Source organism: Dermacentor andersoni, chromosome 4 (assembly GCF_023375885.2).
Source record: "Dermacentor andersoni chromosome 4, qqDerAnde1_hic_scaffold, whole genome shotgun sequence".
Lineage (NCBI taxonomy): Eukaryota > Metazoa > Arthropoda > Arachnida > Ixodida > Ixodidae > Dermacentor > Dermacentor andersoni.
This window is the reverse complement of record NC_092817.1, coordinates 189,313,911-189,442,816: the sequence shown is the minus strand read 5'-3', so window position 1 is coordinate 189,442,816 and position 128,906 is coordinate 189,313,911. Positions and strand designations below refer to the sequence as shown.

General features: G+C 45.5%; 2 protein-coding genes and 1 long non-coding RNA gene across 4 annotated transcripts; 2 read left to right on the top strand and 1 right to left on the bottom strand.

Annotated features, from left to right (window-relative positions):
- Window positions 1-11,946: 11,946 nt before the first annotated feature.
- Window positions 11,947-123,460, top strand: LOC129384949 (uncharacterized). Of its 2 annotated transcripts, none has more exons than XR_011893979.1 (5): window positions 11,947-12,451; window positions 83,397-83,751; window positions 84,382-84,545; window positions 85,185-85,314; window positions 123,270-123,460. It is a non-coding gene; the product is annotated as an uncharacterized lncRNA (long non-coding RNA). The 2 variants fall into 2 exon arrangements; XR_008612500.2 differs by having other exon boundaries at window positions 11,947-12,474.
- On the top strand, window positions 40,418-44,159 carry LOC129386291 (uncharacterized). The gene is made up of 2 exons (XM_072288000.1): window positions 40,418-40,667; window positions 41,704-44,159. The coding sequence occupies exons 1-2, from the start codon at window positions 40,629-40,631 to the stop codon at window positions 43,138-43,140; spliced, it is 1,476 nt and encodes a 491-aa protein (XP_072144101.1). The 5' UTR covers window positions 40,418-40,628; the 3' UTR covers window positions 43,141-44,159.
- On the bottom strand, window positions 109,126-114,255 carry LOC140217411 (uncharacterized). The gene is made up of 3 exons (XM_072287999.1): window positions 112,031-114,255; window positions 110,669-110,745; window positions 109,126-109,762 (listed from the first exon to the last, which is right to left on the bottom strand). The coding sequence occupies exons 1-3, from the start codon at window positions 113,424-113,426 to the stop codon at window positions 109,733-109,735; spliced, it is 1,503 nt and encodes a 500-aa protein (XP_072144100.1). The 5' UTR covers window positions 113,427-114,255; the 3' UTR covers window positions 109,126-109,732.
- Window positions 123,461-128,906: the final 5,446 nt, after the last annotated feature.

Below are 128,906 nucleotides of genomic sequence, written 5' to 3'. Positions count from 1 at the left end.
TAGTGTTTCGTATGTTATACGTTTGCCGATAGGAGACTTACTGCTGCCATGCGAGGGCCTTCAGGCACATTAAAGCTGTATGTTGCAGCTTTTCGCCTGGAGGACACCCAACAAAGTTTGTTGGAAATAAAACCATTTCTGGTATGGTAAGTCAAAAATTCTATTTCAAGTCGCTGCCTCTAGACCCTTCGTGCCAACCGCCATATTAGCAAGGCTGTGTGATGTCTGGGAATAAGGCTGCTTCGATGGATTTCAAGACCAGATAGCAGCCTTCCTTCACACACTCTGGCACCAAAAAGGGCAGCACAGGTGTCAGTGTTACTTGTGCTACAATTCTTTCACTTGTGCTATAAATAGCAGCAGCAAACTGCCAAGATGCAAAAGCAAAACAATGAATGAGGGCCATAACGTATTTCCCAGCTCCTGAAATCAGTTCCAGTTTTTGCAGTAGACAAAAGCATGACCTTCAAGATCAGCTTCGATTACCAGTGGGAACAGTTTCAGAGGGTGCCAATTCATTTCATCAAGACTCGGTGTTGCCACACTGCTTTTGATTGAAGTGTGAGAAAAAAATATTGAAGTGAACGTTTTCTAACACATTGAATGCAGTCAAATTTTCTTTCTGTTATGCTTTCGTTTTATTTCAAAGAAAAAAAAAAACCAAAAATCTAAGAAAGCAAGAAGCAAAACAGAAAGAAAAATACCTCAGTATAGGGCATCATTGCACAGTGTTGTGAAACCAGATGTGCACGCCTGTGAGGGTGATGATTGGCCAAGTGTGTGCACTATACATTCAGTGATGCTACAGGCATGCACTCTGCTGTTTGCGTTTCATTTGACGCTGATAGTACATCCACACAATGTAGCCACAGGGACAAGCAAGCAGTCAAGTGAAGCTTTTTGAAATCATCTTTAGTTGGATCATGCAAACAAAATGCATTAATTAATCATATGCCATGGAAGATACAAGCACAAGTACACAAATTACTGTGCATGACAGGAGTGGCTGCGAAGATGTATAAGGCTCACACAAAGGCCGGACAGCAGACAAAGGACGATGATATTTAACTAATTTCGCCAGGAAAAATGACTTCGAAGTTTGTGCATTAAGTACGAAGAAAATCCGAGGATACCCAAGCACTTCTTATAAGTTGTGAATACTTTAATGTCCAACTGAACGCCACTGAGCAGTCCGAGTTATGAACTCCTCGCGGGCAAGCGGGCACGTTAAGACGCTTGGCACATATTGATTTAGCCTCACCGAGGCGCAGTTAGAACACACACAAGAGCTTGAGTAGACAAGGAACAGGTGGTAACACAGGCTTGCGAGAGGGAAGGTGATGTTTTGTCGTAGCAATGCACTCTCCCCTCGCGAAGTAGCGCAGCAGCAGATGTTCCCCTTCACTCGCTTTCCTCTGCTGAGACACGAGCCAGCAAGTGCAAGCTAGTGTCCTGAGCGCGCCTCGTGTGCTCACATGGCGTCACAGTCAACGGGAAATTAGGCACCGTTTTGCTGCTACAGGTGCTGCCGGCTTTTTCACTGAAGGAACCATTTAACATTCTTGCATAAAAACCTGTCACTGACCACATAATAAACAGCAATAAAGAAATTCCGTTAAAAGTATTGCATCAAACCAGCTCAGAGCACGAAAGATTGACCAAAGCTGTCAGGCTTGGCTGCTGAAAATTAATGTCTTGTAGCAAGGTTTAACGAGCAAAAATGATATGCAAAAATACTCAGAATGATGCGAATGCTCAGATGCTAAGCTCTGCTCTTGTGCAGGAGCTTGGCAATGCAGCTGGCATAAATGCCAGTCTTCTGACTACTCTGGTTTCATGAAAAGTAGGTTATTCTGGCAAGAGTATCACTGCAACATCACTGCAGTGCATTTTTACTTCACAGTGAGTAAGTACACTTTTACTTCACTGTGTGAGATAAACAAGTCGACAGACGTTTGAAGTGGTTCAACCACGATTCGCAGCTGGAGAACAGGATAGCAACCATAGAATTTGGCGAGATGATTAGACAACAGGCAAAGGAGAGTGGACAAAAGTTGGAGGTGAAAGCTGTTCTGTTTGACTGTGACGAGGTGTAATGGAGTCGTCAAGCAACAGGCAATGGCGATGGTGCTTCCTAGCGTGCTGATATTGTTCTGGCAGCAAGGCACATAATGGTGATTACTGCATTTTATAGTGTCCCATTTTTCTTTAGATTACAAAGTATTTAAATTTGTGTATTGGTTACATTTGCAGTGACATCCAAAATCTAGATTTGTACTTGGCAAAGACAATACTTAAAAATTAAGTTCAGTGGTTTTACATGCCAAAATCACTAAATGATGATGAGGGATGCAATAATGAGAAACTCTGGATTAATTCTGACTACCTGGGTTTAACATGCACCCAATGCAAGGCGCACAGCATTTTTTGCATTTTGCCCCGATCGAAATGTGGCCGCAGGGGCTTGGATTTGATCGCACGGCCTTGGGCTTAGCAGCCAACACCAAAGCCACAGCACCAGTAACATTAAAACAAAGCAGTGATTTGATAAAGCGTGTAAGAGCACAACGGTTTTTAAGCATTGCTTCATGCTAAGGTCTAAGTTCGGTACTGTCACACAACAACCACAATAATGAGATGAACAACGGGGGTAAAATGCTAAATTAAGCTGCAAAATTATGAAGCAAAAGCCTTTGAAGCTGTGAAGTTCTTTAGGAACTTGCAAGGTGTGGACATTTGGACATGCAAAGGATGTAGCCTTTGGAAACAACTTGCCAAGTTAATTAGTTGTTTTTTACTAAAGCAATACTTCATCACAAAGCAAATAGCTATAATTTCAGTATGCTCCAAGACTGAATGCCCTATGATGAAAATTTCTGTTGCATTTCTAGCAAGTTATATGGAGCAACCAAAGGTAAGAGACATTTGATGCTAGTATTCAATAAATTTCAGTTATTAGACAGCACTCGTCCAGTGCCCTTCCGTGTGTCTTCCATTGTTTCCGCACTGATTAGTAAGTATGATGCTAGTGACTGCAATAGAATACGCGAAGGCCGAGAAAATAGCAATGGCAATGAAGAGCTATTGCTTGAACAAAAAAAAGAAAAAAAGCATAGGTGTAGTGCCAAAGCAGAAAGGAGAACATGAACGAAAAGTATGTGCAAAGTCATACATGACAAGAGAAAGCAGCAGGCAAGATGTGGTGAGCAGGGGGGTGGGGGGTGGGAAGGAGTATTCTGTAAGAGCCCACCTAGTGGACTGTCCATTTCGGCCGCTACTGATTGGCTAGGGCTGCTCGTCTCCTCCTCTCACAGCTGAATCCAATCGGCAGTGGCCGAAATGGACAGCCCACTAGGTGTACTCTTACAGAATACCCCCCCCCCCCCCCCCCCCCCAGGAGAAAATGATGAGATGGATTCTTGCCTTGTGAAGTGCAGCAACTGTTTTTTTTTTTTTTTCTGTTCAGAGCGAACGTGAGTGAGACTGGAGATGTAATGGTGATATGAGGATTTGATGTGGAGATAAGCTGTGGTCTGGGATGAAGCACAATTTTGGTTTCCAGCTGTGGATGAATTTCCAGGAGACCCTGCAGATAAAAGTTTTTTTAGCAATTAATAATTCACGTATCTGGCGAAGGAAATCATTACAGTGAACATGCAGCATAAGCAATAGACAGCCAAGCACATATAGCAAAAGACAGTGCCACTGTAGAGGAATGGCGACAGGGAAGAGCAACAAAAAGTGATCAAGCATGTGCAGGGAGAAGGGTACAGAAAAACTACAAGGGATCACACAAAGGAGATCAGTTTGACAGTGACGACAAGAGCAGCACTTATGAGCACAAATTTCAGAAGAAAGTAGCAAATTAATTGGGTCATCAGTTGCCAAAGAGCAAGCACTTTCTGTCACGAATGCTACTGATGCCAAGCATCAGTCCTGGCGCTGTTAAGGAAGTGACGGCGCAGTTGTGGCAAGGGATAGCAGCAGGTGTCTCATAAAAATGGCAGTACCGGGCAGTACTGGGCTACAGTGAGCCAAGTGTACCAGCCTGTGCTTCTTGAAATCTGTCACCTATGTCGAGTTGAAATGTACTGCTAAAGTGGGTGTACGTCGGAAAGACTTTCTCGCCCGTGCGGCGCTCGTGCCGAGTTGGTGATGGCGGATTATTGATTTAATGAGCCATCTTTCGTCTCATTAAAGATGTTTTGGGTCTCTTCCCGGGCGAGGAATAGGGGCCATAGTGTAGACCAGGCATGCTCTCCTGGAGCAGTACCTTCGCTCGTGCAACGCTTTTTGTACGCTGCTCTCTGACTTTTAAATGGAATATTTGAATGGTCCCCTTCGATATATATAAAGGTTCTTCAGCAAAACCATGTGCAATAAATCGGTAAGCGGGAGCCGCAGAGCTAGCGAAACGGAAGCAAAGCAGTCAAGTCGGACGTACATTTAAATTAAATTATGGGGTTTTACGTGCCAAAACCACTTTCTGATTATGAGGCACGCCGTAGTGGAGGACTCCGGAAATTTCGACCACCTGGGGTTCTTTAACATGCACCTAAACCTAAGCACACGGGTGTTTTCGCATTTCGCCCCCATCGAAATGCGGCCGCCGTGGCCGGAATCGGATGTACATTTAGACAGAGCGTTATTATAAGCTCAGGTGCTCTCGTGAGGGCTCCGTTTGCCGGTGACGTATGCCGTCCTATCGCAGTACTGGTAAAAATCCATTATATCGTCGGGACGAAAAAAGCACCCCGCCACTTCTATAACACCAGTCGGAACACTGCGGCCGCCATCACGTTTCAGAGTGGTCTACGGCCATAAATTGCATAACGACTTTCGCTTTTCCCAGCTACAGGGTGCTAAATGTGTTTCGACATGCAGACATGCATGTTCACGCGTATCTCTTGAAGGGTGCAGTATGCACCGATAACCAACACATGATGGACACGGCGTAATGCTTTGGCATTACGCCGTGGCATTAAGTTATCCGTTTGGTCCTCGATATCACAGGTTCACTGATCCCGTCGCACGTTCCGTATGTTACCAAAAAGCGCAACAAACCTACCGGCAACATCCAAGGAGACGCAGGAGGAACACTTATGCACGACGCACGGCTTCGTCAAGAAAGGAGACATTGATTTGAAGGATCGCCAGCCGACACACGGCAAAATGCGCGCCTAGGGACAAACGCATACGAAACAAGCAAATCGGCTTCTCCTCCGTAGTACCTAGGCAAAGGGAGAAATTTCAGGCGCAAACGCCCCCAGATTTTCTCTCTTGCACCCGCTGAAACGACTGGCCAATCCCGTGAACTGGCGTTTCCTCTAATGACCGTCTCGTGATCTCGCCGGGTCTGCAGCGCATGCGTATCTCATTGCTGCCAACAGAAGAGGGTTGTCCAGCTACGACGACTTCCACCGTACCGCCTTTGCTGGGTCAGCGCCGCCTGGCGCTTCTACTAGTGCCTGCAAATACCTATACGTCAAACCAGCTATTTGGTTTAACTGCAGGGAAGTGAATCCGGTCTCGAAAACCGGTTATTAAGAAACCGATATTGAGGATATCCGATTTAAATAACCGGTTAGCCAGACATTCGAATATTCGATTTTACTACACTTTCCCGCTCAAATGAATTCAAGCGCCAGCTATCTTAGTCCAAGCGCCAATGAATTTAACTTAACTGCCACACATTCATTCTCAGCGCCAAATAATTTATCTACGCACCACATATTTTAATCCTAAAGCCAATGCATTTGCGGAGGTGTTCTAACATGTCCAAATAATGACAAAATGTTATAATTTTGCGCCGACCAAACATAAATGAAGAGCTTTCCTGATGAGCGTTGTCATGTGACAGCAAAAATTCCTTTCCCACGTGATACGTGATCTAAATAATGCACTATTATCAAAAGCTATGCAGTGGTGTACACGTAGCTAACGTCAAATCACGTGGGAAAGGGTGTCACCTGACCTTGCGTATCTTTCGCTAGCCCATGCATGATTGCCAAACATACTGACATGGATATCAAACAATCAAGCTTCGAACAAGGTCTGCGATGGTATGCATGTCGCGTTGTTCAGACGTGAAAAAGAGCCACGTAATGCCACGTTACTTTCGCAAGCCCATGGGTAATTTCCAACCAATCCGACATGGATATCAAATGAACTGGAATCGAGAAAGCTATGTGGTGGTGCCCACGTAGCGAACCTCAGAGCAGGTGGCGAAGGGTGTCACGTGATCTCACATAACTTTCACGGGCCTGTAGATGCTTCTCAACCATATTGACATGGGTAACATACGAATTCAAAAGGAGTGTTATAAGACCTCACGGGGCTTTCTCCAGTAATTTTATGATTTACAGACATACTGGTATGTATACTAAACGATTAGGAGTCGAACAGCCAGTGTGACTTTTGGCACGCAACACCACGAAAACGAAGGTGGAGGCGCGTCACGTGACTTCACATAAATCTGCGTTGAACGTGATTAACTGCTGAACCGATTTCCATGGATATCACGGCGAGCGTAATTTACCTTGAAAGTGATGTGGTAATGATAGAAAACATGAATTGGTAATGCTTGCCATAATACTTTTTCTTTCCTCGCACACGCACAGGACGACTGAAATACTTGCAAATTCTAGTTTATGTAGTTGCTGTTCACAAATTAACGATGCCATGGCATTCTTGTAATGGTCTCGTTCATCGGAATGCTACATTGTGTGTAATTACTGCACACTGAGTCAGGAGCTTCAGGGGAAGTGTTGGCAACCATCGCGGAATAACTGCGTGCTAATAAAATTGATTAAAATCTTTTTTCTTTCACTTCCATTCCATAAGATGGAATGTATGGGTATACCATTTTTTATTATTCGATGGATTCAAGACTACCTTACAGACAGACGGCAATATGTGGAAATTAATAAGACCGCTTCTAGTGTTGTTAATGTTCATTCAGGAGTTCCTCAGGGAAGTGTGCTGGCACCTTTGTTGTTTTTAATATATGTAAATGATTTAGTTGCGGTTGTTCCTAAAGATGTCTCTGTTAAGTTGTTTGCAGACGACTGTGTTGTGTTTAAACAAATTTCATCTGAACATGACCACATCTCTGTTCAAAAAGCAGTTCTTGCTATTGAAGAATGGTGTCTGAAATGGGCTATGGAACTTAATAGTGAAAAAACTGTTCTCTTACGTATAACTAGAAAGAAGTCTCCCATTTTGCTTCCTTACTTTCTTCGCGGCAACATGATTTTGGAAGTTGACAAATATAAATATTTAGGCATAACACTCGACAATAAGTTAAAATGGTCGGCTCACATTACTAATATTTCTACATCTGCATTTCGAAAGCTATGGGTTTTACGAAGAAAGCTAAAAACTGCCCCTGCACACATAAAAAAATTGGCTTACGAAACTTGTGTGCGGTCTTTACTTGAATATGCTTCAGTAGTGTGGGACCCATACACAAAAAAAGATATAATGACTCTTGAAAAAGTCAATAGGAAAGCGGTTAGGTTTATATACGGAAAATACAAAAGGGAAGACTCTCCTTCGCAGTTAATGATCTCAAATAACATTCATACACTAGAAACCCGCAGAAAGATTAATAGATTGATATTCTTGAACAATAGTTTAACAGGAAAAAATAAGCTCCAGCTTCCAGAGTGCATAAAGCGTCCTCTAGTGAGAAGGACTCGGAGCGTTCATGAGCATTCACTTGCTCCCATCTTCGCCAAAACTAACAGCTTTAAGTACAGTTTTTTCCCTAAAACAGTACAAGATTGGAATTCGTTACCGGCATCTGTTTTTTCCTCACAAAATTTTTCTGATGCGTTACATCGTCTCCTTACCTGATATGTATGTTTTGTATCCTTGTGCTGCTAATATTGTATAATTTTATTCTTTTGGTATCCGTATGCTGCTAATATTGTACAATTTTATTCTTTTGGTTTATTCTTTTGATATATGTGTGCTGCTAACATTGTATAAATTTTATTCTCTTGGTTATGTAACAATGTAAATTCATTCCTGCTTGGGCCAAGCAATGGCCTGCAGTATTCTGAAATAAATGAAATAAATAAATAAAACGTCGCCCGCACCCCAGAAATAGGTTTTTGTTGTTGGGAAATGAAGCTATTAGGAAGCTCAGGCCGTCATGGTAAGCGACAATAACTTGATATAGACATGTCAGGTAAACATGTTTGCTAAAGTCCGGTGGTGCCTGCCAGTTTGCTCTCTGCATAAACGGTGCTACATTTTTCTTGTGCGCACATTGGTTAACTGAGCTAGCTGCCCCAAATGAGCCGCATGTGCTGTGGAGAAATCTCGGAAAATTGATTACGAGAAAGCGCAGCGATGCATATTAGAAGGTATTAGAAGACTTGTTTCCTTTCGATATGCATAGTGTACTTTGATATATTACACTCTCTTCGTATTTGCACACCTCAGTGCATTGCGAAGCACGCATATAGATTAAAATGGCGAACTGAAATATTAGAAAAATTAGGAAAGATATAGTACAACGCTACACGAGTTCAAGCATTGCGTTGTTTGAAGTAGAGAAATAATACCAGGATAATTCTCGTCGATTTTATTCTGTTCATATGTTTAGTTTCGTCGAGTGGCGAATTCTGGTGAAAGTTGACACTCAACTTGTTCCAGCCAAGGTCACATGGCGAATATAAAAAAAAAAAAAAACTAGAAATGACCGTTATTTTATATTACGCCTAGTCATACTTCTGCTCACCCGTGGTTCGGAAAGGCACGTATCTCTTTTTACATACCAAGGAATTTTGTGCAGTGATAACGCACAAAGTAGCCGAGCGTTCCCAGCAACGAGATCATAACATTAATTCGATAGCATCGTCAATGTGTGAATAGTAGCTACCAATTAAAGCAAGAATTTGAATGCATTTCAGGCTTCCTGTATGTGTGTACGAGGACAGAAAAAAAATATGGCAAGCTTCACCAATTCATTTCTTGTATCAGTACCACATATGGCTTTCTAGGTAAATTCCTCTCGCCGTGAAATCAGCGTCAATTGGTTCAGCAGTCAGTCACGTTCAATGCAGCATTACATGAAGTCACGTGAGGCGGTTTTCACCTCTGTTTCCATGGTGTTGTGCGGCAAAAGACGCACTGGCTGTTTGATTTCCATGCGTTTAGTGCGCATGTTGTTATGGTTCACTGTTTGCGGTGATGAATGGAACGGATGCCAAGCGCCTGAGACGTGCCTGATCGTCACGCTCCTCAACATGAAAAGACTTGTCCGTTGGGTGTGTGTGACGGGATTACGCACCAGTGCAAATCTCACTCTCGTTTGTCCTACGTTTTTTTCCCTCTACACCAGGGAGTGGTATCGCTCCGAATTCCTCTGTGCCGGTCGGCCAGTGAGTTAACCAGTGTGTTGACGCAACGTGACCTACGCTGCCCACTACTACTTCAGTGAGTGGTATTTCTCCGTATTCCTCTGTGTGGATTGCCAGTGAGTGGTTTTTCTCCGTATTCCTCTGTGTTTCATACACTTTTGCTATTCTGCTCAATCTGCTATTGAGGATCTTATTTATTTTCAGTAATCTGTATTTTGCTGTAACATAGTCACATAGTGAACTGTTGTTTCTGCTTTCTGTACTGCCGCATCTCTGTGTTTCATAGACTTGTTTTTTATGGCTTCCACTCCCTTCTGTAGCATCCTCGGGCCCTGAAGGTATTTAATAAATACACAAATAAGTAAATAATGATTACCTCATTAAATATTATACTAAAACACCCGGTATATTAGTACTTCATACTTATAAAGTTCGTTGTATAAGGATTCTATGGCTGGGAGATTGCAGCTGTCGAGAAGGGAAGGCGTGCCCATGTAAGGATAATTTCTGAAATACCTGTATTTAATTGAAGGTTTGGAGTGACACCCGACACTGACAAAGATGCTGAGAGCGAGTGGGGCTATACTAATCCAGGTACAGCCAAATTAGGAAGGCCCACTAAGCTTCAACAAACACAATCCCTCACCAGAACAGGAATTGGCCTCCCTGCATGATGCAGTATTCCGCCTCTACCTCCCGAATGATTCCTTCAATAAACCCATGGCCCTCAGTCCCAAGCAGCTGCGGACCACTTGGCCGAGGCGGCGCCCAGACCAGTAACGCAGCAGAGGGTTCTAATAATCTCTGGATCTGGACAGGCTGCCAATGGAAACTGATCCTTGCAACATTTAACACCCGAACCCTCTCGAGTGAGGCTAGCTTAGCAGGACTGTTTGAGGAATTATCAGACATCGTTTGGGATATCATCGGCCTTAGTGAGATTAGAACTGGCGAGGACACGTACTCTGCTATAGAGGTCTTCTAGATAAGAAGCAATACGGGGTAGAATTCCTAATCCATAAGGACATAGTGGGCAACATTGACGAATTCTACAGCATTAATGAGAAGTAGCTGTAGTTGTAATCAAGCTTAATAAGAGGTATAGATTAAAGGTAGCTTACAAGCCTACGCTCCAACATCCAGTCACGGTGATGAGGAAGTAGATCAATTTTATGAAGATGTTGAATTAGCGATGAGAATAGTGCAAACTCAGTGTACTACAGTAATGGGCGACTTCAATGCAACAGTGGGGAAAAGGCAGGCTGGCTTCAGGAAGGGATACTCTACAATGGATCACATCCATGTCATTAATCAGGTTATCGAAAAATCCGCAGAGTACAATAAGCCTCTCTATATGGCTTTCATAGATTACAAAAAGGCATTTGATTCAGTAGAGATACCAGCAGTCATAGAGGCATTGTGTAATCAAGGAGTACAGAGCGCTTACATAAATACTTTGGAAAACATCTACAGAAGCTCTACAGCTACCTTAATTCTACACAAGAAAAATAGAAAGATACCTATAAAGAAAGAGGTCAGCCAAGGAGACGCAATCTCTCCAATGCTATTCACTGCATGCTTGAAGAAGTATAGCCAAGCTATTAAACTGGGAAGGCTTAGGAGAAGGGATCAACGGCGAATATCTCAGCAACCTTCGGTTTGCAGATGACATTGTCCTGTTCAGCAACACTGGGGACGAGTTACAACAAGTGATTGATGACCTTAACAAAGAGAGTGTAAGAGTGGGGTTGAGGATTAATATGCAGAAAACAAAAATGATCAATAGCCTGTCAAGGGAACAAGAGTTCAGGATCGCCAGTAAGCCTCTAGAGTCTGTGAAGGGGTATGTTTACCTGGGTCAATTACTCACAGGGGACCCTGACCATGAGAAGGAAATTTACAGAAGAATAAAAATGGGTTGTAGTGCACATGTCATACATTGTTAGCTCCCAACTGGAAACTTGCATTTTACCGGTGCTGACATATGAGGCAGAGACTTGGAGATTGATAAAGAAACTAGAGAACAAGTTAAGGACCGCGCAAAGGGCGATGGAACGAAGATTGCTAGGCATAACGTTAAGAGACAGAAACAGAGCGGTTTGGATCATCAAAAAAAAAAAAAGGAGCTGGGCAGGTCATGTAATGCGCCGGTTAGATAACCGTTCGACAATTAGGGTTTCAGAATGGGTACCAAGAGAAGGTAAACGCAGTCGAGCACGGCACAAGACTAGGTGGAGCGATGAAATTAGGAAATTCGCGGGCGCTAGTTGGAATCGGTTGGCGCAGGACATGGGTAATTGGAGATCACAGTGAGAGGCCTTCGTCCTGCTGCAGTGAACATAAAACAGGCTGATGATGATGATGTTTAACATCTTTAGACCCGAATTCAGGGGTGTGACCCTTACACACGTGTATACCGTGCATGCATGAATGAATAAACCATAAGCTAATAAATTTACGAAACAAATACCGCGCCAAATTGACAAATGGCTTGATTCGTCTCGTGTTGTCTTCAAAAGCATGAGCTTTCTGTGCCAAAAAAAAAAAAAAATGTCGCAATATTTCTTTCTTTTTCTGACTTTGCAGTAACCTTTGCCGAAAAAGCCTTCGATATGGAGTTCAAATATATGCTGGCTTTGTCAGCGTTGTAGCGTTGATAGCTTATTTGCTATAGTAAGCTGTATTGGTCGTATTGTTGCTCTGTTTGCAGCAACCATGGTTCATGGTTTGCGGCATGGTTAGCGGCTTGCTGGCGGGGTTTGCAATCTCGTTCGAGTTATTACTAGCTTCAAGGAGCTGCAATGAAGTAGAAATGTGCTCCTAAAACACAACCTTTCGCAGGTTTACTATCTAATACTTCATCGTGTGTGGTGTGAGTTATTGCGAACGCTTGTCTGCGCGACCGAATTACATGCGACGGGTCGCCGGCCGTCATTCCCTGCCCGAAGCCTGCCTTTCCTAAAACTGGAATTCTTTCTCATTGGAATTTCACACCTGCTTGGAGCCGGGAGGTAGCACGACAATGCCATGAATGAAGGAAAACAGCAGGCGCATCCTACTTGTTTTATCGTCGACGGCTGGTAAGTGCGGGTCCAAAGGAAAGGTAAGAAAGAGAAACGTGGTCATTGAACCATATTTAGCAGATGTGACACTTACCGCTGCTTTGCTTTCACGGGGATTTTGCAGCAAGATTGCTTTCTTTTTTGGTTCCCATCTTTCAATGACGCACTTGGCATAATTTGGTTATTTTATAGAGCATGTATATGAACAAAGGACAAGCCATTGCCTCGGACAAGCGCTAGCTGGGTAGTACAAAGTCGGCGCTTGTACTGCGTTCTCGTCTGTTGCATGACATACGTAATTGTATGAAAGCAAGTGACCCTCGGTATAGTTTTATGAAGTAGTACAGTCGTTATGTTCATGAAAGGGAACGCGCGTGGCGAGTAGCCTCCTCATATTGGAAGCGCCATGACATGTGCAACCAAAAGGTTACAGTAATGCCTTTCCTTCTGCTGCCTGCACCCCTTCCTGCACGTTTTCTATTTTCTGTGTGGATACGAGAACGGAAATTAACGCTAGAATCGAAGGTTACCATGCTATCTGTTAAGCTCGCCGTTTACTCGGACTGCTGCTGAAGTCGCACTAGATCAGAACATTTACATAAACTTACAGGAGGGAACCTGTCATCATTATCATCAGTCTATTTTATGTCCACTGCAGGATGAAGGCATCTCCCTGCAATCTCCAATTACCCCTGCCCTGCGCCAACCAATTCCAACTAGCGCCTGCAAATTTCTTAATTTCATCACCCCACCTAGTCATCTGCCGTCCTCAACTGCTCTTCCCTTCTCTTGGTACCCACTCTGTAACCCTAACGGTCCACCACTTATCTAACCTACGCACTACATGACCTGCCCAGCTATATTTTTCTCTCTTAATGACGATTAGAATATCGGGTATCCCCATTTGCTCTCTGATCCACACCGCTGTCTTCTTGTGTCTTAACCTTCCGCCTAACATTCTTCCTTCCATTGTTCTTTGTGCAATCCTTAACTTGTTCTCGAGCTTCTTTGTCAGTCTCCAAGTTTCAGCCCCGTATGTTAGCACCGGCAGAATGCACTGATTGTACGTCTATCTTTCCAAGGATAATGGTAAGTTTCCAGTCAGGAGCTAACAATGTCTGCCATATGCACTACAACCAATTTTTATTCTTCTGCATAGGCCTTCGAGCCATCCCTTAATAAATACATCTTGTCATCATCATTCTTCTGTAAATTTCTTTCTCATGGTCAAGGTCCCCTGTGTGTAATTGACCCAGGTAAACATACCCCTTCACAGACTCTAGAGGCTTACTGGCGATCCTGAACTCTTGTTCCCTTGACAGGCTATTGATCATTTTTGTTTTCTGCATATAAATCCTCAACCCCACTCTTACACTCTCTCTGTTAAGGTCATCAATCATTTGTTGTAACTCGTCCCCAGTGTTGCTGAACAGAATGTCATCTGCAAACCGAAGGTTGCTGTGATATTCGCTGTTGATCCCTTCTCCTAAGCCTTCCCAGTTTAATAGCTTGACTACTTCTTCCAAGCATGCAGTGACTAGCATTGGAGAGATTGTGTCTCCGTGTCTGACCCCTTTCTTTATAGGTATCTTTCTATTTTTCTTGTGTAGAATTAAGGTAGCTGTAGAGCCCCTGTAGATATTTTCCAAGGTATTTATGTAGGCGTTCTATACTCCTTGATTACGTAAGGCCTCTGTGACTGCTGGTATCTCTACTGAATCAAATGTCTATATATTCTGTATATTCCACAGTGCAACGGAAATAAGAATAGCGGTGGCATCATGAACTAAAGTATGCAACGAAGAGATGGCAAGAGATGTGGGACAGTCAAGCTTCGAGTAGAGATGGGCAAAACGGCTCACTTCAGTGAGCAGTTCGGTACGGCTCAGCTTACTCAAATGAACTGGTTGATTTGAACGGCTCACTGGTTCACTTAAATCTGTAACCTGTGTTATGCAGTCTAGCTATTTGGTTTTAAAAAAGAAAAAGAAGATTTGTGCATTAGTAGAATAACCGTGCTATAGGTATCTTCACTATGTTTGGAGAACATTTATCAATTACTTAAATGGATGGATGGATGGATGGATGACAGCTATATCCTTTGTAACGGGCGGCGGCTGGCGCCACCTAGCCTTTTGCTCCCTCTCCTATTTTCCTTAACCTAGTTTTCACTCCCCTCCTCCCCCCAAAATAACTATCTAAAACAGTAGAGGAAACATTATCTCCCCGATTTATGGTATCATCTATCCCTTGACTTCCTCCACCAATCCTCTAGCCTCCCCTTCGTTACTGCCACTCTTTTCTCGTCTATTTGCCCTCGTTCCCCAGGAAAACCTAATGCCCCTTCCATATCTGCCACTGTTCCCTCTGCCAGGGTCGGGCGAAGGTCTGTGCATCTCAGCACTATATGCTCAGTGGTCTCCATTTCGGCTCCGCAAGCTGTGCACCGAAGGTCCACGTCTTCCAATTTAGCCCTGTATGTTTTCGTTCTCAAAACCCCCGTCCTAGCTTCGAATAATAGTGAGCTGCCCCGCGAGTTATCAAACAAGAGCTCTCTCTTAATCTCCTGTTTTTGTGACCTATACATTGATAGCGCTGGCTTTCCGAGCATTCTTTCTTCCCACATTTTTCTTTCAGTCTCCTTCACCTCCTTTCCCACTCTAGAACCACGTTGGACCCCCTCCCTCGGCTGTAGGTATCTATTCCTCAGCTTCCTCGTTCTGAGTGTCCACTTTGTGTTCAGACTTTTCATGTACAGATATTTGTACACTTTTCCTGCCCACCTTTTTTCCTCCAGTGCTGGGAGTCTCTGCTCAAATTTTAGTTTACTTATTGCCTCTCTACCTTCGAATGACATCCATCCCATGTCCCCCTGCACTCCCTCATTAGGGGTGTTTCCGTGTGCTCCTAAGGCCAACCTGCCTACACTTCTCTGTCTCGTTTCCATGCATGCCTGAACTTCCGATTTCATGCACAGTACTGAATTTCCGAATGTGAGGCCAGGTACCATAACCCCTTTCCATACGCCCCTAACCACCTCGTACCTATTATAGTTCCAAAGTGCCTTGTGTTTCATTACAGCTGAGTTCCTTTTCACTTTTTCAATCATAATTTTTTTCCTGTTCTTCCAGGTACTTTTTGCCCTCGTTTAGCCATATGCCCAAATACTTGTATTTTTCGACATGATCAATCTTAGTGCTTTGTATTTCCAATGGTTCCCCCTTTCTTCATTGTATACTATTATCCCAGACTTCTCTCTACTGAATTGCAGTCGCAATTTTTCTCCCTCCTCTCCCATATGCTCATTAGTTCCTGTAGCCCTACTCGGGTGTCAGCAAGCAGCACAATATCATCTGCATACATCAGTCCGGCTAGTACTTGAGCTGCTTTCTGCCCTTCCAGCATATAGCTTATGTCAGTTCCTATTGTGCTCTGTTCTAGTCTCTTTTCCATTTGGCTTATGTAAATCATAAAAAGCAGAGGCGACAATGGACAGCCCTGCCTGAGACCTCTTCTAATTTTAGCTGGCTTTGTAGTTTCCCCCTCCCATGTTATCTCTACCTCATTATCTGTATATACTTGTTGTAGGAACTCAATCATCTTTCTATCTAGACCATATTCCCTCAACTGGCTCCATAACTTTTCTCGGTTTACATTATCATAGGCTCCTCTAATGTCTAAGGATGCTATCCATAGCGGTTTCTGCCTGGCTGTCGCTATCTCTATGCACTGTGTTATAACAAATAAATTATCATCTAGCCTTCTGTTCCTTCTAAATCCATTCTGCAGTTCTCCCAAGATCTCTTCACGTTCTGCCCATTCCTCCATTCTCTTTTTCACCATCTGCATTGCTACTCTGTATATGACTGATGTGATAGTTATTGTCCTGTAGGATTTAATGTTGTCCTTGCTTCCCTTACCTTTGTAAACTAATATCATTCTGCTTGATTTCCAGTCCTGTGGAACATCTCCCCCTACTACTATTTGTTCAATAAGTTGTCGTAATTTTAACTTACTTTTCTGGCCTAATATGCTTATCAATTTCATAGGTATGCCATCAGGTCCTGTCGCTGTTCCCACGGGGACCTTGTGTTCAATTCTGTCCCATTCCTTACTTGTCATCCTTCTGTACTCCTCCTCTAATTCTGTCCTGCTGTTGTCATTGTTCTCCATTTCGCTACCCACTGGCTCTGCAAATACTGCCTCTATTGTTAACCTAATATATTCCTGAGCTTCCTCTCCCTCTACCTTTGTTCCTTCTGGTGTGGTCAGTGAGTGCTGAACCACCCCTGTCTTCTTACTCTGTTGCCTTATATGTTCCCAAAATTTCTTAGAGGCATTTCTGTCTTTTTTTCGTATCTCTAACATCCACTGTACCCCAACTTTTGCTATCTTGGCTTGAATTAATGCCAATGCTTCTCTTTTCATTGCAAGGTAATCCTCCCATTTTGTCTCCACCTCTTCTGGTGTGGCTCCCCTTTTCTTCGCTGCTCTGTGTTTTCTGCACGCATCATTGCGTTGCTCTATGGCCTCCTCAACTTCTCGGTCTCACCAGCTTTTCGGTATATATTTTCCCTGCTTACTTCCTAGTTTCCTAATCTGTCCCTTCTCTAGCTCTCGTTTAAAAATACCTATTAACTCGTCGTATGTCCATGCCCTTTGCGGTTGCTTGGATACCATGCTTTCAATGTTTTTCGCCACTTCTTGTAGCTGCCTGTCATTCAATTTGCTCATACCTTTCCTTTCTTTAGTTTCTACCAGTGGTACTGTCCTTCCAAAACTGATTTTGATTCGTTTGTGATCACTCCCCAGGCTTTTCGTACCTTCCTCATCAATTTCCATCCATCCCAACCGTTCATACAGCCTGCGGGACATTAGGCAGTAGTCGATTGTCGAGTGGGTGTTATTTCTTTCCCATGTTATTTTCCTGTCGCATTTAATTTCAGTATTAACTATCACAAAATCATGAGCCTCACAAAAATCTACTAACATCTGCCCTATTGCATCTGTCGCCCCGTCAAAATATTCCAAATGTGCATTCATGACCCCTAGGATAATTATCTCCCGTTTCATAGCTAACTCCCTGATGTCCTTGGCCATACATTTGAAATGTTTTGCATTCTCCTCTTTCGACTCATTCCCCGTTTTCAGATACACAACTCCCAGGATTGTCTCAACATTCCCTACGGTGCCCTTGAGCCACATGTGCTCACTGCAGCTCTCCCTTACCCTTTCCCAGTCCTGTCCCTTCACTAGCGCCCCAAGGCCTCCTCCTCTGCGTTCTTTCCTTTTTCTGTTGCACCCAACCCAGGTGTATCCCGCAATGAATGGTGGCTCTTCCTCATCTCTTAAATGGGTTTCGGCTACTCCATATACCTGGAAATTTTCCGTTTGTAGCTGTTCTTCTATTTCGTCCCACTTAATGTGATTTCTTCCCCCTTGCATGTTGATGAACCCCACATTTACTGCCTTCTTCTTCCTCTTCCTCCTCCGTGCTCCTGTCCTGCCCCCCCTCCCCTGTCCTTCATCTTTTACGTTTTGGCTTGCATGGTCGCCCTGCGTGCCTGCAAAAAAGCCTGAGCCCTATGACCCACCCTCGTTCCTACCTGCCATCCCGCTGGTGTAGTGTAGTGAATGCCATCCGGGCCAAAAGGGGGGAAGTTTTTCCTCCCAATCATTCTGTTCACCTCCACCACATCACACCTGAGGGCTCGCCCCAACTCCCTAATCACTACATTTGCCGCCACTACCTGTTCTTCAATGAAAGGGCCCTGTCCCCTGACCTCTGGGACAGTACACAGGGCAATGTGCACCGCCTCAAAGGTCGCCCTTAATTTCGCCACTCCCTCTTGAATCTGTCTGCCCAGCATTCGCCCCCTATTCTGCAGGATGTCATTCACCCCAGCGTGCAAAATTACCAGGTTTCTTCCCTCTCTGTTTTCATTCAGTTTGCTTTTGGCTCTCTCCGCCACAGCTTCGAATCGAGCCCCCGGCATGCATTCGACCTTCACTCGTCTGTCATACAGCACTGTTCTGAGGAGTGCTGTTTGCGTTCGCGATACGTTGGAGCTTCCAACGACCCAGACCTTTCTGTCTTCAAGCAAATCTTGCCTCCCTCCTGTCTCTGTCGGCTGGGTCTTCCCTGCCTCCTGTCGTCTCATCCCTCTGTACCTGTGTCTCCCGCGGTCCCCACGTTAACATGACCGCCCCCAATTCTGCTCCACTGGGTGACCCTCCTGCTTCCTTTTCCTTCAGTTCCTGCTGTGCCTCCCTCTCAGCTTCTCTCTCTCTCATCTCTTTGAATTGTTTTTCCAATTGCTGCCCTTTCTCTCGCTCCTCACTCCATTTCCGTTCTACAGCCTCCATTCTTGAGGCGCACTCCCTCGCGACCCTTTCCTCAAACTCTGCGCGTTTCGTTTTTTCTTTCTCAAGTTCCTCCTTTGTCCTCGCCATTTCACTCTTTAGCTGCTTCTCCAAATTCTCAATTACCTTACACAGCCTGCACACGAAGCCGTTCCCTTCCGCCTCCGCCACGGTTTTGAATGTCGTTTCATCCAAATAACACCATCGTTCACACCTCTCACACTGGACGAGGTCCCCACCTTCCTCCTTGGCTTTTCTAGCCGGTCGTCCCATGAACTCTCATGTCCTACTGTTATTTAATAGTGTAAAAGCGAGGAAAAAAATTAACTATAATAAAGACCACTGGGAATCTCTAGAAGAATAAAGAGAGCTAGTAAATAAGCAAACCAATAACCAAGGGAAAAAAGAAAAAAAGGACAAAAAAAAACACACATTTTTAGCCCTAACTATTAAACCTTTAGTCCTAACTGTTATGTGTTGGTCACGACCTACTTTATCGCCCTACTTTGGCTAAGTGTTCTCCTGGCTTCGCAGTGCTCCAATTCTCTGCAACCTACGTTTCTATGCTGGCCCTATCTCCATTCAGATTTCCCGCCGCTGCAATTAGAAATAAAAATAGAAATAGAACTTAGCCGTCGGCATCCGTCCGTCTCGGCTCCGTCTCTACACATAAAAGCCTGAATTGTTAATTGTAAGGAGCCTTTCTTTTCTGATATTAGGAATAACTCTTATATGTGGTAGAATGTGAAGTATTTTTTTTTTTTTTTCAGGAAATAACTTGATTGTCATTGCAGAAGCTTTTGTTTTTGTGGTATTTTAAAATCAACTTTGGTCAAAATAAGAACAAGAATATTGTAAATTTTCTTTCAACTTTATTCACTCATTCATATACACGGGCTCACTATAATATGAGTGAACTGCAATGCCACACAAAATGGTGAAATAACTTCTTGGAGTACCATGCAAAAATGCACTTCCATAAAGTATAGTAAGATCCACATAACTTATCTGCAGTAAAGAAATTCTGCATCAAATGTAGGTTATGGTTAATAAACAATGTCTTGCTGACTTTATCACAAGTGAGATAGCTCCTCTTTTCGACACAAATTTGGCCAGCCTTAGAAAATATTCTCATAGGGTGCACTTGTTGTGGGAATGCAAAGCCTCCTTAAAGCCGCTGCATACAAGTTTGGGTAGGTGAATTTCCTATTTTCCCACCACTTCAGTGGATCATTAATACAAATCAAGTATGGCTTCTTTAGGCACTTATCTATGTCAACCATGGCCTGAGCTGTAGGGTCTTGTTTTCCTTGCAGGGAACTTCAAACTGGCGTCAAACTGATCCCATACTGAGATCTGAGCCGACGTCTCGGGCTCATTGCTTGGTCCAGGTTCAGTACTTTGGATAGTCGCTTTCACCCTCAAATCAAGTGCATTCTTAGTTGACCTAAACTTTGTGTCATCCCCAAAGCCTTGTTACTTAAACCGTAGTTCCACAATTATTGACCGAGAAATTAACTCGTTTAATTCTCAGTGGTCAAATCGCCGTGTCAGTCTATTTAGTTCGTTTGCAAGATTTACAATAGCCTCAGGATCATCTATATTGATCATCATCTATATCTCTAGATATTGTTTGACTTTTCTCATCATTATCCTGGACAAAACAGTCATTTTAGACAATGACAGATTTGCTTCAGCAGAAGTTTTTGGCATTACGTTGTTAAATACTAACAAACTTTAACAGCATGGGCCACTTCTGTCCATTCTCATTCTTCTAATTGATCTTGTGTTAATGTGTTAACTTTTTGAGAAGTCTGACAAGGCAAGGCATGTGGAACAGACTCGTCAAAACATCCACACGTGCTTTTCAAGGTGTCTAGCCAGCTGTCTACCCTTGTCTGCCTGCGCGCAGAGAGGATGGCGCAATGAGCAATTAGAGGACGTAAAATCCGTGAAGTTTACCCATGATGACCATGAGCTTCACATGAAGCTTACCGTTTCTGAATGGCTGTGAAAGGCACCGACGTCTACAACTGCCATTTTTCAACCAATTCATTTGCTGGCGCTGCAAATACAGTGTGAGGATCACAAGAGAGAGAGAGAGAAAGTACAAAGCTACAATGTACGAAATCTGAAAACACCCATGTACTTAGGCGCACGTTAAAGAACCCCAGGTGGTCCATATTCCCGGAGTTGCCCACTACGGCAGGCCTCGTAATCAGATTGTGGTTTTGGCACGTAAAGCTCCATAATTTAATTTAATTTTCAGCTACAATGTTTGCACTAGTTCAGTGGCTATATGGTGGGCTGCTGAGCTCGAGGTTACACATTAGCTGATCCATTCTGAAAGTGGCGGAATTGCACAACGCCCATGCACTTTGATATACACGAAACATATATTACAAGACATACCTGTATGATCATATATGAAAACCTTTTCTGCCTCATTCGTTTTGTTTTTGGAAAACCTTCATTTTTAGGTCAATAAGGGCCTTTCTTGCTTTCAGGTTTTCCATTACTTGTGCATGCTCTGCCTGCCTTTTCTGTAGTCTATCCTTATTATCCACACGAGTGAGTTCCATGCGAAGTGCATGGTCCTCGGGAGTCGGCTTCATCTTAAGCAAGTGCTCTTTCCTTTTTCTTTGAGCATCTTTCGTAATAGAAGCAAGCCGAGCGCCAAGTTCACTTCTCACAGCATCATCCCTTGGGCAGGATAACCTGCTTGCCTTTCACAGCGGGCTGTTGGCACTGGTGGCACAGCAGCTGGCAGGACTGCAGCTGGTGGGGCTGGAGCTAGGGGTGATGCTGATGCTGGTACTAGCTGAGCAGGTTCAGCATTTGGTGACGCTGGATACTGCAAAGCCGATGCTTTGTCCTGGTTTTCATATCCCACTGCCAGGATTCATCATACTGCATGTCGACATCTGCAAAGTTGTTGCAATCAGAGTTGACATTAGTGTCGTTTCCACAGTGTTTGTACCTTTTACAATCCGCTTTTACGAATGCACTGTGAGCTTTACACACATTTTTGCCTTGCTACATAATACACCGAAGTTGCTGCACAATATACTGCACTGTGCTTACTATTAGGACATACTAAAGAACTTGAAACAATGTAAGCCCGTGAGCACACAATACGACATGTTCCTGCTGGTGCATCCAGCTGAAGCAGGTTGAATGAAACGGTGACAGTGATAACTAGGCGGTTGCATTCAAACTTTTTCATACAAGCCGCTCATCCTCATATTAGGACTCATTCTCTGTTTCATGGGCCGTGAAAATGACTAAACCAATGGTGTCTATGCTGACACTCAATGCTGGCACTTATTTGCATCACAGGTAGGCTTTTTGTGTATATTGTTTGTTGACGGTACATAATAAACAGGAAATTATGGGCACTTTTGCATGAGAAAAAGAGGCGCTTTGAAAACGCTGGAGAGGTTTGCCTGATAGCAAGTCTACCTGCTATTCCACACACATGTGGCAGCAAATAAAACACACATATATGCACCCATGAACATACACAGCTAATCATGTATCCAGTACACGACACAAAACAGATTAAGTTGCATGGTCAATTTGCAGTTATTTCCACAAGGCATGGTCCCTCTCGTACGTTCAGTGCAGATAACACTATGACATTTCTTCTGGATGCAGACAGTGCAAGAACATATCGACCCATATGTACTGTACATTGCACACATACAAGTTTGGCGATGTAACCACTCCACTGTAAAAAATAAGCGCTTTCCGTTTGCAACACTGACATGAAAACAATGAAATAATGCACAAACGCAACTGCAGAAACCAATCTTGGAAGCCTTCGAGACAGAACCAATGACTGCATCATTCCTCGTTATAGCGTCCATTATACCAAAACAAAAATAAAGCCCTTCCTGCGCTGCTCCAACCTCATCACCATGATGCGCAAAAGTAATGTCAGCACTCTGACGTTAAAAAGTAGCTTAGTTTCTTGCAATACTGCTGTGTCAAATGCGTAATACAGAATGAGTTGTTCATTAGCCACCTGCAATGCCTCTTTTGGTGCCTTTCTGTATTAGCAAATCTAGTTTCCTAAATAATTAGTCCAGATATAATATTGCACATTAACTCATACTCACCATCTGCACCAGTGCTTCGTCCTGGCTGTGACAAAGCCAGCAGGGCTGCTACAGCTGGCGTCGGCTCTGTGCCAGGCCCAGCGCAGTCGCTGTCAAACGGGTTGGCAAGGCGTGTGGACATGTGGGTTGCCACCGACCCTGAGCCATCACTCGTGTGGCTTTCCGCCGGGGTGCCACCACCCTTGAAAAGCAAATATCAGCATTGGCAAAATTTGACGATCACTAAAAATTCAATCATACCTCTTCAGTTCCACTGCTTCGAAAATACTGGCAGAAACATATGCACACATCATGATGTAGCTGCCTTAAGTCATTTTGGAGCCCTGCTAGCTGAGCACAAAGGAAATACAGACACAGGTCGCCGTGCTCACACGCACATAGCACCGGGCATATGCTAATGAACTGCAACTGTGCCCAAGTTTTTCTTGCCCGTGGTATTTCATTACAGCACACGACAAGCCTACACACAAAGCTAGTTGACGCCGTTCGACTAAGGACTGGATTTGCATGCTTTGCAAACAAATAAGGTAGTGTTGCTTTCATAGCAAGACGTCCTTTGAGGTAGCAAACGATGCCTTCAAGACAACAAAACATGAGCAAATTTGCTGGTCGTGCAAGTGTGCCGCGGAAAACAAACATGCGTAGGCACGTCCTTTGTTTGCCTGCATGTTACGATCAACCAAGTTCACTGCAACATTATTTTTGGCGATGAATTTATTATGTCCTTGCCACTGTTCCGTATGCATGCGCACAAGCTGTTGCAGAGTGCGTTCGAAATCAGCTGTAGCGATGGCTTCGCGTGCTTTCATCAAATATATATATTCTTAAGCGAGAAGCAAGCTGCAGCAATTTCGGCACATGAGGAATAATAGAATGCTCAGCTGTTTTGAAGATCTCACGCGTGTCTTCGGCTTTGGCACTGCGCAACTTTTCTTTTAGATTGTCCCAGCATTTTTTTAACTGCTTCAACATTCGTGGCCGCACGTTGTGGCGACTGTTGAATTTGTTGGCCAACTTCTCCCACGTCTTCTTCTTCGCGTGGATGGACACCGCATCAGTCCTTTTACATTCAAGCACATCGCGGTGCCTCTCCATCAGATCCATTAGCATAGTATGCTCCTCGTCCGTGAAGTTAATTGTGCGTCGCTCCAGTCTGAACGCGGCTTAGCAAAAAAAAAAAAAAAAAAAGAAACATAGCACTACAACTATTTAAACAACTAAACTGATGAAAAATAAGTAAAATAATACACAGCTAATTATAAATAAGCAAAAAAAAGAGTAGGAAGTAAAAACAAGGCAAAACAAGACAAACGAAGGAAATACGAAAACAATGCGGACAAAACCAATCTCGAGAAGACGGTACAAGAACGTGCGCTGCGTGGAGTGAGTTCGACCAACGTGGGCAGACGTAAATGGCGGACTCACCAAAAACGGTGAGCATTTCATCATGTTTCATGAAACATTTATACATTATTTATGTACACATGCTTGTGTGTATGCCATTATTGCTTTCTTGTTATAAAAACAGTTCAAACATCGTCAAAGTAAATATTTCGTAGCGAAAAATTCTCTAGCCTCGCTCCCAGGTAAAACATTTAACGAGTGAAGGGTGCCTTTCATAAGGCACACTTATGGCACGTTAAGGTGCGTTTTCGAATTGTACCTTGTTCTTTCCTTATACTTATACTTTCTCGTCCTATCATAAGTTGGCTTATCGCGATAAGTTAAGTTTGGTTTGTGAATACGGGGGTGAGAAAAACTGTGAACAGTGAGAACTATTGTGCTGTGTTGCCAACTAAACTGAAACCTGCGATCGGATCCAAACGTCATGGGAAATTGCAAAAAGGTGTTATCCTGCAGCAAGACAACGTTCAGCCACGTTTTGCTAAATAGACAGCCAAAACAATGAAGGTGTTCTGATTCGAATTGCTGGAACACCCGCCATACAGTGCAGACCTGGCTCCAAGCGATTTTCATGTTTGGACCATTGAAAAAAGCAATTCGGGGGAGATTTGCAACGGATGCAGTAGTGAATTGATGTGCAAAATTGGCTACTGGTGCAACCCAAAAAGTGTTTTTTTTTTTCAACGGAATAAAAAAACTTGAGAAACGGGAAAAGTGCGTTGAAGTGCAGGGAGGTTATGTAGAAAAATGTTTGTTTGCCATCATTAGAATTTTGCTTTTTCCACCAACTTCTGATCGGTTTTCGCTACTATAATGTCGTTTTGGAGAGCTAATCATACAGCAGTCATTCATGTTTGAAGAACTTGTTCGCAACCAGGCTCTCAAAATGGTTCCAAGGCAATTTATACTTAATATAGTCAACGTACAAGCATGGTACCAGAAGTACTCCTGCTATAGACATATGCATCTGTATTTGACTATTTAAAGGGAAGCTGAAGAGTCTGTCGAATTCAATAAGACGCTCATACGGATGCAGGAACCTTATAAACCATGCACGTAAAATTTTGGGCGGGATTTTTCACCTAGGAACGGCTTAATCGCCGGTTAAAATTGCGCTGTCGCTCCGCCCCCCGTCTAGCGCTGCGTGCTGCTGCTGATGCTGACGATGCAAGCGGAGACCGGAAACCGCGCCGTAGTGACGTCAGCACTAATGTTCCGCTCCTTCGCAGCCTCCGCGACCGTGCCTGACCGCGCTTGTTTCTGCGTGCGTGCCGTCATAATCTGCCTCGCTCAAGCCTGCATTCCTTTGTTTGTGTCTATGTAGAGTGGTAGTTGACGTGCGCAGCATCAATTGATGAAGTGGTGGGCCGATCATGCCGTCGTTCTGTGCAGCCTACAGTTGCATGAACACCAGCGGCCATTACTCCCCACAAGACAAGAAGCTTGCAGCTAAGTGGGAAGCTGCTGTGAATCGAAAGAACTTCTAGCGCTCAAGAACAACAGTGCTGTGCTCTAACCACTTCCGTGACGACGATTACTACCAGAGTTTATCAATAAGGCGTGAATGAGTAAGAGTACGACTTTCTGCTAGCAGGCTTTCTAAACGCAGCGCGAAAAGGTCGGGGCAACGAACACACAAAGGTGGGACCGGTGTGGGCGGACAGATGGTAACTGGTCTTGGAAGACCAGGTTTGGCTGCAAACTGCCGTTAATTTTCTATTCGCACGTGTGTTGTGAAACAGCCAACATGCAGCGACCATATTGCAAGTCAAGTGTAAAGTTTTCATGTGTTTGAAAGCCGGTGCACGCCAGACGCTGCACTCCCCCTCGTGCACAGAGAGAAAGCGGCTGTCTCACGTAGCCGACGGAATTCGCCGCCTTTACAGCTCCGGTTACGATTAGCGTGCGGATGGTGCGCTGATGAAGGCCACTACACGTGCTACAAGAGCCGGAGAACTTTTCCCGCATGTAAACAGTCTGTGTAGATTGCCGGCAGCTTTGGGGCAGCGCACAAATGCCGACGATCGCATCCCTCCTTGCGTTCCACGAGGAGGCATGCAGGAACATAAGAGTGCAGTTGTTTGCCTAGAAACAAAGTCACTGGATCGCTGAATACAGCTTTGCAAAAAACATACTCACCAAAGAACATTTCTAACACGAGGAGATGCTAACACTTCGTTTTCGTTCGCATCGAAAGTACTGCTTGCTACCAACATCTTCTGCTTCTTGGAGAGGCCGGCTACGTATACATGTAGGGAGCAATGCCGAACTCCTCAGAGAAACGCAAGCTCTCGAAATTTACCATTACCGTCTCACCAAACCACCTTGCACTGTGCTTCATGTGTGGCGGCAGTGGCCGGTCCGGATGAACACCAATCTTGACGTCATGAGGCGCCCGACCAATCACAGGCGGAAATGAGGCGCGCGAGCTGCCCGAGTCTGCTGCTGCACATTTCGTCGAAATAAAACCTGTTTGCACTTTCTTTCGCTCAATTTCGACGCGATATTCGGATTCGGAGTGTTGACAACCATTACGTACAGCTCTTGACTCATTTTTTCTGGAAATCTCTCCAGCTTACCTTTAATGCTCAATACTTCCTATTTGATTATTCAAAGAATTTGGTATTGGCCCACCACTAATGTTCCAACATGTTGAAGACTCCTTTGACTGTAATGTTGGTTAGATCTACATTGTATCTTGTATTTATCTGGTTTTCTATTCATGGGAGCCAGTTTCATGTTTTTAATAAAGTTCATTGCCTGTTACTCTGGTCATTTATGCAAACCTGCTTGCCTGCAGAGTGGTGCACTTTCCTGTGTAAGGTTCTGTCATTTAGTCTCTAAGGGCTACTGTTTGCCAGAGACATCTATGGTCAGCATTTGTAGAATATATTCAGGCTCCTGCGCCTGTATAAGGAACCTATTCCTGCATTGGTGCTTGACATTTATTGCTAGAGAGATGTTTATTGCCACTGAGAATTCTCATTCTGGAATACAGTGTAAGGCTCACTGAATATATTTGAGTCAGCTCCCGTCGTAAACTTAAGTATACATGTGCATTGATAGTCTCACGCAGTTAGATACAGTGCAACAATTTCAGGATAATGTACAATTACAAGCCACTGTGTTTAGACATTTGAAGCTTATTTCCAATGATGAGTAGCATATGGAACAACAGTCATGTACAACAGATTGAAGACAAAGCACAGAGGCTGCTTGCATGTTCACAATAACTGATGTCTGAAAGCCAGTGAAAACAACATTCTCAAGAGACTGCTTGCACAACCACTGTCACGATAAATCACTTGAGGACAAGAAAAAGCACCACATTCAATCGGGTATCGCTTCATCGGAGAACACACATGCGTCGACTTGGAGTATTTGCTATCAACCTGAAGCAGGGCCATGTATAAATTATCACCAGCATTAACGTTCTGTTTGCAGTTGAAAGCATTGCATTGTTGGATAACTTTATGAAAAGAATAAAATGGGCCCGCAATTTAACTTCTGCTTCCTGCAGTTGCTAGAATTTTTGTCAAATGCAGCACTTTTCATAGCAATTAGTTTAACAGTTTTTTCATGAAGGCATTTCTGTGTTTTGCATGAATTTCTAAAGGCAGCATCAGAGTTCATCTCGAGGTTAAAAAAAAGCTTAAAATTCTGGGGTTTTACGTGCGATTATGAGGCATGCTTGTGGTGGGGGACTTCAGAATAATTTTGACCACTTGAGGTTATTTAACATGGATCAAATGAATGGTACACAAGCATTTTTTGCATTTCACCCCTGTTGAAACGTGGCCACTGCAGCTGGGATTTGATCCCGTGACATTGTGCCTAGCAGTGCAATGCTATATAAACTAATCCACTACAGCTATGCTGAGCTACAGTTTCCTCTTAAATCTAGTCAAACAAATTGTTCAATTGATTTTGTTATCACCTTTAATTAGCATGTTTCAGAAGTTGCTCAGAAAACTGCACACTTTAAATACCTGCTCTGCTATATCAATCGTGCAGATGGGAAATGGTTTATCCAAAACGTGGAAAGCTTTGATGCGGGATATTGCTCTCCCGACATGCACTCTTGCAGTGGCAATACGACGTGCTTGCTCTCCATCCTGTGCAGGCATTTGCGTTTCATGGTGTTCTCTGAATGGGGGTCGGTACACTGTCACACCAGCAGATAAGTAGGGGAAAGTGAAGCCTTTATCAACCATAATGGCATCCCCTACTTCCAAAGAATCTAGAAGCCGACAATTTCCAAGAAATGTCTTGTCTGATACGGATCCACCCCAGAGACGAGACACAAATGCTATATAGCCACCAGGGGTACAGCCAACAAGCACTTTGTATGTGTTGTAGTGCTTATATGATGAAAAGGTCTGGTGCTGTGCACCTATTGACGATGGACACTGAATCCTGACTTCTGTTGCATCCAAAATAAGCCTGGTGTTCTCATAGAAGCTGTAGGATCTCGAAACATAAGTCCCAATGTCACCTCGCGATGGAATCGAGGTGATGGCCGCAATCTCACGCTCAAGGAAGTTAATCCAAGTAGCAAATCTCCGGCTCACTTGGCTTTCTGACATCATGAAGTTACATGCTATTTCTTTTCCGGGCATACCGGTACTGAGGCGGATTAGAACCATTAAGAATTCAATCACAAGGAGACTTTCTTTAGGCCGACCATGTGCTTCGCTGTAGTTTCTTTGTGCATCCCCAGTATGACATGCTGCTTGCACGTGGCTCCAGATACTTAGTGACTGAAAAACTTCCTAGCTGGGGAGACCTGTGTAGTGCATACATGCTTTCGGTGGCACTTTAATTACATACAGTGTAAGCATCTGTGAGCGAGCTTCATCAAGCTTTCTCTCGAGGGAAGCATTCTTCCTCTCTAATGTTGCAACTGTCTGGTGCAAAATTTCAAGCCATTTCTCCATGTCTTGAACAACTGATTTCCGATATTGGTTTTCAAGTTGTTCCAAATCTGTCATGGTGGTGAAAACAAATTAGATCATATTTAATGACTGGTCTGTACTAAAAATATTGACGAATCAAGCACATTTTCATTTTTTCTACACAAGCTTGGCAAGTGCAAGTTACACCCGGCACTGTTTACATGCAGCATTGACTAGCATTACTATCAAAAAATAATTTTTAGAATGTATGCTCCACCAGCAAGATTATGCTGTCTGTAAAATGACAGGAGGAAGTTTTAACTGTTGTGAATAAGCTAATTTTCCCAATTACTCTTAAAGGGGCACTAAAGGAAAATGTTAGGTTGAGCTACATCAACAGATTTCTCCATTGTGTATCATTCCTTTTTGTTTGACAGTATTGCACAGAAAGTTGTCACGGAAGGTCCCGCTGCTGCTCTTCAATTCGAACTGTCCCCACCACAAACGACAAAATAAATTCCACATGACCTCCCTCTGTGCCACTTTCTGTGAATTAGCCAATGCAGGCATCACACGAGAGGCAACATATGGCACAAAGAGTGGTGCCACTCCAATTTTCGTCATTTTCTTACTTATGAAACCTCTATTCTAGCTATGAATGATGAATTTGTTATTCAAAGGCTATTATTTCAATCTAGATTGCTGTAATCTTTTTCTGTAGTTTCCATCTAAGGAAAGCGCTGTGATGTTCAGCATTTCAGTCAAGCATGAGGAGAAATCTGAACACACACTGAAGTCCAAACTGTGCAGCAGTTTCTAAAAAGCATAAGTAAATTTTGCTGTTGCCTTCCCACTAAGTCCAAGTATATGCTGATATTCCCTCTCTAGGAGGGCAAGATCGTGAAGTGGCAGTTAATATAAATAATTGCCTTCAAACTGCAGATGCTAATATTTGTGATTACGTGAAGCATCCACAACTGGTGTTTCTTGAAATGAAGCAGCAGATGAGCCAGAAGGTGAAGCAAGTTCCTCTGCAAGTATGGCACATGAACAAAATTGCATCTCGGGAAGTGAACATGTTCTTATTGGCCACCCTTACAACTAAATTAAGCTTGTTTAACCTTCCTATATGATGCCAGGAGCACAGAGAAAAAGTCATGAATGGCTTGAAGTCCCTGCTCCCAGAGACGTACAGCAGAGTGCAACATTCATTTGCATACCAGTTGACATCCTATGCAAGGTGCTGATGTAGGCACAAGACCACAGCGGTGTAACTGTGTTTACAAATACTTTCTTGGTAATTTTATGTGAAAAGAACAGCGGTAAGAGTGGAAAATTTATAGACACAGAAAAGGAAGGGCAATGGCAGCGTATACAACCCATTGTGGAAGATCGATTCTGCACCAAGTAATCTGTATGATTATCCAAGGAAAATATTTTAGCAATAATATCCTAAACATCAGAAAGACTGCACGAATTATATACATTATTCGTTAATCATAACTACCACATATTCCACAACTTTTCTACAGCTACAAACAAAAATAGAGGCAATTCTGCTGTCATTACTTCATATACAATACCTTTAAGAATGGTAGTTCAATTGTTAAACCATCCATTGCAAACTTATGAAAGAGCAGTGGTTCAAGATTGCAACAGCCATCTGCTGCCTCCTACTAACTTATTGGTGGCCATGTACTTTTGTGAAACCAGCTGTTGCGCTTTTGTGAACCTATGAAATCTTGCTGCACAAGTTTCAGTGGACACCAAATTAGTTAAAACAAGGCAGCTAAAGGTAACCAGACAAAGACATTCTGGATGAAATTATGTTAACACACTATTTGTATTCCTTATGCAAAGACAGCTGGATAGGCTGTGCTCAAAGGATGCAAGTAACTGCAAAGAATACTAGAAATTCGTTGCAGCTTGCAGCTGACTGCTGACAAATGGGCTAGGAAAATTGCCACCTTGCTTGGAAGAGGAGCAAACAACTTTATTTCACCTTGCTTGGCAAAGAGCCCACATGACAGCACGACACGTGCCCAGAAACCAATAAGGGTGGTCTAATCCTTCTGTGCAGTTGTGCGTCTTAAAGCAGCCTCATGCTGAATCGACAGCATAAGTGCAAAAAACATTTGCCAGTAGTAGTGCTGTGGTACAAAATATAGAAACACTAGGTATTTTTTATTGCAGCAGACTTACATGTTTTGCCTGACTGAGTTCTGTTCTTAAATATCAAATACTGGAGAATTCTAATGTGGACAAACATTTGCACGAACAACTTGCGACACGCGGCACTGAAAAATGGGAAACCTGTTTCCCCCATCACAACGCACAGCAATTTCTGTGATACCTTTTTGCAGTGTGCAATAGCACCTATTTGAGCAGAAAACAATTTTTCTAATTTTTGTACAAAATTGAAAGCTGCTTCTGTGGACACTGTTAAATTTCCAAACGTCTTGTTCCACACCTCCACTACTCTGGGAATCATGTATATTTGGCTCGGTGAATATAGTTCTTGGCTTTTATTGAGATCCTTATACTGTGAACATGGAACCCTTTTCAGAAATGCTTGGACTAGGTAACCTGACGCATAAACTATATTTGATTCTGGCACATCTGCTGGTTCTTCGGAGCTCGTAAAAAAAAAGGAAATTTGAAACAATTCAACTAGAGCTCTCAGTTGCAGCAGGGCTCTCTTGGTCAAGTCTTAGTTTCTTTAGCTCAATTAAAAGAATGGCTTTATCTGCTTCACAGTTGCGGCTGCCTGAAAGCTTAAATAGTGTTCCAAAAATATGCTTCAGACTAGCAGTGAACTGAAATCCATTAAGAGTCTCATTACAGTCATGCTGCTGCCGAATAATTCCTAACAGGTTCTCTAAGGCATCCTGATTTATACAATGTGTGAGCAGAAATTTGAAGTTGGAGGATTCCTGCAAATCTGTCCACAACATACAAATTGCCTTTATTGTAACCTTCCAACTCTGTAGACATATGGACTGTCTGGGTGCTTTGAACTTCCATGATTTAATCCATGAGATGCATCAATTTAAGAAAGCTATGTGCTCTGTATAAGCACTAATTGGATACCTAATTTTTCACATTGTAATCTACACATGAGCGGTTTAATGAATCAAACAACTGATCCATTTTTCGACAAACTCTGCAGTGCTTGTGCCTTCTGGTGCAAGAACATCAAATGCTATAAATGTTTCTATTGCTAGATAGACACTTTTGCTGAGCACCTGAGCAGCCTAACTTTCATATTGCTGAGTGCACTTTCATAGATCTGCTTATGAGTCAGTTTGGGTAGGTATTTTATTTTCATGTGATGTTCTGACTTGTATAAAGTTTTAATGTGGCTCCAAAAAGCACCTTTATCACCAATGCAGTGATGATGCTTTCTCAGATTGTTCCTGGCATAGTTCAGCAAGTGAGGTATGTCAAAAAAATAGATCTACCCCCCGTCAGTGATAAAAAGGGCTTTTCAGGACTGATATCCAGTGTCCTAGCAAAAGCACAATTTCCTGCAGGGGCATCTGCGTCAGCAGGCGTTTGGTGCATTGAGCTACCACGTACCTGAGCACACAAGGGCTGGGCCCTCCCACGTGTAGCCGTGCACAGCTTAGCCATGTTCGGGGGAATGAGGATCCTGGGGGTAGAGCCAACGCTGGTTGTTTTGACCTTCATGGCCCCTCAGTGGAGGCAGCACACCTCTTTGGCTTCGGCTTCATGTAGACTGCAAACACCCTCGGACTGACCTACCCGGGGGAAACTTGGAGTTTCCTTTTCCTGTCCTCTCCCACCTGTCTTTCTCTCTTACCTTCCATACTTCCTTTCTTCTACTCCTGAATTCTAATCATCCAGGTGGCAAGGGTTAACGTTGTTTGTTACAACCACTCTTGGGTAAGTCAAAAATTATCTGCAATGTAGCTATAAATTTTTACAGTGAAGCTGTATATGTCTAGGCAAAACTGCTGTGTTTCGACCACAGAAACCCCCTTGAGCTCACACCCCTTAAGCAATGGCTCATAGCACCATAAATGCGGCCTCCCCATTATGACGACAAAAGGGAAGTGAAATTTTACGCTGGAATGAGGAGCAGCAACGGAGCCAACTGTGGAAGACGACGCTCGAGCCGTTGCTGATGATGATAGTTTTTTGCACAATGGAGCCAGCTGTCGAAGACGATGACAGACGTGCGAGCAGTGGCACTAGCGCATTTGCGTCATTGGTGAGAATTTATACAGCAAAGCTGTATATGCCTAGCTGAAACGCTCGTGGAGCGACCACAGAAACCATCTGGCAGGTGTTATGGTGGCTAGAAGGGTGTGGTGTGCCATAGATGTCTGCATGTCAAGTTTCATTCTAGATGCCAGCGCTCGTTTCTCCTCTGGCAGAACGATTTCATCTTCCACGGGTGTACGTTTCCGTTGCTTCCCTTCACGGTTGCACTTGCACTTAGCTTGCGCTGTGCACGAAACGTCTCTTGTTTGCGATGGCGTCTCTTCGGAAGAATGGAGATTACTATTGTGTTGTTAGCTGCCACAACGGCAATGTAAACACGAAAGGATTGAAGCCACCAGTGAAATTCTACCCAATTCCCAAGGAAATGGTATGAAAAAGGCAGACGACAGGCATGAATTACTGCGGTGTGCCGAACAAAGTAAACTGATCACTCGTGAGTGTATGATGAGTCTTTACATGGAATCCACATGAATTTTATGATTACTGGGGATATAATATTTTCCTTAAAAACTTTCAGTTAGACCAGCGCTTGTTCTGTCTTCTTTCTGGCGTTTTGTTTGTGGGTGCACTGCCCAAGAATGAAAACTTCTGTTGCATGGGCTAGCAATGGTGGGAGTTCACGCATACCGATAAATTGAATATGTGCATGATGCATTGAACATGACCAAAGTTCATCCCAGCGTCACCACTGTACTGATTGATCGAGTTGCTGGAAGATACACGCCAGCGTCTTGGTTGCGCCGACATTGTTGAAGCAGCCAGCCCCCTCTCTTGCTACACCTACGATTACCAGAAAAGTACTTGGTCAAGTTCCAGCAGCGTGCGCATGACGGTTTGTCATGGCAGTGTGCAGGTTGGCTGTGTGGGAGAATATTCACTCACCACAATTTTTTTGAGGCCCTGCAGTCACTCACATTCATGCTCACCTCCACTTACACTCACAGCGCTTACGTTCACACTCACTCACACTCACTTCCGCTCACACTCACCTCCACTCAATGGCACTTCACAATGGCACTCGCACTCATTTCAAAATGAGTGTGAGTGAGTGCACTCATGAGTGAGTGTGCGGACCTATGCCAAAATGTCTTGAAGTTATTAAATTTTTGGGTTTTTGGTCGGGATTTCTCTGTTTTACCTTCTCATTATTCTTCCGAACCATCGATTTCAACTAGATATTGGTTTGGGCAATGAGTGCCTGATTAGATAGGTCAGCCAGGGCTCCCCTCCTAAAGTTTTGTGGCAGCATGCGTATACTCATGCATATAATGATTTAAGTAATTCTTTCAAACCAGTGGTGAATAAACCGTATGAAGTGCAGGCAGCCGTACAAAAGGAAACATTTAATTTGGCGTTTTAGCCTTGGTCCAAACTTTATTAGGCGTGAGTTTACAAGCACACTGAATTCAATTTACACATTTTCATTTGTAAGCTGAGCATATGGGTACAATTTGTGACCTTGGCAAAAAAAAAAAAGAAATGCAATCGCATGCACATACAGTTTTTCACAAAAGAACCCACATTAATTCAGTCATATACACTCGTACTATGACTGCCATTTGCCTCCGAGTTGCACCAACTGCATTCCATTCACTGTACGAGTGCGATGGGCTCAGGAAAGTCATATCTGTGTGCATACTAAATATTACACATAGTTCACATGTGCATGAAAATGTATTGAAAAAATTATAAAAATAAAGAAGTTAAATAACAGAAGAAGAACCATCTGTTGTAAATTATGCAGAAAATAAATGTAATGCAGCTTAACACGGCATGGTGCCACAATTCGTTCCAGGACAAGTTGTCAACACGTCCGCCAGAGGATATGAGAACAGTAAGGTGACGGAATGGTAAATAACAGTGCAGTAAAGATGCAGCCAAGTCGATGCAATGTTTGTTACTGCATCATTCAGCTGTGTTGTTCTTCTTTGCAACTGATTTTATATGTCTTGTGGGTCTCTGGTTCAAGTACTATTGCAATAGCAGTGACATTTTCATGGTGTTTCTCTCGTTGCTGCAGAACAGAGCTGTTTCATGTTGTATGGTACTTCACAATGGGGCAGCCTGACATTTGCTTGGAGAATTTTTTCAGAATTTGCTAGAATTCCACATGTTGGACCGCAGTGAGCTGAGGTGATCTCAAATGTAATGCCTGTGTTGCTTACCCTGGCATCATACAATATGTGGACGTGCTCGACAAGGTGCGCTGCAGTGACCATAGGATGGTAAGATCTCGAATTAGCCTAGACTTGAGGAGGGAATGGAAGAAACTGGTACTTAAAAATCTGATCAATGAGTTAGCGGTAAGAGGGGAAATAGAGGAATTCCAGATCAAGCTACAGCTACAGAACTGGTATTCGACTTTAACTCGGAAAGACAACCTTAGTATTGAAGCAATGAACGCCAATCTTATGGGCATCATTGAGGAGTGTGCAATAGGAGTCGGTGGTAACTTCGTTGGACAGGATACCAGTAAGCTATCGCAGGAGATGAAGGATCTGATTAAGAAACGCTCATGTATGAAAGCCTCTAACCCTACAGCTAGAATAGAACTGGCAGAACTTTCCAAGTAAATCAAAAAGCGTAAGATAGCTGACATAAGGAAGTATAATATGGATAAAATTGAGCATGCTCTCGGGAACGTAGGTAGCGTAGCAGCAGTGAAGAAGAAACTAGGAATAGGCAAGAATCACACTAATCATTACTAATATGGATAAGATAGTTCGAGTGGCTGAGGAGTTCTACTGAGATTTGTACAGTACCAGTGGCACCCACGACGGTAATGCAAGAGGGAATAGTCTAGAGGAATTTGACATCCCAGAAGTAACTCCGGAAGAAGTAAATAAAGCCTTGGGAGCTATGCAAAGGGGAAGGCAGCTGGGGAGAATCAGGTAACAGCAGATTTGTTGCAGGACGGTGGGCAGGTTGTTCTAGAAAAACTGGCCACCCTGTATACGCAATGCCTCATGACCTCGAGCGTACCGGAATCTTGGAAGAACGCTAACATAATCGTAATTCATAGAAAGGGGACGCCAAAGACTTCAAAAATTATAGACCGATAAGCTTACTGCCCGTTGCCTACAAAGTAATTACTAAGGTAGTCGCAAATAAAATGAGTCAACACTTTAGACTTCTGTCAAGCAAAGGACCAGGCAGGGTTCCGTAAAAGCTACTCAACAATAGACCATATTCACACTATCAATCAGGTGATCGAGAAGTGTGCGGAATGTAACCAACCCTTATATATAGCTTTCATTGATTACGAGAAAGCGTTTGATTCAGTCGAAGCCTCAGCAGCCATGCAAGCATTACGGAATCGGGGTGTAGACGAGCTATATGTAAAAATACTGAAAGACATCTATAGCGGCTCCACAGCCACCGTAGTCCTCCATAAAGAAAGCAACAAAATTCCAATAAAGAAAGGCGTCGGGCAGGGAGATACGATCTCTCCAATATTATTCACAGGCTGTTTACAGGAAGTATTCAGAGACCATCCAGGTCTCTGAATACCTCCTGGGAAGAATACCTCCTGGGATTGGGAAGAATTGGGGATAAGAGTTAATGGAGAATACCTCAGTAACTTGAGATTCGTTGATGATGTTGTCTTGCTTAGTAACACAGGGGACCAATTGCAATGCATGCTCACTGACCCGGCCAGGCAGGCAAAGTAGAAGGGTGGGTCTAAAAATTTGTCTGCAGAAAACTAAAGTAATATTTAACAGTCCCGGAAGAGAACAACAGTTTACGATAGGTAGGGAGGCGCTGGAAGTGATAAGGGAATACATCTACTTAGGGCAGGTAGTGACCGCGGATCCGGACCATGAGACTGTAATAATCAGAATATAAATGGGCTGGGGTGCATTTGGCAGGCATTCTCAGATCATGAACAGCAGGTTGCCATTATTCCTCAAGAGAAAAGTGTATAACAGCTGTATCTTACCAGTACTCACGTATGGGGCAGAAACCTGGAGGCGTACGAAAAGGGTTCTACTTAAATTGAGGACGATGCAACGAGCTATGGAAAGAAGAATGATGGGTGTAACGTTAATGGATAAGAAAAGAGCACATTGGGTGAAGGTGAAGGGAACAAACGCGAGGACATGATATCTTATTTGAAATCAAGAAAAAGAAATGGGCATGGGCTGGGCATGTAATGAGGAGGGAAGATAACCGATGGTCATTAAGGGTTATGGACTGGATTCCAAGAGAAGGGAAGCGTAGCAGGGGGCAGCAGAGGTGGGCGGATGAGAGTAAGATGTTTGCAGGGACAACATGGCTACAATTCGCTCATGACTGGGGTAGTTTGAGAAGTATGGGAGAAGCCTTTGCCCTGCAGTGGGCGTAGCCAGGGTGATGATGATGCATTCCTCCAATAGCACTGCTAGACTCGTCTCACTAACTAACGTTGTAGTGTTAAACGTTGCCAGGTTCAGATTCCAATGGCAGCCTGTCCGGATCCAGAGATTCTTAGCACGCTTTCCTGCATCACAGGTCTGACTGCCGCCATGGTCAGTTGCTTTGTAGCTGCTGGGGTCTGAGGGACGGGGTTTGATTGTTGTATTCATATAGGAGGTTGTGACCAAGTACTGCACCATGATGGCCAATCCTGCTCTGGTGAGGTAGTGCATTACTAGTTCTGGTCACCTGGATCACGCCCCACTCCAGGCCTGTTTATGCAATTTTAACACGCAGATTTTTGTCTTTTTTTTCTGGTGGAAAATTGTGCGGCACGCACCGGGATTTGAACCACGGTCCTCTTGCACGTGAGGCAAATGCTCTATCTCTACACCAACGCTGCATCCAGTGATAATTAAGCGAAAATTACACCAGCTGTTCACTAGTGAGCATTGGTTTGGAGTGCGAGTCATTTTATTCTACCTAAATGTATTTCTGAAGGTTCGCTGCATGCCCAACATGTGGACCTGGCATTTTCAACCAGTTTTCAATAGTTTCGGTTTCACTTTTCCTGTAAAATCTCGGCAAGGGGCTCTGCCGGTGTCACTATGCTAAGGTTCCTAGATAAAACAAGTTTTCAAGGTAGCACCACTCCTCCTTTCCTGCTGCTTTTCTCCCCACCGAAATGCAATGGAGCGCCTCCAAGAAGGGCCAAGACTAAGGGCATGCATAAAAAAGGGAATGTTTGGTGTGCATTATCATGCCAATCATGCCAACGAAAGCGATGGATAATCCGGCTGGACAGGACTTGTCGTGGGCGAGTTGGTCCCGTCTATGCGGGAGAGTGTGGTGTCGGCATCAATCATACTGGCGGTGGGCAAGAAGAAAGTGCCGGCACTCTCGGTGGTGTCAGCGGTCCATGGGGGGCTGGCACAGTCGTCGGTAGAGGCCGCCGAAGTGGGGGCCTCCTTGGTGGTGTCCGCTGAAGTGGATGATGCGGCAAGGTGGCTGCTGTCTGGGTCGTCCATGAGAGATGGGGCCTCCCTGAGGTAGCGTGGCTGAGCAAAACCTGCCAGCTGCCGTGCGAGCTCTGAAAAGGGCTGCGCTCATGAGCACGGTTGAGGGCGAAGGCGTGCGCGCACGAGAAGTAGCGGGTGAGCCGTAGTCACTGGAGCAAGTGGCGATGCGACCGCTCGCTACGAGTGTCCGGGAACCTCCAATCACAGACTCAAATGTAGTAAAAAGTCAGCGGGAGAGTGAGGAGGATGGCGTAAAGAACAGCGAGTGTTGCCACCTTGTAAACTGGTTTTATTTAGAGACCTTACATTACACACTTATTGAAAGTCACTCCCATGGTGTCATCCCGCGCAGCTGCATCATGAGAAAAGCGTCCTGCTCGGAACTGTGCTGAACCCACACTTAAATTTAGTGATAAGGACACAAGTTACGATTCTGAAGATGACAGCAAAACAGATTCAAGGTCTGGTGGTGACAATGTTTTAAGTCAGCCTGGGACATCCCAGGCTTACATCCTGGCGAGTTTCATTTACAGCCTTGTGCACTCTCCTTCCTCGTGTGCGCATCTGCTGGTCTTTTTGCACAACCTGAGAGCTCTACTGATTATCTTCAGGGTGCATGCTTCGCTTGATCATGATGGGCTGCTAATGGCAACAAAAAAACTTCCGTTCACGCCAAGATTGCCGGCTGTACCACATCTCGGCCCAGCACCACAGAGCAGTGCAAGAGAGTTTACTACAGTGTGGGATTTCTTTCAACTCTTTTTCACTGGGGAGGTGATCAAGACAATCTGCAAAAATGCAAACACGAGTGTGGATGCATAATTCTGTATGCCCAGCTATACTGAGAGCGAGCGCTTCTGTAAAGAGGTGCACAATTCCAAATGAACTGGTGAAGTACATTTCTTGGACTTCATATTGGAGCATCCTCAGAAGATTCCGAAAAGGCAGAAGTGCAAAATGTTACGAGGGCCGCAAAGTTTAACAGAACCCAGACCATTTGTGGGAAAAGTGCAGAGTGCACCTATGCTTTACAAAAAAAACAATAAGAAACAGGAACTGCTTCGCCGCATGGCACAAGCGATGAAGCAGTTCCCGGTCTTAGTTTCCTTTTTGTATCCGAAGAATGGCAGTGTACTGAGCATTTATTTTTTTCAGACACTATTCTTGGGTTATTTATCTTCGAAATGTATATTTGGAATTTTGTTTGATAATGATGCTTTTGTAGATATGCTTATACCACGGAGCAAGAAACATTTAGGTGTGGAAACTGCGCTGTTTGCGGTGACCAGGAGAGGTCACAAGCCCACGGAGCCACTATCATGTAGCGCCTGGCAGCCGTTTCGGTTGCCAGGGCAACCGGTCGGGCGTGTTGCTCCCGTTCGGCCGCGCGCGCCTGACTTCTATTGAGGACACGGAGGATGTGCCCGGAGAGTGCGCTGGAGCCGCCTGCCCAGGTGCTGCATTTTCTTTTTCACAGCAGCTTCTATAATGCACCGCATGGCGCCGCCACTGCATACGGCCCCGTCGGCGCATACAATGGACCTTTTCACAAATTCCGCCGCGCCCCCAAGCGGCCGCGCAAAGCACTCTGGGAAAACGGAGCGCCGCCGCGCCGCGCTCGAGTCTTTCCGTCCGCCTCTCCGACTGCGCCCGGCCACCGGAAAGGCTTTCTCAGCCATCTCGTCGTCATCGCTGTTTCTTTGTCTTCCTGTTGTGTCTGCTGTTCCTTTGCATGGCATGACACAGTTGGATGTTGCGTTCTGCCGCCATGGATCACCAGCCGAGCACGGTAAGTAGACGCAAAGACCGGCGTTTGCCCACTGCATGTTACGTCGAGCCCTCGCCGCACATTTGCACATTGCTCCGCTGCTGTACACGGGGCATAAATGCATACTTCGAAATTATTATGCCCAGCTTGCAGGTCTGTGTTTCGTTGCTGCTGCTGTTGACAAGTCATCAGACAGCTTGGTCTGGTACTGATCGTTCGCGGTCGTGTTGTGTCCATTTCAGCAGCAACTGAATGAGCGTGCAACGTTGCTGCCATATATTCGGAATGCTATAACTACCTTTTCCGACGCGAATATGTGTCCGTGCAAGAGGAGGGCGAAGGTTTCGCCGCTAGTGCTTCAGCCACCACTTGGGCGTGTGATGTGATGTCGCATAAGATCGCGCTCATATGCATGTTACGTGCGATGAAAGTAGGTTAGGCAGGTTGGCTGGATATTTTCGGAACATGGAAAAACTCTGTGCGGTTCTGTCCATATTCGCGACACCGCGCTGCGATTATACAAGTACGATGCTTGCATCAAAAGTGTCACTGTCGAGACGGTGGCTCTTGAAATGCTATCGTGAGGCAAGTACGATGTGAACTTCCAAACCGAGAGCAAGCGCAGAAATTAATTTTCAGTGAAAATATTCAGACGCCAGTTCTGCAATAGCTAATAAAAGTTACGCTCCATTACCAAGAACAATATTAAGTTGTTAAAATTTTCGTTCTATAAATGTACAGATAGTTTTCTTTGCTCTTGGTGTCTGCAGAGTAGTGAAGTAAAATGTTTCTTTACAAGTGCTGAAGCATTGAAAGAAAGTAAACTACTGATGAAGTTTTGTGTTAATCTCGCAGATTTTCAATGGCATGCAGAATTTCTTCACTTCACTGATTGCCTAGAGTATGCATATTACTGCCTCCCATCGTAGAGCTTTGAAAGAAATTTTCGTTGCTTATCAGTGACTTATTTTAGTTGCAAAAAACCTTCATATCTACGTTTACATAAGTAATCAAATGGTTACTCCTAGAAGGTATCATTGATTTGTTTATCTTCCAGGCACCTCTGCAAGCCGTGGAAAATGTTCAGCCACTATCCCTGAGTCTCCCGAAAGGACCGTGGACTAAACAGCTGAAAGGCCTGTACAGAAGTTTTGCGGAGAGCTCCATTTTGCAACACGAGAGGGCTCTATCTGCTTCCAAACATTGTGTTGCCGGCTATAGGATGTTCAAAGCTGAGAAGGTTCACGATGCACTGCTCTGCGAAGCTGGTGGGCAGGTGTACCTCAAAGCCACTGTCGAGGCATCATTTTCTGTGTCTAAACGCTACAAGGTAGCTGCAGCAATTACATCTGATGGGCTCGTGAGGAAAGGCTGTTGCGACTGCCGTGCAGGAGCATCAGGAGTGTGCAAACATGTGGCAGCCCTATTATGGTTTGTTCTGGACATGAAACGCTCTGGACAAGCTTATATTCAGGACACTGCTTCGTGCACTGGAAAGCCAAGAGCCTGGGCGACTGGGACAAAGCATGGGAACATGCGCACGTTAAAGTTTTCTGATTTGAACTTTGTGAAGCATGTGCCCAATAAGGCAAAACAAAGAAAGCGTGCAAAAGAAAATGCACGTGTTCAGTTAACTGAAGGAGACACACAAGGACTGCATAAAACACTGTGCGAGGAAGACATGCATCCTATGCTGCGTGATACCTTGCGGAACAACTCTTTTCTTCCAGTGCCCCTGCCAGTCATCCAGCAGGATGCGGTGCCACCGAAGCTAATGCTTAGGCTCCCCACCAAGGTGCTGTGGAGCGAGAATGTGCCAACAGGCTACAATTTTGAAGACTGCTCTCTCACACTCGAAGAAGCATGGGCGCTTGAAGAAAGCACAAGAGACCAGGGCAGCTCTGCTACATGGTCCTTTGAGAGAGCAAAGCGCCTGACTACGTCCCACTTTGGCGACATTGTTAGCCGCCAGAAGCCAGCAGATGAAAAGTTTTTGAAGCGAGTTTTTGGATCAAGCACCTTGCAAACCAACTATATGAGGGACGGCTTGCTTAATGAGGAGAGTGCTGTGCGGCGGTATGTTGAGAACGGTGCGTCAATTGAAGTGTACCATTGCGGCCTGTGCGTCAACCCTGGTGTAGCAGTACTTGGTGCCACACCAGACAGAGTAGTGAAAGATGGTGATAGCTTTGGCCTTCTGGAAGTGAAGACTCTTTCAGCTGCTAGAGATCGAGGAGAACTTCTGTGCAATGCCATTCAAACTGCATCATACCTGAAAGATGGCTTGCTTCGTACCTCGCACAAGTACTATTATCAGGTACAAGGACAAATGGCACTGACGGGACTTTCCTGGTGCGACTTTTTGGTTGACAATGGCGTTGAGTGTACAGTCCAGAGGATTCAATTTGACAGTTTGCTCTGGACCAACAAAATGATGCCCCGCCTCCTGCAGTTTTACAGAGACTATAAGCAGCGCCAAGTTCTTTCAGATTGAAATTTACACAAAGTGCGCGCAGTCAAGTCTTTGTTTTCATTAACCTCCTCGTTCCCACAATATGTACTTCTCGGCCTGTTCGAACACATGGGAAGAAAATAGTTTACAGGCGAGTTTAATAGTCCCAAAGTGGGAATGTTAGCAATAATGGACAGCGTAGTGGAGAGCTCCAGATTAATTCAGACAAACTATGGTTTCTTTAACACGCGCTCATATCGCACAGCAGACTTTTTAACACATGGAAGTCACACTGCTTCCCTAATGCATGTGCACAATGACTGTTTGCTATGGCGGTGAGCAGTTTTTGTTAAAAGGCCTCTAGATCTCAATGCTTCTGATTAAACCATGTAAACAGCCAAGAGGCAGTATTTTTGCAGTTGGAATAAGACAAACAAGAGTTGTGTGTGCATTTTGTTTTTAATTTTTCCACAGAGGTAATACAGTAGTGTTTACACTTCTGAACGTATCATTCATTTGCAGTCTGCTTTTGGCAATTTTTTCATTGCATTGTTCTCCACTTGTGCCATATTGTTTTTATTGTATGTTTTTTTCAGTGCAGTACAGAAATGCGTTGTGTAACAATGTACAAAACTAAGTGACGGACAAAAACTGCAATTTCTTTTTGCTAATCATTACAGAACTGTGATAAGCTTACAACTTTCATCAAATTGCGTGCTCAATGTAGTTATGTTCAGTGCTCAGATTCCTTATTTATTTGCAATACATAGTGTAAACAATTATTTCATTGCAATGTTCTTCCCTTCTACCCGCATATGCTCCATTTTAAATATTTTGTGCATGTTGTTTCATTACAGCACAAAAGCACTTCCACAATAAAAGTGGGCAGATTGAGATGGTTGTGGGGCAGTTTGGTTGTTTAGTCATTTTAGAGCTGTAAAAGGAGTGAAACTTTACAAAACATCAGCAGTATTCATGCAATGCGTCAGGCATACTAAGTGTTCACATTCCTTACTCTTTTCAATGTTGTGTTGAGAAGTAAAGCTTGTTTTTGACGAATACTGCACTGCAGTACCTGTTCATTTCCCATGTAGTAGAACATGCAAACTGACACACATTTTCTGTAACATATCATGCCTTTATTTGAATACTTTTGATATTTAAAAATGTATGCATACACTCGGTGTGGAAAGATCGTGGGGAGACGATCCATGTATCCCTTGCGCCTTCAAAGCCTTCAAAGCACCACACATTTTGTGGTGCTTTGAAGGCTTCCACAAGGTAAATCGTCCTTCCGAGCCTTGCCGATTTATCCTGCGCACCCATTCTTGCTTCAGCTTGTTGTCCTTGGGGAATCCGTGGAATGATATGTTTTTGTCCTTTCTTGTGTTGTTGCTACAGCCGGGCACGCAACATGTTTGACCGCCACCGCGATTCTCCTTTGCGGACATGTCGAACGTCTAAAAAGCACCACAAAACTGCAGAAAGATTAACAGCTAACCACCACTACAGTCCACTGCTAGATATTACTAAGAAACACCAACAACACGCACGAGAAGACGCACAAGGCCAGAAAACTGCGGCAGAACAACGCAACACCTGACAGCAGCCGGCAGGCGAGCATAGAAAAAGGGGGAGACGATCGCTCCGTTCTCCCATCATGCTTTGCGCGGATCCGCTAGGGGATGGCGCGGCGCTGCAATTTGTGGAAAGGTCTATTGTGACCTTATCTGGTCGCCCGCGCTGACGGGAGTTTCACCTCCTAAATGTCTTCTTCCATGGCTTATACCAACTGGCAGCAAAAATGGCACTTTCTAGAATTTTTATATGTGAATAAATTGTGCTGTTCTGAAACGTATGTTTTTGGAAAGAGCATTTCATTATGTACAATATGCTAGGCTGCAGTTTGTGTTGGAATATTGTTTATAGTGGTAAAATTTTTTTTCTGACTCCTATAAAAAGACACCATTTTCTCGTGGTAACGAAAGCATTCATGCGACTTGCCAGTTAATGCGCATCTGGCCTGGTTTTCGGTTTGCAAAGGGAAACAGGTTTTAAGGCCGAGAAAGCTTTCTGCCAAGTGCCTCAGCATGATCAATTGAAGACTGCTCTTGGGCATAGTCACTTGGCCAGGAGCTTCAACTGCTAGAGCAGTCTGTGCCTTTGCCTCATGGTCGACTACAGATACGTACCAGAATAATTTTTGATATGTTTAAAGAAAATTCTGCAGAAATAGTAATCATTTAACAATTTTACATTTAATTGCAGGTGTCAGCCTAACATTGTAAAGCAGTCTTTTCTTTCTTGCTTCTCACCGAACACAAATGATTACACACTTGAAACACTAACTCTAAGGTAGAGACATGGAAAATGCGCAACATACAGTGGAACCCCGATTATACGACTTTCTTGGGACTGCAAGAAAGTGTTGTAAAATGGAGGTGTCGTAAAATGACAAAAATTATGCCTTTTAAAACACTGTTTCGTGCGACGGATTTACAATAAACTTCAATTTTAACTACAAACTAATATTCTGCAGGGCTTGAAAACCCAAATCTCTATGAAAGAAAATGTGAAAAGAATACTCAGTACAGGTGCCAACATGATTTAAGACAAACGGATCATCTAGGTGAACACTTTGAATATGTTTCAACTGCATCGCACTATACAGAACCTTTCCTGAGGTTAAAAGAACGTGAAGAGAGACGGCCCCTTAAGGGGGGATGCTAGGCTCAAGAGTCAACTTTTGAACTACTGCATCAATTTTTATCAAATTTTCAGCGACTGTTTATAATCTGCTCATTAGAATATATTCAAAGTTTCAATGCGCTAGCTCAAACAGACAAAAAGTTACAGCTCTCATATTCAGCAATCATGTGTCCCAGCTTAGGAAAACTATCATTTCAAAAATAATGGAGATATATCAACTGTTTGTAATTAGATATCTTCTAGATGGTTCATAGTGCAAGATAAGACCGCTCGCATGCTTTTTATGCAATTTCTGTAAAAATGTCATCAATCTAAAAACAAAGTTCAATTTTTTTGTTGTCATTACATGTCAGACATCTCAAAATATTTTCTGTTAGAAACTATTTAGCACCCTAAAAAGTATCTTATCTTGTTCCTGAGAAAATTTGAGTCTAGAAACCACCTTGAAAGCATCTTTTGGCAATGTAGTTTAGAAATGATTGTTTTCCTAACGGTTTTGTTTCCCCAAAAAGTGCAAACTCAGAAAAATGAGTTCAAAGATTTGAGAACATGCTATTTTATTTTGTGGTAAAAAAAAAATTCATCAAAGTGCCCTGCTCCATAGGTCGGGCCCTCATCTTCAACGCGACGCTGTTCTGTGGCAATTGCTTCAAGCCTTCTTTTCTTTTTCTCAACTTTAGAGCTGTCCATCGCCCTTGCCTTCGCTCGGGCAATGCTTTGATGGGTTGCTTGTTGGACGTGCTTCATCGTCTGGACTCCATGTTCTAGTTCCAGCTTGTCAAATACTCTCTTGATGCCACGTGCACCCTCATTAAATTCTAGTACAGCCAAGGCTGCTGCAGTCTCCACGGTTCTCAGGGATGCGAATTGGGTCTTCGGGCACTTCTTCCACACTAGCGCATTGAAAGACTAGTTTGCATTCTGTGTCTGCATTCTTGAGCATCGTGCAAGGAGCTCTGGCTTACTAAGCCGGTTGTAGAGAGGCACAAGCTCTTTGGCAACGTCTCTGCTGAAAGCTGGACGATGGGGTCTTGGCACTGATGGCTTACCAGCTTCAACTAGGGCTTTGTGCCGATTGTAGTGGCACCATGAGTCCTCACCATGTGGACAAGCGTCATGTCGTGGGACTTCGTCCGTCGAGTAGGAATGAAAAAGTGTCGCAAATACTCCTCGTTGCATTTTTGTCACATCTGGAGCATTTTCTTTCAGGGCAGATGCATAGTAAGCAGTGAGTTTTTTTACCACGCTTTGCGTCAGCTTCCCCTTGCCTCCTAGACCTTTCGTCGTTTTCTTTAGTTTTTCAATTCCAGCATAAACACGTTTTGCGACATGATTTATGCAGTCTTCCTTCACAATCTCTTTATCATACAGCTGCAGGCTGGAGACATGCAGGAATGATTTGCTGTCGCCATCACAGAGCACTGTGGTGTATTGCATGTTGTGAAGCTCCTTAGAGCGACTGAATATTATGCCTGCAGCTTCAACTTCCATGGCATTCGACGATCCACTGAAGTTCTTCTGGCAGACCTCACTGTGTGCTTTTTTCCAATCTTGATGTCCATCCTCACCTTCTTTGGGACCATAGTTGCAGCCATGGCAATAGTTGCATTGCACAGCAAAATCCAGCACCAACCCAGTTTCCAGCTCGATAGCAATGCCGAGCCCAAAGTGTGAGGTGTGGCCGCGTTTATGCCAAGTTCCGTCATAACTTACACACACGTCCAAAAGTTGAGTGGAGCCAGCAACGGAGTTGATTGCCCTCACAGCGGCTCCGGCTTCGCGCATGACATCAGACGCAGCTTCCATAGCGGCTCTGTGCACCTTCTCCGCTACTGTCTGGTATGTTTTGTGGTGCATGGGCATTGGCGCGTCCATACCCGCAAAAAAGTTTGCCATGGTTTTGTAGTTCATGCCGCAGTTACGGCTTGCAACCACGAGGCGCAATGAAAGCTCAGGCTGCCGACTGGACTTCACAGGTGGAGCATGCGCGGCCTTCTTGACTTCACCACACCATCTACACATCACGACAAACTCCAGATTCACACCCGCACCGATTTCTTCCAAGTCCAACGACTGTCCGTGACAATGCGGGCACAGAAGCGATGTTACCACCGCCTTGATGGCTGTAACTTTTACAAAACGGTAGCCGCTGGGCTCCAGCGTTTCCTCGCTTTCGTCGGCAGGACCCTGGCAAAGTAGCGCGACCTTCCTTTCAAATGTCGTCAATTGGCACTCACCACCATCAGCAGAACCAGTAGACATTTCCATAGGTGACGAACCACCATCGGAGCTTGTAGGGTTCGCATCAGCCGCCGGCAGCAGGCTTGGGCTTGGCGAACGCACAGGCAGACGCTCACTTGCTGGCGGTCGCCCAGTGCTGTTTAGGCCTCTCGCTTTCGTCGTGCGTTTTCGCTTCCCGAAGCTTTTCCGTGTCGAAGCCTTCGTTGCGGGCATCTTCGGGTCACACCACCGGCCACCCGATGATCGCAATAAGCTCACAGAAGGAAGATATAGCAACACATAGCAAGCGTCGAGCGCAACCAAAGCAGGAACGACTCCAAATGGCGCGAAAACAGCGTTGGGTGGTCACGTGGTACATTTCCGCCAATCCGAGCTCCTGTTTCGGTTTGCCACCCACTGCTTCGGTTCGAGCTCCTGTTTCGGTTTCTGCGGCCAGTAATATGCCTTTCTTTTTTAGTTCTTCGATAGTTGCCTTGCATAGTCTCGATGGAAAGTATTCCGTCACTAAACAGCGCGAAAAACAAACTTTCTATCACAGGCATTCACTTCACGTTCGGTTTTTTGCCCGCACCGCGGCCGCGTCTCGAAAAGAGCGTTCACAGACGCCTTCGACGGCAAATGCGCCCCACCGCGTCGTGAAAAAAATTCATTTTCTTCTTTTCTACTTCTCCGATAACAACCAAACCTGGTGAGAATATTCTTCATTAAACCAGCAATCCAAAACAACTCAAGCTTTAAAACACATTTTTTTTCCGAAAATCGGTATTTTAGCCCCGCATCCCCCCTTAATCACAAAGACTCATCGAATGAGGCTTACAATCGTCCATTTAGCTTAGCTGCGTCCATCTCTCGCTTGTTGCAAAAACTCGGCGCCAGGTGGCGATCGCATTATGTATGAAATGATTAGATACCTACATCCTGAAGCACTGAAAACGCTCCTATCACTTTTCAATGCCATGTGGGTGGCTGGATATATTCCGTCCTCATGGAAAGAAGCCATAGTCATCCCGATGCTTAAACAAGGTAAAGACCCGTCCTTAGCCAGCAGCTACAGGCCAATAGCGCTAACAAGCTGTCTGTGCAAGCTGTATGAAAAAATTATAAACCGGCATCTAATCTTTTTTCTAGGAAATAGCAAAAGACTAGACCCCTTCCAGTGTGGGTTCCGAGAAGGTAGATCGACAATAGACCACCACGTTCGCATTGAAGCAAACATCAGAGATGCGTTTATACATAAGCAATTTTTACTTTCGGTATTTCTAGATTTAGAAAAAGCCTACGATACGACATGGTGCTTCGGGATTTCGAGATCTTTCCGCGATGGGAGTCCGAGGAAATATGTTAAACACAGTGAAAAGCTACTTATCCAACCGCACATTTCGTGTGAGAGTGGGCAATGCTTTATCTAGAACATTTACCCAGGAGACTGGGGTGCCGCAAGGGGGTGCGCTTAGTTGCACAATGTTTATTGTAAAAATGAACTCCCTGTATACAGTCATTGCATGCGCAATGTTTTATTTTGTGTATGTCGATGACGTACAGATAGGTTTTTAGTCATGTAACATTGTGATCTTCGAACGACAGATACAGCTTACATTAAACAAATTATCTAAATGGGCGGATGCAAATGGTTTTAAAAGAAATTGCCACAAAAGTATGTGTATACTCATTTCAAACAAAAGAGGGATAACACTAATGCCAAAATTTAAACATCAATCGAGAGGAATTATCTGTGAGCAGTGAACACAAACTTCTGGGAATAATTCTAGACTGTAAGCTTACTTTCATCCCCCATCTCAAATATTTAAAGGCAAAATGTTTGAAAACGATGAATATTTTAAAAATTTTGTCTCGCACAACAAGGGGAAGTGATCGAAAATGTCTCCTGAACTTGTACAGGAGCCTTGTTTGTTCTCGTCTTGACTATGGTGCTATAATCTATCATTCTGCAACACCGAGCGCGCTAAAAATCCTAGACCCTGTGCACCACATAGGTATCCGCCTAGCGACAGGTGCTTTCAGGACCAGCCCTGTAGAAAGTCTCTATATAGAATCAAACCAGTGGTCACTCCGTCTACAGAGGTCATATTCCAGCTTTACATATTATCTCAAAGTAAACACGAATCCTGAACACCCTTGTTGCACAGTTGTAAATGATGTTTCCTGTGCCACACTTTTTAATAATTGGCCTACAGCCAGGCAGCCCTTCTCGCTCTGTGTAAGGAATCTTAGTAAAGAAATGTCTGTCCCACTTGTAGAACACCATCTAATGCTTCCAGTGAAGCTGTCACCACCGTGGCAGTGGCAGCTTCCGGGATGTGACATGTCGTTTGTTGAAGTCAGTAAGCATGCTTCTGAGATGCACATTTGAATGCACTTCCTTGAACTTCGGTCGAAGTACTGCTGCCCGGAGTATTACAGCGATGCATCTAAGTCACAAGCCAGCGTCTCTTATGCGGCAGTTGGTCCGTCCTTCTCCGACTCTGGCATCTTGCATGCGCAGACAAGTACCTTTACGGCTGAGGCCTATGCATTATTATCGGCTGTGAAACAGATAAAACAATTAAAACTAGGAAAGTCAATTATATATACCGACTCTGAGCGTTGTTAAGGCGTTAATATCACTTAAAAAGCACAAAAACTCTGTAATTAATCATCTTTATACGCTCTTGTGCACTGTTTATCCATGTAATTAACGTGTCATTATATGCTGGGTGCCAGGGCACAGAGACATTGAGGGTCATGTGCTCGCTGACGAAATCGCCACATCCACAGCAAGAAAAGATTTGAACTGTTCCATAGCTGTCCCTGCCATAGATTTGAGAGCTTTTACTCGGAAAAAATTAAGATTATTGGCAACGCTTGTGGGACTCCCAAACCTCGAATAAACTTCACTTAATCGGGCCACATTTAAGCACCTCCCCATCTATAATATTACGAGAGACCGATGTCGCGTTCTGTCAACTAAGAATAGGGCACACATACAGTACACACAACTTCTTGCTGACTGGTGAGGAACCTCCTACATGTGGTAGATGTGGTAAAAGACTGACAGTCATCCACGTCCTTCTGGAATGTAGGGAAACAATGCGAAAGGAAAAAGCACTTTCCTTTGGCGTATCAACACCATATCCCATTACATCCAGCACAATTTCTCGGCTCGAATGCATTATTCAACATCAAATCAGTTTTAAATTAATTAAATGACATTCTTACATTGCGCATTATCCGACCAAATGTTACTTATTACGGCTTCTTACCAGAGGCTGCTGCTGCATTCGTTACATTTAGCATAGCACGGGTCTCCAGGCCCTTGCATTCAAGGGCCCTGTTGAGACATCAGTGCTGCATTCACTACATGTTCTGTTGCATCGTGCACGCGTAACATGACAGTTCCATAGTTGACATCTCTGGTCATTGTCATTGTTTTAATAGTTATATATTTTACGCAATCCAGAACGACTGATTTTAGGCCTATTTACAGCCGTGCCACATCCACCATTCGAAGTAAATTTCTCCATTTCATTAACAATTATTTGAAAGCCGATCACCATGTGTATGGCGCTCTTTGGTCATATCTGGCCCTTGCGCCATAAGACCCCATACATCAATCAATCAATCCCTAACTCAAGCTGCACACTACATGCACAAAGACTGCAAGTGCATTTTCACCTAAATATCAAAGAACAAGAATGAAGTAAATAAAATCTTTGCTGCCATCAGGCTGCCATCAAAGAAAACACATACAATATATAGATAGATCGAATGAAAGCACCATGGTCATGCTTCATAAAAATTGTGAAAATGGTGACTCATGCAACTCTTAAGAAGTTGGGATGTTGGAATGAAATGCCAAGGTAAATGAAAATGCACCTGCCTAATTTCAGGTACAAATGCAAACGTCAAAGCAGCTGCAACTATGATCTTGGTAAATAAAGTAACTCTTGCACTGCTTGATCAAAACAATGGCGTAAGAATTCAGGTACAGTACTGCGGACTCATTGTATAACAAAAAGAAACGGCATACTACTGTCTCCTTCTCTAACAAGAGTGAACAAGATAAATTAAGGTAGTTGCTGCATATTTTTGTGCTTAAAGTGCTTAAATGTCATACTCGGCAATTACCTCCATTAACCGTGCTTTGCACTTAGCTGCTACTTGTCTGGCGAGCCTGTCCAATGTCATACGAATGGAAAGACCAAATGCCTCATTTTCTGTCATTTTTTCCTTGAGGTGGCTCAGAAGCTGCTGATCAAAATCATTTTTCTTTTCCGTTTTTTCTGAGCATCAGAAGGCACCGTTCCAACAGAAGCGCATTCAACAACCTGTAGCGGAGCCTGCTTAATGGAGTACTGCTCTGCTTGGCCTGCTTGTTCTTCTTCCTGGTTGTCCTCGGAGGGCGACACACTGGCAGTGTCGCACATGGTGCGCAGCAGCTCGTCCGCCGTGCTGTCCTGGCTGGTTGCTGCTTGTGAACCGTGCACGTTCGATACGGTTCTAAATAAAGGAAATTCGGGCCAGAATGGCGGAATTGTGAATAGAAAAGCGTTGTGAATGCTCTTGCCAACAGTGTGCTTACACAAAAGCAGACAAATGCGAATTGTCAAAGTTATCGGCAAGCAAGCAGCATAAAAAAACACATCTGATGTCTAAAAGTCTCCTATCAACACGATTTCATTGCTCTAAAGGCCTTATTCCGAGAGAAAAAATAAAGCTTACTGCAGCGACACACAGCCTCTAGATGAAACTATGCAACTGCTCATCAACAGCCGTCAGACTTCGACGCGTTGTAGCGCAAGCAACAAAACAATGCGTAACAATGTTCTAATGAACACCGAAATTCAGCTCTCATTATCACCTCAGTCGTCTATATTATGTCGAAAGACACGTACAGAGATGTCCATCGCATTTCAGCAGTGTTTTGGGCAACCAAATCAGCTATATACCTTGTCCAAAACTCTGGCCCCGAACCCGCAGATGTGTTACTAACAGGGTTTGGTGTATTCTGTATCGGAAAGCTGCAACCCGCCCACCCCTCCACACACACACACACACACACACACACACACACACACACACACACACACACACACACACACACACACATACAAAAAAAAAACATATTGAAGGACGAAGTCGAGGGTGCCTTGGTTTAAAATGCCCGACCATTAATCACACAAAAAGTAAACGCCGAATATGAGATCACTGGAAAAAATAACAGCTGGTAAACAACTAACTTTTGCATGGCATGGCATGGCAAGAACTTTATTTTAGTCCAGAGAAACTAGGGTCCGAGGGCACAAGCCCCCAGGCTAAGTCTGTGGCTCCGCCCACGTAGGCACCGGTAGGCCAAAGGCTTTCCCGATGTCGTGAGCTCTCCGGACGGCCAGGAGTTGATCTTGGAGGACTTCGCTGGATATGCGCCGACTCCAGTCCTCCTCACTGTTGAGGTCCGAAGCTCTTTGGTTGGGGCACAGCCAGAACATATGATCAAATAGACACGAAGTGTGTCCACAACTTTTACATTCCGCGGGAAAATCCCGGTCAATTTTGTTAAGCACAAAAGGTGTGGGATAAGATTTAGTTTGAATCATTCTTAATGTGACTGCCTGAGCTCGGTTGAGCTTCTGATGGGGGGGAGGAAAAAACCTCCTGCCTTCCCTATAGTGTGAGGTGATCTCGTGAAAAGTAGTAAGTGGGTCTTTGTAGGAGCCGCAGTCATCCTGGAGCAGTTCCTGATCTGATGCGCGGCATGTGAGATCTTGCACAACAGAGTGAGCTTGCTCGTTAGGATTGCAGCCACTGGGGCTGACCGAGTGGCCCTGATGAGCCGGAAACCAGACTAGGTGTGAGCTATCCAGTTGGTCATAATTATGAGTATTAATACTGTGTATAAGTAACTTGTGTGCTTCCACTGAGATGAAGCCGGCTGAGTAATTCCTAATAGCTGTACGGGAATCAGAGAAAATCGTGGAGCCTCTCCTCATTGTAATTGCAAGTGCTATGCTTGCTTCTTCGGCGGCATGAATGGAGGTCGTTCTTAGTGACGCCGCGTTTATTAATTTACCGCTCTCATCGACCACGGCAATAGCGTAGCGGTTGCCCGATCCATAACTAGTTGCATCGACAAAAAGAGCTGAGCTGTGTTGTTGGTGCAGTTTACCCAGAATGCATTTGGCCCTGGCGTCCCTTCTGCCCTTGTTGTACACAGGATGAATATTTCTAGGTATGGGGTCTACAACTAATTGTGTCTCCACCTCCTTCGGTATTTTGAACTTAGAGACGTCTCCTCCTCGAGGCAGTATTCCGACTTCATCTTTTGCAAGTAAAAAAACAAAACACGTCCTGTGAATTTTGTCGAAAATATGCACCGAAGACGTTTTATTTATTGGTACCTCAAATACTCCATTTGGGGTTTTACATGAGGGGTGGGCATATTTAGATAATGTTTTCAATTAATGCCTTGAACGATGAATGACTGGAGTGGTGCACCGCTTCAGCAGGTAGATGATTCCAGTCTTTCGCTGTTTGAACGAAGAAAGAGTTAAGATGAGCGGAGGTGTGAGCTGGAGGGGGATAAACAGCCTTTGAATGGCTATGACAGGATGAAGTGCGATGCGCAGGCGTGATGTCGGTCTGATGAAGTAGTGAGTTATAACATTTGTAAAAGAGGCACAGTCTTGCTGTTTTGCGGCACTGCTCGAGGATTGGAAGGTTCAGAAATGATTTAAGTTTAGTAATGCTAGTCTGGTAAGAGTAGTCAGAATGAATGAACCTTGCTGCACAATTCTGTATGGGTTCTAGTGCTGTTGCCAGGTTAGATGGGTGTGGGTCCCACACTGAGCATGCGTATTCCAGTTTGGGTCGAATGATTGTTAAATATGCGACTAGTTTTACTGAGGGCGAAACAAGACTTAGATTACGGCGCAGGTAGCATAGTACATGATTGGCATCATTGCTAATGTTGCAAATGTGTGAGGACCAACTGAGGTTATTGGACAAGTTAACGCCTAGGTACTTATATGAAGTCACCGCACATATTTCCGAACTGGCGATAATGTAATTAGCTGAAATAAATGATTGGCGACGATGGCAAGTAAGTAGCGACGTTTTTTTGACATTGAGGGACATTAGCCAATTATTACACCAAGTTTCAATGACGTTCAGGTCGGACTGGAGAGCACAAGAATCAGCGTCGTTAGTAATAGGACGATAGATTGCACAATCATCAGCAAATAAATGAATTTTGGAAGAACAACCTATCGGTATGTCGTTAATGTATATTAAGAAGAGTAGTGGCCCCAGGACTGTGCCTTGTGGCACGCCGGAGATAACGGGTGATAAGGTAGACGAGCATTGGTTAGTGTAAACGAACTGTTGACGGTTAGTCAGAAAGTTGCGCATCCATTGGAGAACACGAGGGTTAAGATTAAGACATGATAGTTTTAGAAAGAGCCGTTCATGAGGAACCTTGTCGAAAGTCTTTTGGAAATCTAGGAAGAGGGCGTCTATGGGTATGTTTTGATCAATATGTGAGCTGATGTCATTAACGAGTAGAGCTAGTTGAGTCTCGCAGGACATGCCTTTCTGAAAACCGTGTTGATTAGGATTAAAGAAATTAGCGGATGTTAGAAGTTTACAATATAAGAATAAATAAGATGCTCCATTAGCTTAGAACAAATGTTTCTCTAGTTATAAGGCTGCAAAAGCGGCGAGGGACTCTTGATCGTACGCAACGTCCGCGCAGCGAAAGAAAAACGCGGCTGAAGTACTCCCAAAGTATTCACTAAAATACTCACGGTCTCATATGGCCACACTCTTTGTAGAATTCCGTTGTGGAGAGGGATTCCCATGTGCGTCTGGCTATATACCCGGACCCGCTCCTCTTGGCCTGTTCGATTAATTTTCTCTCTCTGTTGTAGCGGTTACGCAGCCTCTTCCATAGTTTGAGGCACTTGTCAACTGACGCAGAAAAAGAAAGGAGACAAAATGGGACCACCTACATTGCGACAACTGTGTACTGCAACTAAAAATGAATACGAAATGAAGCTTACCTGTGGTGAGACCACACTGCTTTCGTGTAGCTTCCCACGCGTTGTTCTTCTGCTCTGTGTCGCGGTAGTCTATGCATTTCACATCGTATTCAATGGATGGTTGCCAATTGCTTCAAACAGGCGCTCAATAAGTGCGTCCTCACTCGCACTGTCATCACACATGGATGTCGAAAAAACCACAGCCGCACTTTCAGTATGAGCACCACACGCCGCCATTTTGCCTTCTGCCCACTGCCGCTACAGCGCGCAGTGCATTCTAGTCTAGCGGCAGGCGCGTGAAATAGAACATGCTCTACCTCTGCGCCAGTGGCGTTGAGCTCGCCAAGTGCAGCTGGGCCCACCGGCTACGCCGCGATGCTGGACTGTAGACTGCGCGCTTTTCACCGATGTTGCTTAACCACGCCGCACGTGGCCGCGTGCGTGTGTTACGCTGGACTATATCTTGCCCTTTATACTTCGATGTTCTCGGCGAGCAGCGGTTGCGGTCAGGTACGTCGCATCGGCGATGCTGCGCCAAGCGTAAGTCCGGCGCTCTAGAGTGCAACCACTTCCGACGCGGCGCAGCGGCCGCAGCTGGCGGAGCGCATGCGCAGTTAGCGTGCAGAGCGTTTGCTCTTTTTGTTTGCTTGATCACATTCAATTCACGTGTGTAGCGGTCTCTCAGCCGCTTCCACAGTTTGAGGCACTCTTCAACTGAAACAGGAAAAGCAAGGAATAACTACAAACAGTGATTGCATACCACGTTCGAAGAATTATCCAATTTTGAGTATGTAGACAAAGTACAAGTATGTAGACATCGACGCACCTGTCGAGAAGCCGGCGAACGAGTGGATTAGCTCCCAGGCGTTGTTCTTGCGGTCCACATCGCGATAATCCACTCGTTTAGTGTCGTAGACGCAGGGATGCTGCTGTATGGCATCTCATTGATGGAGCCAGAGAGGTCCACCACGTTTTCATGAAAAGCGGCCATTTTGTACTAACAGTGAGTAGCTACACGGCAACGAGAGAGGGCACTCGTTGCTGACGTGTTCTAGAACATGCGTCTCCCCGCAGACCGGCTGGGGCCTGCGAACAGTGGAAGGCAGCATCCACGTGACCATGCGTTCCCGGATGTTGGTTCCCTAAGTTGGTTTCCAACTGTCCCTATGGGGCCACAGAATACCTAGTGTGTCAGATGATTGGGGAGGTTTCTTCCCTGTATTGCCGCCGGAATATTCAACAGCCCACGTGTGTGCAATTACACGGAAACCACGTGCTTCCAAACGCCGCTAGAGCGTCTATAAATATGACTGCTCGCAATTGCCTTGGTCTTGCCTACTACTCCACTTCGGAATGGCGGTCTGTAATCAAGGTGCCATCGGCGATGATCGTTGCTGCAAATTTTGCAGCAAACTATTCACCCAGAGGAAGAACATGTGGCGACATATCAGGAATGTTCACAAAATGGCCGTGGATGTCAAGAAATTGATGAAATGCGATGTATGTGGCACTTCCCTGCCTACAGTGGAGAAGTATTCGGAACACCATATTGCTGTGCACAACTTTGACGCCGAGTATGTGCACCTGGTGTTCCGGAATGATAAGGGTGAGGAGCAGTTTTATTAAGTTTATTCTCATTCATCGTGAGCAAATGACGTTTAAACGCAATATTATATCTCGAACTTTTTTATTTCTTGTTGCGCAGTGTGCCTCCAAAAAGCAGTTGTTTATGCCTTGCGCCTTTGTTTTCTCTCTCTCCACCTGTTTCGCGAGGAGCAGCTTTGGCGCAGGTGCCTAATCTATTTCCTTGGGGTATGTTGAAGTTTGTATCCTCGTTAAATACAATTTGTTTATCCATCTATAGTTAGTCACGTGTGTGCGCTCTCCGCGATGCACTACATGACATACGTTTGGCATGGTCTGCTTCCTGCACAGCAAGTAGAGTGAAATTTTCTGTTTGTAAATTTTTTTTAAAGCGACAGGAGTAAGCTGTTCTGCGTTCTGACGTTGCTCTGTGCCACGTGCGTGCGTGGCCTAGTCTTCGCCTCAATGCACATCACAATGCGGCAGAGACGCAGAACCGGGACCACTCTTGAATTTGCGGATGGTGTCCCAGCGTATTGTGGGAAAACTCTTTAGTAGTACATTTAATAGAATAGAGCGAAATTTGATACTCATGCAATCCCCCCCCCCCCCCCTTTTGTTTTCTTAAACAAGAGGAGGGATTTGCTCTGCATTCTGACATTGCTCTGCGGTACTTGCGTGCGTGGCATAGTCTTCGCCTCAGTGCAGGCCGCCATGCGGCAGAGACGTAGGTCCAGGACCACACTTGAAATTGCGTCTGTCAGCGGCTTGGTTTCCCGGCATACTGTGGGAAAATTCATTAGTAGTACCACAGTCCTTCAATTGAAGGACTCTGGTTGTAGCTTTCATAAAATAGAGTGAAATTTGACACCAGTGCAATCCCTTTTTCTTTAAGAAGAGTGTGTTAGGGGGCGACTCGGTAAGACATTTTTTTGTGAACCTAAACTGCGCTTGGGACCAGACACCAAAGTAGAAGACAGGACGAACACAGACTAACAACTGGTTTATTGAAATCACACATAATGCTGCTTCTTTGAACCAGGCGCATGCCCAAGCCAGATCATAACTGCGTGACCATGTAACACTCCCTCGCCAAGCCCCTATCTACAGTGAAAAATCGAGCTCTTCTTGAAAAAAAAAAAGAGCTTTTCAAGAAGAAACTGAGAGAAGGGATTCGGGGGCACTGTTCTTGGGGGCATAGCTTGCACCACGTGCTGTCAGTTTGTTTTTGTCTCATCGTAACAGCATTGCGGTGAACGTACAGTCCAATTCTACATTGAAGAGGAAGTGAGGATAGATCATGCTTGTGTCAGATTTGTTTATTAAAACAAAACTAATATGGTAAATTTTCTGAAGTTATGGTGGATAACATTTGAAATTCAACTTCAATAGAAATTTGAGAAATATCAAGGGTGACCTCATGACATGGTCAAGTTGAAGGTGAGGGAGTAAAATAAATGCTACATTAGCCCGTGTCCAAGGCCTTCGAAGTGATTATTTTTGTCTGCACCTCTCTCCCCAAAGTACTTGTCACTGTATAATGCTATTTTGTGCTTTTATTACATAATTTTGTGAATTTAAAGCAGAAGAGGGTAGCCAATACTGCTTGTTAATTTTGCCCACGGGCCCCAAGAAGCTGGCCAGTGAAGAGACAAGGATCCACTATTACTGTAATAGATCAGGCGAGGCAAGGAAAAAGGAAGGTCGTAGTGACCGTCGGGAGAAAAGTCAGGGGAGCTGTAGGTCTGGTAAGATATGTTGTTCATTTATTAGTCGCAAACGGCAGCACTCAGTCCGACACCTGAAGGCACCACCATAAAAGTCGGGTATCAAAGAAACCATTATGGTCACCAACCAGAAATTCAGCACTTGAGAATGAGTAACAAGGAAAAGGCCAGCACAGCAGAGGACCTAGAACGAGGTGTGCCCATGAAAACCATCCTAAAACGAATAAGAACATCTGTGGCATCCAAGCTGAGGCCAGTGCATTTGGCAGAGCACTCAACCCTGCATAACATCAAATGGCAGTTTAACATTGCTGCTCCTGAACATTGTCGCACTAATGACGCTGTCAGTGCAGACACATGGGTGCTTGTGATGAAAGAAAAAGGTGAAATACTTGTCCACCTGTACAAGGCACAAGGTGCAGTGGACCCAAGTGGTACATTTTCTTCAGCAGGCTTTTCTCTTGTTCTGATGATAGAGCCTCAGAAGGAGCTACTAGAAGAATTGGGCCATCAGGGACTGTATGTCTTGACTCCACACATGGAACTACAGGGTACCAGTTTGAGCTGACCACTCTTCTGGTGCTAGATCAAGTAGGATCAGGTGTACCTATCGCTTATTTCATCTGCAACCGGATAAACAAGTAAACTTTGACAGCATTCTTCAAATGTCTGGAGTCGGCCATGGTCAAAAAAGTGGCCGCTAGGACATCTGTCTGATGATGCCTCGCAATTTTACAAAGCATGGTCCACGGTCACGCTTGTGCCACTAGTGTGCATGCTTATTTCGGCAAACTATGTATTGCGAGTGCAATATGTGACTGTTAAGCACGTGCAGAGTCTTCGTCACCATACCATTGGTGACGAGTGTGAGCTTGGTGAGAATCAATCGGTTTGATAAATGTACAACAGAGTCAGCAATGGTGGGACAGTTCTACATGTGGGACAGTTCTTAGAAACTGCACTGCGTGCCCATCTGCCTCCACAATGTAAAAAAAAAATTGGCTTTGATCCACAAGCCAGATCTTTGACTGGGCAACATTCATGCATCAGTTTTGTCAGTTTTTTGGTGCTCCCACTACTTGTGCCGAGGTCGCGAGAAAAGCCCGGAGGGAGTATCCAATTCGAGAGTCGCATACCTCTTGCATCGTGGATGTCCTTGCACTGCACAAATGCATGAACACCACCACACATCTCAAAATAATCGAATGCGACATATTATTAAAGGCACAAACACTGTTACCTTTTACCTCCTTGGTGCGCAGAGCTCCAGCATCTCCTTTATTCTCGCTGAGCTAAAGCTATGGTGAGGAAGAAGCGACACACTCTATGTATGGATGAGGAAGATGGAAGGAAGTCACATATTGCGCTCACAATATCGCTAACATGGTAGTTTCCCAAAGGAAGCGGTCACATCCCTGCGTTTAATGTGTATGCACAGGAATTCTCATGTCTTCTCTGCCCAAGGGACTGGTGGCAAGCAACACAGCACGGCACTGGTCAGGTGCATTCCAATTAAATTCTTAAACATTGAGAAAAGGCCAATTCAACACAAAGCAATGACCTGACACCCTTGCCAACAAACCTGTTGACCTGGCATTAAGTTTCAGATGTTTGCGGCCACACATAGGTAGACCAATGGGCAAGGTTCTGACTGGTGCTGTAGAAGTCGTGGGCGCTTTTTTTCATTGCAACGACAGATCAGATTTTTTCGCACGCACTGCTCCAGGAGGGCACATGTAACCGGCAAACGAAGGCCTCAGGAGAGCACGTTAGATTATAATCAAGGAAGCAGCGCAGGATCTTCAGGGTACCCAAGGGGCAGCGGGGGGATCAAAACTGGAAGCAGGGCGGTCCGTCAGTTAGGGTACGTTGCCCCAACCCATGGACCACCCTGCTTCCAGCTTTGTCCGTGAAAGCGGAAAGCTGATCTTAAAATGCGTCAGAAAATTGGTAAAGTACGACTTGCACACAGCCTACAGACATCATAGATTTACTACTAGCACGCGCAGGCCTCGGCGAGCCCCAACCCATGGACCAGTCCGGGTTCTAGCTCTGGTGTCCCCATTACCGATTTGGTGTCCTGGAGACGCCTCCAACGATAATAAATAGTGACATGTTGTTACTAGTAAAAAACATGATATAAGAAATATAATTGCGCCCGGCCGCTAACTTGTGATGCTATGTTCAGCACTGCCGCGTCCCCTGACTTCTACAATTCCCGTGAGAACTTCACCAATCAATGTTTATTCTTGGAAATACTTAGAACTTGTGAATTCGTTCATGCTTAACTTTGTGTTGCACTATGGCTTAGTGAAGCACTAAGCTTGCATGTAGCGTATGAACACATCTTACCTGATAGTCGATGAACGGGGTCTTGTACAAATATCCGCTGAAGAAGAAAAGACTACACCTTCACATGTGTTCACACATGCCAAACTTGAAAAAACATACGTACAATGAACCTCCACACGTTAAAATAGCAAAAGTATCACTTAAAGGCGAAAACTTTTAACAGCTTTGCAAGTGCAAATCCGTCATTGCTGCGGATATTGATTTTGATCAGGCTGTCCCCTTGCGATCGAGTCGACAAGCGCGTGGAAGCACAATTGGTGCAATGTAGCCAAAATAAATAAATAAATAAATGAAGAAAACTGTGCATCAACTCCAAATACACACACGCAAAAGAAAAATCATCGGGATTCTCTATAATGACGTTTCCAACCCCTTGACCGATCTTTCATACAGCTCGTTGCATTAATTAAGATATCTGCACAGCATTGTTTTCATAACGCGCCAAAAAATTATGCGCTTAAGGTTACCCACATAAACACGCAGCGCAAATTCGTAGAACGCTACCAGTGCAGCCCCCCTCCAAAAAAATGACTAATCAATAATAATAGCATATAATTATAATGTGAGCGTTGGTGCAATCAATGGAGAATTCAATTTTATTTGTTGTAGAAAATAAAATGTGGTGCTGTAAGCAATGGATTGAATTAAGCATATAGCTTCTTGGAGACAAAAAGAAATTCTTGAAACTTGACGTGGTGACGCGGGAAATTGTGAGTATGTGATTGAAAATAATCGCTATAGTGTGTTCGTGCATGAGTAAGCTTGTCAAAAGGAGTTTCAAGTATTTCCGTGGTATGTCAAGGTTATATCTTGAGACATCAAGTTTATTTCTTTTTCATATTGGTCAATTATGTTTAAAAAACGAATTGGAAATCCTAATGGTTTTGTTTTTTACCAGGGGAACACAGAGTTAAGCCACTGTTTTGAAACAAACTTATTTAAAGGTCGTTGCATAGTAACACCGACACCCTCGCTCATGACAAAACAACTTTCACTCGCTGTGTCTAGACACTTGGTTCAACGTGCGTGTAATGCTTCATCTCTAAGCTTTGAGTGGTTTCTTAAGAGCATTGTGAAATCTATACTGTGTTATTTTACACCTCCTCATCTCATAGCACAATATCTGAAACGCGTGAACAAGAGGAATCAGGCCAGCATATTTTCACAGAAACGAACTCTTCACGGTGCAGTCGACAATTGCAACAATCACAACAGAAACTGTCAGTCACATGATATGAGTATAACATAACTGCTCGCATGAAAGCCTCAGTCCCATGCCGACATTAACCCATGTGGTGGTCGTCAAGGCAGTGGTCATCACTGGCAATGTTTGAAAGATTTTCATAAAATAGAAACTGAATGCCTGGAGTATATATCATAAGGGAAGCTTCTAAACAGCACTTTGCATTGCTAAATGTATGCTGGCTGTTGATGGTAGTAAATAGTATGACTGTTACAACTGTTAAACAAGACAGAAGCTCACAGGAATATGAAGGCTTGAAGTGATAAACAGTGTTTGGAGGAGGAATGTAGCTGGAGTGAACCTTTCGACAAATATTTGTCTTCGTCAGTGCCGCAATTAAGTTCTCCACGGCAATCTTTATGCTGGCTTAGCTCACTCCCCCACACCCTCAATGTAGGATGAAGAGGAGAATAAGATAGTGTGTAGAGTGAGGAAAGTTGAACTGTAGAAAATAAATGGGGAGACAATGAAAGAGAAGGTAGGAGCACTGTTGTAGGTTATTCGTCCAAGGTTACTCTTCGAAAATAAAAAAAGAAAAATATTAAATGTATAAGGAAGCATTGCCAATTGTTATAATGACTACTCAAGTGAGAGATCCACCATAAGGGATGCCATATAAAACTGATCCGATATGTAGAGTGGTCTAAAGCTTTCTGCATAGTCTTTACAATCATTATGACACTGTCTGCTGTAGCCAAATATGCAGAAGTTTTAACTGAGTGCTCATGACCAGAGCAATTTATCCACAGACTGCACACATCACTGCAGATGCCCTCTATTTTGGTAATTGGAAAAGTAAAAGTTTATTCAAATGGGCGATTAGAAACATCACATTGAACACAAAATCTAGATCGAATTATGAGGCATGCCACAGTGCGGGACTCCGTAATATTTTTGACCGCCTTGGGTTTTGTGATGTGCACTTAAATACAACTACACACCTTTTTTTTTTATTTCACCACCACTGATATGCAGCCACCTTTGCTGGGATTGAACTCGTGAGCTCGAGCTCAGCAGTGCAGCATCGTAACTGCTGCGTTACTGAGTGTTTACACAAATTTATAAGTAGCAAAACACATTGGAGGCTTTTGCACACTGAAACACTGCACACCATCCAATGCACTTCCTTAAATCTATGTACAGACATACTTACCAGCGGCTCATATGACAAGCATGGAGGCACCTCGTGCTCTAACACGCACCATCCAGCAGCTGCCACATAGCCACATACCAGAGATGACCTCTGGGTCTGTACCTATTGTCATAGAACACTTACCAGCAGCTCATACAACAAGCATGGAGGCGTCTCTCATACTCTAACACACATACCATCCAGCTGTGACATATGGCTGCACACCACAGACGAAAAACAGACGGGCTAATCATCAGAGGCAAGATGTCATGATCGGTTAACATGTGAGCCCTCAACCTGCTTCAATAAGGTATGACAGCACAACACTACTGCACCACTTCTCTCTTCCTAACTGCACTGGACGCTTGTTACCAGTAATCGTGCCCTGCTGACGTGGTTATCTCTTCAGTTTCTATGTTGCTGTCCCTAAGCTGCTGTTTGATTTCCTTTTGAGCTTCAGTGGGCCTTGAAAGGCTAGATGATGACTGCAGCAATCTAGGGTTTCTTGTAGAGTGAAATCTTAACTGGTGCACAACTTTTTTTGTTAGTTGGTTCATTTGAATGGTCTGGCATCTTTCTTTTTCGGCCACTTTCAACAAGCATGAAAACTGGCTCAAACAACTTGTTTGCCTTCTCAGCAATACCCTCAGAGACTTCACCATCTGATATTGCCTGTCTGACTGAGTCCATTTTCGCTCTTAAGAGTGCTGAGCTTGACATTGCTTTGGCTGCTTCCAGCTTTGTTATACTATGCACAATGTGCAATGCCTGGCTTGCCTCACATGCTTCTTCGGTTGAGCTCTCGTGGTCCTTGTCGCTGCTAGTTGGATTAGCGATGACCACACAGTAAATGTGCTTGCTCATTGTAAAGTGTATAATATGGTCATAGCAAGTGCTCATGTAAGTATGCACACACACTGCGCATTCCTTGCACCTCAAAGGACAGCAAGCACCACCTCCCACTTTTGACACTTTATATGAGAGCCCTTTAATAGACTGAGGTGGCACAGTCCATGTGCCATCTTTGTTTAATTTGGCACAAGCTGCCATTTTACTGCCAGACCTGTGGTTCTTCTGAGTTGTGCTCAGCTTCTTACCTTTGCCCCTCTCATCATCTGGATAGCCCTCTTCATTAAAAAATATGTCAAGTCCATGATGGCAGAAATTAGTTTGTCAACACACTTATTCGGTTTTCCCTCCAACATAGTATGCTTTAACGTCATGTGCATACTCTCAAGGTGCATGTTAGTGTTGACAGCTGCTTTAGTCCTAAAGCAATAGGCCCACTCTTGCGGCCTAACTGCATGGGGGTCTTTGAAGTACTTCAGGAAGTCCCCAAGTTTTTCTTCCTCACTAGAAAGGAATTGTTTAAGATAATCTTCAAATGCCTTTTCCTCAAGGAACTCTTAAGAGTAGCCGCACACTATGGTAGACATGTGACCTTAGCTGTTTCTCTACACACTCGAGTATCTTCTTACGCCAGTTCTTGTCCAAATGCCAGGCACAGAGAAGTTTCTGTTTGTTTGCTGGCACACGAACCTCGGCCAAGTTAGCTGAAACACCCGGTATATTGTACTGCATATTGTACAAACACCCTCACTATGACATTACCACACCCAAGACTTGGGCCAAGATAATGTAACAGTTATACTACAATTCTTATCCCTTTTGCACTGCATGGTCTGAGCAGTGCTCTGCATATGTTATTGCAAAAACTATTAGTATAGAATTGGAAAGAAAAATCCTAGCATTATGCCAGATGTGCATCCTTACCTTCCCGACATACCTTGCTAAGCAAAGCAATTCCTACCTAAACTGGGAAATCGAGAGGGCAATGGTCAGGACGATCTCAAACCTGCCGAACAACATATGGGCGGCTCTGAGAAGGGCCGTTTGATGGCAGGCAACATTTAGTGTTGTGTTGACATCTGCTGAGAAGCTGGCTTACAAAACTTGATGCATTCATTTGATTTGTGGCCCTTGGTGTTGCAGAAGCAGCACTCGACAGCCTTGTAGACAGCGCCTGGTTCAGCATGTGAAGGTGACTTGACACCAGGCCAAGCTGCTGAGCAAGAGCATTAACAATGATCTTTGCTAACTGGTCAATTCCTCGGCCCCTGTGCACATGCTACCCATCGTCTGCAAACATTGGGTGCCTCGGCTTCTTGGATGCATTGACAAATCGATGCTGGATGGAAAAAAAGGCAGTGCAAGTGGGACAAATGTTTGTAAAGTATTAAGGTCACTGTGATATGTACAGTCTGGAGCACAAACACAAACATTTAACGGGGATGTGTGCATTGGCTGGAAACAAAAAAAAAAATATGCTAGAAAATATATTAACATCGATGGATGTAATATATCCTTTCCGGTAGAGTTTTGCACAGAAAAGTTAGCAGATTCCATGCATATGTGAAAATCAGTTATAAGTAAAGCCTTTGTAATAATCAGTAAAATGTAATCACTCGTTCACTTCTAGAGCTCTACACACAATGCATGTCCTAGTCTCGTTTAGTTCATTTTTGTCCACACTTGGCTGCTTTTGATGCTGGCTTTCCGACTTCTCAGTGGCTGACTTCTTAATTTCCTGTTGCATACGTAATGTCTTGCCTCTTGTTCTACTTGTCTGCCCAGGCACTTACCCAGTGGTACACGTTGAGTTGCACTTAACTGGTAATCCAAGTTGCTATTCGGACACATGCCAAGTAGCACATATCCAGTGCCAGACACACAGTGACCAGTGCTGGTAGGACTGCAGCAGCTGCCACCCACTGAGCAAGGAAGAGGCAGAGGGTTTCGTATTAAAAACTATGTGCATGGTTCTACCTTTGAATGTTGTGTGCATCTTAAAGGGATATGGACACAATAGTTGATGGGTGGTCTTTTGCGTCAGAACAAAAGTTGAACTGTTGCAAATGATGAACAAGCTGCTTTAAAAAAAAAGAATAAGGAGCATCTTTTTTCTTGTGATTTTCTGTTGCGCCTTGCCACCAAGCGGCCGCCAGCAAAAGCTGAAATTCGACGTCATAAGAGCCCCCCCTCCGCACGCGCACGTGGCCAAGGTCAGCCACAGCCGTCGCAGCATAGGGAAAGGTTGCAGTCTCCGGAGTGTAGGTCCCTTGCAGCGTTTGTTTATTGCCAGAGCGATGTTCGCACATGGTCTGTCTGAAACATTATCCCTGTTGGCGCTCCACACTGCTGGTGCATCTTACAGTTCCCACAGTCGTCAATCGGTATTGACGCATTCGTTGTGGTGGAAGGAAATGCCCAGACATTACTGCGCCCAAGGCTGTGATAACAGCATCGTCGGTCGTGGCACGCCATCGCACACATTTCCCAGAGACGAGAAGGTGCATAAACTTTGGATACATGCCTGTCAGCCATCACGGCCATCATGGAGGCTTCTAAATAATGGCCTCATTTGCGTGGACCACTTCGTCGACGATGATTATGCGACGAGCCCGGCTGTGCTGAAAAGCCTTGGCATGCCACTCAGAAGGCTCCTGTTGAGGCAATACAATTCAAAGAGCGGGAGCTTAGTCATGCCTTCGTAGCTCTCGGCTGTGTTCGCCACTTTTTGTTGCTCTGTGCATCATATCCTCTCTTTCTGTTGGCATGCAGCTGCAGTGGTGACCTCAGGAGCACCTGTTGGAAGAAGGGTAATACCCTTTCATTGGCTGTGCAAGAGCAGATATTCTCGGGTTGTGACAGAAATTGTTCACCCTGCGGATGCATGTTTTTGTCACAAAATAAAATAGTCATGTTGTGTACACTTTCGCTCCGTCTAATACTGAATGAAAGCATATGAGCGCTGTTTTAATCGATCAGATATACAAAACATAGCCAGTGAATGAATGCCAGACAATAGCATTCATGTGTATTAATCTAAAATCTGCAGCACATTTATTCGCATTTATTTACATTACCTTTTCACATGTTGCTTTTCAACCAAAAGCAAAAAATAGTGGACTTTCATAGGTCTCTGCATGATCATGCGTCAGGTTTCATGACTTGATTGTTCGCGCAGCATTTCCCTAGTAAATGTCGCAGTCAAACTCCTTCCTTTCTCTATGGCCACAGAATCGATGTAGCTAAGTGATCTGGTCGACTAGTCCCGAGAGCAGCCGCACATCTCAACAAGTTCAACCAGTAAATGGCTTCTAATGGCGTGAATGTGACAGTAGCCGTAAACACAAGGCTATGAAACGGCTGGAAAATTCTACACATGCCATGCCTAGTCGCGCAAAAACGAAGTGCGCAGCAATCGAAAGCTGACAGCGTAGGTAAGCACAAAGCAATGAGCTACGACGCCACCTACGATTCAGCCGTAATAGCCGCCTTTCTGCCTCAACGTGGGTAATGAAACTAGGCATTTTGCATCCTACGTAACATAATTTTACGAACTGCTGCTGCTGCACTTCAATATTGCTACGGCACAATATGCGCGATCACGAAAGGCCAGCAGTGTGAAGACGACGACGACGATTAGAAGCTAGCGCGGGCTGTTGCCTCTTGGCCAAGCGCAGCGTATTTTCCTTGTAAATATATTTGTACATAGCTTTTCGTCTGCGTCTTCCTACGTAACATATCTGGTGGAGGTGGACGTTCCTTGTACCTCGTCACGGAGCTTCGCAGTGGACGGTACGTCGAGCCTTCCTTCATGGCTCCCGGCGACGACAACCCGACTCCGCCGGCTCCGACACCTGCTGCCACTTCGACGACCTACATCACTCTCCCCGCTCCCCGTGATCCTGGCGTATTCTCGGGCCAAGATGGGGAAGACGTCGATGACTGGATCAGCCTGTATGAACACGTCAGCCGCAATAACCGGTGGGACCCTACTATTATGCTCGCCAACGTAGTCTTTTACCTCGGTGGCACACCTCGAGTTTGGTATCGCACGCACGAAGATGAGCTCACCAGTTGGGATTCACTTAAGACACAGCTTCGAGACTTGTTCGGCAACCCCTACGGTCAACAACTTGCCGCGCAGAAGGCGCTTTCCGGCCGTGTGCAGACGTCAACAGAGCCCTATGTCACGTACATTCAGGACGTCTTGGCTCTGTGCCGCAAAGTTGACACCCACATGACTGAGTCAGACAAGGTTTCCCACATCCTCAAAGGCATTGCCGATGACGCCTTCAACTTGCTCGTTTGCAACAACGTAGCGACGGTGGATGCTGTTATAAGAGAGTGCCGCCGCCTGGAACTCGCCAAAAGCCGACGTATTGACCAGCAGTTTGCCCGTCTGCCCAACACCCCAGCGACATCTTCCTGTGCCGATGCTCCTCGTCCCAACAACACTGCCGATGTTACCAGGATCGTCCGGCGTGAGATCGAGGCCGCCTATCCGGCTGCCTTCGACTCCAGTCCCACCAACACATCTGCAGTCACGGTCTCACTGATCCAGGCAGTTGTCCGCCAGGAGTTTGAAAACATGGGTCTTCACACCATCTGCTCGGCCCATCGCCCTAATACCCGCCCGGCTTCTTCGATTTCGCCCCGTCCCGCATCTTCTTACCCACCACGTTTCCGCAACCCATCTGAATGGCGCACTGCTGACGACAAGCCTATTTGTTTCCACTGCCATCGAATCGGGCACATTTCTCGGCACTGTCGTAGTCGCTGGAGTTCCCCGAGCCGGCCTACTTATACTGCCTACTCTCGCCCCTCAGGTGGCCCTTCTCGTCCCTATGCCGCACGCTCCGATAATGCCGCCACTGATTCTCCTGCAACGAACCGCCCCTATTCTCGTTCGCCTTCGCCCCAACGACGACAATCTCGCTCTCCCCAGCCCCGTCGCGCCTATTCGCCGACTCCCTTCGGACGCCGCTCCCAGCCGGAAAACTAGACGATGCAGCGCCTCGAGGTGACGCTGCATTGCTCCCTACGCCGCCAAATTTTCTACTGACTTTGCCCACTCATCTGAACCTTCTTGACGTGCAAGTCGACGGTGTTTCTGTGTCTGCTCTCATAGACACTGGGACGCATTTGTCCGTAATGAGCGCTGACCTTCGTAACCGGCTCAAGAAAATTATCACGCCCGCCACGACGCCTGTTGTCCGTGTCGCCGATGGCGGAACAGCCCCCGTAATTGGTATGTGTACCGCCCGCGTCTCCTTCGCCGATCGCTCAACAATCGTGCTATTCACAGTCATCGCCCACTGTCCCCACGACATCATCCTCGGCTTAGACTTCCTTTCCGCACATTCTGCTCTCATCGATTGTTCCGCCAGTACTCTCCGCCTTGACCTGCCTGTTCTGGATCCTGCTGAACCACACCCCAGTCGCCTCAGTTCCGCCGACTTCGTTCGCTTGCCACCTTCGGCACTGACCTACGTTGACCTAGTGTCATCCCCACCAGTCCCCGACGGTCACTACATCGCGGCTCCTATGCAAGACGTCCTCCTTACACATGGGATCACAGTACCGCATACAGTTTTATCTATTACGGCGAATTGCGTCTGCCTGCCAGTGGTCAACTTTGGCTTGACGACACAAGTGCTGCCACGTGGGATGTCTTTGGCCCAGCTTTGTTCATTCGAGGATCACTCAGTAGCATCCATTGCAGTAGACGACACTTCATCCGATACTCCTCTACCATCGCAGTCGGCAAATTGTACCATCGCTGACTTACGGAAAATGATTGCCCCCGACTTGCCCTCCGAGCACGCTCGTGAACTCTACCGCGTTCTGTTTTCCTACCACGATATTTTTGACTTTAACGATCGTCCTTTAGCCCAAACTACAGCTGTCAAACATCGCATTAATACCGGCGATGCCCCTCCTATTCATCGCCGCCCGTATCGAGTGTCACCAGCTGAGCGTCAAGTTATTCACGCAGAAGTTCGCAAAATGCTTGCCAAGAACATTATTGAACCATCATATAGTCCATGGGCGTCACCTGTAGTACTGGTCAAAAAGAAGGATGGCTCATGGCGCTTTTGCGTGGATTATCGGCACCTTAACAGGGTTACCAAAAAGGACGTGTATCCCCTACCTCGGATTGATGACGCCCTTGACTGCCTCCACGGTGCTCGCTATTTCTCTTCTATTGACCTTCGCTCCGGCTACTGGCAGATTGCCGTGGACGATCTCGACCGCGAGAAGACTGCTTTTGTCACACCCGACGGTCTTTATCAATTCAAAGTGATGCCGTTCGGTCTATGTAACGCCCCTGCCACTTTTGAACGCATGATGGACTCCCTTCTTCACGGTTTCAAGTGGTCCACGTGCCTGTGCTACTTGGACGACGTTATCGTATTCTCCCCAACGTTCGCTACGCACCTCGAGCGCCTCTCAGCAGTCCTGGACGTTTTTCGGCGAGCCGGTCTGCAACTCAACGCATCGAAGTGCCAATTCGGCCGTCGCCAGATTACCGTCCTTGGACATCTCGTTGACGCGAACGGAGTGCAACCGGACCCAGGCAAGATCCATGCTGTTACGCACTTCCCTGTTCCGAAGTGTGTCAAGGATGTGCGCAGCTTCATCGGCCTTTGTTCGTACTTCCGCCGTTTCGTGAGAAATTTCGCCGCCATAGCACGACCACTAACCGACCTTTTGAAAAAAGACGCTCCTTTCCAGTGGGGCGATAACGAGGCCTCTGCATTCTCTCATCTAATCGACATTCTCACAACGCCTCCCGTTTTGGCCCATTTCGATCCTTCTGCGCCTACCGAAGTCCGTACTGATGCCAGCGGTCACGGAATTGGAGCAGTACTGGCACAACGCCAGCGTGGCCACGACCGTGTTATCGCTTACGCCAGCAGGCTCCTCTCACCCGCGGAGCGCAACTATTCCATCACTGAGCGTGAGTGTCTGGCCCTAGTTTGGGCGGTTGCGAAATTCCGCCCATACTTATATGGCCGATCCTTTTCCGTTGTCACAGACCATCACGCGCTTTGCTGGTTATGCTCACTGAAAGATCCTACAGGAAGACTTGGTCGCTGGGCCTTACGCCTCCAAGAATATTCGTATACTGTCACCTATAAATCTGGCCGACTACACAAGGACGCTGACTGCCTGTCTCGCTACCCGGTCGACGAGCCTGACGACGCCGACAGTAGTAGCGCCAACGGCATTTTCTCTGTCTCTGCCTTCGGTAACATCGCCGATGAGCAGTACCGAGACCTATCGCTGCGAGCACTTATCGAGCGTCTGCGCTCTACACCTACCGACGCATCCGTTCGCCGATATGTCCTCCAGGGTGGCATTCTGTATCGAAGGAACTTCCTCCCTGACGGCTCTGACCTTCTTCTTGTCGTGCCAAAACAGCTACGACAGACTGTGCTCTTTGAGATGCATGACGCACCCACTTCAGGACATCTTGGGGTAACCCGCACGTACGACCGCGTCCGCCGCCGCTTCTATTGGCCTGGTCTCGCTCGCTCCGTTCGACGCTATGTTGCTGCCTGTGATCCCTGCCAGCGTCGGAAGACACCTCAGGTGCTACCTGCCGGTCATCTCCAGCCGATCACCGTCCCTGTGGAACCGTTCTTTCGTGTTGGATTAGACCTGCTCGGTCCCTTTCCCACGTCATCTTCTGGGAACAAATGGGTAGCCGTCGCGACTGATTACGCCACCTGATACGCTATCACTCGGGCTCTCCCTACCAGCTGCGCCACTGACGTCGCGGACTTTCTCTTGCGTGACATTATCTTGCTTCATGGCGCCCCGCGACAGCTGCTTACTGACCGTGGTCGAAACTTCCTCTCGAAAGTTATCGCTGACATTGTGCGTTCCTGCTCCATTCAACACAAACTGACTACTTCATACCATCCTCAAACCAATGGCCTGACAGAGCGGTTAAACCGTACTCTTACCGATATGCTGGCCAAGTACGTTTCCAAGGACCACCACGACTGGGACATTGCCCTTCCTTACGTAACATTTGCGTACAATTCTTCCCGGCACGACACCGCCGGATTTTCTCCCTTTTATCTACTGTACGGTCGCGAACCTACCTTGCCCCTAGACACGGCACTTCCTCCTGCTGCGGTCTCAACAAGCGAGTATGCGCGCGACGCCATCGCCCTCGCTGACCATGCACGCCAGCTTGCCCGTGCTCGACTGACGGCCTCACAGACCACTCAGCAGTGTCAGTACAACGCCCGCCATCGTGACGTACAGTTTTCACCTGGTGCGCTCGTGCTCCTGTGGTCGCCCTCTCGTCACGTCGGACTTTCAGAGAAGCTCCTTTCGCGATACACAGGGCCCTACCGCGTGCTGCGCCAGGTGACGCCTGTGACTTACGAAATTGCTCCTGTGGCCTCAACCTCGTCCTCTCCTGTGGCATCTAGTGATGTCGTACACGTCAGTAGGCTCAAGGCCTACTACACTGCTTCCGAGTCCGATCTTTAGTCGCTCCGGGACGGCGCTTTTGCAGCCGGGGGTAGTGCTACGGCACAATATGCGCGATCACGAAAGGCCAGCAGTGTGAAGACGACGACGACGATTAGAAGCTAGCGCGGGCTGTTGCCTCTTGGCCAAGCGCAGCGTATTTTCCTTGTAAATATATTTGTACATAGCTTTTCGTCTGCGTCTTCCTACGTAACAATATTACTAGAAAAAAAAAGCTTACCATGTTTCTGGCCCGGGCTGCCTGATCGGCACGTCCACGGCCACCTGCTCTTCTTCGTCGCTTGACGTGCAAAACCCGTAACCATAAGCGGTTATATTTCTTGCCAAAGAGCGGTCCTCGTCTTCAGACGTGTATTCATCGCTGGTAGCGGCACCAGAACCCGAATTCATGCTCGCAATGGCAGCGGCGGCACGCCTCGAATGACCGTGGCCGGCCGGCTGGCTGGCTATCTGACGAGGGTGTCGTGACATCTCGCCTTACAACACGCTTGGGCCGGGCGGCATTGCACGCGCTCACAAAAACGTGAAAAATAAAGCCATCCGCTGAAAAATGAGGTAAATGACTACTTGTTTTCGGTGTACTCGCACACTGAAAACTCGTTCTCAGTATTTTCACAAAACGTTCGGATGTTGTGTCCGTATTCCTTTAACCCTTTCATGGGCGCAAGCAGAAAACATATCGCTTTGTGTCCATGACATTACAAGTGCTTTTTTTTTCTGAAGTATTTTTTACATAGCGTCAAATCTCAAAACTGACAATGATTCTGTAATAGCAAAAGGTGGGAATATTACGTCCCACAATACAGCCTCAAGGCCCGTTTCTACCTACTCATGGTCACCTGTAATGTGATCAGAAGCAGCCAGAGTACCCAGTACATTATACATGACGTTTTTGCACATTTTCATTATACTTATTTAGCAAGCTTTGTATGTGCAACCTCATTCAGGGCTTTCCAATATCGCAAAGGTTCTCAGAGAAAAGATGCTACTTGAAAATCCTTGAAGGCTATGCAGTTCTCATATGTAGCAATGCAATTTGTTCAAGATGCTAATAATTTGATCACCTGTTTTGGTAGCTTTGGGCACGAAAAATTTAGACGCGTAACCGCACCAAAATCCAGCTATTATGAAAACACGGAATTTCGATCAAAAGTCCATTTGCTGGTGTGGTGGTTTGAAGGAAAGCACTAGAATAAGCTAAACATTGTAGAAAGGAAAGTAAGCAATCGGCGCAATCACTCTATCGCATTGTTTGACGAAGAAATGAATGAAGAAATATGCTTGAAGTAATTCAGAAACATATATCCACACAGGCATGATCAATTGTAGAAATTACACTTCACCACTACAGAGTAGCAAAGTTGCCCTAAAAGTGGGACGAATATTTCCGACCGTCCAACAAAGGGTGAAGTGCGCATAGTATCTACCGCAACACTTGCTTTGTTCACTGCAGTAACGCGATTCTGTAATGAAGACACAACTACGACAAACGCTCTGCATTTCTACCGCAGCAGCGACAAAAAGTGAAACATTTCAACTGAGTCAAAAATAAGCCAAGCATGTACCGGACGGTATACAACGGCATGCCTCTGGAAAAAGGGGGTCCATACCTCATGGTTCAAAATCCGCAGACACGGCATGCGCTTCAGCGTACCCATCAATTTGTGGTTAAGCAAGCGACGCTTTTGCATTTTTTGCTTCGCATCAGCACCTTCCAGGCAGCAAGGGAGCACTTTGAAAACCAGCATGATGGGGGCCACGTCTCGTTGAAGTTGAACAATCAAGGTCTAAAATTTAAAGAAAAGACAACCATCAGCGCTTGATGTTTAGAATGTTGTGATTTCAGTAGACTTACCTTGATGTCGTATAATTCTTGTGGATCTATGTTGCTTTCAAGGTTGTTTCTGCCAACATAAAGAACGGCGAAATCGACCTGCTCGAAGCGCATCGTGGAGACCACTCTCACCAGCCGCACTGCATTATAGCCAGCAAAACTGAATGTGCAGGTTTTAATAGACTCAATTAGGCACATGCGTGACCTGTTTAAGAATTGAACCTGACTGTCACAGACAAGGACACCGCGCAAGGACGACATGACTGAACTCTATCCAGCGAGGGTTAACAAGACTATGTGAATGTCGAACTAGGTGAGCCGGGAGAAACCACAGGGATTTAGCAGCAGCACCTAGCAGCGTCTTTCCCTAGGCATACAAGTACTTATCTGGTGGCAGGGAGTACACCCCTGACCCCACATCATATCCAGTTTGGCTCCAAACCGGGTACAGCCGGCCTGCGGGGAGATGCTTCCGTTCTAAAGTGTCGCGGTAAAGCGAGGAGATGGATCCTCAGGTCACGTGGTTGCAAAAGTCACGTGACCAAATGGGCTAGGCACTAGCATATTTCTCTGCATAAAATATGGGAACGCCTAGGTACAACTGGTCCCCTTAAATATTCGAAAACGTCCCAAAAGTCGCGGTCTCGCCTGGATACAAGCCTGGCTTTGGCTTCTGCTTTTTGCAACATGTGCAAACAGCACAGCGCAAGTATGGCGCGAGGACCATGGCAAAATTTTTCAGACATGAATGTTCCATTGTTCCGTTCGATCCCCAGCATGTTGGTTCTTTATTCTATGGCACCACTGTGAACCAGATCACAGCAGTGTACAAGTTCACAAATTGTGCATCTTTGTGCGGTAGTGCACTAGCAAAAATGGTGCAAGGATTTTTAGTTTCGAAATGTCTTCAACGCACGTTTGGTGGCAACAAGTTGTTTAAACAACGAGCAGGTGTTGTGCAACGAGCAGTTTAAATTACCTTCATGTGTGTGTGGAATTACGTGCGTTGGTGAGCACCTTTGTATGCCTTCTGTTTATTCCCTCTCTTAGCAATGTTTGCTTTTGATGTCTGTGTGGTCTTAATGCACATTTTCCATGTGCACTGTTTGTATGTCATGTAGATTGGCGACAGACGATGTCGCATGTCTTCGTGTTCGTTAACATAGTGCAACCATGGTTGTGATGTTTATCGGTGTTCTCAAAGCTCAAAGCAGCCTTTAATTGCGGTCTTGTCAACCACGTGTGGCTCCCAGGGAAATATGTATACGTAAGATAATCACAGGTACGCATGTGAACCCGTATGTTCCAGTTTTTCACACGTTATCACATAAATTATACCGGCTTCACAGCAACTTTCGAGCACGATCGAGCTTGATAATTTTTTTACATAGTCTGAACACCGCAGTTTTATTACACGCTAAGTTTTATCACACACTCCTACCACTGTGTTTTTGGTTAGTGTTTTGCTTGTCTAATTCGAATTACATTAAGGCATTTTGTGCCCACGCTGCTTAATTAACTGGTAACCCACATTGCTCTGTATAGGCCATCACCAAATTATATACGATGCTTTATGGAGAGGTGCAAGCATTTGTTGAATTAAAAGAAACATTTTATTGAGGCGAATACTTCAGATATGTTGTGAATTTTTATAGGAAATTCCACTTATCATTGTCGTAGGATGCTTGGGAGTCGATAAACTTCACTTGTGACCAGTGTTTATGAATGACATCACATTTTATGGTTTGCCTGACATTTGTTGCAGAAAGTGTCTGCTGTACAGTGGAATCTCGTTGATACGATTCTCACGGACACCGAAAATAAAAACGTATTATCCAAAAATCGTATTATCCAAAACGGACTCCAAAAGATCGCGAATAATACATACTTGGCACGGAACTTGCTTTTATTAAAGCACTTTAAAATAATCCGTCACTTTGCGCTGCACTTTTTTGCTTTTCGAGGTCCTGCAGCAAGCTTTTCTGGAACTCGTAGAAACGAGTAGCAGTTTCCTCGCTGAGCTCCGCAGACGCGACAAAGCCACGAAGCCCGTCCAAAGCTTCGAGAGCACAGTCAGTATTTAATGGCCGACGATCGCTGCTGCAATCTCCGGCGTCTTGGTTGTCATCGTCATCGCTCTCCTCTTCAGCGGTAACATCTGCAATGATGTCTTGGACGGTGCGCAATTCACATGTCGCCAGTTGGTCGTCCGCCGATACAAACTCTTCCGGAGACGCGTCGACATTGAGGTCACCCCAGTCCGGGATGTCAATCTCTGCGCCGTCATCTCCATTTTCCTCAGTATCGCCAGGTGCACAAAAAAAAGCCACACTTCTTGAAGCAGTTGGCGATGGTGTCAGGTTTGACGCGATCCCATGACATCGCCAGAAAATGGATGGCATCAAGAAGATCCACCTTCAAGCTGGCATCTTTCCGGTCAATCTTGGCCAAAAAGCGTCTGATCAACAAGCTCCTAAAGTGAAATTTCATGTTTCTAATGATTCCTGCATCTAGGGGCTGCAAGTGGCTGGTGCAGTTGGGCGGCAGGAAAATTACTTTTACGTTTTGCAGCCACGAAGTATCGACAGGGTGCGCGGCACAATTGTCAAGAACCAGAAGAATTCTACGGTTCGCGGCACGCATCTGGGCATCCAGAAATGTGAGGAACTCTGTGAAAAGGGCTCCGGTCATCCATGCCTTCTTATTCGCTTTATAAATGACAGGAAGGCGTGGGTTACGCGAAAAGCAGCGTGGCTTCCAGTATTTGCCAATGACAGTAGGCTTGAGCTTCTCGGTTCCATCAGCGTTGCAGCACAACAATACGGTGACTCTTTCTTTGCTTTTTTTTCCGCCTTGACACGTCTCACCTTTTATGCTGAGACTTTTCTCGGGCTGAAGATTGATGAACAACCCAGCTTCATCTGCGTTGAACACGTCCCTTGGCTGGTACTGAGCAATCACCGCCGGCAGAGTCGAAAGCCAGTTGGAGACCTGATCTTGGTCGGCAGACTTCCCTTCGCCAGAAACGGTTTTATACGACAGGCCATGCCGTGTTTTAAAACGATGGAGCCACCCGCCCGAAGCTTTAAAATCTTCGATGCCCAACGAGAGTGCTATCTCATCAGCTCTCTCGCGAACAACTGTCCCGTCCACGTTCACGCCCGCCGCCCTTACTTCCCTGAACCATGCCAGAAGAACCTCTTCCATCTTGCCATGCTGGGCGCCCCTTGTTTGCTTCACGCCGGCGCCGAAGACTTGAATGTTCTTCTGAATTTCTTCTCGCTTGTCGACGATTGTGTTCAGCGTGGAGACAGGCAAACAAAGTTTGCGTGCCAGGTCGACACGTTTCTTCTGCGGATTTTCGTCGACTTTTGCTAGGACGTCGAGTTTTTCTTTCAGCAATAACGCTTTACGCTTTCTAGACATGGTGAAGCGCACGGGTGAAACGCGGCACCAAAACAGAAGAAACGATAAGGGCGAAGTGCAAGCTGAACGCTCGAAACACCAAAATGGCAACGAGAAATGGCAAGCACAAAGCCAACAAAGCCTACAGCATCGTCAATGCATGCGCCAATCACTGCTTCTTGGTCACGTGATTTTACCGTGGCGCTAAAAACCTTCGGTGCGTTTGGTGTGCGAGCTTGCGAAAATTGCTCCCAGAGGCCGCCACACTGCTGCAGGCGCTGTGCAGAAGCACGGCCGGACTCTAGCCGAGCCAGGCCAAGCCTCGAGCATACAAAGCGCGCGTCGCCGCGTCTTTAGTCCGCCGTGCCTGTCGTTTCGCTCGATGTTAATTTCAGTAGCTCTGCCCACCCACTTCAAAGGACTGGCTCTGATGTTATCATCATACAGAAGACGTTTCCGGGATCGTATTATCCAAACCGACGTGGAAATACGATCGTATTAGCCGTACAAAAATGCATTTACCTCTATAGGGCATCGGCCGGGAACGAAAAAAAAACGTATTATGCCGAAAAACGTATTTAGCCGAATCGTATCAACGAGATTTCACTGTATTTGCTTTATAACCTTGACCTCCCAAGTGTGGTTGCTGGCAATAATGGACACATAGAACTCAGTGCACCTTTTATTTTTTTAAATTTGGCATGCTGTTTCATCAGCTTTCTACAGCATGTGGAAGCACTTCGTCCCGCATGTCTAGTCATTCCCATAGTAAAAATACTGAAGAGCCATCATGTCAAATTTTCTCGAAGCTATAAGCACACCACTTACTCCTTTGGCTATGCCAGATATTATCGGTGTATTCGTGCAAGCATGTTGGGAGAACATGTCTACTGCTACTTGGCTGTACCACACTCTGCTGGCAGGTGTACTAGGGTACCATTTGTTTGCTGCTGTTTTGCTGTTGTGTTCCAGTCAAAAACAGATAAATTTTTGCTGTTGGGTTACATGGAATAGTGTAGATATAACAGCTCCAATGGTTGGTACAAACATGGGCCATCCTTGGCCCATCAAGTACTTTGCAGACATATTCACACAGTCTCTATTGATTTAACGAATGTCCACATAATTTCTGCTCAGCTACAGCTTCTTCAAGCCATTTGTAATCAAATGTAACAGGAATGTTTTTGTCTTCATTTATATTTCACGATGCTGTTGCTTCTGCACCATAACAATTACCAGCATGTTCAGTTCTGTACAGGGAGAGTAACAGAGTCACAGTGGAGAGTCACAGTGGATGTGTTAAGCAAGACCCTGTACATTTGATTAGGCACTTTATGGTGACAAAACAGACTGCATTCAGAAGTATTAAAAATATCTGAGTGTGTTTTAAAAGGTTAAGTTCAATAGCTGAATAATTTTTTTAAATAACATTATTGAAACCAATTTAGGGATGGTCGCCTACAAGCCATATCTATTTTTTCATTTTTCATGTGTTCAAACAGGAAAATTACAGTTGGCCCCGTCATCATTAAAAAAAATGATACACTATTAGTACATGGTAGTATGGTTTTTATTAGGGTTGTGGCTTGTACTAGTTGGTTGATGGTGCAAAAGTAGGGGAACAGCGCAAAATTGATGGAACACAAGATGAAGAAAGGACAAACAGGGCAGACATGGTTTATTTGCTTGATAAACATGTATTTATGTCTTTTGTTGGGAGATGTGGTACTTCCATTCTAAAAAAAAGTAAACTACTTGAATTTGAGGTTATAAGGTCAGCATGAGATTACAAGTGTGATGCTGGGCACAGCAGTCTCACTGCTGAAGGGCTGAGTGTGGAAGCACTTATGTTCCATGATTTATGTCCACATTAAAGAAACCCCGGTGTTCAAGATTAATCAGATGCCCTCCCCACTACAGCCATATTTTCCGACAAGAATTGCTAGAGGGAACTGTAGTGCTGCGTTCATTTAGCTGCCGTGAGAACATTGGGCAGTACATGTATTTGTCTAGTGTTTGTGCTTGTGGCTTTAAATAGTCTTCTGGTGTTGTTTATTTCACTTTCTAAATGTCCATGCCATCATACTAGTTTACTAGTTTTCTAAACACTGCAAGCTAATACATCTTTGTTCAAATGCATAACGATTGTGAATCGTATTTATAAAGCAATGTTTTGTTGAGTAGGATAAACTCGTAAAGTCACAAAGCCATTTGAAGTCACAAGGACAAAGTTCATGCAAATGTATGTACTACCAGTCGTTACTGTCATTCTCATTCTGGCTGAACTGCCATACTTGCAGCTTCCAGTGACAATAGTGTCAGGGTTCTCTCTAGACATTTCTGTAAGAAACTTTGTTACTACAGTGCCCCTCATAACCCCTGTGTTAATTTGAAATGATTAGCTCCATAATTTATTTTTAGAGCTTAAGAGGTTTCAGAAGTTGCTGAGGACTCTGTGTGAAGTAATGTGCATAACTAAAAAAAAGAAAAACAAGATGTAATCAAATTGTATACAAGATGAGTAGCATGCACACCGCAGTTGTTATTCAGAGGTGCACGAGCATTCAGGATTCTGTGTTATGATGTAGCGTGCACTATTTGGTTTGTTTATGATTTAGGGACCTCGTAATATCTTTAAAATTTGTTTTTCAATGGTTTTCCCACATCTGGCCACAGTGGCCGCATTTCGATGAAGGTGAAGTGAAAAGACACCGGTGTACTTAGATTTAGCTGCATGTTAAAGAATCCCAGGTGGCCAAAATTAATCCGGAGTAACCCACTACGGCGTGCCTCATAATCAGATTGTGGTTTTGGCACATTAAACCCCATAATTTCTTTTTCACACATTCATTGGTTACAGTCTGAATTATTTTTCACCATGCTAGCAATCATAAGCCAATCTTGCAGCATTTTCTCAGTGGATGTAGTCGAAAATTACTTTGCTGTACAGATGAACAGAAGTAGCAGTTATTGTATAGTAGGTGAATCACAGCGCATGAGACAAGGAATAACTGAAGATATTAGATACTCAGGGCACATACTTCAAACTTATTTATTGGCATCAACATGCATCCTTATAGACACATTTTGTGCACGGAACACTAGACAGTGCTCGTCTAGTGTTCCGTGTTTTCTTTGTCCCTGTGTTCTTTGCGCTGCTTTCCCCAACTAACTGTGAACCAACTCGCCCAAATCAAAGTCCTGCTTCATCTCTCTTGGGCTTTATGCCTAAGAGAGGTGAGGTGCAGAGGGCAAATGCACTCTGGTTTTGCGGGTGAAGCTTCTGTATAATTATTAGGTTGTCACTGAGTGTATGGTGTGTGTTCAAAAAGAAACCCAACTTTTCCTATAGCACTTTGATTGCTATCTTTGGCTCTAGCAGGTTACCAGAGACATTAGAAACTGGATATACCAAAATCGGAGTACGACCGTACATCCCAAACCCTCGACATTGTTGTAAATGCGAGAGGTTTGGTCATGCTTCCCAGAGCTGCCGAGGGCGGCTAACCTGTGCGAAATGCGGCATCAATGATCACTCTGCAGATGACTGTAAGGCTGAGCCCCGTTGTAGCAATTGTAATGGTGGCCACCCTGCATATTCTTGATCATGCGCAGTCTGGAAAAAAAAAAAAAATAATTGCGATAAAGGTAAAAAAAAAAACATAACTTTCAGAGAAGCAAGACAACGTATCTCCCACATTTGCACAGAGCGCATCTTTCGCTAAAGTGGTACGTCGGGGGACAGTACCACAACGGCACTTGGCGGATGCCACCACCAAGCGTAGTGAGCGTGCGGCAACGCCACCCGCCCCCATGGTGGGAGCAGCGAAGGCTGCCCTACCTCTCCCGAATTTGACCACAGTGGAGGCCTCTGCTAGTGCTGGCACCAGTCAGCCCAGCTCAGAGGTCAAGAAAAACCCACCAACCACAAGGACGGTGGGCTCCAAGGCCTTGTCTTCCGAGACAAGGCTTTCACGGAAAACACACCGCTCGCAAGAGCGCGTGTCCAGTGCCTCTCAAGTGGCCATGGACACAACACCCAGTCAGAAGGCGCAGTTTACGCCTAAGGAGCAGCGCGATTTTGTCGACCACTCCAGAAGAGACAGAACTCCCATTACGGGGCCCCAAAAGGGCACTGTAAGCTAAACAAAGTTCATTCTCTTTGACACATAGCACAACGTTTATTTTAATATGGATACACTGATTATTCAGTGGAATATCAGAGGCCTGCTATGCAACCTCGATGATGTCCAAGAAATTCTTAATGAACTCCAAAAGTGCTGTGTGTCCAAGAGACTCATTTGAAATCTAAACATAAACACTTCCTTCGTCACTATGTTATTTTTCGCAAGGATTGCGATGATGCCCTCGCATCATCAGGCGGCGTAGCCATCATAGCTGACAAATCTATAGCCTGTCAACTTAAGGCTCAACCAGACGTACGCGTTCCAACGCGTCCACACCCGCCGCACTGACTCGACGTCGCGCCCGACGGAGGAAGAGGGTGCGCACCCAAACGATGCACAAGTTGGCGCGCGTCTCGTCGCAGCGGCGCAGTGTTGCTACTTTGCCATGTTCAAGGCAGCCTAGCCTTCGTTTAACGGCCACGTTAAGCAATGTGTTACATATTGCAAGAAAACACAATGACTTTAGCTTAACATTTGTTTTTATATTTCAGAAACATATTTTACGACTCCTTGTGGGTCATTCAGCTCAACTGCAACCTAATATGAGCATTGTGAGCCCGGCGAAACCTGCAGCAGCGTCGGCTTAGCATCACTCATGTGCTACGCGCCTCGCGTGTTGTACGGTGTGTCAGACCTCGAACTGCACTGCAAGCTTTCGACCTTTGTGCTAACTGTTGAATCATGAGACCGTTGTCCAGAAAAAAGAAAGTGTTGCTTGTCATGAAAATGATGACGTTGCTGCTAATGCTGAAGAGAAGGCGACGTCGGTACCAGCGGCAACCGCGACGATGGTGGGTTCGGCCCATGTTTGCTGCACACAAGCAAGAAGGACTTTACTACACAGCAGTAAGTAACTTTGTTATTTTTCCCTGTGAAACAAACAAGCCAGGCAGTTAGCTGCCGAATACACATGCACATGCTTGACACCGAAGTCGTTGCTGCAATGTCGGTCGGAATGATGAAAAATGGGTCCGTGATAGGCTCAGCGCGATACAGTTGTGTAATCTGTTTTTTTAGAGGAAGTTTGGACGAGTACTAAGTGTAAACAACATCGCATTATTCAGTAATCTTTGCTTGCACTTCCATTAATCCGAAGGGGGCTAACGGGGCATCGAGGACGGAACCTGGACTGGTCCGTAGGTTGGGGACTCGCCGAGCCCTAGGGGTGCTGGGGCTATCAACTGTCCTCTCTCGCCGATTCCGGCATGCTCCAGACATCGTGAAAGGTCTTGTGTAGTGACTTTTCTCTTAAGTGCCGCACGAGAATGAAGGAGTTGTGAGACTTTAGAAATATGTCACCAAAACATTGTGGGACATACTTGTATGGTGTACTTAATGACATACTTGTTGTACAGAGACGTTAAACCTCATTATTATCTCTTACATAAAACGTGTTGACCTTCCACACTCGGATAAGTTTTGGGCGCCAGCCTGGAAAACCTGTTCACAGCTAATTTTTTTTTTTTGCTTTGACAGATGCGCCGTATGCGTGAAGGCGACCACGCCTTCTTCTCCAAGTTTTACTGTATGACGCCCCAGATGTTTGATACATTGCTGCCATTTGTTGTTACAGACCTAACTTGTCAGAACTTCATAAGAGAACCCTTGGAGCCGGCTGAACAGCTGGCAATAGCATTAAGGTACGTATGTACTATTCAGTTCTTCGTATGTAGTGCTTTCACTAGCGGGCAGTGCCTGTGTTGTGCTATCAATTAGCGTTCTACAAATGGAGACCTTGTGGGACTAGTTTCATACTTACTAATGGGTTGTTTGCTGCACAAAACTGGGCATATGAGGCTTTCTGTGTTGTCTTTTCGTTTTCTTTTTTCAGTTATGCGTTGCATAGCACCTAATTTAATTCTCGCAACTTTTCCTGTACTGAGCTTATAACACCTACAAGCTATTATGACAAGCAGTGCTAGGTGAAGCCCTTCTAACTTGGGAATTATTGCTCGAACTTGCTTGCCTTGGCATTACAAGTAAAAAAAAGGAGCCACCAGAACGGCATAGAATGTGGAAGATTAAGATACATGTGTAAGAAGACATTAAAATGTGGTATCAATTTTTGAAGAAAAAATTACTCAACTAGCAGTACCATATTCGTCTATACTAGGCACTTTTACGAGAGCACTTTTGTTCTATGTTCACGAAAGAAAGTGGCACCTAAAGATTGTAATGCTAGCAGCACTTCGAAAAAGAAACATTTTAAAGTATTGTGGTAATAAATGGAACTAAATATTCAAAAACATGTCTTATGATTTTGTTTCTACGTGTTACAGTTACGTGGCATCAGGCCAAGATATCTTTAATGTCGCACTTGCATATCGTGTTGGCATTGAAACTGCACGAATGTGCATACACATCACATGTCTATCCCTCTGGGCACGACTGAAGGATTACTATATGAAGGTAAGCGAACGCTTTCATAATGCGTCTGAGATGTGCTGTTTGTTGTGTGCTTCACCAAAACAGGGGCAGAATATATTTAAGTTTCCCGGGATTTTGAAATGTCGCCTGGTGTAGATAACATAATTCTAGTGCTTGAGCTGGATGAGAGGCAGACATTATTTGCATGGGAAGTCAAAATTGGCTATTCAACTTAGTTAATTAATTTACACCACATATTGCAATTTACTAATTGTCTGGTGAGCTTGTAAGGTGTGTACACTTGAAATTAATTTTCAGTACAAGACCAGTTTAGAGATATGTCCCATCAAACTCGCCGTAAGATTGCACTCTTCCGCGCAAAAGTAACTGAAACTCCAATGTATTTCGTCCCGCACATTGGAAATAATTTCTCGAAACTGGTGTCATCCAAGTGATTAACTTTAAAAGGATATGTCTTAAAATCACCAGCACATCTCATAAATTGCAATATGTGCCATAAAGTTAGGAAGTTAACTTGTAAGTTTTTCTTAATAAGTTGAATATGTGTTTTCATGCTAATAATGTCTGCCTCTTCGAATAATCCAGCTAAAGGACAAGAATTCTGCTATCTTCCACAGATGATTTTCAAAAATTACGGAACACTTAAAATGATCACCCCGTACACATATTCAGCTATGCACCGCAATGTGCGTCGCTACACGTGACTATATTTCCGCGAAGCCCGTGCACCTAGCCTCTAATTAAAAGCTTTGATCCGTAGTAGATTTTGCTGGCTACACTGTGATCCATTGAATTGGAAGCATTACGCCTTACCAGAGCAGAAACTCCCCTTTGTCATGAAACCCCTGCCCTGTAAACTTTTGCGGGTGACTGTTCTGTTTAGAAATGATGCAGATATTGTTCGAGGGGTGCAAGTATGACTCTGAACCTTTTTCTAGACGACATTGGCTCCTGCAGCCTTATTCCCTGCCCCGTAAAACTTTTAATTGACGACTATCTAGTGCGAAACCATATATCTTTATTATGTCAGTATTTATCTTCGTTGACTTTCCTTTCTTCATAGTGCTCACTGGCACAATTTGTTATTTTTGCTTTGTTGATAAAAAAACTGCAAATTCACTGCCCTTGCATCCACTGAGTGGCTTGTAAGAGTGAGTACGCCTGTCACCACCACGCTTTTTCATGAATAGTAACTTGGAAAAGTGCTCACATTAGTTTTTTTGCTTTAGCCCCTGCACAAAAAATTTCTCGAAACTGTTTCTTCTGAATATGACTCGTAAGCAACTTTGCCGTATTCCCCTCAAATCATTCCCATGTATCATTCGAACTTTTAAGATCATATTTCAAAACAGCATCCCATCTTTGCAGACATCATATCAGCTACTATGTGGTGTAGTGGAGCACTGATGATTCTGTGCAACTCTTTTAGGTACCCAGCTGAGCTGAGTGGGAGAAGATAGCCCAGGGCTTTTCCATGCGGTGGCAGTTCCCAAACTGCCTAGGTGCTTTTTTTTACGCCCCAACGGCCTGGCTTTCGTTTCCGCTTTCCCTCGTTTACCACATTTACGTCAGTTGAGCGTTCAGCCTGGCAATGCAGCTCCTTTGTTTGCCTTGCAGCAAGTTCTTTTTCGAGCGCAATCTTTCACGCCTTTTCAAAGGTTAAGTCTTCTGTTGCGAACAATATCCTTTGAGTCTCTTGGTCACGTAATCCTACCACTAGTCAATCCCTCAAGGCATCATTCAGAAACGTCTTGAACTCTCTTCCGCAGGGGCGTCTGCGTCAGCAGGCGTCTGGTGTTGCGACACCACGGACCCGAGCACACGAGGGTCGGACCCTCCCGCGTGTAGCCGTGTATGGGGAAAGGGGGATCCTGGGGGTTGAGCTGATGCTGGGTGTTTGGACATTTAAGGCCCCCCGGCGGAGGCAACACACCCCTTTGGCCGCTGCTTCACATAGACGGCACCCCTGGACTGACCCACCCGGGGGAAATCGGTAGTTCCCTTTTCTGTCTCTCTCTCCCTTCAGCCTTCGTCTTCCTCTCACTTTCCACCTTTCCTGTCTTCTCCTGGATTCTTCTTACTTCCAATTTTCCAGGCAGCAAGGGTTAACCTTGTGTGAATAGCCAACCTAGGTTATTTCATATTTGGTTATAGTGGTAACGTACAGCTGGCGTTTGCAGGCCCTGTTTTTCAGGCCCTGCAGCGTCCCCTTGTAGGACTCCACGGTGGGTGGCTGGTGTTACTGCCGAAATTTCACATATATTTATGGATAGCTCCTTTCCTCCACTCCCTGATCGCCCTCAGAAAAGAGGGCGCACCGATGAAGTTTTTAAGTTTTTCGGATGCCAAGTCCACAACTTCCCACGTTTCCGTGTAGTTCACTCGGAAAAACCCGGCAAACCAGTGCGCACTATCTCACCGTTCCTTGTATCAAAGACTTTAACTGATGTTTTTGAGCCAGTTATAAGGCGACCAGGATGGCAAGCGGTGATCTCCTCCTGGAGCTCCGCGATAAGAAACAATACGATAAACTGCCTAAGCTTGTGTCATTTGGGGATAACAGTGATGTGATTGGCTGAAGCCATTTTGGAGCAGCTTTTTGGAGCAGCCAGAAGGGCATTTTGGAGCAGGGAAACATGCTTTTGGAGCAGCTCAAGGCTCATTGCCAAGTGGAAAAACTGACTTTACGAGAAGTAAAACAGTAAATAAGAAGCCTTTGGGAACAAAAAGGTGTTGTGCCATAAAGAGGGTGTTAGCGCCATTTCGATGCGGCCAGAAAGCGAAAACACCCGTAACTTAGATTTAGGTGCACATTAAAGAACCCCAGGTAGTCCAAATTATTCCGGAGTTCCCCACTACGGCGTGCCTCCTAATCAGATCGTGGTTTTGGCACGCAAGACCCTACAAGTTAGTTAATTTCGGGTTACCTGTGCAACGTCATATGTTGGCCCAAATAACTAATTTTAGAACTTCAGCATCATTTTATTTATTTGTTATGTGACCAAGTATAGATCAGCGCTGTGTTATAGCCACCAAGCCCCTATAGGACAGCAAGTTATAAATGGACAACGAGCAAGTCAATGGAACTTTTATTTAAAAAAGACTAGAACGCAAATGAGAAGCTTACAGAAAAATAAATAAAAAGACTAGAATGCAGATCACAAGCCTATAAAAAAACAATGAACAAACACTATCAACGGTTCTAAACATATATGAACTGAATAATAATTATGTACATGTAACAACAGCACAACTTCTCGGCTTCTTGGCCTATCAAAAAGCAGTGGACTTGTTCTGTGCCTTTTTCTGTAAGCAACATCATTCACTCTAACTGCAAAATACTGCCTAGTTGGCTGCCTTAGGCGACATTTTGTCAAGCGCAGCCGAAAGCCTTGTTTTCCCTTCAGCAAGCAAGGCCTGCCCACTTTCAATATCGCCAAAATTCTTCGTCTTGATGCCGTTATTAATGAGCAGCTCTGCATTCACCAACATTTTCTTTGCCGTTTCTGCTTCCAACTGGAGGTTTTTGTCAGCTTCACATTCTGTCTGAAAACGCTTTCCTCAGGCGTTGACGCAGCTGTCCTCCCACACGACAAGCTGAATCAGACATGACAACACTTCTGATCGCTGGAAACTGCTCAATGAGGCGATCAACTGCAGGCCCTAATGTAAGCCACCTGGAGATCACATGACGTAAGAAAACATTGCTTGGCAGTTGAAGCACTTCTTGCTGGGCCTTAATCGAAGCACTTTGTACAGCACTTTTGAAAAAGTAATATACATCCACGACTGCTGCCTCAACATCCGAACCAAAAGCATCTATGCCATGGCTGAATGCATTATGAACTTTGTGGAGGCAGCATTCGCCTACATCTATGAGGTTTGGGTGCGATTCCTTCAGTTTCTTTTTCACAGCTTTCATTACATTAGGCCCATCACTAAAGAAACAAATGAAGTTGTTTTGTGGAAGATCCTGTGTTGCCTTTCTTGTTTCGCTGAGAAGGATATCAGCCGTAGCTGAGCCTAACCTGAAAGACTGAAGATGTTCCACAACCACATGTTTTGTAATGCATGAAAAGTACCTCACCATTACATCGAGTTGCTGGCAACGTTGCTCCGGCAATGGCGTTTCATCAATTGCGATTGAGTAGAAAACATTTGGTCTGTTTAGTTCATCAATTACAAGTTTCATAAAGTAGGGCCCAAGACCATCAGACACCATGTAGGATGCTTTGGTTCGTTTGCAGGAAAACTGTTTAGCAATTTCAGAATCGGGGAACATCCTCGGAAAAAGAGACGTGGCTGTATCCGCCCAGGAGAAGGGAACTTCTTTGAGAGTAATCCCCAGAACGAAGACAGTCTCTGCACGAACCACGCGGTCGCCTGAGAGTGTCGCTGAACTCTGCGAAAAGTCCAAATGCGTCTGACAGGCCTTCGGCGTTTTCAGTACACCTGCAGAATCACGATGGTTCTTCGTGGCCTCGATGTGCCGCTTGCTTGTAGCGTGTCGCTTTATCGCTGCAACACCATGCTGTGTGCATTTAATGGTGTGATTGCAGACAATGCAGTATCCACTGCCATCAATGCCTTGGCGACACCAAGATGATATGGTGTCACCATTTTCGTCCTTCTTGCCGAGGATGTCGATGTTGAACTTGGTGGAACGACCTGAGGAACAACAAATTTTTTAGTTTAGTATCACTGCACATACATGCGTTTGGCATGCTGGAAGAATCGCTTTAAGAGACACCAGGCAAGACAACTCCCCAAAAATGCTTTAAAAGCGATTGTACCACCACATTTTTCACTGCAACTCAAATGTGTAGTGAACAGACCAACACAACGAAGCGTCGAAGCAAACGGACCGAACAAGTGACACTATCGGGAAGCAGCCCGGTCGTATACCGGAGTCCCATGGGCACATTTGATCGCGATCAACAGTGGTCGCTGCTACACGGTCCAAACTAATCCGGAGGTCATATGGCGCACACGTCAACCAAATCGCGATCTTGGAGCCAGATCGCGGTTATCGTGATCCCGATCGGGCCTGATCGCGATCAAAGGTGCCCGTTTGACACCGGTATTAGTGTACCGCACGAGAACATAGGCTTGTAAAAGACACCTGCTAGTATCACCGCGCTGAAAACACGAATCGAAAGTTAGCAAAGGGTCCAGAGTACTGACTTCTAACGTTAGATCATGGCAAATGATAAGCGCGACCAAGCAGATAGCGCCGCGTGCCAGCAAACTACCATGTGATGCGATGCCGCCAGCCTACGTGAAAATGCAATACAAAAGGCACAGACACTGAGCTTCCGCAATCGGTCGACGAAAAATAACGCCAAAGAGATATTTGCGGCGCGAATGTAGTTGGTTTAGTCCTTATCAAGGACGAAAACCAAAGATTAAAGAACAATTGAACCGACTTGACAGGACAGCTAACATCTACTGAATGCGACAATGGCAAACTTGCATCGCCCTAAGGCATCACTATACCAGTGCAGAACTTTTTCATAACGCTTTATTAAGAAAGTTCCGTGAACTCACCTTTAAGCTTCAAATGCGCCATTTCAATGATGAGTTGTGCTGCAGCATTCCAAGCACGTCATTATCCGGTAGTTTGACTTGCCCTGCACATGCGCTCACGTTTCCTTTGCTTCACGCGCGAAGTGTGCAATGGCGACGAAGATCGATGTCGACGTGAGGATTGATGTCGCTCGCAATTGTGGGGCGCATGGACGTTTCGGCCTCGAGATATTAGTTTCGCTTTCGGAGTGTGAAATTACGCGTTCGGCGCAGCTTTGGCGCAGAATAGCAAAAATGTAGCAGGATGTAGCAGGATTTGCCTTTTCGCGCAATTGGCGCAGCTATCTCATCACTGGGATAACCAACTAACAGTAACCCCGCACCGTACTATGAACACCACCCGCGGCGTTGTGTCGGACGATGACTTGCTGGAGCTCACTGAGGCTGAGCTCTTAGAGGGCTTCAGTGAACAGAATGTCATCAATGTGAAAAGAATTAAGATGAGGCGAGATGGCAAAGAAATCCAAACCAAGCACTTGATAATCACCTTCGGATCAAGTGTCCTGCCCGAGTCAATCGAGGCAGGGTACATCAAGCTCCGTGTTAGGCCATATGTGCCCAATCCGCTCAGATGTTTCAAATGCCAACGTTTCGGCCACAGTTCGCAGAGCTGCCGAGGCCATCAAACCTGTGCGAAGTGCAGTGCCCACGAACATACCTCTGAAGCTTGCGAGAACACTCTCCATTGTGTAAACTGTGAAGGGGAGCACGCCGCATACTCGCGGTCGTGCCCATCCTGGAAAAAAGAAAAAGAAATTGTGACGATAAAAGTCAAGGAAAATATTAGTTTCAAGGAGGCATGCAGGCGAGTATCCTACCTGCCCAAAAACACATTTGCCGAAGTGGCGCGTCAGGGGGCAGCGCCACAACAGTCTCCGGCGGCTGTCCGACTTACACCCAGTGAGGCGGCAGTAACGCCATCCGCCCCCCCCCCCTCCCCCCTTAAATTATGCCTTTTAAAACACTGTTTCGTGCGACGGATTTACAATAAACTTCAATTTTAACTACAAACTAATATTCTGCAGGGCTTGAAAACCCAAATCTCTATGAAAGAAAATGTGAAAAGAATACTCAGTACAGGTGCCAACATGATTTAAGACAAACGGATCGTCTAGGTGAACACTTTGAATATGTTTCAACTGCATCGCACTATACAGAACCTTTCCTGAGGTTAAAAGAACGTGAAGAGAGACGGCCCCTTAAGGGGGGATGCTAGGCTCAAGAGTCAACTTTTGAACTACTGCATCAATTTTTATCAAATTTTCAGCGACTGTTTATAATCTGCTCATTAGAATATATTCAAAGTTTCAATGCGCTAGCTCAAACAGACAAAAAGTTATAGCTCTCATATTCAGCAATCATGTGTCTCAGCTTAGGAAAACTCATTTCAAAAATAATGGAGATATATCAACTGTTTGTAATTAGATATCTTCTAGATGGTTCATAGTGCAAGATAAGACCGCTCGCATGCTTTTTATGCAATTTCTGTAAAAATGTCATCAATCTAAAAACAAAGTTCAATTTTTTTGTTGTCATTACATGTCAGACATCTCAAAATATTTTCTGTTAGAAACTATTTAGCACCCTAAAAAGTATCTTATCTTGTTCCTGACAAAATTTCAGTCTAGAAACCACCTTGAAAGCATCTTTTGGCAATGTAGTTTAGAAATGATTGTTTTCCTAACGGTTTTGTTTCCCCAAAAAGTGCAAACTCAGAAAAATGAGTTCAAAGATTTGAGAACATGCTATTTTATTTTGTGGTAAAAAAAAATTAATCAAAGTGCCCTGCTCCATAGGTCGGGCCCTCATCTTCAACGTGACGCTGTTCTGTGGCAATTGCTTCAAGCCTTCTTTTCTTTTTCTCAACTTTAGAGCTGTCCATCGCCCTTGCCTTCGCTCGGGCAATGCTTTGATTGGTTGCTTGTTGGACGTGCTTCATCGTCTGGACTCCATGTTCTAGTTCCAGCTTGTCAAATACTCTCTTGATGCCACGTGCACCCTCATGAAATTCTAGTACAGCCAAGGCTGCTGCAGTCTCCACGGTTCTCAGGGATGCGAATTGGGTCTTCGGGCACTTCTTCCACACTAGCGCATTGAAAGACTCGTTTGCATTCTGTGTCTGCATTCTTGAGCATCGTGCAAGGAGCTCTGGCTTACTAAGCCGGTTGTAGAGAGGCACAAGCTCTTTGGCAACGTCTCTGCTGAAAGCTGGACGATGGGGTCTTGGCACTGATGGCTTACCAGCTTCAACTAGGGCTTTGTGCCGATTGTAGTGGCACCATGAGTCCTCACCATGTGGACAAGCGTCATGTCGTGGGACTTCGTCCGTCGAGTAGGAATGAAAAAGTGTCGCAAATACTCCTCGTTGCATTTTTGTCACATCTGGAGCATTTTCTTTCAGGGCAGATGCATAGTAAGCAGTGAGTTTTTTTACCACGCTTTGCGTCAGCTTCCCCTTGCCTCCTAGACCTTTCGTCGTTTTCTTTAGTTTTTCAATTCCAGCATAAACACGTTTTGCGACACGATTTATGCAGTCTTCCTTCACAATCTCTTTATCATACAGCTGCAGGCTGGAGACATGCAGGAATGATTTGCTGTCGCCATCACAGAGCACTGTGGTGTATTGCATGTTGTGAAGCTCCTAGAGCGACTGAATATTATGCCTGCAGCTTCAACTTTCATGGCATTCGACGATCCACTGAAGTTCTTCTGGCAGACCTCACTGTGTGCTTTTTTCCAATCTTGATGTCCATCCTCACCTTCTTTGGGACCATAGTTGCAGCCATGGCAATAGTTGCATTGCACAGCAAAATCCAGCACCAACCCAGTTTCCAGCTCGATAGCAATGCCGAGCCCAAAGTGTGAGGTGTGGCCGCGTTTATGCCAAGTTCCGTCATAACTTACACACACGCCCTCACAGCGGCTCCGGCTTCGCGCATGACATCAGACGCAGCTTCCATAGCGGCTCTGTGCACCTTCTCCGCTACTGTCTGGTATGTTTTGTGGTGCATGGGCATTGGCGCGTCCATACCCGCAAAAAAGTTTGCCATGGTTTTGTAGTTCATGCCGCAGTTACGGCTTGCAACCACGAGGCGCAATGAAAGCTCAGGCTGCCGACTGGACTTCACAGGTGGAGCATGCGCGGCCTTCTTGACTTCACCACACCATCTACACATCACGACAAACTCCAGATTCACACCCGCACCGATTTCTTCCAAGTCCAACGACTGTTCGTGACAATGCGGGCACAGAAGCGATGTTACCACCGCCTTGATGGCTGTAACTTTTACAAAACGGTAGCCGCTGGGCTCCGGCGTTTCCTCGCTTTCGTCGGCAGGACCCTGGCAAAGTAGCACGACCTTCCTTTCAAATGTCGTCAATTGGCACTCACCACCATCAGCAGAACCAGTAGACATTTCCATAGGTGACGAACCACCATCGGAGCTTGTAGGGTTCGCATCAGCCGCCGGCAGCAGGCTTGGGCTTGGCGAACGCACAGGCAGACGCTCACTTGCTGGCGGTCGTCCAGTGCTGTTTAGGCCTCTCGCTTTCGTCGTGCGTTTTCGCTTCCCGAAGCTTTTCCGTGTCGAAGCCTTCGTTGCGGGCATCTTCGGGCCACACCACCGGCCACCCGATGATCGCAATAAGCTCACAGAAGGAAGATATAGCAACACATAGCAAGCGTCGAGCGCAACCAAAGCAGGAACGACTCCAAATGGCGCGAAAACAGCGTTGGGTGGTCACGTGGTACATTTCCGCCAATCCGAGCTCCTGTTTCGGTTTGCCACCCACTGCTTCGGTTCGAGCTCCTGTTTCGGTTTCTGCGGCCAGTAATATGCCTTTCTTTTTTAGTTCTTCGATAGTTGCCTTGCATAGTCTCGATGGAAAGTATTCCGTCACTAAACAGCGCGAAAAACAAACTTTATATCACAGGCATTCACTTCACGTTCGGTTTTTTGCCCGCACCGCGGCCGCGTCTTGAAAAGAGCGTTCACAGACGCCTTCGACGGCAAATGCGCCCCACCACGTCGTGAAAAAAATTCATTTTCTTCTTTTCTACTTCTCCGATAACAACCAAACCTGGTGAGAATATTCTTCATTAAACCAGCAATCCAAAACAACTCAAGCTTTAAAACACATTTTTTTTCCGAAAATCGGTATTTTAGCCCCGCATCCCCCCTTAACAAGAGGACGCACCGAAGAAAAGTTGCTATTTTCTTGTCAACCTAAGCAAACGTTCGCACGATTTCACGTTATTCATAGTGAAAATCCTGAAAAGACAGTTAGAATGATATCGCCGTTCACGGTTGCGAAATGTCTCACTGACTCAGTTGGCCCAGGCTACAAAGTCACAAAAATGGCTAGCGGTGATCTCCTGCTTGAGGTCCGTGACAAACAACAGCATGACAAGCTCCCAAATCTGGTCTCCTTCGGTAATGTAAACGTAACAGTGACTCCACATCGATCCATGAATACAAGCAAAGGAGTAATTCCCGACGACGACCTGTTGTATCTGAGCGAGGAAGAACTTCTAGAAGGTTGGAAGGAACAGAACGTCACCACAGTAAAGAGAATCATAATCAAACGGGAAAACAAAGAAATTCCAACTAAACATCTGATCGTTACCTTTGCGTCCAGTGTGCTGCCAGAAACATTAGAAACAGGGTATACTAAAGTTCGAGTCCGACCATACATCCCGAACCCTCGGAGATGTTTCAAGTGCCAGAGGTATGGCCACGGCTCACAAAGTTGCCGGGGTCGACAAACCTGCGCAAAGTGCGGTGTCCAGGATCACCTTTCAGATAATTGTAATGGCGCACTCCACTGTCCCAACTGTGGCGGCGGACATGCAGCTTTCTCTAGGGCTTGCCCTACATGGCAGAAAGAAAAAGAAATAATTACCCTCAAAGTAAAAGAGAACATTTCCTTCCAGGAAGCGCGAAAGCGCATTTCCTTTCTTCATACCGCAGGGTATGCTGCTGCGGCGCGTAAGGGGGCAACGCCGCAACAGACTCCGGCTTCGGCCCGGACCACAAAGAATGTGGCCGTGGCAGAGCCACCAGCCCCCCAGGCGACAGCAGCCGGCTCTACTGCGCCATCTCTGAAGGAGGGTCCATCGACCTCTGGGTTGGTGGCCTCCAAGGCCCTGCTTTTCGAGGCAAGGCCTAAGGTGAAAACACCCCGCTTGTGTGAGCGGAAGTCCAGCGGCTCCCAAGAGTCGATGGACACAACCCCGAGCCAGAAGGCGCATCCAGCGCCTCGGGAGCGGCGCGAGTCTCGCGACCGCTCCAAAAAAGACAAAACCCGTACCATAATCACGGGGCCTGAAACGGCTCTGTGAGTCATTTCTCAAACTTGACTCCTCTTGACACACAGCACATAAACACAAACAATATGGATACACAAATATTACAGTGGAACGTGAGAGGTCTGATCCACAACCTTGATGATGTCAAAGAACTCTTACACAAATACAATCCAAAGGTGCTGTGTGTTCAGGAGACACATCTTAAATCTACACAAACAAACTTTCTTAGGCAATACGCTATTTTCCGGAAGGACCGAGATGATGCTGTTGCATCGTCCGGCGGGGTAGCAATAATAGTAGGCAGAGGCGTTGCCTGTCGGCAACTGCAACTCCGAACTCCTCTTGAGGCAGTTGCTATCCAAGCAGTGCTATTCAATAAACTAGTTACTATCGCGTCCGTATACATCCCCCCAAGTTATCAACTCTCTAGCACAACATATTAAACCTTTATTGATGAGCTGCATCGCCCTTACATAGTCGTCGGTGATCTAAACGCGCATAGCCCACTGTGGGGCGACTCTCGCTGTGATGCGAGAGGACGGCTTGTAGAAAACATTCTATTCTCTTCAAGTTCCTGCTTGCTGAACAAGAAAAAGCCAACATTTTACAGCTCTACACACAAAACATTTTCTTCGATAGATCTAAGCATAGCGTCTAGTACAATTGTGCCATATCTGGAGTGGGATGTCATTAATAACCCTTATGGAAGTGATCACTTCCCCGTCGTTCTAAACCTTAAAAAACAAAGTGAGTGTCATGCACATCTTCCTCGATGGAAAGTTGACTCAGCCGACTGGACAAAGTTTCGCGAACTAACACAGCTGCCATGGAATGATATCTCTGATCTTAGCTTAGACGACGCAGTAGCATACATAACCGCGTTCATTATTGAGGCTGCATCAGTATGCATTCCCCAAACAAATGGGTCGCCATCGAAGCGATGTATTCCATGGTGGAATGAGGAGTGTAGGGAAGCCAGGAAAAAGCAAAACAAGGCTTGGAACCTCCTTCGTAACTCCCCAACCACAGAGAATCTGATTAATTTCAAGGCGATCAAGTCGCAAGGTAGAAGAACGCGCCGCCGCGCTAAACGCGAAAGTTGGAAAAACTACATAAGCAGCATCAATTCATACACAGACGAACGAAAAGCCTGGAACAGGGTGAATAAAATAAAAGGCCGCGAAACTCATCCCTTACCTTTATTAAATACACAAGGAGACACTCTTGAGGATCAGGCAGATTGTCTAGGATCACATTTTGAGCACATTTCCAGTACATCTCATTACACAGATACATTTCTAAAATACCAGCGACTAGCAGAACAGATGAATTTGGGTCGGAACAGCTCATCCAATGAAGTATACAATCGTCCATTTGAAATGGCTGAGTTCCAGGCCTCACTGAACTGTTGCAACAAGTCCGCCCCAGGAAGTGACAGAATAGTGTATGAGATGATCAGACACCTACACCCTGAAGCCCAAGAAACACTACTGTCACTCTTCAATTGTATGTTCTCCGCAGGCTACATTCCGTTTGCCTGGAAAGAAGCAATCGTAATCCCCATTCTCAAAGAGGGCAAGGAGCCTTCCTCAGCCGACAGTTATAGGCCTATAGCTCTGACAAGTTGTCTGTGCAAATTGCTTGAGAAAATGATTAATCGTCGCCTCATCCATTTTCTGGAAAGCAACAAGATGCTTGATCCCTTACAGTGCGGTTTTAGGGAAGGTAGATCCACAACAGATCACCTTGTACGCATCGAGACAATTATCCGTGATGCCTTTGTCCATAAACAGTTTTTTCTGTCAGTATTTTTAGATACGGAAAAGGCATACGACACAACCTGGCGCTTTGGAATCCTCCGTGACCTGTCTGAAATGGGAGTTCGAGGCAACTTGTTGAACGTGATTCAGAGTTACCTCGCCAATCGGACGTTCCGTGTTAGAGTTGGTAATGTTCTGTCTCGCCCATTTACACAAGAGGCCGGCGTTCCACAAGGTGGTGTGCTGAGCTGCACTCTTTTTATTGTCAAAATGAACTCGATCCAGACTGTTATTCCACATACTATGTTTCATTCTGTATATGTGGATGACATCCAGATAGGTTTCAAATCATGCAATCTAAGTATGTGCGAGCGACAAGTACAGCTTTGCATAAATAAACTGTCTAAGTGGGCTGACGAAAATGGTTTTAAGCTAAACCCTCAAAAAAGTACATGCGTCCTGTTCTCTAACAAGGGAGGCATACTGGCGGACCCCGCAATAGATCTAAATGGAGAACGGCTATGTGTGAGCCACGAGCATAAATTTCTAGGTATCCTTTTAGACAGCAAGCTAACCTTTGTACCACACCTGAAGTATCTGAAATCAAAGTGCCTCAAGACTATGAATCTGCTGAAGCTCTTATCACGTACATCTTGGGGAAGTGACAGACGGTGCCTTCTAAAACTTTAAAAAAGTCTCATATTAACGCGGCTTGACTACGGAGCAATAGTCTATAATTCTGCCGCACCTAGCGCTTTGAAAATGCTAGATCCTATTCACCACCTAGGTATCCGCCTTGCTACAGGCGCCTTTAGGACTAGCCCTCTGCAAAGCCTCCACGTCGAATCAAACGAATGGTCATTGCACTACCAAAGGACATACTTAACTTTCTCCTACGCCCTGAAAGTTAGCTCAGATGTTAAACATCCTTGTCATTCCACTATATGCGACTTTTCCACTGCAAGGCTGTTTCGTAACCGCCCGGCCACTAGGCCTCCTCTGTTCCTCCGGGTGGAAGCACTCTCAGAAAACACAGGGGTCCCTCTTTTACACAATGTCTTAATGGCTCCTACACAGCTTCCACCGCCTTGGGAGTGGCAGACCATAAGATGTGACATCTCTTTTTTAGAAATATTGAAACAAGCACCTGAGGCTCACATACAATCGCATTTTCTTGAACTTAAAGAAAAGTATTCCTGTGACGAATATTACACAGATGCTTCGAAGTCTCCTGCTGGTGTTGCTTATGCAGCTCTCGGACCCTCATTTTCAATAGCTGGGGCACTAAACCCACACACCGGTATCTTTACGGCAGAAGCATACGCTATACTTTCGGCTATTAAACACATAAGGCGTAAAAATGTCGCAAAGGCTGTCGTCTTTACAGACTCATTAAGTGTCGTGAGAGCGCTAATTAGCTTACGAAAGCATAAGAATCCCGTTCTGAATGAGCTGTATAGCTTGCTGTGCTCCGCATATATGTGCAACCAAGTGATTATACTATGCTGGGTACCTGGCCATAAAGGTATAAAAGGGGACGTAGCTGCTGACGAAAATGCTACGTCAGTGAGTTTTAGCGACACAGATGGAAATATCCCCATTCCTGCCATAGACCTAAAGCCCTTCCTGCGCCGTAAATTAAGAAATCACTGGCAAGCAGAGTGGGATACAGAAACATTGAATAAATTACACATTATAAAACCAAAGCTGCGGAATTGGATAAGTGAGAAAACAGCACGGTACAAGGAAGTACTTCTTTGCCGATTAAGAATAGGGCACACTTACAGTACTCACTCCTACCTGTTGACTGGCGGGGACTCTCCTACTTGTAGTAGGTGCGGCGATAGTTTGACAGTCCTCCATGTTCTAATCCAGTGCCCTGCACTAGAAACAGAGAGGAAAAAGTATTTCCTTTCTGCATATCGGGAAAATATACCTCTTCATCCTGCATTTTTTCTCAGTGATGAACCGTTTTTTAAACTGCAAGTAGTCCTAGATTTCTTAGCCGAAACCGACACTCTGAAAATAATTTGGCCAGGAAATTCTAACACGTGATTACCAGCCCAGTGATTGAACAGTGATTACCAGGGCTGTCTTGATGCTCTAGTGTAACTGTTGTTTCATCTTCATATGTTCTTTATGTCAAAACACAATTGCCATCGTCCACGTCCATAACTAATCAGTGTCATTATTTTAGAAACTATATATTTACGCCATTTACAGCGAAAATTTTTAGGCCCTTATACAGCCATGTCACACCTACCATAATAAATTCAGTCCACGCCATTCACAATAAATCCTTTAAATTACCATTTGTCATGGCGCTCTTTGGCCATAAGTGGCCCTTGCGCCATTAAAAACCACATATCATCATTATAACGTTAAATTTAATACATCAACATGAATGCCCTCCACACGCCCCCCGGTGGAAACTAGCCTCCGCCGAATGGAATCGTTTTAACGCATCCACATACTTATCACGGGATTTTATCAGTAATTTTAACATAGATGAAGCAGTAGTATATTTTACTTGTTTTATACTCGACACAGCTCAAAAGTTCATTCCACAAACACAGGGTCTCTCTTGTAAAAGACGGGTTCCCTGGTGGAACGAACAGTGCAGACTCGCACGAAAGAAACAAAACAAAGTGTGGGGTTTGCTGCGTCGCTCCCCGACTGCAGAAAACCTCATTGAATTTAAACTGGCCAAATCGCAAGGAAGGCGCACCCGGACACAGGCAAGGAGGGCTAGCTGGGAGAGGTTTCTCTCGAGCATCACATCCTACACACAAGTCTAAAGTTTGGAATGGTGTACGAAAGCTAAAGGGGCAGCACATCCACCCATTGCCCTTAGTTGACTCCCAAATAACTATCTTGGAAGAACAGGCCAACGCTTTGGGCGAACACTTCGAGTATGTATCAAGTTCCACACACTACACAAGATCATTCCTGAAGTATAAACAAATAGCTGAACTTAAGACACTTGATCGTAAATGCCGTCCGGATGAACCATATAACCGTCCTTTTAATATTGCCGAGCTTAAAGCTGCATTAAGCACATGCAGAAGCTCTGCACCGGGAGCTGATAGAATCATCTATGACACGAAGACACAAAAATGACACTTCTGGCACTTTTCAACTCCATCTGGGCTGCCGGGTACCTTCCATCCTCATGGCAAAAAGCTATTGTTAAGGTACGAACACACTGGCGGCAAGACACGCGCGGCACGCCGCCGGTGGCAAGAACGCCGCGCGGCAGAGGCGCCACATCGGTTGTGCGCGCGGCGGCCGCCGCGGAGTCACGTGACAGCGCTGATCTCGCCTTGTCTCGAACTGCGCGATATCGCGGTTGTCGCGCGCTTTTTCCTTGCTCGGGGCGCTATTCTGGACATTCCGCCATTTTCTTCGATGCATGACGTAGGCGCGACGCAAACAAAATGGCGCTGGTGGCCCCGTTTTGCTTACGTAACGTGACGCCAACTTGACGTTTCGCCTAAGAAATTGAAATGAAGGCACTGAATATAGCGTTATCGGTAAAGCAAAACAGTTTTCCTCTGCAGTAAAAATAAAGCAGCTATCTCAAAGCGTATGATTATCCCGTCGAAAACGCTTCTCGCTTCCGTCGTCTGCTGCGACAAGCCATCGTCTGCTTCAATAGCTAGGATGCGTGTCCCCGGAAAATGGAATGAGTCATCGCATGTTGGCGCCAACGCGCTTGTTTTCTTGCTTGAGACAACATACGCGACCTACCAGTGGTGATGCGCGCACGTTCTAGGCTACGTTATCGCTATCTCGTGAAACGCAAGTGACTCAGCTCGACTCGGCTGGCTGACAAACGGCCGAATATCACCTATAGCGTTGCGTGCGCCAGAGATATCCACTAGAGCGACGCAAGCGCCGGCACTGCCATCTCTTGTTCATTTCGCTGGTTACTCGCACCGAGGGAGGAAACTTCAAGGCGCCGCCTTGCGTACATTTCTTTTTATAAATTAGAAAGGGGCCGTTGTCATAACATTTGATTGTACGAAAAGGCATTAATCTTGATTACAATACAAATGCAGCGGTGAAAAGTGGACAACATTGCCGAAAGTTTGCTATGTTCAACCAATATTATTTCGTATAAACGCGTTTTTTTTAAAAGTGATGGCCCCAAACACAAATGCCAACACCACCCTAGAGCGATGCAAATACTATGAGCACGCGTTATGAACGAAAGATTTTCGTGGTGCCAAGCGACGGGGAAAATGTGGCGATACGCATTCCTCTCGGCTGCCATTGCATATGGCTGCTCATTAGCATAATTCGCGCAGCTCGTCGCAGCAAAAATTATGGCGGAAAATCTCAGCAATGGCGGCCCAGCGCAACGTCACGCATCGTCAAAATGACGTTTACGAAACAGCCCTTCCTGTGACGCTCCTCACGAGATATTCCTTCAGCCAATCAGCAAGCTGGCATGGCGCATATCTTGGATCGCCACCACATATTCGCGCAATTGCAGATGCATTGCACTGGCTTCTGCACGCTACCGCTCACATTCTTTTTGAAGCGCTAACATCGCAATATAGCTGCCAAGGACAAAAAAAATGTATTAGTCCATAAAATTTGCAGCTCCACGTCACGTTTCGTCATCTTGATGAAAACGCAAAATTGCATTTGGCAATACTTCCGCTTCCCGGCACAAATTTCAAAACACGTGACCTCTCGACAGCCAATCGGAGAGTAAACATGGCGGATAATGGCGGCCGTGCAGCCGCCATGCGTGTCTAGAATAGCGCCCTCGGTTAGCAAATAGCGCGCTGATCGCGTTGATTCCTGCAATGGCAGATGCAGACGACGATGTTCTGACGACGATGAGCGTTTTGGTCATTGTGTGTTCTCTGCTGTTGCGACGGCGGCGCACGCAAAAGTCACGCAGACGAAGCACTAGCGCTGTTTGTCGCGGCTGGCTCGGAGCGCTCGGTCGTCGATCGTGGTTCCGCCGCCGCCGCTGGATGTTAACTTCGGCAGTAGCCAAGAGGTGGCGCTTAGGAGAAAGCCCGGACGTCTCTCATTGGTTCGCGGCACGCGACAAGCCGCCGAAAATGGCTCCTCGACCCATCCTATGCGCGGCAGACCAAACCGGTTCCGCGGCAGGTTTCGCGGCACGCGGCGCGCCGCCGGCGGCGTGCCGCGCGCGTTTTGACGCCAGTGTGTCCGTACCTTTCCACTGTCGCTTGGCGAGGTGACGCACTGGCTCAATTTGACTCTGCGATCGTGCCCCGAGTATTTTACCGCTGGGGAAAACATTTACTTGTTGGACGCGGTGGCAGATGCGGTCGGTCCAAACAGAGGCGAATACTGCACCAACGAACAAATGGTGCAGACGCTGTTGGACAGACTCGTGGCCATGTACCCCAATTTGCACAGACGCGTATTGCTGGACCACCTAAAATTCGTCACCTCGTCCGAAGTGATATCGTACCAGTAAAGTTTCGTTCGTTCTCTGTTGTCCTCGCTTCACCGTTGGAACTTGAAGCTTCTCGGACGATGATCGGCAGTTGATCAAACGCAGGCAGGAAGCGATGAGGTCAGATGTACAAGAAATATTTACAGGCAAACTTTTCTATATACATGGCAGGTAAAACAAATACATTACAAACTTGAACAATTGAGAAACAATGTCTCACTCTTCGACTGTCTCAATGACTGTTAGAGCCCAGACTCGTTTTAACGTACATAGTACGGAGGCTCACTGATCTATCAGCAATCCTGATTTCAGCCAAGTCTGAGGGACAGCATGTCGTCCCGATTTTTATAGCCCAAATATACAAAAAAAAAAAAGGCGGTAGGGCCGTTGGCCCGTCCCACAGGTTCAGTTGCCAATCAGAGTCAACCGTTTGTTAAGCCACAACCCACAGGGATGGGTTTACTCTTAAAAAGAAACATATTGAAAAACAAAGTTCTTTTCCTTCTTCCCCAAAACTCCGTTGCCCTCTCGTTTCTACGTAGTTAGTGACGGGCTCAGCAAAACACGCCAGGCCCGAACAAGTTATCGCTAGACCGCCTCAAATCCCAACGGCGTCTAGGCCGCAAATGTCTCGGAAGCAGGGGCATCGACACCACGTAGTGCCGCTGTACTCAAAGTTTGGCCGTGTGGGAGACGGATGGCCCTCCTTGTCCTTCAAACTTATTGTCTACAAGACAAAGTTCTCCGAGTGCGCGTTTACAAGACGCCGCCGTCCGAATGCACTCTTCACGTGTGCACCGCATCCCTACAGCGTGCACTGTAAGCTGGCCTTCGACACCACACAGGCAGTCGCACCCAACAACAAGGCTGGCGATTGCGTTCCGGACGCGCGGCACGGGGTCAAGGTTGCTAAGCCCTTCCTAACCTCGGCGGCGCCTCCAATTAGTCAGGCACGCGGGCGCCAGGCCCACGATACCGTGTACAGCGGTCCCTTTCAAGGCAGGTCTGTGCGGACTCGTGTGACCGTCGGCGGACTGCCAACACCCTGCGCACAATACCGACCTCCCGGAATCGGCACTCGCCCTCCTGGCGCCTGCCGCGACGCGCCACCCAACACCGCGCGGTCCGTGACCCCACATAATACTGAAACGGTTGCCCCGCTGACATGGGGGGGGGGGAGTGAACCCCCTCTCTATAGACGAGCGCACGCCAAGTTTCATCCTAGACGCCAGCGCTCGTTTCTCCCCTGGCGGAACGATTTCATCTCCAACGGGTGTAGGTTTCCGTCGCCGCTTCCCTTAGCGGTCGCGCCCGCGTTCAGTTCGCGCTGCGCGCGAAACGTCTCTTGTTTGCGACGGCGCCTCTTCGGATGACCGGAAATTATTATTGTGTTGTTAACTGTCACGACAGCAATGTAAACACGAAAGGGTTGATGCCACCAGTGAAATTCTGCCGATTCACAAGAAAATGGTACGAAATAAGCAGACGACACACATGGATTACTGCGGTGCGCCGAGCGAAGTAAACAACTAGAAAACGAAGCGAGCTCGTTCATTGATCACTCCTTAGTGTATGACGGTTTTTATATGTAACCCACATGAATTTAATAATTACTCGGTACATAATCCTTTTATTCATATAAAAACATTAAGTTGTTCGACGAGCGCTTGTCCTGTCTTCTTTTTCGTGTTTCGTTTATGTGTGCGCTGCCCAAGAATGGAAACCACTTCTGTTGTATGCGCTAGCAGTGGCCGAAGTTCACGCGTGCCGAGAAATTGAATATGTGCACGATGCATTGAGCATGACCAGAGTTCATTCCCGCTTCACCACTGCACCGATCGATCGAGTTGCTGGACGATACACGCCCACGTCTTGGTCGCGCCGGCATTGCTGAAGCAGGAATGATTACTAATACTCTCAACTTCCGTCTCTTGAGCACTGTTAAATAATGGCCAAGCTGTCTACACTGCTGCTTCTATTCCATATTGTAGGGGACGCCCTAGTTGAAGTTGTGTTCGCATGTCGTACTTGTGCTATGCAGCGATATATTTTTGAGAGCAGCATTCCGGGCAAGTTGGTAATCCATTACTTAAATGATATTGCGCGACAAAAAACGACACGGACGTGAGAGACGACACACCAAGCGCTTGGTGTGTCGACGACATGCGCTTGGTGTGTCGTCTCTCACGTCCGTGTCATTTTTTGTCGCGCAATATCATTTAAGTCATCGATATATTTTATTTCCGCACAGTGTCGATGGAAGACCATTGTCGCCATCGGAGACAACACGGATTTGTAGCAAACATATTGTGAGAAACTTCAAAAATGACTTTAGCTCGTATGTGCCGCATCGTATGTGCTGACGATTTTTCCGGCGGTACATACGATGTCGTTTCCAATCACCTGCTCAGCGTCACTTACATGGTTAAGCAGACGCTGCCCTTTCGCCGCATTGCAGCCATAAAAATAATCGTCAAGCGTACCGATCTTCTTAAAGGCAAATAGAAGCGTGTACAGTCTGTTTCACACTTAGGAGAAAACTGGGAACGTATTGCATCGCGATGCGGCAAGCAATGAGTCGTGCGGTGGCAGCAGCTCGAGCAGGCGCAGACGCTCGAGGGGCGGAGTCGTGATCTCCGTCGTCTGCTACGGCGGCGCGCGCTGGCCGCATTGTCGGGAAGCGTGCTACTGTCAGGGGCAGTGCACGTATATTTCTTCACTGTGTGTGCTACCGTAATAAGCAGCGACAAGACGCACTAAGATGTGCGCGCAACGTGTTCAGTCTGTTTGACTCGAAAGGAAAATAAAGCACTCAACAATGATAACTATGGGAGTCGAACACGATGAAACAAACGGATACGATTAAATGAATGGTTTAGGTTCAGACAATGAGCTGGAAATGATTTTTCTCGACAATCATTCGCTACACCAGACAGACTCTGCCCGCCGGCGGGGAATTGGACACGTCATGCACGGAACTTCAGTTAGTATCTCGTCATGTCCCCAGCGGCAGCGATGACAGCGCTCATCCTGGAAGGCAGTGAAGTGCAGAATGACTTGATCAGGGATGTGTTCATTCGCAGCACGTCTCAGTCACTGACGATGGTGGATCGAAGCCTATCCTCGGGCGACTGATAGAGGGGATGGTGCGCCAGCGATACTTTCAACGAGCCCCAGACATTTTAAATGATGTTGGCGCCCGGGGATTGAGGCGGCCACTCCAAGAGAGTGACTGTGCGCTCTTCTAGCAGTTGTTGCACCACACGAGCAGTGTGGATCGGCGACCTATCGCGTTAGAATATATAGTCGCCTTCCAGAAACGGGCCCTCAAGAATGCATGGAATCAGTACGTCGTCTATGACTGCCCTGCAGCGATGAACTTACCTTCGAGGCATATCAGTTGGCGTCGCACAACGCATAGTAAAGAATACCGGCTCATTTCACGCCGTAACGATGAGATCGGCGCCCTGCAACTGATAGTAGAACGTTTAGCGACAATGCGGCCAGCGCGCGCCGCCGTTGCAGACGACGCCGTTCAAGATCCCGCCCCTCGAGCACCTGCGCGAGCTGCTGCCGCCGCCCGACTCAAGCGCTCGCCGCATCGCGATGCAATGCGCTCCGAGTTTTCCCCTAAATGTGAAACAGACTGTACACCGCCCTTCACGCGTACACACGTAGGCACACACCGCGCGCGGCGCGAAACGTGCCCAAACACGCGCAGTGCAGGAGGCAATCAAGGCGGCGCGAACGAGATGGGAGAGGGGTACCACCCGCTAATAGAATTTCGCTTCGCATGCGGCGCTCTCAACGCCGGCGCAGCAGCGCCGCTCTCGGTGCCGTTCTTGTCTATACACACAGCACGTGGCCGATTCGTGACACTTAAGAACACGAACAATCAGAGCGACCTTACACCGCCTCAGATACGTATTTATTTTTCTCCCGTCGGAACGCGATCTCGCATTGAAAATAGGGGTCCTGGACGGCATCCATTCCTACGAGGAGGCCATCTAGCTTAGCGATCGCAACCGAACACTGATGGCGGTGTCTGACATGGGAATTTCGGTGTCTAAAATGGACGTGGACGTGAAACACGCCGCCATCGCGCTCGATCGCGTCAACAGACTGCCGTACCCCGTGAAAGTGAGCCTGACACACATGGAGGTGCCGGTTAAACAGAACGGTATGGATCAGCTGGTTCGAGCCTGGACTCGGTTCGACTCGCACCTGTACACAATACATTGCGCGCATAAAGCAATGGAATCGCTACTCCTGCACTATCCTACTCTCGGTGCGGCAAGCATCGACTCGCTGGGGTGTCACCTGTGGGCACTGCAAAAATACCACGACGAGTGCCACTTTTACCACGGCTCGAAAAAGATGGCCGAGATCGCAAGGGCTTTCCAGCTATCGACGCATCGCAAAATACTCCATTGACGGATTCATGCGGAGCGCGGGCGTGGTGCGAAACAACGTGGAACCGACATCCGACGAAGTTCACATCACCGCACTAAACGAGCAAACGTGGTTGCACGTGATGCAGTTTCTCAAGCTGTACGACGTGCATCCTGACGTCGGCGGCAAAAAGTCAGAGTGGCCGTCCGGAGAAATGTGCTCGCGGGACGACCTATTCGTGCCGGTTCCTACCGTGCGCGGATGACTTTTTTTTATTTTTTTTCTAATTTCATGTGTATTAATTCCTCATCCTATTCCATCTATATATAATAATACATGTGTGTGTGAATAAATGAAATGAAATGAGGGGGAAAATTGTTGTCTCATCATTTTTTATTATTTTTGTGTGTATGTCTGTTGTATAGGAGAGGTAGATTTTCATTTTAGTCGATATGAAGTCACGACACACGGTGCATCGGTTTACGATGTCTGCCGAGCAGTCTACACAGAGTAATGCGTGCCCGCACGGTACGAATGCAATGGAAACCTCTGACGCATAGCACACTTTACACAGATGTCTGTCCCCTCGTCGACCGTCGTCTTCGTTTGCACCTCCTCGGTTTTTACTTCTTCTTTGTCGCGTTCTTTCATCCCCTCTTCGTACTCTTTCAACCACGGCTCCGAGCGACGTTGCTGGCGCCTGTGTCGGGCGAGATAACAATGTGGAAATTCGCGGTCGTGCTCGATCTCCGGAACGTCAACGCCTTCTCTCCAGTCTACCAGCTTTCAGTCGCAATAAAAGCATATGGTGTGGTCTTTGTCACCGGAATAGTAAAATCCGGCCTTGGCCAATCTGACTCCGAACTCGGCGTTTCCCCTCCACTTGACGAAGGTTTGCAGTCGGGCGTGCATCGTCGCCATGGAGAACCTGCGCGGCGGTGGCTCGACGTCGCTGTGGCGGAAGCAGCAGGGCTGTGAACCCGCGATTTTCCAATGCAGCCTCGGATAATCGGTGTCGCCCGTGTCGGGTGTATTTATGTACGGACAGAAGCAATTCTTGTCAATGTGTCTTCGCACCGGAATGTCGCCGACTTTCCAGTTGGAAAAGGATATCGAGCAGAAAGGGCAGCGAACCGTGTCTCCACCTGGTTCCTGGTTCGTCACGTAATAAAATCCTGCCCTTGCGAGTTCCAATGGCGGCGGAGCCGGATGCGGCCAGTTGTCGACGAACGTCCTCGCCTTTTCCGAGTTTTTCAACGGGTCCGTTACGGGAGGGGCTGCTGCGGCGGCTTCTTTGCCGCAGCAATAGTAACACAGTTTTGCTACACAGTGTGCTGCCATTCATTCGACCTCTATCTCTCTCTCTCTAATTTTTTTGCAAAATAATATGGAGGCGGATGTGCAAATGAAGAAGGTGAGTGGAACAAGCGAAAACTCAACAAAAAGAAGTGTGGTAATGGCGTTTTTTTTTAAATTTTTTTACACCCCACCACCGACACACGGCTGTTTGACATCTGCCGGACTCACGTATTTCAATATTTCAAACCAACAGTCCTCGTTCAAGTCCAAAATATTTGTGGCTCTGGCGTAGTCGCTCCTTGCCTTCTTTTGTTGTGTCGACTTCTTCTCGGATCCGTCGCTTTCCCAAGTTGTAGCCACACACAGCGCGTTGAATCTCGTCCGGGTCTTCTTCGTCCGTACTGACGTCGTATTCGTCCGTGAGCACGACCACGCTGTCTTTCACCACGCCCGCCATTTTCATGAAAGTGTGCACGTTCAACGTGGCAAACCTGCTCACGAGCATTTGCTTGACTTGCGAATACATGTCGTCGACAAAGAGCCGTCTGTGTTTGAACAAGAGATGTGCATGTTGCGGCAGTTCTATCTGTCTCAACAACGACATTTCATCATCATCCTCCTCCTCTCCCTCATCACTTTGAGAGCGTGTCAATTGCCAACCATTACTCGCAATCCTTTCTGAAATATAAACAAATAGAAGAATGTAAGCCACTCATGAGAAAATGTCAACAGAATGAACCATACAACTGTCCTTTTAGCATTGCCGAGTTGAGAGCTGCCTTGAGCGCATGCAAGAGCTCTGCACCGGGATCTGACAGAATCATGTATGAAATGATCAAAAACTTACATAAAGACACCCAAGTTACACTAGTCACACTTTTCAACACGATTTGGGCTGCGGGATACTTCCCGACTGCATGGAAAGAAGCCATTGTGATCCCGGTTTTGAAACAAGGCAAAGATCCTTCCTCAGTGGCAAGTTACCGCCCGATAGCCCTGACAAGTTGCCTTTGTCAGGTATTTGAAAAAATGATCAATCGCAGTCTCGTGCATCTCCTAGAGTCCAGTAAAATGCTTGACCCATTTCAATGTGGTTTTCGGGAAGGGCGATCTACAACCGACCATCTTGTGCGCATCGAAGCGAGCATTCGCGATGCCTTCGTGCACAAGCAATCTTTCTTATCTGTATTTCTGGATTTGGAAAAAGCGTACGACACAACCTGGCGGTACGGAATCCTGCGCGATCTTTCCGCGCTAGGTATCCGCGGCAATATGTTAAACATTATAGACAGCTACCTAGAGAACTGTACATTTCGAGTGAAAATAGGTCCTGCACTGTCGCGTACATTCATACAGGAAACTGGGGTACCCCAGGGTGGAGTACTCAGCTGCATGCTCTTTGTCGTAAAGATGAACACGCTTCGTGCATCTTTACCACCAGCTATTTTCTATTCCGTCTACGTAGACGATATACAAATAGGTTTTAAATCCTGCAACCTCACAGTCTGCGAGAGACAGGTACAGCATGGTTTGAACAAGGTGTCACAGTGGGCTGAGAAAAATGGATTTAAAATCAATCCTCACAAGAGTTCGTGTTCTGTATACAAGGAAGAGAGGCCTGGTTCCGGATCCTTGCTTAGAACTGTGTGGACAACAGATACCTGTAAACAAAGAACACACATTTCTAGGTGTTATACTTGACAATAGACTCACTTTCATCCCACACATAAAACATATTAAAGAAAAATGTCTGAAAACAATGGACCTATTGAAACTTCTATCGCAGACTACGTGGAATAGTGACAGGACGTGCCTAATGAATCTCTATAAGAGCCTGATTCGGTCACGATTAGATTATGGTGCCGTGATCTATCATTCTGCCGCCCCGAGTGCACTAAAGATGCTAGATCCGGTCCACCATCTAGGAATCCGCTTAGCCACGGGCGCTTTCAGAACGAGTCCCATACAAAGTTTATATGCAGAATTGAATGAGTGGTCACTTCATATTCAGAGAACATACATCAGCCAAACATATTTTTTGAAAGTCCACTCTAATCCTCAACATCCGTGTTATAATACCATTAACGAGATGACATACGTTACACTCTTTCGCAATCGTCCCTCCGTAAGACAGCCTTTCTCGCTGCGTGTGAGGGAGCTTAGTGAAGAAATGAATGTTCCACTCCTCGAGCTTCGCCTAATGCATCCAGCCAAGCTGCTACCTCCTTGGGAGTGGCAGCTTATAGAATGCGATATATCTTTCGTGCAAGTCACAAAGCATGCTCGAGAGATTGAAATACACATGCATTTCTGGGAACTCCAGTACAAGTACTCCTGCACGGAGTTCTACACAGATCCATCGAAGTCGCACGACGGGGTGTCCTACGCAGCCGTCGGTCCATCCTTCTCGGAATCCGGCGTACTGCATCCGGAAACTAGTATCCTTACGGCTGAAGCCTACGCAATATTATCGACCGTGAAGCATATAAGGAAATCAAAACTCAAAAGATCAGTTATATATACAGACTCCCTAAGTGTCGTGAAGTCTTTGATGTCATTCTCTAACCACAAAAATCCGGTAATTAATGAACTCTATTCCGTTCTGTATAAAGCGTATATAGGTAACCAGCATGTCATCATATGCTGGGTGCCAGGTCACAGGGGCATCGAAGGTAATGATCTGGCGGACCAGATGGCCACGTCAGTTACATCGCATTCTGCTAATCCCACCGCTGCAGTTCCTGTCACAGACCTGAAGCCCTTCTTACGGAGGAAACTACGGAACCACTGGCAGCGCCTATGGGACGCGGAAACAAATAATAAGCTCCACGTGATAAAGCCACAGTTAGGATTCTGGCCCTCTGTAACAAAATCACGCCGAACAGATGTCCTATTCTGTCGTCTCAGAATAGGACACACATTCGGCACCCATAATTTTCTACTCACCGGAAATGACCCTCCAACCTGTGGTAGATGCGAGGAGAGGCTTACCGTCCTCCACGTCGTACATGTACGAAACTAGAGTCCGTGCGCCCGGGACGGTCACGGAGTCTTTCATCAGCGCCAACTCGCGGGTCCTGTATGCGTCGTCTTGCTCGGGGGCATGTCGCATGATTCGACCGTCGGGCACCACGAAGGGCTCGCTGGTCGTCGGGAAAGTGTTGCGCCTGTAGTAACTCTCCATGTTGTCGAACCACAGCGACGCGTACTTGGGGGTCATCAGAATGTAAATCGAGTCCACGTGCATTCTCGATTCGGGCAGGCCGGCCGCGCGCATGGCCGATCGAAGCTGCGACGCGTTTCGGTCGGCGCCGGTTATCCAGAGGCTCAGCGAGGCGGCCGCCTCGAACAGCGGCGTCACCTCGCTCAGGTCTTCGTTGTGAACGCTAAAGTACAGGTCGGTCAGCGTGTCGCTGGTGCGTATCGCATCTGCGAGCATGCGTATGCCCTCTCGTCTCAGGGCGCCGACCGCGTCCGCAAAGGTTGGCAGCGTCGAGGGGGCGATCGTCGGCAGATGCAGCGACTTCAGACTCTTTGAATTTCCGACGAGATTGGCGAGCAGGGCAAGGGCGCCGACGTGCATCGTCATGTCCGTCTTCAGCGTGGGACACCTGGACATCGCGTGCAACATCGCGGTCATCGTCATTTCTTGCACATTGCCATTGGCGATCTCGTATTCCCGATGGGTGACGTCCACCTGTCGCAGCGACAGACTCGTCAACTTTGTCGTCGGTTTAGATAACAGACACGCAATCACAGACATCCATCGGTGTTGGTGCATCGGGAAGGAAAAGGTGAGGTGCTCCAGCGCGGGGTTCGATAGCAATGCCCTGAGCACCGAAATGTACGACTCGAACATGATGTTGTTCAGATGCACTTCTTTCACGGTGGCGAGCGTCGCGCACAGCACCTCCGCCTCGGTGGGAGTCGCGTATCGACGCGCCGAGTTCACGGCCAGCAACCGCACGTTCGGAACCACGTGAGTCAGAATCGCAACTATGCCGTCTCGGTACTCGATCGACGGTCGCTCGTACTCGTTGCCGTATCTGACGGTGGTCGCACACACTCTGGCTTCCACGATCTTGTTACGATCGTCACCCACGTAACTCATCACGTCGTAGAATTCCCGCGTCTTCAGTCGGTCGTTTATGGCTAGATATTCCACCCACGGTTCGTGCTTGTACGTGAGGCACGCGATGAAGCGGTACGCACCCATCATTTCGTCTGTCACTTCGGACAAACTCTGTTCGTCGGGAAGCATTTCCCGCCGTCGAGGTATGGACAGCATGATGGATATGTCGAGCAGATGAATGAACTCGCCCATGGAATTGTCCGTGCTCATCTTTAGTCACACGTGATACAACAGTCTGGCACATCGCTCTTTCCAGTCGTCGTCGGTGGCGCCCAGGTAGTGAAGGCCATGAAGGCTGTAAAGCACTTGCACCGGATGTGCCATTACAGCCTTCATGGCATTCGATGCTACCTCACGCAGCGACGTCCCTCCTATATGTAGGAGGTGCTTGCGCTGGAAAAAAAAAGAATGTCAGAAATGTGGAAATGAGGACTTAGGCGGCAGTGTCGTCATGTTGAAAAAAGCCCAATACTGCTAGAATATAATTTTTAGCCGAGTGCAAAGCAAGACATTTTTGCTACAAGAGGGTTGTGGGGCAGTGCTCTTTAATTGTAAATGTGCTCCACAACACCTGTGTTACTGGAAGACAAACACGAAGTGTATCAGATCTGTCTGTTCAGTACATTTCATGTTTGCGTTTGAACATCCTTAGTACTGTAACCATGTTTCATAGTAACTACCTTGCCAAGCTTTCACTATCATTAAAATTACTGTAAACGCACCAATTCTATTCACATGCAAATTTGCAGATGCAATATCAGTGTGCAGGAAAGACAAATACACACACATTTGTGGCACAAAACAGCTACTGACATACCAACATGATATTTCCAGATTTTCATATTTTTGTTAAATGGACTGACAATCTATTTTTAGGGACTTAATTTCTTTAAGCTGTAACGAAACGCTTACTCTCAGCAATGTCACTGTGGATATCTTGTAAAGAATATTTCTATTTGAGCAGCCTCTAAAAAAGAAGAGTCCCTCCTCTAGCAACACAACACCGAGAAGTGAGAGCAATGCAGATAGCCCACTTCGCAAATTATGAAAGCAGCTCATCATTCTACTTTCACAGGAGTGAGCGCAACTGCGATCTACCATCTACATTTTGACCTTGTCAACCACTTTGGAAAATAAAAAGCTGGTACAGTAAGTTAGCGTTGCCAGACCTTACACCTACGTCATGGCTGGCTGGCCGCAGTTGACGTTATTTAGTTGATAGACTTGCCAAGCCAAGTACCGCATTTACTCGCATAATGACTGCACTTTCTTGTCAAAAAAATGTGTAGCAAATTCAGGGGTGCAATCATTACGCAGGTTAAATTTCTCGCGAAAATAATTTTGCTGCGGGATTACAACAGGTCAACAAGCAGGCGGCTGCCGCTGTAACAGTGTGGGACACCAAAACAAATATGGCGGCCAGCGGAGCAAGCAGAACGCACCGAATGAGACTTTTTGTTCTTCTTGCGAGTCTATTACGTGCATTGAAACAGTTTCTTCTCTATCAGTAATGAATAACATCGTTAATATCTGCAAGTTTGCGACAATAACATAGCCGTGTCCACTTTGAGGGCACAGAAACAGATGGGTGCGCGTAGCCGTCAGTGATATAGAAACACATGGCAGGCATGCTGCGGAAACTTCTGCATTTGGCTTCACTATCCTAATACGGCATGTTTCCGTTAAGGGTAGGCGAATATCTTAGCTATATTACAAGCGTCGGCGTGTGAATAGGGTACACTTCTAATGTATTAGTGTAAGCATGGCCACTATAGTTGCCACTCGAGACTAGTTGCGGTTGCCTGCCCACGAGTGTAAACAAGAAGAATCGAAAGGCGCCTTTTTTGTTGTTGGTAAACCATAATGAAGCCTACAAATAATAAAGCCAAGGCAAGTTTGGTTGTAGCTTTTCTTTTTCATGGAAGTGCGGAAAGTGATGAAAGGAATGATATGGGGCATCTGCTTAAGGATGTTTGGTGTGTGCAGACCGCTTGGTATGTCTTCAAGAGTCGTTTGCATAGCATTTGACAGCATTCGACAGATGGTAAGCACGATCATCATTAGCTAGACAAAACAATCTAATTTTGACGACAAAATTCAGATGTGCGATCATTACGCGAGCGCGATCATTATGCGAGTAAATACGGTAACCCATCGAAAATAAAGGCAGCGCCACTTTTATACCCACGACTAACAAAGGCTTGTCCGCACATTCTAAATGAAAGAAATAACAGAAAAAGTGGACGGCACTTCAGTACTAATAAACCTATTATGAACCATGTACACTAATGGAAAGTCACGCGATAGTTCTCCGATTCATGGTAAATAAGGAACAGCGCACTGAAAACGTAGGGAGACAAACACATCACAAACTGGAAAATTCAACTGGAAAACTAATTGAACAAATAGGTTAATACACACTTCAATTGGACATATGCCTGCAAGGCAGTGAACAATTCGTGACGTGCATTCGTGGTTAGCTTACATGATACCAAACAATAATGAATTAACAAAAATCAAAACCAGCGTGCTGCTCTGCTATCAACGATTTGCTTGGTCTAAAAAGAAACTTTTTTTTTTCTTTTCACCAAGGGAAAAGGAAGAAGGTAGCCATTATGCCACACTTCCACCAGCTTTTGCAAAGGTTGAAAAAGGTGGGATCTTGGCATGGCCTAGATGTGGTCTTTTCCTAGCAAAAAAAAAAAAATTGGGTAGTGTCTGCGCAGTGGTAAGAAAACACGTGGAAAGAGGTGCAAATGCAAAAGATGTCTGCCCTGTTAGGGGAACTGATATGTTTATGCCTTGCACCATTGCAATCATGTACAGCATCCCCCTCAGGTGTGGCCAAGTGTATGTGGGACAATTAGTGCAGTGTGTAAACGTGCCCATGAGGGAGCACCAAAATGGACTGAAAGGCACTGTTTGCTCCTCGCACTTAGCAATGCATTGCCGTAACTATGGGTGCACTGCAGAATTCACCATGACCTAGATTCTTTTTCGCCACCCAGACCAATTGACACGTCAAATTTGTGAGACATAGAATACAGAAAGCAGGACCAGAATGCATTAGCCAGCCGTCAATAGCACTCCAACAAAAAGCAATTTCCGCTGTAGACCACGCAAATTGTTGATAGCCAAGCAGCAAACTGGCTTTTTGTTAATTCATTATTGTTTAGTGTCACCTAATCTAACCACAAATGCATGTCATGAATTGTTCAGTGCCTTGCAGGTGAATATGCAGTTCAAGTGTATATTAACTCGTTCATTCAATAAATATTCCAGTTGAAAGTGAAGTTGTGGTGTGTCTACGTTTCCTTTCATCTTCCGTTTTCAGTGCGCTGTTCCTCATTTATCATAAATGAATACTAACACGACCCGAGTTTTCCATCCTCTTCAGGGCTGTTATGAATATGTTCTTGCTGCATGAGGAGTCAAAGGTCATTTTCCACGACCTTTTGCAAAGGATGAAGAATATAAATACATGTTTAATGAGAAAAAGATGGCTCGTTTTACCCAGTAGGATAGGAAATATTTTCATAAGTGTGGTTTTCTCAATTCATGTTCTGAGCAGTTGTCTATCCCTTTAAGTAAAAGTGCGGGACTCTAAAACCCCAGAATTATACTGGCAAACCCCAGAGCGTGCTAAATAATTTATTACAATAGATGTTCTACAGCCAGGTTTGGCTCAGCTTTCTCCCCCATCACATCATGGCACAGAAGGTAGCCACTTACGACATTGGAAGGTTTGACACTTGCTTTGACTTGCTTGTCGAAAGGATTAGACGTCTCGGCTTCTACACAGAAGCCAGAACACCTAACCCCTTCGACAACATTATTTTGGTCAAGGTTACATTTATTGCAGGTCTAACATGATCAGGAAGAAGCATGGTGAAAAACAACAGATGGCAACCAAGGTGAAAAAATATTTAGAACAATGTTGTGACCCCTTTGTGGGAGCCTTGTTCACTATGGTTGGCATTTGTTTTCACCATAAATGTTCATATGCAATGGTTCGAGCTGTTTGCAAGTTGACTGACTTTCCCACCTAACCTTTGGCATTCAGGCATGGAAAATAAGCCCATAATAAATACTCATATATAATGTAGCATAGAAGCAGATAAAACAAGGTGCTGAAAAATGCAAGTAGCGGAATAAAAAGTAACAGTGGCTGCAGTGTATGTGTGTTTACATCCCTAAAGTAATTGCTAGCGTTCTGGAAAATGCTTTGAATCACTGCATGAAACTAGATAGTTGAGGAGTTTGTTTCATGGACTTGTAGCAGAAGAAAAAAAATGCGATAGTGCTGGTTAGTATGCAAGCAATGGGGCAATTCAACAGCCTGTACAGTAGACTCTGCAAATGCTGTTTTGATTACATATCCAATTGTAATGCAATTTTCAAACAATTTGTTTTTTCAAAAAACTGCACATTAAAATGACTTCAATACAGTTACCACCCCTCTTTTTGTGTACCGTGTCCCACTTGTTTGTACTGATATTTATCATTCACAAGGGATCAACTAGTCCAACAAAAATAATTTATTCACAAGTGTCCTGCATTGCATCCTTTTACAGAAAGCTGGCACAGTTTGCCCTTTGTGTCAGCAATGCTTTTTATCATCTTAACAACCTATTCTTGAGTCATAAATGTATCTCTACAGAGAGAGCAAGCCACTAAGGTAGCTTAGTGGCTATGGCGTTGCTGGGCTTAAGCTCACACATTTGATCCTGGCAGCCACTGGCACACTGCTATACTAGTGTACACTTACATTTAGATGGATGCTAAAGAATGTAGGCACAGTCCAGATATGCCATTAGAAGCTATACAGCAGGGAAAAAAAATTATTTCTATAAAATCTTCAGTGTGTGCGACGCTCAATAGGTAGTTAACATAGACCCCACAGCATGGTTCATGAAACAGCACAGAACATCTACATGTTACATAGCCTTACAATTAAAAATAAATGGGCAGTACAAACCAAGGTGGCAGCCACAGCCTCGTCGCCTACCGCTGCCTCGGCTGCTTCCAGTTCCTCCAAGCTGTTGGCAGGCAGCCGAGGAAGACTTACAGGCACCGTACGCTGGGCAGGTTGAGGCATGGTACGGGTCCTGTCGAGAGACTCGATTTCATGTAGCCTCTCGGACATGTCCCGTACCTCGTGCCTCAGCTGCTGCAGCTCACGATGCAGCTCTCTGTTTTGCTGCCTCACCTCTAGCTGCACCCGCAGCAGCCGCAGCATCACCGCTGAAACACAAGAAGATTTATTTCATAGCAGAAGGAATGCTTTTGTGGCGCATTTGATTGGTTGTTCCAGAGCACTCTGGTAAATGTAAAAGTACCAGGATTCGTACAGGTCTCAGCGACAAAAGTTCACGGGTATTCAAAGACTTTCAAGGCCAAGCCAAAGCGTTTTCAAGTTGTAGAACAGCATCACATGTGCCACTTTTTACTATAACACTTCCAAAACACTTTAGGTAGCTTTATTGCACCATAAATACAAAAAGTTATATTCAAAATGTCCAGCCTTGATCATTCGCAAGTTCCTTACTTCTAGCTTCTAACGAGGCGTGATAAAAGCACCATAAACATGGGATGAGAGCCAACACCAAGTGCCGGTGTCTTGCTCTTACCCAGTGTGGGGCTTTTCCAGTTCTATGCAAGTCATACGAAACGAAATGCCCGAGCTATTGTTTTTAACGTGGGAAGTTTGCCGGGTCCACATTGATTCACCATAGAAAGAGAGTCGCATAATCGATTTTAGATTGTATCACTCATGAGATTCAAAGGCTTTTCAAGGGCCTTGAAAACACATTCAATTTCAAAGATTTCAAGGACCTGTGCAAATGCTAAACTGTAGGTGTGAATCTGTTTAAAGATGTCATGAAAGTAAGTAGGACCAGTAAGGATAAGGCTTTCTTCTTGCTTTTCATGAGAACAGTGAAGTAGTTACTATTTTCCACAAGTTACATTATCAAAGTGCTGTGAAAGAACGAGTTCTATGTGCTTGACCTACATTCAAAAATTCCATTGTTATATACTGAAGGTATGAAGGAAGAAAATTTAGATATGAAGTAGTAAAGCAACAGAGCAAAGTACTGAGACAGCTGGTGAACTAAAGCACAAGTAAACATACTAACAAGATGCATACACAAGACTAAGCGTGCAGCTGTATGCATCATAGTATGCCGAGTTAAACTGCTACGTGTTTAGATGTGCCAGGTTGTTTTTTTTTTGTGCTAAAATTTCTTGCCTGTTGCATAAAGTAACGACATCTCAAAGGCCCTGAACCACATTTTATTGTATTCAAGAAATGCGTTTGAAGTTAAAATAAACTATTTCAAAAATACTTTGCCGTAAGAAGTAGAATGCATTCAGCAGAAGCAATCAAAGATCGCCCTGATCCCCTCCGCGGGGCTCCTGGTCCTTCAATGCCCTTGCACTGCGAAAGCTACGGCAGAGCGGGGCATACTTACAACCCTCCACGTATTAAATGTCACCACGGTGGGCAGTTTAAATTTGAATTTGTGTGCTCACGAAGATACCACTACTTCCGATTTTGGCACCTACAATGCACCAAAACTCTGAGGCTGTTCCTAAACTTACAATGGAGTACAGTGTCGCATACCTTTGCTCTCCTAGTCTACCAGATAGCTACATGCAGCTTTGACACACAAAGCAACAAGCCACATTTTTTTCACACTTATGGCAATGGTACAATTTCTGACAAGTGAACGAAACATTTATTTATGTTCACTCATAAAGAGCTCCGGCCATGATCGTGGCACACCTCAAAGATATGCAACTTCGGAAGCAGACGACCTGTTCCAGTAGGATATTTGCGTTTAGGCAGGCATTTGCGAAATGTGCGGCATTTGCGCCTTGAATATCTTGCTGCCTAGGCACTAAGGAGAGGTTTCTTTGCTTGTGTTGTATGCAGCTGTCCCTGGGCGTGCCTGCATTGTCGAGTGGGGTCAAGTTTACGCCCGGATGCTGGCGCGGTGAAACAGGTGACGCAGTGGGTACCGATGCCCAATTTGGAGATCACTGTGCCGGACAAACTCTCTTGTACTTGCAGTGCTCATGCTGAGTCAGTCGTGCTGGATGATATCTTCCTCGTGCCAGCCTTCAATATAAAATCACCGATTTTTCCAGGGGAGAAGTAGGATGATGAGAAGTAGGGGAGAAGTAGGATTTTATGAGGCCGGGCCGCATTATATGCGGCCCGGCCTCATAAAATTTAGAAGGCACAGTGCCTAATCCTCACAGCATGACATCAAAGCGTCGCCTGTGGTGTTTCAGGCAATAGCGTTCATCCGCAGTTGCTAAGGTGCCGTGTGCTTATTTCACTCAAAGAGGATCAGTCAAAAATGCCGCTGAAATGTCAGGGAGAGCAGCATATGAAAAGCCTGCAAGAGCAAAGATAGTGCTCCAGGAGAGCATGCCTAGCCTCTACTACAGCCCTTGCTGCTCTCCAAGAAAAATCAGTGGTTTTTTGTTTTTTAGCATAGAGCACCGCAAGGCGCCAAAAAGGTATAATCCAGCATGACTGACTTGGCACCAACGCTGCATCCGCAAGAAAAGTCTGTCTGATGTACCTTTAGACACAGTGATCACCAAATAGGGCGTCCGTTCCCACTGCATACCTGCTTTACAATGCTGGCAGCCAGTGTCGGAGCTTAACCTCAACCCCACTCCACAATGGCGGCACACCTAGGGACAAATGCATTCAAGGCAAGCATAGAAACTTCTCTGTAGTACCTAAGCAAAGTCACATATTCAAGGAGCAAAAGTCCCGAGATTTTCTCTCTTGCTCCTGCTCTTACTCGCAACTGCACAGAAACGTCAGGTGCCTCAGGAAATGCCACACCCTGCTGTGGTTACTAGCGATTGGAAAGACAGTGCCCGGAAACCACTCGGAGCACCTCAGCGAGCCACAATGAGCTCAGCGAGCAGGCTTATCGCAGTGACTGCGGTATCAATGTTCCATAGCAGATACAGCTACATGCAACTGTATTGCTTTTGCTCTGGCGCACGACAGGACTGGAGTGTGTGCGCTTATGCTCAATTCTGGCCGTGCTAAGTGGTCTGGATCGGCTTTGAATTGCACCAACTTGTCCTACGGATATAGTAGCCACATCCAAATGCTGCATTTAGAGGCACTGTCAACAGTTTAATAAGTCTATCAATTCATCTATACAGCAGCAGCCAGGAGTGAGAGTGAGCTAGCAAGTGAATATGTGGTCTCACCTTAAGTCGAGTGTGGTTCAAGGCTAGTCAAATGTTCTCGAAATGAATCGAAATTAGAGAGACCTGACGGATACAATACCAATAAGCAGTGTGGCTAGACAATACTTGGGCTTCTTCTAGAAGTAATCACATTTTATAAAAATTCTAAATGCAGATTTTCCTTAACCACACCACAGGCTTAGTGAAAAATGCCTTCTGCAGATAGCACACGTTACTGTACCTCAGCCAAATTTTGCACTTGTGTGCAGTACGTACAGCTCAGAAGTGGAGTGCGGAGTCATCTTTTTCTCAAACTTTCTTTTCAACAGAGGCCTTCTCCTCAACCTCTTGGGGCGGCTGGCAACTGCCCCTTGACGTGAGTGTGCACATTCCGAGACAGCGCTGCCATTGGCCCATAGCCAACACCAATTAAAAAAATTGTGCACTTCTTCCTGGCTGTTACTGGGTATATTTATAGACACAGTTTACTAAACAGGCTCAAATAAGTGAAAATCTGCACTTCCAGGAGAAGCCAACTATTGTCTGCTGATGCTCAGCTGCACCCACCCACATAGTAACGAAATTTTGACCACACTGCTTATCTGTGTTGTAGCAGTAGGGCCTAGCTAATTTCGATCAGTTTTGAACACTTAACTAGCCTCGAACCACACATACACAGGCCACACTTCGCATGGAATGGCAGTTAGCATCTACAGTGGACACAAACCACTGCACACCTAGGCTGGGCTAACATTGCTTCCAGCCAGTCCTGGCTAGACACCTTGACAGATATCGCTTCGTAATGAACTTTTGCTAAAGCTTTGAAATCCACAGTTTGGATTTGTGTACTATCATTGCAGCACAGCAAGTCCGCGCCACGTAGCATGGTCAGACAGGAGCGCAAGAGTGAATGTGCAATCCAATCCTGCCATGCATATAGCAAGTGAAGTACACTTGCATGTGGTTGTGTCTGTTGCCTAGTGTACAAACTGTGAGAAAACTCTCCCTGCTAGCTACATGTAGCACCATGCAACGTTTTCTGTTCCCCATATGCAAACTGGTGCTCGGGGGTTTCGGGGACGGGACTACAATTCAAAAGGAAAGGACATTGCTGCTGGAGGGCTTAACTGAAGGACTTCCAAGAGGGCTTTCAGCAATAGGAAGAGAGGTGGAACCAAGCTATTGTGTTTAATGGGGAGTACTTTGAAGGTTAGCGAAATTATTTCTTTAAAACATAAGTCATCATTTTTGCTTAAGCATCGAAGGGTTGGAAAACATCTGCCTGTAGAAACTTTGCACCATACCTATGGCACTTATTTAAGATAGCCATTGAACACATTGTGCTCTTCTTAAAATATGATGCAGGAGAGACATTTCTAATAACATCACGATTCAAAGTCTAAAGCTTTCTGCTGCAGAAAGATACAGATAACATTTGGTCAATAATATCTGAATTGACCCCCTCCTTCGCCCCTCCCCCTCCCCTGATGGATCCACTTTCTGGGGGCAGCAACTTTTTATGGTTATTTTAATAAATGTTTTAACAACAACATTCTTTCGAAATTTCGAGAGTTACTAACTACCCATATTTGCAGCTAATTATGCAAAAACCTGTTCTTTTTAGTGTCTTTTCAGTTGTTGCCTTTTTTTTGCTTTGTACATGACTATTCATTAGATGTTTGTATTATTGTTTTGCCTCCCCCTTATGTAATACCCCAAATGGGGCCCTTAAGGGAATAATAAATGATGATGATTTGTGTCATACCTTTAGGTGCGAACAATGCATTGTCGGATAACAGCAACCTCAAAATTAATCAACTTTTATAGGCCATGTAAAGATGTAAGGAGACTCACGCATCATCTCCTCAGGGCCTCCATTTCCACCTGGCTCCAGGGATGAGCCCGTGATGCTCTCATGAGCTGGTGCAGCTAGGGCTGAGGAGCGAAAATCCACAATTAGTGCCAGAATAACAGAGCAACAAACTGCTATTTTTTATAAACCATTAAATAAACAAGAAGACCCCAGCCCATGATTCGCTGCAAGAAACCTTGTGGGCACACATTTCCTTCATTTCTATATTGCCTAAATATTGTACAATTGCAGACATTCTGCTTAGTTCTGGCATAATGTGTGCATAGCGTAGCAGCCCTTGCATCCCTAGTGTAGTAATCATTGTAACCAGCTTGAAATATACCAATAGAAGTGCTATTTCCATCCTTGTCTTGCATAAGCATCGCAGTGACCGAGTGCAGACAGGAAACGCTATGCACACATAGAATAGAAAAGAGGGCATACGCAGTGGTGCTTCCGTAAGTTCTTGATTTGATGTGTCCAAATTTTCTACGAAATGGAACATTGAGAACGCCAACTGCTCTTGAAATAGCATTGCACAAAATATGGTGCGATATCAAAATAAAGTTGCTTGATAACTACCGAGTTTCGTATAGCGATCTGGTGGAGTTACAAAAACGGGACTCAAGGTAGGCCATCATCAGCACAATGTACAATAAAGCCGAAAAGGCATACAAAGAAGTTTGTTTTTGGGGATGCTGTTTTTTAAATGCACTATTAAAATCACTTTTCAAACATGCCTGTGACAAAGGATGAGGGCTTAGCATACAATGGGCCATTTTATAGATTGTAGGAACTTCTTAAAATCTCTCTAAACTTCTTGCGAACATTTAAAGGTTGCCTTCCTGGAAGAGCTCTAGGCATTTGTAAGCACATAGCCCGTTTGATAGCTACATTTAAAGGGGCCCTGGAGAACATTTTTCGAGATCTGAGAAACAAATTCTGCCGATGAGTGCAGCATCTTTCAAGGAATACAACTCAAGAATTTTTTTTAAAAAGGCCTCAAAGGAATTAAGAGCATGATATATACGTTCCTTATTACCCCTCAATTCAATGGTTCTTTCCAGCAGGGGCAGTGCCAGTAACAATGGCAGGTCTATCACACCTCGCCTTTACTTTTCCAAAGCAAACTTATGGATGGGCCTGAGAAGAAACATTCTAGTGATAAAAGGGTGGCGATGCATTAACAATTGTTGGTTTTGACTTCCTAATAATCTGTAATGAATCTGGCAGGGTGTGAAGACAAGTAATTCATCAAAAAAAAATTTCACAATGACCATTCTCTATGGGCTGGTACCATATAATGTCAACTGGAAGCTGGCCACCACTTAAAAAACATGTAGAGCAGAAGCCTTTTGGAAAGTTCACAGTACGGACTGCTTGTTAGCTCCATCTGCTACATGCAGAATGTTTGCTTGGCAAGATCAACAGGTGGTTCAGTGCTGCTTTAGAGCATGAAAATAGCAAGAGAGTTTTAGTGTCATCTGCTTTTATATTTGTCGCTCAGATAAGCCAAAACCACGGTGTAAGAATAATTTAGGTGTTGACACTGCGGCCGGCGCACCGTCCTGGTTGTGTTCGCCGCCGGCGCTGTTTCCGTTTCCCGGCGACAGGTGGCGCTAGTAGGTGGAGGCTCTCGGATTTGCGCTGCGTAGGTTATCGATGCTAAGCGTTGCTCGTTTGTCGAGCTCGATATCGGGGTATATAGAAAAGTATGCACAGGCATGAATACACCGGGATTCTGCAGTAACAAGACTGATTATCTAAATGAATGTGCAACTGATTTCTCGACGACGTTTTTATTATAGATCTGGTATCTAGCATACGTTGAAGCCAGTGTATCAATCGTATTTTCTAGTTGCGCCCGCCAATGTTAGCTAATTAAAGCAAAAATAAATAAATTGTAGCCGGATTTTCGGGGAAATAGCGTAAGGACAGCTAGCCAAAATGCCGTTCCGAGCTTCGGTCGTCAACCCAGCAATCTCGCGCTGTGCGCTGGCGGTGCGGCTGCCGCCGCTGCTCATCTTCCTCTTTACAAAATAAACGTCCTCAAAGCACCTTGAACCATTGCACCTCTAGCTTACACATGTACTTGGTTACAAACTTCGCTCGACACGCGACCCCTACGCAGGCTTCTGCTCAGTGTTAAGGCGATGGCGGTTATACTTTGCGCCAGTACTGCAAGCCGTGTGCAGTACAGCTTGATGAAGGGCATGTCACACGGCTAAATCCATCGCAACTCTCAAAGCAGTATATCTTGCGCTAGTTGCCCATGAATGGGCATAATTTTTCTATTCTACTCTGTCATTTCAAGAGAACAATGCGCGCTCTTATATTAGAAAAAAAAATGTCCGACCTGAAGTAGGTCTGGTGGTGTGTACAGTGCTCTTACATTTGTGTAGAATATTAGGAATGGCATGCTGAAAGGGGGGCTGAACATATAATTTATTCTGTTACAAAACTATACATTGCATGGCACAAACTGTTTAATACATACATTCACAAAAAATCTAACAAAATTAGTACATTCTGTAAACTTGGCAACACGATTCAGGATGAACAAAGTTTCGCAAGCTTTTTTTTCTCTTGAGCTTGTTTTTTCAAGTTCATGGTTGCAGCTTTGCAGTGCTGCCTCATTCTCATGGTTAAGAAATAGTGCAGAATTTGTGCAATGACCTCTTCTTTGTGCTGAGCACATGGAAAAGTCAAGGTCTTTGTGTCAAGCACATGCTCCACCGTTTCCCAGTATACAGACTGACTGTCGGCATTTTTTGCAAAGTGCTCCTCAGCTACTCTCAACAGCTCAAAGAGATTCGCGTTGGGGTGCAACAGTCCACCCCTGCTCTTTGTGTTGGTCAGGGATGCTTCAGCAGAGCTGTTTTGCGGAATGGTAAAAGCAGACCGGCAACAATCGCACGTGGTGGCTTTCATCAACTTTCGGCTCAAGAATCCAACCACATAGTAAAGTATGCAGTCAACGACTTGCGCTGTATCCTTTCCGTTTACTGTGATAACATCCTCACATTCCCAGTCCTCAACAAGAATCAGTTTATCAAGCTTTTCTTTTAGCTGATCAATGAAGCCAGGCGAAGAGTTGCTTGCACTGCCTAGTTCGATCAGGGCTCTGAAGTCTGATGCGTCTAGTAATGGCTTCTCATCGACCACGCAGCAATTGCCAAACTTGGGAGGCCTCAGAAGGCTGTAAATGGACATTGTATTGTACAGTTGCATAAATGTTGGCATTGAAGGATGGTCATTCTGGCTTCCAGCAAGTCTTATCTTGCCAAAGAATCTTTCGATCGGATCTTGATTCATTTTATTTGTAAGAACGTATCTGAACTCGTACTGATGCAAAAGAACCTCACAAAGCTCTTTAGTTGATCTCAAGGTAACTCGGAGCCCTTCAGAAGTGCTTTTTGTCAGGAACATATCTTTCGTGATATTTCCACTCTGCAGCTCTTTTTCCCAGTTATCCAACCATTCTACCCCACGTGACAGAATGCCTAGGTCAGAGCCCTGCTTTGTGACACCTTCATGAGGAAACCGCCGGTTCAAGGCATCGAAAAGATTATTAAGAAACAATGTGAATTCTTGCGTGGCTTCAGTGTCTCCCAGACTGCGCACACCACGGTTTCTGTAAAATTCAATACCTGCTGCCATCGAGCGACTGAACACTTGCGTGGCAAGCTTTACCCGCATCTTTTCACAGTTGCTTGGATAAATGTGGGAATGTGTTATTTTTGGACACACCTTCAAAGCTCCAACATTCGCTTGGTCTTCTTTATAAACTGCTGCATAGTCCTCCCACCTAATCCAACGTCCCTCCTTTTTCAGGTACCTTTGTTGCAAAAGACGGTTCCTGATGCATTTAAAGAGGTGTGGAGCATCAGAAAATGCAAAAACTTTTCGTGTGGGGTCGCTTGGATGTGTGAAGGAGTTCCGGCAGGCTTCTAGTGACCCACTTATACCCAGTGTTCGCCACATAGTCCTGTTTGTCGAAGCTCCATCACAAACAAACCCATGAATTTTTGCTCCAGCTTCCTCCATAAGTAAAATTGCCTGAAGGAGCAACTGTGCAAGAATAGTACCCCTCGTGGCACCTTTTGCTGCAAAAACACCTATTGGCTGAGCATAACTTTCACCAAAAGGGCAGAACATAAAAACAAGAGCATGGTCTGCAAGCTCGGTACTGTTTTCCGTCTCTGATGCCAGACCGACGTAGGTCATTGTCTTTGAGTTGACAGCCTTACTTTTACGGACTTGCATCTCATCAAAGATGATAATACCGTGCCGCTTGAAGTCATCTTTCTTTTCAAGTTTCTTTTTTAAGGCTATGAAGAACTTACTATCAAAGCCTGTTTTAAAGCCCACCAATGAGATGTAGCGGTGTATTGTTCGTACTGAAGGCAAGGCGAGAATTTCACTCTCCATCAAGAATCTGTATCCTCCAGGTGACCTAATATGGAGGAGAAGGCAGAGCAAGATCCAGTCATCTGAGTATCTTCTACCGTTTTTTGAGCGAGCTTTGCCTGCAGCTACACACTCTTTCAACACCAGCTTTTGCGCTTCAGGAAGGTTTGCTTCTCTGGAAAGGCGTTCGAGTGTTTCATTACTGATTTCTAGTAGTTTTGATTTGCAGTTAGCCAATTCTTGTTCAAGATTATGTTTTTGTTTTTGAAGCCGCACTTTTGACTTGTAGCAGGCAATCCTGGAGCGCCGCAACATTTCAATGCGTGTTTTTTTCAATGGACTGGCCGGAATGCGAATGTGTTTCAGTTGAGAATTCTTTTTCTTTCGTGCAGCATGAATACGAAGTACATCTTTTAACTTAGCACATGCATTGCAACTTGTACTCTCTGTCACTAGTAGGCAACGGTTGTGCCGCCAGGTTCCACATTTGTCAATATATGCGCACTCGGGGCGTATATTATTGTACATTTCACCACTGGGACCACCTGCACACACATGCATTTCATGAAAGACCCGTACTGCACACTCTATATCAGCTAGGGAATTCATGGGCAAACCAGAACTTATGGTCTGTACGTTAACAAAACGGCCATAAACAAAACATTTCACTGACAAGGAGTCATTATGTGATGTGGTTACTTCTAGTACTTTTCTATGAAAAGGCGCCTGGTTACTCTCTTTCGGCAATTCTAGCTCACTGAAAACAACAGATTTAACCCCAAATCTGTCAGAAACTTGGACTGCCCAGGCTTCACTTGGGAGTTTAAGGCTGGAAGCACAGCCTGACAGAGCGGAAATTGTCATTTGCTGTCCTCCGTCCTGGAGGAACAGGGACTCGGTGGGTCGCTGCTCTTGCGTTGGTCCATGACTTCTCTCTTGCTCCGTAGTTTTTTGAGATGAGGAAGAAACTTGTTGCTGAATGAAAAGAAATGATAGAATTAGGAATGTTTCTGCCGTCCGAACTAAGCCAAAGTTTCGTTTACGTCATCTATATTATGTCATTACTTCTCTTAACAAGTCGGTGTTATATGTTTCTTACTATTTTATTATTCCTTATTAATCTAAAATTTTCCTGTTACCAACCTCTTCTTTAACGCCTGAACGGCGCTGAAATTAAATAAATGAATGTGCACTTTCCGGAT

Coding starts and splice junctions, on each gene's coding strand:
- LOC140217411 (XM_072287999.1), bottom strand. CDS start 113,426: ATGAGCACGGACAATTCCATGGGCGAGTTCATTCATCTGCTCGACATA. Junction 110,746..112,030: donor AGGTTGGAGGGTCATTTCCG/GTGAGTAGAAAA, acceptor CTTTGTTTACAG/GTATCTGTTGTCCACACAGT. Junction 109,763..110,668: donor TATACAGAACACGAACTCTT/GTGAGGATTGAT, acceptor TTTATATTTCAG/AAAGGATTGCGAGTAATGGT.
- LOC129386291 (XM_072288000.1), top strand. CDS start 40,629: ATGTTGCGTTCTGCCGCCATGGATCACCAGCCGAGCACG. Junction 40,668..41,703: donor TGGATCACCAGCCGAGCACG/GTAAGTAGACGC, acceptor TTTATCTTCCAG/GCACCTCTGCAAGCCGTGGA.